The 144179-nt window shown below is 42.8% G+C and overlaps 2 protein-coding genes across 21 annotated transcripts in view; both read left to right on the forward strand.

Moving 5' to 3' along the window:
- The first annotated feature begins 30601 nt into the window (after positions 1 to 30601).
- On the forward strand, positions 30602 to 93413 carry SH3BP2 (SH3 domain binding protein 2). Of its 5 annotated transcripts, none has more exons than XM_074991706.1 (13): positions 30602 to 30692; positions 70865 to 71004; positions 71541 to 71643; positions 74593 to 74710; positions 75288 to 75358; positions 75934 to 76019; positions 77893 to 77961; positions 78536 to 79118; positions 81995 to 82103; positions 82589 to 82644; positions 85278 to 85359; positions 85666 to 85725; positions 86160 to 87945. In XM_074991706.1, exons 2-13 carry the CDS (start codon positions 70869 to 70871, stop codon positions 86295 to 86297), a joined length of 1611 nt encoding a protein of 536 aa, XP_074847807.1. In that variant the 5' UTR covers positions 30602 to 30692; positions 70865 to 70868; the 3' UTR covers positions 86298 to 87945. The 5 variants fall into 5 exon arrangements, with proteins under 5 accessions (XP_074847807.1, XP_074847806.1, XP_074847805.1 ...); XM_074991705.1 differs by lacking the exon at positions 30602 to 30692 and adding an exon at positions 30909 to 31018; XM_074991704.1 differs by lacking the exon at positions 30602 to 30692 and adding an exon at positions 31000 to 31083.
- A 15164-nt stretch (positions 93414 to 108577) lies between these two features.
- Positions 108578 to 144179, forward strand: part of ADD1 (adducin 1) — a 102444-nt gene continuing 66842 nt past the window's right edge. For all 16 annotated transcript variants that reach the window (XM_074992369.1, XM_074992375.1, XM_074992370.1 and 13 more), the window contains exon 1: positions 108578 to 108692. The gene's annotated coding sequence lies outside the window, so the exon portion shown is untranslated. The remainder of the gene's footprint in view (positions 108693 to 144179) is intronic.

The following is a 144179-nucleotide window of genomic DNA, read 5'->3' on the forward strand; positions in this document are numbered from 1 at the left end:
TTTGTGAGGGAGCAGTATGACTGCTCAGAGCTCTGGTATATGGAGGGAGAAAAACCAATTGAGAGTCCTTGGATTAAGCTTAAAGGCAGAAGAAACAGAGGTAATGTTGTGGTTGATGTCTGCTGTAGACCTCCAGACCAGGTAGATGAAATAGATGAGTCAAACAACTAAGAGAAGCTTCCAAATCACAGGCCCTGGTTCTCACAGGAGACTTTAATCATGTAGATGTTTGTTGGGAGACCAGTCCAGCAGCGCACAGACAGTCCAGGGGGTTCTTGGAGAATGTTGGGGATAACTTCCTGGTACAAGTGCTGAAGGAACCAACCAGGGGCTGTATGCAGCTTGACCTGCTGCTCACAAACAGGGAAGAACTAGTAGGAGAAATAGAAGTGAGTGGTAATCTGGTCTGCAGCAACTATGAGATGGTAGATTTCAGGATCCTGACAAAAGGAAGAAAGGTGAGCAGTCAAATACACACTCTTGATTTCAGAAGAGCAGACTTTGACTCCCTCAGAGAACTGATGGGCAGGATCCCTAGGGAAATGGATATGAAAGGGAAAGGAGTTCAGGAGAACTAGCAGTGTTTTCAAGAAATCTTGTTGAAGGCACAGGAACAAACCATCCCAATGCACAGTAAAAAGAGCAAACATGGGTAAGCAACCAGCTTGCCTTAACAGGGAAATCCTTGACAAGCTCAAGCTCAAAAAGGATTTGTATAAGAAGTGATAACTTGGACAGATGACTAAGGTGGAATATAAATATATGGCTGGAGAATGCCAGGGAATAATCAGGAAAGCAAAAGCACAATTGGAACTGCAGCTAGCAAGGAATGTGAAGGGTAACAAGAAGGGTTTCTACAGGCATATTAACAATAGGAGGGTGATCAGGGAGGGTGTGGAGCCGTTACTGGATGAGGGAGGTAACCTAGTGATGGAAGATTTAGGCAAAGCTGAACTACTCAATGTTTTTTTTTGCCTCAGTCTTCATGGACAAGATCAGTTCCCAAACTATAGTACTAGCCAATGCAGTATGGAAAGCAGGGGGGCAGCCCTCAATGGGGAAAGAACAGGTTAAGTGCTACTTAGAAAAGTTAGTGTTACACAGATCCATGGGTCCGGATTTAATACATTCAAGGGTACTGAGGGAATTGGCAGATGTCATTGCAGAGCCTTTGGCCATTGTTTCTGAAAACTCATGGAGATGAGGTGAGAGACCAGCCGATTGGGAAAAGGCAAATATAGTGTCCATCTTTCAAAAAGGAAAGAAGGACAATCCAGGGAGCTATAGGCTTGTCGGCTTTACCTCAGTCCCTGGAAAAATCATGGAAGGGATCGTCAAGGAATCTATTTTGAAGCACTTGGAAAAAGAGAAAGTGATCAAGAGTAGCCAACATGGATTCACCAAGGGCAAGTTGTGTCTGACCAAGCTGATAAGTGTTTATGATGAGGTAGCTGGCTGTATGTACATGGGGAAGTCAATGGATGTGGTATACCTTGACTTTAGCAAAGCTTTTGAAATGGTCTCCCACAACATTCTTGCCCATAAGTTAAGGAAGTATGGATTGGGTAAATGGACTGTAAGGTGGATAGAAAACTGGCTTGACAGATAGGCCCAAAGGGTAGTGATCAATGGCTCAATGTCTGGTTGGTAGCCTGTTTCAAGTGGAGTCCCCCAAGGATTGGGTCTAGGGTGGTATTGTTCAATATCTTTATTAATGATCTGGATGAAGGGATGGATTGCAACTTCAGCAAATCTGCAGATGACACTAAGTTAGGGGGTCAGCTAGATACATGGAGGGTAGGGATAGGGTCCAGAGTGACCTATACAAATTGGAGGATTATACCAAAAAAATCTGACGGGGTTCAACAAGGAGAAGTGCAGAGTCCTGCACTTGGGACAGAAGAATCCCAAGCATTGTTACAGGCTGGGTACTGACTGGCTAAGTAACAGTGGAGCAGAAAAGGACATGGGGATTACAGTGGATCAGAGGCTGGATCTGAGTCAATAGTGTGCCTTTGTAGCCAAGAAAGCTAATGGCATATTGTGGTATATTGAGAGAAATATTACCAGCGGATCTGAAGCAGTTATTATTCCCCTCTACTTGGTACTAGTGAGGCCACATCTAGACTATAGCATCCAGTTCTGGGCCCCCCAGTGTAGGAGGGATGTGCACACATTTAGAGTAAGTTCAGCACAGGGCAACAAAAAGGATTAAGGGGCTGGAGCACATGACCTATGGAAGAGGCTGAGGGATTTGGGGTTATTTATTTTGCAGAAGAGAAGACTGAGGGGTGATTTGATAGTAGCCTTCAACTTCCTGAAAGGGAGCTCGAAAGAGGATGGAGAGAGACTGTTCACAATGGTGACAGATGGCAGAACAAGGAGGAATGGTCTGAAGTTACAGAAGGAGAGGTGTAGGTTAGATATTAGGAAAAACTATTTCACCAGGAGGGTGGTGAAGCGCTGGAATATGTTACCGAAAGAGGTGATGGAATCTCCATCCCTAGAGGTTTTTAAGTCCCAGCTTGACATGGTCCTGGCTGGGATGACTTAGTTGGGGTTGATCCTGCTTTGGGGAGGGGGCTGAACTTGATGACCTCTTGAGGTCCCTTCCAGCTCTAGAATTCTTTGATTCTCTGATTCTATCCTTAACCAGTTAGGTGAATGGGCAGTGTGCTAGCAGATGAAATCCATTGAATATAAGGTAGTACATGCTGGAAGGAATATTTGGAGATATTCATTCACTTGACTGGGTTCCAGATTTAGGTGTGGTCAGTTTAATGAAAAAATCTAGAATGTGCAGCAGCAGGCAAAAAAAAATTTGGAAGTGTAACAAAGGCACTGAGAACGCTGCTTGAAGTTCTGTTCATCCTGTCTCAAAAAGATGCAGAAGAAATTGAGGGGATTATAGAGATATTACTGTATGAGCAGAGAATGTAAATATTGGGACTGTTCTGCACAGAGAGGAGATGAGTAAGGAGATGACATATGTGATCAAAATAACAGAGAAGGTATTTCCCATTTCTTGTAATACATTAAGGGAACATATAGTGAAGCTGAACCACACACTTGAAAATACCCTTTTACCCAGTTCACTCTAGCCTATGGCTAGCTCTCAGGCTCAAAAGAGCTTAAAAAAAGGATTTGAGGTGTATGGATAATGGGTATTTCCACAGCAATACTAGGCAGATTATTTATTTTTAAAAGGGATGCAAACCCCCAGGCTTCAAGTCCTAAACCAACCTCTTAATGATGGGGTGAAGAAGAAAAAAATCAGCTATGGGCAGGTTATAACATAATTTTCCATCCAGGTTCCTTGCACCTTCCTCTGAAGAGTCTGTTACTGGCGTTGCTGGAAAGAAAACAGTACTTTAAAGAACTCTAATCTGATTCAGTGTGGCCCTTGGCATGTTCCTCAATGCTTGGACCCATTGAATTGAGCATGATTACATGTACAGGTAAAGGTATTCACACATACTTCCAGGATCAGACCCAAATGTTGCATGGGTTGTTTGAAGCACAGCAAAATATTGTTGTGGATAGAGTAAAAACCTTGCGGCCATTGAACAGTGCGAACTAATTCTTCATTTAACGTAGTGTCAGGATCAATTAATCAGAAGCACTTCACCATTTTTGATGTAAGGAATGTGCCAGCAGGAGCTCAATACTGCTGAAGGATTTGGGGAATATGTCCTTTAGAGATCATTTGCATGAAAATACAAAGGTGTGCATATGTAATGCCTTGTAAACAAAGCCTGATGGGAGCTGGGGAAGCAATGATTGTAAACAACACGTTGTTGGAACGTCACAATTTATGCTATCACCCAGTGTAAGAATTGTGGAATCTCACCAATGCTTGAAATTGTTGTGGGGGTACAGGGCAGTTATCACTGCTGTGTAAGATATGGATTGCACAGGGCTACCTCCATCTAAGCATTGTGAGGTAAAAGGGATAGTGGTTGAACCAGCTGGCTGGAAGCCTTTTGGCTATACAGCTTTAAGACTGGTTTGATTAATTCTTCCCCCCACTGTTCAACGGTAGATCTAAAGATAGGTCTATAGTTATTCTGTGAGATCCACCTTGGTGGCTACTGAGATGCTGTGGCTAGGCCCAGATCTGAATACTACTATGAGCTGAAATCACCAGTAGGAGAAACACCTGGTGGCCAGCCAGCCAGCAGGAGAAGCAGCAGGCGGTTGGCCAGTAGGAGAAGCAGTAGGCAGCCAACAGGAGCAACCAGCAGGTGGCCAGTAGGAGAAGCAGTTGGTGACTGGCAGTCACGACCAGAGGGTGGCCAGTAGCAGAAGCAGTGGGTGGCCGGTAGGAAAAGTACCAAGCAGCCGACAGGCACAACTAACGGGTAGCTGGTAGGAAAGGCAGCAGACGGCTGGCAGGCACAACTGCGGGGCGGCTGGTAGGAGAAGCCGTGCACAGGATATGAACTCTGGGTGTGGTATATTCCCAAGCTTATGCCATATGACTTTTCTGCCTCTTTCATTTAAGTTTTAAGTTTCTTTTCTACACTCAGACTCTGTGCTTGTGAGGGGTACTGACCCATGATCCCAGATGAGCCCCCAAAATGTAACCCTTCTGCGAGAAGGAGTCGGTAGGAACCAGGGCCAGGTTCAACATCTAGGAGTTCCCTTTCATCCAGCTCACACAGAACTGGCTTGAGCCTCCACCCAGTAGCCTGGGAAATTTCATCCAGCTCACACAGAACTGGCTTGAGCCTCGCACCCAGTAGCCTCACCCCGGGAGGCTCAGTGAGGCAATGCTTCCCCACTTGCAAGCAGAATCTGGGTGTAGAAAAGAAACTTTTAATGAAAGAGGCAGAAAAGTCATGGCATAAGCTTGGGAAAATACAACACCCAGGCTATGTCTATACTAGCCCTCCTGCTTTCAAAAAGGGGATGCTGATGAGACACTTTGGGTTATGCTAATGAGGCTCTTTAATGAATATGCAGTGCCTCATTAGCATACTGGTGGCTGCAGCACCTTGAAAGTGCCACTTTCAATTGCACGTGGCTTGGCTACACGGAGTCCTTTTCAAAAAAGGCTCCATAGATAGGGATTCCCTAGAAGTTAGTCAGATAGGGAACGCGGGAAATAATATATGGGCAAGATCAGATGTGAAACAATCGCATATAAAAAAATCCAACGCATCTGTGAAAGGCGGACATATAAATAGTGGTGGTTTTTTAACGTGCTTTTACACTAATGCTAGGAGTCTGTCTAATAAGATGGGTGAACTGGAGTACCTCATATCAAAGGAGGAAGTTGACATAATAGGCATCTCAGAAACATGGTGGAATGAGGACAATCAGTGGGACACTATCATACTGGGATATAAATTATATCGGAAAGACAGAACAGGTCGTGCGGGTGGCTGAGTGGTACTATATGTGAAGGATAATATAGAATCAAATGAAGTAAAAATCCTAAAGGAATCAAAATGTTCCATAGAATCATTATGGATAACAATTCATTCCTCTAATATGAATATGGCATTAGGAATATATTACTGACCACCTAACCAGGACAGTGATAGCGATGCTGAAATGTTAAGGGAGATTAGAGAGGCTATCAAAATAAAAAACACAGTAATAATAGGAGATTTCAATTATCCCCATATTGATTGGGTGCATGTCACCTCAGGACGGGATTCAGAGATTAAATTTCTTGATGCCTTAAATGACTGCTTCTTGGAGCAGCTAGTACAGGAACCCACAAGGGGAGAGTCAATTCTCGATCTAGTCTTGACTGGAACGCAGGATCTGGTCCAAGAGGTAACTGTTACTGGACCGCTTGGAAATAGTGACCACAATATAATAATTTTTAATATTCCTGTGTTGGGAAGAACACCGCAGCGGTCAAACACTCTGGCATTTAATTTCAAAAAGGGGAATTACACTAAAATGAGGAAGCTAGTTAAACAGAAACTAAAAGGTAGAGTAATTAAACTAAAATCCCTGGAAGCTGCATGGAAACTGTTTAAAGACACCATACTAGAGGCCCAACTTAAATGTATACCCCAAATAAAAAAACACAGTAAGAGACCTAACAAAGAACAACCATGGCTAAACAGCCATGTTAAAAAGGCAGTGAGAGAGAAAAGGGCAGCTTTTAAAAAGTGGAAGTCAAATCCTAGTGAGGAAAATAGAAAGGAACATAAACACTCCCAAATTAAGTGTCATAATGTAGTAAGAAAAGCCAAAAAAGATTTTGAGGAACAGCTAGCCAAAAATTCAAAAAACGATAGTAAAATGTTTTTTAAATACATTAGAAGGAGGAAGCCCGCTAAAAAAGCAGTGGGGCCCTTGGATGATAAAGATATAAAAGGAGCAATCAAGGAAGACAGTGCCATTGCGGAGCGATTAAATGATTTCTTTGCTTCAGTCTTCACGGCTGAGGATGTTACAGAGGTTCCTAAATCTGAGCCAGCCTTTTTAGGTGACAAATCTGAGGAACTCACTCAGATTGAAGTGACATTAGAGGAGGTTTTGGAGTTAATTGATAAGCTGAATAGTAACAAGTCTCCAGGACCAGACGGCATTCACCCAAGGGTTCTGAAAGAACTCAAATGTGAAATTGCGGAGTTATTAACAGTGGTTTGTAACCTATCCTTTAAATCCACTTTGGTACCAAATGACTGGAAGACGGCCAATATAACACCAATATTTAAAAAAGGCTCTAGAGGAGACCCTGGCAATTATAGACCGATAAGTTTAACATCAGTACCAGGCAAATTAGTAGAAACACTAGTAAAGAATAAAATTGCAAGGCACGTAGAAAAGCACGAATTGTTGGGCAAAAGTCAGCATGGTTTCTGCAGAGGGAAGTCGTGTCTAACTAATCTATTAGAATTCTTTGAAGGGGTTAATAAACATGCGGACAAGGGGCACCCAGTGGACATAATATACCTAGATTTCCAGAAAGCCTTTGACACGGTCCCACACCAAAGGCTTTTATGTAAATTAGGTGGTCATGGGATAGGAGGAAAGATCCTTTCATGGATTGGGAATTGGTTAAAAGACAGAAAACAAAGGGTGGGAATAAATGGTAAATTTTCACAATGGAGGAGGGTAACTAGTGGTGTTCCCCAGGGGTCAGTCCTGGGACCGATCCTGTTCAACTTGTTCATCAATGATCTAGAAAATGAGGTAAGCAGTGAGGTGGCAAAGTTTGCAGATGACACCAAGTTGTTCAGGACAGTCAAAACCAAAAGGGATTGTGAAGAACTACAAAAAGATCTCAGCAAACTGAGTGATTGGGCAGCAAAATGGCAAATGAAATTTAATGTGGGTAAGTGTAAGGTAATGCATGTTGGAAAAAATAACCCAAATTACACGTACTACATGATGGGGTCAAATTTAGCTACGACAGATCAGGAAAGGGATCTTGGAGTTATAGTGGATAGTTCTCTGAAGACATCCACGCAGTGTGCAGCGGCAGTTAGTAAGGCAAATAGGATGTTAGGAATTATTAAAAAAGGGATCGATAATAAGACAAAAGATATCATACTTCCCCTATATAAAACTATGGTACGCCCACATCTTGAGTACTGCGTGCAGATATGGTCTCCTCACCTCAAAAAAGATATATTGGCATTAGAAAAGGTTCAGAAAAGGGCGACTAAGATGATTAGGGGCTTGGAACGGGTCCCATATGGGGAGAGGCTAGAGAGACTGGGACTTTTCAGTTTGGAAAAGAGGCGATTGAGGGGCGATATGATAGAGGTATATAAAATCATGAATGGTGTGGAGAAAGTGAATATAGAAAAATTATTTACCTTTTCCCATAATACAAGAACTAGGGGACACCAAGGCTGCGTCTACACGTGCACGCTACTTCGAAGTAGCGGCACCAACTTCGAAATAGCGCCCGTCACGTCTACACGCGTCGGGCGCTATTTCGAAGTTAACTTCGACGTTAGGCGGCGAGACGTCGAAGTCGCTAACCTCATGAGGAGATAGGAATAGCGCCCTACTTCGACGTTCAACGTCGAAGTAGGGACAGTGTAGATGATCCGCGTCCCGCAACGTCGAAATTGCCGGGTCCTCCATGGCGGCCATCAGCTGGGGGGTTGAGAGATGCTCTCTCCAGCCCCTCAGCTCACTGGTGGCCGCGTGGAGCGGCCCCTTAAAGGTCCCCTCCCCCGCCCTGACTGCAGGAGGCTGAGGCAACGTGCAGGCTCCTGCCTGCACACGCGGCGAGCCTGCACAGCCCTCAGCCCCTGACACCGGCCATGGCTGCCCAGCAGCCCCCCCAGCGCCCCCAGGGGACCCCCCCCAAGGGCAGCCAGAGCAGCCAGGGCAGCCAGAGGGCCACGCAGTCTGGGAAGCGGCAGCGGGGCCCCTCTTGGACGGAGGCCGAGATGCGGGACCTGCTGGGGCTCTGGAGCGAGGAGGAGGTGCTCCAGGTAATGGGGAGCAAGAGGCGGAACGCAGATGCGTTCGCTCGGCTGGCCGACGGCCTGGCTGCCCGGGGTCACCCTGCCCGCACTCCTGACCACGTTCGCAGTAAGGTCAAGGAGCTGCGGCAGGGTTATGCCCGGGCCCGGGATGCGGCCAGCCGATCTGGGGCTGCCCCCGTCACTTGCCCCTTTTACAGGGAGCTCAGGGACATCCTGGGCTCCCGGCACACCTCCTCCCCTCCGGCCACCCTTGACACCTCGGCTGACGAGCCCGAGCAGGCCCGGCAGACGGACTCCGCCCCGGAGGCAAGCCCCACACCCCGGGGGCCCCCCCCGGAGGCCATCCCCGGGACATCGCGGCAGGAGGAGGAGGAGGAGGAGGAGGGGGGCTCCTCCTCCGCAGAATCCAGCCTGCAGATCCTCCTCCTGCCATCCCGGAGCAGCAGCAGTGCCTCCGACCCCCGGGGATCTCCGGACCATGGGAGCGGACCCACAGGTAGGTACCCCTCTCTGGTGGACACCCCAGGGCTTGAGGGGTGGGGGGAACAGAGATGTGTCCAGGGCCCCCCACACACTCACATGGCCATGGCCCCAAGGACACTAGGGCCATGGCCCTCACAGCACTGCAGCCATCAGCCCCTGCCCCCCACCACCCTGCATGACAGTGCCATGCCCCATCCCCGGGCCAGGGGGGAGCGGAACCTCGAGGGGCCCCCGGGTGGAGGGGGTGGGACACCCCGCAGCAGCAGCATGTGATGGAGTGGGGGGAGTGCCAAAGGGAGACTCAGGCCACATATGAGCCACCAGAGCCGAGGAGCTCCCAGGGCCAAAGGAGGATCCTGGCGCTACAGCTGGCAGGTGACACCTCTGCCCTGAGCAAACAGGAGGGAGGAGCCGAGCTGGCTTGGAATTGGGGGGCGAGGGCGGGGGCCACAGGTAGAGGCTAGGGGAAGGGAGAGCTGGTAGGCAGCCAGCCAGAGGAGGGGGAAAGCTGCATCCCAGAGGGGCCCCCCTTGGGGTCTTCTCCCCACGACGGGTTGGAAGGACTGTCTCTTCCGACAGCTGGTGCTGTCACTCCTGCCAGAAACTGGCCATCTGTGGGCTAAGAAAGCTCTCCTGCTCTCAGACCCTGCGGGGTGAAGTGAGAGTCGCTCCCACCAGGGGACGGGGTGCAGGGCAGGGGGACCCCTGAACCCCATCCATCACAGCAGCATCTCCCGCGGACGGGGATGGGGAACCTGCAGCACAGGGCGGGGGGGACAAAGGCCATGGCTCGGGGCCCACACTAACGCCTGTCTCCATTCTTCTTTCCCCCCTCCTCTCCTGTGTCCTGCACCTGCACCATCCGAAGGACCGGAAGAGAGCGCCGGCGAGGCCTCGGTTGTCCCGGAGAGCCCTCCGGGACCCTCGCTCCAGGGCAGCCCCTTGGCCGAGGAACGACCGGCCCCGCGGAGGGCCAGACGGCGGACCCCGCACCTGCTACCGGCGGCGGCCACGGACCTCCAGCTGCTGGCCATCCTCCGCCGGCAGCTGGAGGTGTCGGAGCAGCACCTCCGGCTGCAGGAGCAGGCGCTGGCCTGGCGCAGGGAGGCATGGGGGGCCTATATGGAGACCATCAACCGGCTGGTTGACTACCTGGCCCCCCATGCCGCGCCGGCCAAGCCACCGCCCGCCATGCCCGCTCCTGCAGCCCCACCACCAGCTGTTCCAGCCGTCGCCGGGCCGTCCGCCGTCGCCCCACCACCTCCCCGCGAGGGCCACCACGCCGAGGGACCCCTGGAGCCACCCGAGACTCGCCGGCGCTGCTACCTTCCGGTGGAGCCCGCTCCCACCCAGCCGCGGACCAGACTGCAGGCCCGGCGGAGCTCCCGGCCGGGCACGCCCACTGCTGGGCTGTAGGGGCGAGGGGCCCGGGACGTGCCCCCCCCCCTTGTTGGACATAGTTTTTGGTGGACTGCTTTCTGTTGGTGTTGCCCCTGTTTGCCCCGTCCCCCCTCTGTAAATAGTTCGCCCCATTCTCCTCCCTGCTTTGCTTTTTTGTTGATGGTGCACACTTTTTTATTTGCTTTGTGGTTGTATTGTTTTATTTGTGCCCATCTTGATTTGCTTGAACGTTTGTCCCTCCTTCTTTTTGGTTTCTGTGTCAGATATTTATTTAAAAAAAAAAAAAAAAAAAAAAATTCGTTAAGACAAAAAAAACGTTTACATTCACCCACAAGTTTGTGCTGTCATTTCTCCTGGACAAGGGGGGGGGGCGTGCTGAGGTGCTCCATGGTGTTGGCGTTGGGGCAGGAGTGTGGGGGAGGAAGGGGCGGGCAGTAGGGGGCCTGGCCAGAGTTCACCCCACGGCCTGTTGCTCGAAGTGGGCCCGCAGGGCCTCCCGGACCCGGGTCCCCTCTGGGTCCACCTGCCGACTGGGGGCAGCAGGTGGCTGCACATGTGCCCTGGCGGCCTCGGCGGCCCAGCCCTGAAGAAAGCTCTCCCCCTTGCTCTCCACGAGGTTGTGCAGGGCGCAGCAGGCACCCACAATCTGGGGGATGTTGTTGGGGCTGGCATCCAGGCGGGTCAGGAGACATCGCCAGCGTCCCTTGAGGCTGCCGAATGAGCGCTCCACCACCTGGCGCGCACGGTTCAGGCGCTCGTTGAAGCGCTCCTGGCTGGCGGAGAGGTGGCCCGTGTAGGTGCGCATGAGCCACGGCCGGAGGGGGTAGGCCACATCCGCGAGGATGCAGAAGGGCATGGTGGTGTCCCCCAGAGGGATCTCCCGCTGGGGGATGTAGGTCCCCGCCTCCAGCCGGCGGCACAGGCCCGAGTTGCGGAAAACCCGGGCATCGTGGGTACTGCCAGGCCACCCCACGTAAATGTCCTGGAACCGTCCCCGGCTGTCCACCAAGGCCTGCAGGACGACTGAATGGTAGCCCTTCCGATTGAGGTATCGGCCGCCACTGTGGTCCGGGGCGCGGATGGGGATGTGAGTCCCATCCAGAGCCCCGAAGCAGTTGGAGAAGCCCAGGGTGGCAAAGGCGGCGACAGTGGCCTGTGGGTCCCCCAGCCTCACGAGCCTGTGCAGGAGCATGGAGTTGATGGCACGCACGACCTGCAGAGAAAGCACATGGGACAGCCCCAATGAGGGGTGAGCAGGGTGTGCGTGGCCCTGCCCTGCCCTGGCTCCCCTGCCCTGCCCTGCCCTTCCCTGCTCTGCCCTGCCTTGCCCTGCTCTGGCCCCCCTGCCCTGGCCTGCCCTGGCCCCCCTGCCCTGCCCTGGCCCCCCTGCCCTGCTCTGCCCTGCCCTGCCCTGCCCTGCCCTGGCCCCCCTGCCCTGCCCTGCCCTGCCCTGCCCTGCTCTGGCCCCCCTGCCCTGGCCTGCCCTGCCCTGCCCTGCTCTGCCCTGCTCTGGCCCCCCTGCCCTGCCCTGCCCTGCCCTGCCCTGCCCTGCCCTGCTCTGGCCCCCCTGCCCTGCCCTGCCCTGCTCTGCCCTGCCCTGCCCTGCCCTGGCCTGGCCTCCCCCTGTGGGTTCTCTTACCTCCATGAAGACAGCCCCGACAGTGGCCTTTCCGACACCAAACTGCTGGCCCACGGATCGGTAGCTGTCCGGAGTGGCCAGCGTCCAGACAGCGATGCCAACCCGTTTCTCCACAGGGAGGGCACGCCGCATGGCAGTGTCCCGGTGCCTGAGTGCGGGGGTGAGCCACTGGCAGAGCTCCAGGAATGTCTGGCGGGTCATCCTGAAGTTCCGGAGCCAGTGGTCGTCGTCCCACTCCCCAAGCACCAGCCGTTCCCACCAGTCGGTGCTGGTGGGGTAGCTCCACAGCCGCCGGCGTGTGAGGCGGGGGGTGGAGCGGGGTGCTGCAGGGGTAGGGGCTGAGCCCTGCTGCCCTGGGGGCATCTCCTCCCCTGGGGCAAGAAGGTGCTCAGCTGCCCCCAACATGGCATGAGCCAGAGCAAGCCCTGCTCCTGCCGGGAGGGCTGGGTGGACCTCTAGCTGCTGCTGCTGCTGCTGCTGGGGGTCCATGACTGCGGCGCTCGGGGTCTGTGTGCCTATATGGCTCCTCAGACCGCGTGCTGTGCAGGCTGAGTGTATGTGGGAGGGGCCTTTAAGGGAGCGACTAGCTGTTGCCCCGGAAGCGCTAGTCCTCCCATTGACCCTGTCTGCAGCTGTGCCTGGCATCCCTATTTCGATGTGTGCTACTTTGACGTGTAGACGTTCCCTCGCTGCGCCTATTTCGATGTTGGGCTGAGCAACGTTGAAGTTGAACATCGACGTTGCCAGCCCTGGAGGACGTGTAGACGTTATTCATCGAAATAGACTATTTCGATGTTGGCTGCACGTGTAGACGTAGCCCAAATGAAATTGATGGGTAGTAGGTTCAAAACTAATAAAAGGAAATTTTTCTTCACACAGCGCACAGTCAACCTGTGGAACTCCTTGCCCGAGGAGGCTGTGAAGGCCAGGACTCTATTAGGGTTTAAAAAAGAGCTTGATAAATTTTTGCAGGTTAGGTCCATAAATGGCTATTAGCCAGGGATAAAGTATGGTGCCCTAGCCTTCAGAACAAGGGCAGGAGCTGGATGGCAGGAGATAAATCACTTGATCATTGTCTTCTGTTCTCCTTCTCTGGGGCACCTGGCATTGGCCACCGTCGGCAGATGGGATGCTGGACTGGATGGACCTTTGGTCTGACCCAGTATGGCCATTCTTATGTTCTTATGTTCACACTTTGAAATCCCCTTACTCCTATTTGCTTATAGGAATAAGGGAATTTCAAAGTGTGCAGGGTGCTTTCGAAAAAGGCCCCATGTAGACGAGCCGTGCATGATTGAAAGTGGCACTTTCAAAGTGCCACAGCCACCAGTATACTAATTAGGTGCTACATATTCATTAAAGTGCCTCACTAGCATATCCCAAAGTGTCTCATTAGCATCCCCTTTTTGAAAGCGAGGGGGCTAGTGTAGACATAGCCCCAGAGTTCATCACCACTCCTCAAGTAACTATCCCAGCTCAAGTGGATTGAGCATTGTCCTTTGCCTCACCAGTCCAATACTGTAAAGAGACAATCCACACACACACTTTCTCCGCACCACCACCCGCCTTTTCAAATGCCCCACTTACAATTCTGTCTAGTCTGCACAGGCCCTGACATATCACCCTACTGCATTCCCTCACTGAACCTGAGGCAATGCCACCTTTGTGCTGGTCCGGCGTTCTGCTTGCCTCTACCAGCTGCCCCACCTGCCACCCGCCATTCACACCAGGCTGGTTGCCTGCTGCTTCTCCTGCTGAGTGCCCACTGGTCGTGTCTGCCAGCTGCCCACTACTTTTCCTACCGGCCACCTGCCAGTTCCGCCTGCTGGCTGCCTGCTGCTTCTCCTACTGGTGATTTCAGCTCATAGTGGTATTCAGCTCTGGGCCTAGCCACAGCATCTCAGTTGCCACCAATATGGATTCTCACAGAATAACTATAGTCCCATCTTTAGATCTACCTTTAAACAGTGGAGGGGGGAGAACTAGTCAAACCAGTCTTACAGCTGTATAGCCAAAAGTCTTCCAGCCAACTGGTTTAACCACTATTCCTCCCCACTTTCATTTCACAGTGCTTAGATGGAGGGGTAGCCCTGTGCAATCCATATCTTACACAGCAGTGATAACTGCCCTGTACCCTCACAACAACTTCAAACATTGGTGAGACTCCACAATTCTTACACTGAGTGATAGCATAAATTGTGACTTTACAACACCATATTGTTTACAATAGATGAAACCTCATTGCTTCACCTGCTCCCATCAGGCTTTGTTTTCAAGGTATTACATATGCACACCTTTGCATTTTCATGCAAAAGATCTCTAAAGGACATATTCCCCAAATCCTTCAGTAGTATTGAGCTTCTGCTGGTACATTCCTTACATCTATGTTTGTGCTCTGGCCCTCACAGCAGCTTGGCTATACAGCAGCACCTGTCCAACTCTTTGCCATCTGGAGTAAGCTCTCCTGCTGGAGTAACTAAACCACCCTCAATGAGCATCTCATTGTCAGCCTTTCCTGTTGACATGTTGCTGTCCACACCAATGCTGTTCCTGGTGAAACTACTGTTGGTGTGCGCTGGGGGGGAGGTGTTTCATTTCACACCTTCCCAACAGAAGTTTTACCAGTAAATCCAATTCATGCCAGATACCAGATTCTCCTCCTAAAGTCTAGTTGGAAGTTCTGAGGGTCATGAACTTTGACTAGTTACTCTGACAAAAAATAGGCAATAGTATTTTCCCATCACTATCAAACTGAAGCCTCTAACCAAAAGTTAATATGCCTGACTGAACTTCCTCTTTTTAATGCCACTAACCAAGCACGGATGTTCTGCTTTACATGTCTCATTCATCTGTGGTGAGTGTGGGGTGGGTGGAGAAGAAAACTAAGAAAAGAAATACGGATGACTTTGTGTACAAAATATACCTCCTACGCAGGCAGTAATTAGAAGGCGGCAGCTATGTTTAGCCTCAAATTTCAAAAATGGTCCAAAAATAGATGTTACTTCAAACATAAGTAAAATTTTGTGTGCGGATATAACCCAGGTCATTGCTTTTTTAAAAATGTGTGGGCTGCAAGGATTAGATAAATTAATTCAGTGTTGAGGGTGAACAAAAATATGTAAAGCAAATGAAAAGGGTTTAAGGTGATTGTTATGAAAGAAAATAAAAAAGTGGTTGGAACATATTCCAGTAAACTCTTTCATATCTACCATTCTATTATCCAGAACTCTCAAATAACCAGCATTTTAACTATAAGTAAATTTTAGTAACTTTTTCCATAAGTACAGTATAGTGAAAGTAAAAAAAATAAATACAGCAAATACAGTATAATTTTACAGTGTACAGTATGACTGTTGTTCGTAAATAAAGTTACTCTGCATACATTTTTGTTTTTTTAATATCTAATCTTGTTTTTCTTTGGTGTTATGCATTGCTAACTATACCTCTCTCTTATCCAGAATATTTGAATATCCGGCAACCTCCTGTTCCCAGAGCTGCCACATATGAAAGAGTTTACTGTAGTACAGCTCAAATTCAGTGGCCTGAATTTTCAAGTTTGAGGTATCCTAAAAGGACCTGGACCCAAAACTGTAAACACGCTTGAGTGTGTGCACTATGTTTTTAGAAGGGAGTTGCATCTTATGGTAGTAAGCATGCTAATGTCCCCCATAGGGATATCCCTATGAGAATTAAAGGACAGAATATGGCCTTTATAGTTAAATGTCAAAAAAGTTCAGTATTCAGTCACTTACAACGTACATCATATTTGCTTTCTTGTATGTCTGTTAACAACTGAGGGTTTTGTCCCAACGAAGTCATCTTCCCATATAGCACATTGAACAAGCCATACAGTAAAGGCTTGCGCAGTATCCGACTAAAGTCAGTGAAAAAAGAGTCCAGTTCATTACAATGAGACTTGGATCTACGTCAACAAGATCAGCGTAGAGGGTTCAATTTCATCGTAGTGGAGACAGTGTTCACTAAGACCAGGTTAAGAAGGGATCAGCCCTTCAGTTTACAGTGGGGAAGACACTATGGTAAGGTACTTCCATATAGAGCCTAATTGTTCACATAATGTTTGCAGCTCCCAACCTATGACACCTCAGCTGAACTGCTGTGAATCTCCTCTCAGGATCCTTGCCCAGAGGATATCTGAATATAGTTTGCAGACAAGTCATAATTTCTGATGGACAGTAATGTTTAATAATGTGTGCATTACTCATAGAGAACACACAAGCAGCCAGCACATTTCAAAACCAAAATGTTTCTGTCTGTGCCATGTGATAAGGAATATTTTAAAAGGTGCTAATTAACCAGTACACATCTCATATTCCCCATGTGGACAAGGAGGAGTAGTACAGAGCTTGAAAGTGTCTGTATCTTCTGTACTTCCTGGTTATGGGACTCAATAGCTACTAAAGCATCTGAACCAGTCATTCTGTGGGTACAATTGACAATGCACTAACATACAAAAAAGTCAGAATAATGGGCCCATGTGACTGCACCCCTTTATTCACACCCTGCACACTATTGTAGTAATCTTTGTATACGTCATTGAAATCCTCCCAGGAAATATGAAAGGGACCTGTTCAAACTCACATAGCTCCAGTTAGCTATAACTAGTCAAGCAGGTCTTAAACAAAGCGATGTGTGGCTACCTCAAGTTGTATGTAAGCTTAAACAGTGAGGGAGGCAGGGAGAGAGAACAGACAATGAATCTGTGTCTCAGAACACACACATGAAAGAAAACAGCATGAAGCATCTTTCTCCCACCAGACTCAATGTCTCCTGATTTTTATCTGAAAAGAACTTTGGGGTGACTGAGCTATAAAAATGAGGAAGAAATGCTAAGTCATCTCTTTCCCTGTCAATCTCCCTCTTTGCGCCTCAGAAAACAAAGGAATCATCCATTAGACTTCGAGGGCATTGTCCTCACCTGAAAAGTTTGTTACTAATAGTGTTAGAAGAATGGGGCACAGACTTTGAATAAAGTATGGGTTTAAGTTAGGCCCCAGAAGGTATTTTACCTTTTTTTTCCAACCATTTCTAATTGTTATGCATCATTACCTGTAGGGATGTTAACTGGTAACCATATTTAACCAGGCTTTTCTGGTGAATTCCTGAAGGAGCCCACTGTGTCAAGCCATAGCTGCCCCAGTCATTGGGGCAAACCAGGCACTGGGATCACACAGCCATGGTGGGACCCTGTGGCGGAGACGAGCAGCAGGCCCTCAGTTAAAATGGTTAACAGTTTTAACATCCCTAATTATTTGTACTCACTTAAACCCCCCTTTTAGTTACAAAAACTTGGTGTATTCCTTAATAATTTAACTTAAACATACTGGAGTAACTTTATCTCTGTACTTCTATTTTAGGTGGCAAGTGTGTTGTGTATTGTTCCCTGTCTGGGACGATAGACTTGATAGCCTGATTCCCTGGATTGCCCAAGAGAGGGATGCTCAGTAGAGAACATACTTCTGGGGTGGGAGGGAATACTCTGGGGCAGGAAGTGTATTGGGGTCTGTGACAGGATCCCCACAATGCAACCTAGGAATGAGGAACACTGTCCCCACCTTAACTCTCCATCCTGGGCTGTCTCTGACAATGCTTTGCTATCGACAAGCAACCCAACCCTCCAGGTGCTGTTATCACTCAGCACAATCACATGTGAAGCCCCACGCTTAGCTAGATTACATGAATGCTGCCAGAGCCACTCATGAATCACACACAGAAAGGTACCAGGAATCTGCTCCCAGCCTTGACACACACACACACACTCTCTCTCTCTCTCTCTCTCTCTCTCTCTCTCTCTCTCTGATCAAAAGGAACAGTGTAAGGTTAGTAATCGGTTCACCAATTCATCAATGGATAGTGGACATACACCAGCCTTTGTAAACCTCAGCAGGTTTATCAAACTATTCACTGGTGAAGAGAAAGAATAAAACAATTCTGTTGATTACAAAAGATAGATTAGACGTGACAGGCAAAAATGTCAGAGTGGTTACTGTTACATAGTATGGGGGTCACCAGGCCTTGTATCTCTTCTGCAGTCAGGAGTGACTCTCATTCAGCAGATAGAACAGAAGGTTTATTAGCTGACAGGGACACAGCTCTGTACAAACTTTTCAGTACAGCAGCCAGAAACAGTCAGTCCAATCCATACTGGGGAGAAGAGGCCCCTGGTGGGGTCCCTGAACCTGGGGGGCCAGCCTCTTTTGTTCCTCTCCATCCTCAAGACTACCCACCTCCAACTTCCCAGCCAGGGTCCACCCCTACCCCCCCTTTGTTCTTTTTCCCCAGGGAAGAAAGGTGTCACCTGATTGTCTAGGTTACAGAGATCAGGTACTTCCATTGTTTTTACACACACACACACACACACACACAAAATTTGCCGCAGTTATTGAAACCAAATATATGCACTCAGGCCAAACCTTAATCCTATTCGACTGGGCAACACCTACATTAAGTAGTTTTTCTCACCCCACTAGACACTGCAGCTGATCGTACACAGGTTTCACTCTTGAAATCCAGGCCACTCTCTTCTGTTGGCGTTTTCAGTCTTCTGAGTGTCCTTATTGCTTGCTGCATAAGTGTGGGGAAAGAAAAAGGCCAAGCTTGGGCACCTATGATCTGTTTTATACCCTTCACCCATGTTCTTGGAAAACAAAAGTCCAGGCATGTCTGGACATTGCTGAGCCACTAGGTGAAGCAATACCCCTGTGTGTCTCCTGTGAGCAAGACGTTGAATTGTAACTCTTCTGCTAGACAATGGCTGCTGTTGTGTTTTCAGCCCCTACCTGGGCATTGGTTACCTACCTTATTGTTGTCCCTGGAGTGCTAAGTATCAGAGAGGTAGCTCTGTTAGTCTGTATCTGTAAAAACAATAAGTCCTGTGGCACCTTAGAGACTAACAGACATTGTCTTGATGCTTCCCAGCATATTTTAGTGATAACCATACAACATGATTTTTATAATTTCATATGCATTGAAGATCTACATATGTAAATAAAACCATGTCTTTCAGCAGATCATAACCTTTCCTCTGATTCCTCACGTAACATGCCTTACCCAGATGCGCAGGGTATTACTTGTATGCTGACAGGCCATTTGAGCAGCCCACGTATGAGCTGCTGCAGCAAAGCATTGGAGCACACCGAAGGCTTTGGGGCAGAACTAGGACGTTCCTGCCCTTGTTTGGAATGTACCATGACATGTCACAGCCTGTTGATCTGGCCTGCAGGAAATAATGAGATATACTTTATTTTAATTATTCTCCTTTCCACAAGGCTCTGTTTTCTCCAAAGTATGTTCCAGTTCGACTGGGATTTAAATGCAGGTTTCTGGCCGTGAAGAGCTAGTGCACTAACCTAGGTTTAGTTTGATTTGAATTTCATTAAAATATTGGCTAAATGGGAAAAATATAATTTAAAGACATTAAAAGATCTTACCCTCCTGCCCTCCCATGCATGGTTCGGGATCTACAGTAGTGCAGTGACAGTGCTGTAAAAAATGGAGAAATGTCAGAATAGAAAACTTGTAACCATCTGCCTGCAATTAACAGGAAGCACTAGCATTTTCTGTGCTTTGCCATCTACCTATGATCAGCACTCCATGTGTTCTTGGCTGCAGAGGAAATAAGATTGGAGGAAAGGAGAGAGTTAAAAGAAACTTGAATTAATAAAGGAAGATTCTCATTAGAATTCTGCTGACTCTCAAATGCTCTGATGTTTGTTTTGTTTGGCTGTTCTATTTGTATCATGGCATAAAACCCTCCAGTTTGAATTCAATTGATTCCTTTTGGACAGGCCAGACAGTATTTTAACAGCTAGAAGACCCAAGGGTTGGGCTGTAACTTCATTGACTTCAGTGGAGTTACTTCAGATTTACACCAACACGGCTGAGATTAATCAGAATTTACACAAACAAATATATCTGATCCCAGCCCTAACTTTTTACAGAGTATGTCTTAAGATATGTTGGGTTCGTTAGCTTTTTGTTGTTGCTTTTTATTTGTTTTGACAACCTTGCTATTTTTTCCAAGGAAATTAGTGCCGTGTGAAAAGTGCTGGACTGACAACCCTGGAGGCCAAAGTCTTTTATATACAGAAAACATAGAGCACTGGAAGCAGCAGTACAAGCTTCCCTATCTCTCAACCCCACAAACCTGCCAACGTGGCTCCAACCTGACCTGAAAGAATCATGTGTAAGGATAAAAGGTAATTTGTCTCCAAACACATTCAAGCCCCGGCTGTAAAGCCCCAGAAAACAAGACCATACAGTACCTCTTCAGATTCTTCCTTCTATCTTCTCTCAGCATAGGAATTCTCTTGTCCTGACTTGTCAGTTTATTTACTCGTTGATACGTTCCATCATGTGCCATTTCAGTCAGTTTCCATTTCTTGGTAATAGTGTCTCTGGCCACTGTGGTGCAGTAGGTGTTATTTATTTGAGTCTGGTTTCTTTGGAGACCCAGATTATGATGCCATCAGGCAGTTTCATGTTCTGCTAATAACATGATGCTTCACGTTATTGTGGATTCGTCATAATGACTCTCCCACATTTATCTCTGAATGATTGTCTAACCTGACTTCCTCCTGTGCTGCCTTGGACGATTTCTCCCTGAACACCCTCAGTGTTCTCACAGGATCCAGTCATTTGCTGGATTTGATTTGTGGGAGGGGGCAGCTTATCTTGGATTCTGAAGTGTCTGTAGTAGTTAACAGTGCTTAGGAGGGTCTGTAATGACCTTTGCAAATTTTTCATGCTCCAGATGGCATAGTTATATCGCTGCAAGTTTGTAGGGTACAGCTGGCCTCAGTTTCACAGAGTGACAGCCACTTTACCAGGAAGCTGGACTAGTGTGCCTGTGAGTGGACAGCTGACCGTATTAGGTTTTAAAGAGGCACCTGACAGACCTCCCTGGAAGGGGAGGTAATAGGAATCTGATGGGAAGAAGGGTCTCCAGAGAAAGAGTGCTGAGTGGTGGTGCTGAGTGAACAGAGCACAAAAGGTTCTTGCAGGAAGCCTTGAAAAGGGAAGGAGGGAGCTGTAAGGGGGGAAATCCCTGGCTGGGGTGTAAGAGGAGCTGTAGCCCAGAGTGGGCTGAAGAACTTGTTCTGTTAATTTTTTCCTCTGCTGGGGGAAAATACAGCTTCCAGGAAGGAGACTTTGGATGTGCCAGTGGGTCCCCTGAGATCTGGAGAGAAGTCACCTCATTATATGTGGGAGAAAAGGTGGGTAGGTGATCAGCCCCAGAAATCAAAGGGAAATTGGAGTCTTTGAACTGACATCCCACACAGTCTAGTTGCTCAAGAAAGATGGAGGAGGTGATACCTCTAGTGGTAATGAGGCGGCAACAGCAGACAACTGCATTGCAGCAACAGACCCAGGCTATGCTCCTGCAACTGATCTTGCAGAAACAGCAAGAGGCACAATTTTCTGCTCCACTGTGGTGTTAGAAGGTTCTTGGAGCCACAAGAATGGCTGCAGATGCGACTGAGTCCAGGGCCTCTGGCGAATTTGGCTGATACTGGAAAAGGTAGTATGGGCCAGCTGCTCCATGGCCTGCTGATGCTGTGGCCACAGGATGACCCAGAAACATTCCTTTATGCCAGGGGCAGGCAGGCTTGAGAGCCAAACATGGCTCAGGACAGAACAGTCATTCTCAAAATACACAGAACTTAAGTAAGATGAAAAATTAATTCAAAAGTTTAAAAACTCATAATTACTCATGTCGATATGGTCTCTTTTTTTCTTCTGGTCAGTTTCACCTTTAAGCAGAGGTGAAAGTAAGGGGGTGTGCCCCAGAGTGCAGCCCCACAGCTGGGAGCTGGCTGGGGAGCAGAGACCTGGCCACCAGCACCAGCCGCAGGACCCCAGCTGGGAGCCCCAGATTCCAATCGGCAGGCCCAGGGTGTCTTTATGAAAATGCGAGATGTGGGACTGCTGATTGAAATCTGAGACTCCTGCAGATTGTGGGACGTTTGGCACCCCTACTTCCTGGAACCCCTGCACTGACTGACCACTCCCCCCCATGCTCCCTGCCTTGAATTCTCCCCCTATGTCTCCTGCCTTGACTTCCCCCCCAGCATGTCCTCCAATCCCCTATCCTGAGCCCCTGCACTTCACCTGACACTTACATTTCTTACAGGTTCTGCAGCTTTCCTATCCCTGGCATTATGAGTGCTCACTCCCTCCCTAAGGGGAGGTGCATGTGTGATAGGACAGTACCTTTGAGAAATATGTTACTTTCACCCCTGCCTTATCTGTTCATTTTAACAACTATCCAGCCCCCCACATTCGTGAATAGTCTCTCTTTGATTGGTTGATGTCTTGCCATCATCCAGGATGGTGAATTCTGTGATCCCTAACAGTGGATATGAATGTGGATAAAAATATTGTATCTAGAACCCTGCAAATCTGCAGCTGTTTGCTTTATATCCACACGTATCTGCATCCTTGGATGTGGATATTAATGAGTCATTTTTGCAGACATAGATATCAATTTTGTATCCATGCATAGCTCTACTTAGGAGCCTAATTCCAACTTATTTCCAGAGAGATTTGGGCTTTTATGTCACTTAGGCACTTTTGAAAATTTTGCCTGGTATCCCTAATTTTACACTGAATATCATACTGTATTACCTTAGAGTCTCATTCGCTCAAACATCCTCTGAAGTTATCTCACTGTTGGCTTCCAGTTTGTTATGGAAATTGCATACCTTGTGGGCACTGGTTAATAATAAGGCTTTTGTTGATTATTGTAATGTTTGGCATTCTGTGGTATGCAGTGACCTAGCACACTGGAGCAGGCTCTCAAGAAATAGGATGTTGGCATTCTTCCTACTGTATCCTCATCTGACTTTGCATGCGATATAAACAATGGTGGTTGTGTCAAAGTTATTCCTTAAAACTCCACTAGCCTCTCCCATGGTGTGTTGGTTTTGGTTTCTGTCTGGGGGGAGGGGGAATTTTTGGTTCTATATTGTCCTTGCTTGTGTCTTTTAGACCATATAACAGTAGCTATCTAAAAGTGTCATGTATATTTATGATGCTAGAGAGATAGTAAAATTGCCTGTCAGTGGTTAGTCATGAATAATGGTTACCTCCTATTTCCCTTATTCAATTCCAGTCTACTCAGTTTTGCCAGAGGGACTGTTACAGATGGGCCTGTGATACGAGCCTGAACAGATCTGTCTGGAAAATATTGTTCCTGAAATATTCTCTCAGGTCTCAAGTCAGGGCCTTCATCAGCCCTGTCTTGCTCTGTCAGTCACAGTTACTGAGTATGTGCTCTTTTAAATTGCATTGAACAGTGCCATACAGTTCTCTGATGAGACAATGCTGCGTTGTTTTTTGTCTTAAGCTGAATTCTTGGCACAGTTTTTGGACAGATGGCTATGCTTGTTCCGTCCAAGTCCCTTCTTGGTAACTTGCTGTATTCCTTACTCACAAGGAAGTCTGAGGAGCCCAGAGCTTTGTCATTGTTAGAGGTGTTAGGGTTGTCAGGGTACAGGACAGCTCCACTCAAGCACTGTGCCCAGTGCACAGCTATTTGAGACGTTTATGATCTGGCTCATGCGAAGACTCAAGGTTTAAGCCTAAATACTACACTTGCAGTATTGATCCAAACCTTGCAAACTGCATTCAAACCATAGGAGTCAGCCCAAAATCTAATCTTACAGAAGTGCCTCATGCTTCTTCTGAACCTGATTCAGCTGCCATTGAAGTCAGTGGCAAAAATCTCACTGGATTCAGGGAGTGCTGTATTGGGCCATGTGTGAGTTGCCCATGGCAACTCAGGCATTATGAACCAATTAAATCAGCAAGCAAAGCTGATCACGTGGCTGCAGAAATATCCATCCATGGTCTTTTGTAATGAGGAAAAAGTTTATAATGTATCATAACAGCTTAAATGGTCTTTCCAATACAGGGGTTCTCAAACGATGGGTCATAACCAGTGTTCCTTGTAAGATGTGTACTTGGGCAGCAACCCAGGAGACATTCAAATGCCACCCAGTTGATTAGCAGAGCACCCGGTGTATCTGCTGGTGTGCACATTTGCACATGCCTCTGTGTGCATAACAAAATTTATGCCACACATGAATAGAGCAAACTTAGATGGGACATTAGTCATGACCCTGTGTTAATGGGATCGCCAAAGCTGATTAGACTAGCTGGGGCCTAGGGCTTGAAAGGGACCAAAGCAGAAGACTATTGCATGCACATATCTGGGGGTGGAGGCGGAGTCCCCTTTCGATGTTGTGACCCAGGGAGAGCACCCTAGCTGCCCTGTGCCTGTGAACAATGCCTGCTATGTAACTTAAGCAGCACATGAACAGATAAGAGGAAACCCAGTGTACTAACTGAATAACAGTTATACGATCATGACTCAGCAACTTAGGGAACCTATAAAAACCACATTGCTGGGCAGCAAATCGGACTTCTCCATTGGACCAGGTGCTGGTGCCAGGTGACTTCCTTGGGGCTGTCTGCAGCAATTCCAGGGCCCCTGAATGTTGAAGGGATGGAAAATCAATTCTGCTTGCCATATAGAGTTGGGAAATTTACTTTGGAGTGCTGAGTGCTGATTGCCTGAAATAAGTGTTCTTCAAGTACCCTTGGTGTCCTGTGCTTTCTTTTCACTTGTGAACCTTGATCCTGTTTCCCATCCTACTTGGACATTACAGGGCTGAAGTGGAAACTCTTGGGTTTCAGCCTAGGGTGTCAGGGCTCAGGTTACAGGCCCTTTAGCTGCAGCTGAAGCCTTTGGACTTCAGGCCTCCCCCACCAGGTGTGGTGGAGCTTGGTAGCCCCACCTAGAGTTCTAAGGGGTCAGGTTTCAGTCCCCCATCCTGTGGTCATGTAGTAATGTTTGTTCTCAGAAGGCTGTCATGGTGCAGTGAAGTTTGAGAATCCCTACTTTAATCCTATTACTCTCCAGATTTCCCGTCTTAATCCTCCTTCCTTGTCAAAACATAATTATCTTCCTCCTGTTCTGCTTCTAGCTTCATTTTCTCCATCTCAGACTTTTTTGATGCATCTTTAGCTGTGCCAGAGTTGCTGATTTGTATTTGTTTGTTTTACCTTTTCCATTTTGGTTCCATCCTTGGCTGCCATCTTTTTCATTCTGTTCTTTCTCATTCACAAACAGAATGACTTCCCTAAACACATCAAGTAGGCTGTTACCCTCTCCTCCTTCAGTTCCTTTCAAGAACCTCTTTTATGGTGACTGCTACCAGAAATTAACAGACTAAGATGTAAGCACTGTTCTTTATCTCTAAAAAATCTACGTGTGTATTAAACTGTTTATATTTTGAGTGCATCCGTCTCCCATATCTCTCGTAAGTTGCTTGGATTTCTAGGTCCCCATATCGCAAGCCATTACTCATATATAATAAACTCTGTCTTAACTGGCATTCTATCACCCGCAGTTCTCAAACAATGGGCATTTTAACCATAAGTAAATTTTAGTTATATTTTCCAGAAGTACAGTATAGTGAAAGTAAGTACAAATAAATACAGCAAATACGGTATAAGTTTGCAGTGTACAATATTACAGCTGTTGGTAAATAAAGTACTCTGAATACATTTTTGTTAGTTTCTTAATGGCTAATTTTGTTTTTCTTTAGTGTTCTGCATTGCTAGGTATACCTCTCATTATCCAGAATATTTGACTATCTGGCACCCTCCCGGTCCCAGGGCTGCCGGATACAAAAGAGTTTACTGTATACTTTATTTTATACAAATCATTGACTCAAAGTCTCACTGACTTCAATGGAATTAAATGCATGTGTAAAACCAGGAATATGTCCAACTTCAGGACTGATATCACAGACTGTAAGTTCTTTCATGCAGGCACCAGATCTTATGCCCATTAGGGCCTGAATACCACTGAAATATAAATAGTAAGGAATTAATTCAGCTATTAGTTCCCATGTTAATTCTTCTTTCAGCATTTTTTCTTTATATTTACTAGAATAATAGAATTGTAAGACTGAGGGACTTGGAGCAATCATCTAGTCCAGTCCCCTGCACTCATGGAAGGATTAATATTACCTATACATTAATGAAGATGAAAATATATCAGCCAGTTCAACCTTAGAGTTACGCAATGGACTCACAAATAAGAGGGTGACATGGAGCCATCCTACTCGCTATCAAGTAACTGCCAACAGAGAGAAAGGTATACATCAATTCTTAGCAGTGACATAGCATGATACATATTCTCAGCGCTTCTCAGGTGTGCATTAGTCTTTGCAACACTACCCAACACTGTGAGATAAGTATTTTTTTATAAAAAGGGAAAAGTGAGATAAAAGGTTGAAACCAAATATTCATTTGAAGGGCCACCCCATGGAGCAGTACAACACCCTGATGCCCCACATGGTCAGATGGCAGTGTAGCCATGCAGTAGTGACTGTGCCTATTAGCATATGGTGGAAACAGTGCCAAGCCTTCATAGGCCAGTGTTAAAGATCCCTTTGGAATGGAGTTGGGTTAATGTATCGGAGAGTGGATCCAACTGAGACAAGGCTGCTGCTGCTACTCTACCACAGAATGTGTCCATTCTTGCTGCAGGAAAGCCGCTGGAAGTGGAAGTAAAGTGCATTCATTCACTTCCCTTTGCGTGACAGTGGACAGATGTCTCTCTTGGTTTGTGCACACCAGGGCTACCGATGGCCAGGGCAGGGTGAGGTGGGGTGGGGCAGGGCAGGGGGAGGGAGGGGGCAGTTGCACTGGGACCTGGCATTTCAAAGGGGCCTGGAGCTCCAGCTAGTGCCACTGCCTTTGGAATGCTAAGGAGCACTGTGTCACCGCTCCATATGCTCCATATGCACCTCTGAGAGAGCATGGGGAAGGACAGGGCTGACTGCCCTACATCCTATGCCCCTCCACAAAGGGGCAAGGAGTGAGGCCCCCCCCCTCCCACCTTACCCCCGGCAGCTGTCTGCACTGCTGGCGTGCACACAGAACCAATAGAAAAAGGATAGGACAAGTTCTTACGTACTTCCAGGGCCACTGCCCAGATACTCAGGCTAAGATGTAGACAGATTCCTAACAGAATTCAGGTCACCTTTCCTGCCAGCCCCAATGGATGGAGTCCCCTTTATTTGCCATTTACACCCTTCACTACCATATTGAGTCTGCTCCATTCTTTGTAGACTGAGATTTTCAAAATATTTGGATTCCCAGTTCTTATTAATCTTTTTGGGAATTGCATTTCCAGATCCCTTTATGTCGCTTTGAAAACCTCAATCATTAAATCTCCTCATATTCATGCTTTACAACACAAACACAAGCTGAGCCACACTTGTTCTGAAAGGCTTTATCTCTTTCTTTGTCTTGAATTCACACTTGGCAATGCTGCTGGTGTAAGCTACGGGCTTGTTTACACTGAGTATTTTCTTTTTGGAAACTTTGCACCTATCAAAGTTGTGTCACTTTGACAGTATGAAAATAATCTACTCAGCAATAGACTGGAATTATAATATTTTCCAGAACGATGTATTTTTCTGTAACTGAGTGGAAAGAGTGGGAGGAAATCATAGTATGATGTGGTGTATTCAGATTGTTAAATACCTGGAGGAGTTTCTCAAAGGATTATTAGTATTTGGAATTCTCTTGGATTCAAAATGGGAACAGAATAATGAGACCAGTTTCACTGAAGGGGGTACGAACGGGAATAGGTGTTTTAGTTATAGTTTCTTTGTCAAATGCACAGGTGTAAACTGACCACTGTATTTTGGGTGGGAAAGAAATCTTTACAATTGTATCTGGAAGTAACCCGTCTGTTTTCCCATCTTTCATTGGAGGACTGAACAGCAATTATCAGACAAGATCAGGTGGTCACACCCCATGCTATCCATTTCCAACTGTTGCGGAAGATGGGTGTTGGCAAAACTTGGTCCTTCCTGTCTATTCACATGTGTGTATTTGCCAGCAATGGACTGCGCAGTGACAAAAGGACAATAATTAATTTTATGCATAGATTCATCTGACTTGTCACAGTCTTTCATTGCTGTGGGGAAACAGTGCTGAAAGGAGATGCAGACCTCATTTAAACCAGGGTTTAAATCAGTATGACAAATCAGGCTGGGACGCACTAGGCACTTCCTATATAAGGCAAAACCCTTTCGGAACTGTCCATATAGAATTGGGACGTCTGGTCACCCTAACTGTGACATGCCTTTGTGAATGGAAGTGTCTAGCTAAAAATCCATGTGTGCTGTAGGTTACTTTCACTTTTATCTAAATTTCTGTTTAAGTGCACATTTCAAACACTCTTCTCCTCCCCTCCCTAGCAGTTTGGATAAATGAGGCTGTGCAGTTTTTGCATTTGCTCCCTTGTTTCATGTGGCTGCCTGAATCTCCCATGTTGGAGCTCAGTAGTTTGGATTGTAAGGGCCACATGATCAATTCATGGATGTCAAGGCCAGAAGGGAGCATTGTGATCCTCTACTCTGACCTCCTAAAAAAACAAAAAGCAGTCAAGTAGCACGTTAAAGACTAGCAAAATAGTTTATTAGGTGAGCTTTCGTGGGACAGACCCACTTCTTCAGACCATAGCCATACCAGAACAGATCTCTTCTGGTATGGCTATGGTCTGAAGAAGTGGGTCTGTCCCACGAAAGCTCACCTAATAAACTATTTGGCTAGTCTTTAAAGTGCTACTTGACTGCTTGTTGTTTTGATGGTGTATAGACTAGCATGGCTCCCTCTCTGTTACTATTCTGACGTCCTAGTAGAGCACAGACCATAGAGCTTCTCCACAATTATTCCCAGAGCAGATCTTCTAGGAAAAAAATCAATCTTGATATATAACTTATGGCTATTTCAGTGGAAGTATTTAGCACATAGGCAGGAGAGGAGCCTTTTCCTTTGATAGGAACAGACATAATTTGGCTGTAAATGCACAGTGGCAGCTGTTGCTGCCAGCAGTACTAATGAAGTGCCATGCTCCCATAGCCGCACCCAAAAAGGTTAGGAGTGAGACACTGGCTTGTGGCCTCAGGCCTTCTGTAAGCGCAGAAAGTCCTTCTCCTCACACCTGTGGGATGTATGTTACAAAAGCACATGCTTCCAGCTACCCCTACTTTGAGGGCAAATTTATTCCTCCCCCAGAATTCTCAGCCTCTGCAGAGCCAAAACTGAGCCCTAAAATAGATTCACTTAAATTAACAGCAGTATGTTCCAGAATTAGTGTGAGACGAAAGAGGATGTGTCCAATGAACACTAAGAAATAGTGTATATGCAAATGTTTGTTCTTATTTTATCTGTTTTATGTTTCTACCTTAAAGCCTTTTCCTGCTTCGATTAACACAACCTCTTTACCCCGTCTGTTGCTGTAGTGACTGCTACAGTGACGTAGCTGTGATGCTGAATCACTTGAAGGGTAGATGTAGCCTGGGACTTCATGCATGAGTAGTCCATCCCCTTCCCTTGAAGCGAATTGGTTTACTTAAGCTTAAAGTTAAGCATGGGCATAAATGTTTGTGGGAGCAGGGTCTATATTTTAACCTCACTGAAGTCATTGACAAAATCCTTTTAGACTACTCTTACAATTTTCTCTCTAAAGTCCTAAGTTGTGTGGGTAGCTTTTCAGGGTCAACTACAGTGGGGTGATTTCTATTCTTGTAAACGTTTTTTAAAAGTTGACATTGAGGAAAAGTGTATGTTGTTCACCCACTCTGATACATCTGCACCAGGATTCTCTGTAAGCTGTGCACTTGGGCTGCTACCCAGGAGAGATTCAGGTGCCACCCAGCTGATTAGCAGAGTACCCACAGCCCCCACATCCAGCAGTACATTTCTATTGATGGTGCACATCCACTATGCCTTAGTGTGCGTAACAAAATTTATTCTGCACATTGATGGAAAATATTAGAGAGAACACTGATCTGCACTCTTTGCGGTACATCATAAAACCAAAGACTGTCATTACAAGAGAGTAGAAAGTAGTGAATGAAGTATCAGGCATGGTAGGGAGAGGTTAATTATGTATTTACCTAAGTAGAGAGACTGTTTAGTAATCTGAGTACAGATCTGAGAGCGAAGAATTCTGGAATTCAAATTCCTTTTCTGTGAAGCCCTCAGCAAACCACATAAGATTAGGGCGACCATATTTCCCTGTCCCCAGAGTTAGGCAAACTGGGGGTCACCTAGGCGGCCTGGCATGGAGCAGCAGCAGGGAGTCAGGTTCACTTGCTCTCACTGTGGCAGCAGGAGCTATAGGGAACCTGCCACCCAACTCCCAGCCTGCTGCATCGCCTGGGGGAGCGGAGCGGAGCAGGCTGGGACGCTCCACTTCCTCAACCCTAAGGAGCGGCGCGATCCGGCTAGCAGAGGGCGGGAGAGGCGCAGACTGCTGCATCCAACCCTTCGCTTTCCAGGCCCGGAGGGAGGGTGGTGATCCCTGCGGCTGCCCCGGGTCCGGACTCCCCTGGGCCCTGCCCGCTCTCATCACTAGGGGGAGCCGGCTGGGGAACCCCGCGGCGGCCGCCCCGAATTGCCCTGTGGAGAGGACGGCTCTGGTGACAGCAAGGGTGGGACTAGACCCCTCGAGGCAGGGCGCCCCCTGTCTTTCAGTCGCGGCAATGCCCACGAGGGAGCCCGGGCTCGCTCCCCAGCGGTTGCGGGTGCGGGGTGGTGCTGGAGCCGCAAAGTGAGGCGCAGCAGAACCCGGCGTGCGGGGCGGGGAGCGCCCAGAGCAGAACGTGCGCGGCCAGCAGCGTGACAAGCAGTGCCGCGGCGCCGTAAGGACTCGCACGTCGGCAGTAGACTAGGCGCTGTCGTGGGTAGGGCCCCTGCCATTGGGTTCCCCAGTCCCAGCCTCCTGGGGCCCGGCGCCCTGTCCCGCCCCAAGCGGGGCGGAGCCTCCTGAGCCCCCGACCCGACCTGGCCGGCCCCTCCCCTCCCCTCCCCTCCGCCGGCGGTGGAGGGGCAGCGCGAAGCCCGGGAGGAGGCGGGCGCCCAGCGGGAAGAAGGAGCTGAGCGGGAGCAGGTGGAGGAAGCGGGCGGGCTGCTCGGGAGCCGCGGCTCTGCTCCGGCGCTGGAAAGTGGCGCGTGGCCGGGCCTCCAGGTGCGGCGGGAACCCGGAGGCACCCTACGGAGCTCCGGGCGGGGGGGCTGAGCCGCAGCGCCCTGGTAAGAGCCCCCTGGCCCGCGCCGCTCCCTAGGCTTTGGGCGGCTCTCCGGCAGGCTTGTGGGGCGCCCTTCCCGGGGCCCTGCGCCTGCTCAGTGGGGGGTGGCTCCGGCCAGCCGGTCAGTGCGGCGCAGCCAGAGTCCCGGGGACCGCCCCGCTCTGCTCCCTGGCTTGGGGGCTGGCGGCGGGGGTTGTGTGGCGTGAGTCACCGGGCGCTTTGCAGACTAAGCAGCTTTGCTGGGGGCCCCTCCAGTGCCTGCAGCCGAAGCCTTCAAGGCGGCTGGAAACTCCGATGACTCATGCGGGTTTAAATCCGACTTTTGTTGCAAACGCGAACATTCCCCTGTGCTGGGCGGCGCTGCCGGGGCCTGGCGGCGCGCTGCGGACTCCGCACCCGGGGCTTCGGAGAGAACCCGCAACAGGCCCGGCTGCCTCATGCCTTGCGTGCCAGGAAGGTGCTGGGAGTGTAGGGTTGCCAAGGTGCTGCCCCTTATTTCCTCATCTCCCTGCAACAAGATCAGGGGTTGCTGAGTGCTGCAAAAAGCAGCAAGAAATACCCCTGGCAAACGTGGGTGAGTATTGTCTATTTAGTAATATGAATAGTGGCAGGGGCGCTAAGAGAACAGCCCATAATTTTTGAAATAGGGTGTGTTCCTCCTCATGGTCTCTTCTGAGAGAACCTTTCACAGACCTAAGGGGAAGATGGACCCAATATCTGACCCTGGCCATCAACATTTGCTGCATGATAGAATCGTAGAGGCCTATGGCTGCACGGGACCTCAGGAGATTGTGGAGTCCAGTCCCCTGCCTAAAGTAATGACCCAGTTAAGTCATCCCAGCCAGGAGTTTGACAAGCTGGGACTTAAAAACCTCTAGGGATGGAGATTCCACCAACTCTCTCAGTAATGCGTTCTAGTGCTTCACCACCATCCGCGTGAAAAAGTGTTTTCTAATATCCAACCTGCAACTCCCCCTCTGTAACTTCAGAGCATTGCTCCCTGTTCTGCCATCCCTCACCACTGAAAACAGTCTCTTTCCATCCTCTTTAGATCCTCTGTTTTTTGTGGCTGCAGATGGTGGGTGGGATGAAGCATCTTAGCAGAGTGAGCCCAGAAGAATGCTGTGTTTGGGGGAAAGTAGTAGGAGAATTTGTACAGAAACAACTTGCTTGTTCCAGGTCAGATCTTCACAGTGGCTGCTTCTTGTCTTAGAATCTATGAATCTGAATGGGTGCCTTGTATTGTCTTTTAAAAATCATCATTTTCCATCTATCATTTGGGTTTGGTGGTGATTTTTGAATTACAAACTATAGGCATTTCTCTAATGATAAGAAAGTCTGACATTATAAGACTGAGAGGCTTCTGAAAGGTGAGGGGTGCAAGGAATGGTGGCTGAAAAACATTTTCCTGAGTGACAGTGGTGTGGTAGATGCTCCTTGTAGCTATGAAACTCACTTTTCCCTGCCTAAACACACCTCCCTGTCAGAGTTTGCTGAAACCATTTATCTGAGAAGCCGTACAGATTCTTTTCACTTTGTGAACATTGCTGTTCAGAGTTGGGGGAAGCTGGCTTTGGGTAGTATGGTGTGGGAGGTGGGTCCTTTCATCTCTTTGTTGACCAGCTTCAACCTAGCTAGTCAGTAGTGACTGAAAGCTGTTGCCATCCAGAATTAATAGAGCAGAAGAGGTGAATTGGCTCAATTCTCAGTAGAAAAATATTCTTGGTACAGAAGACACCATAATGATTGCAGAGGGGTAATCGTGTTAGTCTGTAGCTTCACAAAAAACAAGCAGTCCTGTAGCACCTTCAAGACTAACAATGTTATTTATTAGGTAATGAGTTTTCATGCATTTTTCCTAGGAAATGGATGGGCAATAGACTGGATGCAGTTCACTTGGGTTAGCCCTGGGTGACTGCCAGATGCTTCATTTTCCTGTGCATCCACAGGTGTGACTCTGCAGCTCCCATTGGCTGCGTACCACTGTTCCCAGCCAATGAAAGTTGCAGGAAATGGTGTGCATATCGTTGGGTTTAGGTTGTCTGTGCTGTACCTGGTCTGGAGATGAAAGGCGCTTCAGATTTCAGTGTGGTGTTACGCTGTACTTTTTATGAGTTCTACTACTGCATTTATTTAGAGCTGTGGTGTCCAATATCCTCCCCATTCGCCACATCTGGAGAGCTGCACACCTGGTGTGCCCCTCCTGCCACTCTGCGCACGTGTCCCACCAGTTGGTGGGACAAGCATGTGGCAGCAGTGGTGGAGGTGGTGCTGAGTTGCCAATTCCTGCAGCCCTGCGTGGTGGTGACTCCAGCTGCGGGGCAGAGGGGTTTATGTGGTGCAGCTCCAGCTGCAAGGCACTTGCATGGTGGTGCAGCTCCAGCCCTGGGATGCTTGTGTGGTGGCAGTGGCTCCAGTGAGTAATCTTGGGGGTGGGGGATGGAACGGCGGCACCTGGCTGTGGGGGTGGGGCATGTGTTGATCCATTTGGACACCACTGATTTAGAGGCATTTAAAATGAATTATCTGATTGGCTTGCTGCTGTGAATGGCAACTCTGCTTCCTACTAGCTTGTGGACTTGAGACTGGGATCTGAAATTGATTCACATGACCAGCTTCATATCGTCCTCCTTGTTTCTAATTTTTTTTGTTTATGCAGGAATGTGTAGGTGCAGCAGCACGTTTTATTCAGACATAACTTGTATTCCAGAGGCAAAGCATTAATTGCCTTTTATCTCCAAAGATGGTAGATGTTTCTCTCGCCCTGCCCCTTCATATTTTGGAGTAAGGAAGTAGGTCGTTGCTCTCTTCAGTGCCCCACCAATAGGTAGTCGCTAGTGAGCCTTCACAGTGGTGGCTTAACTGCTGTTTCCTTTATTATTCCTAGGGGAATGCAGCACAACTGAGCACAGAATTTATGTGTTCTACAGATTTTTTGCTTCTCTTCAGGATTAAAAAAATGACTTTCTGATGAGGAAGCAAAGGGGAGCCCCAACAGTGGTCATGAAGTCCTCTCTAGCAGAGTATCTTAGGTGCCTATGGCAGCAGGCAGACAGGTGAATAACTGTGGGGCAATGGGGCAGGACTGGAGAAGATAAAGTTGGTGGTTCCTGCCCTGCACTGAGCTCACCAACAAGACCTGTCTACGCTGGAGAGGACAGGACTTCCTTTCTCCTTCCATGGCATTCAGGACTGCATCAGACCCACCCTCAGATTTCTACCCCAGCTGTAGATAGCTCTGCCAACTCCAACCCAGGTGCTTGTGCACCCATTTCTCCTCAGCTGCAGGGGGAGGTATCACAGTATACAGAGTTGCTCCCCCATGTGCCCAACCCCTGTGCATCCAGACTCCCTTGTACCCAGACCCTCATGCTGAGTCTCAATTTACCCCCACCACACACCCACATGAGCCCCACTCCTCCTGCACCTGGACCACCCTGATGATCCACCGCACCCAGATCTTGCCCCCTTCACCTGAGTTCCACCCAATCCCCCCGAAAAGCCTCTCTGCATCCGTATTCCCCCGCCCCATCCAGCTCGTCTACTGAGTCATCTGCACCCAGGTTGTCCCACACAGAACATCATGAACCTACACCTGGATCCCTCCATGCTTGGATCCTGCCTTGCTAAGTCTGTCTGCCCGTACCTCCAGCATCTGGCACAGAGGAGCATGGGCCATGGGGGTGTTTCTGGGGAAGGCCCAGTCCTTGTACAACGGCAGGGTTGGGTGCAGTCTCACTTCTCAGTCCATGTCCCAGAGGAAGTTGCATGGTGATCTCCCATATTTGCGCAGCCTGTGGCCTGTGCTCCCCAGTGCCATGCCTGACTTCCACATTTAACTGACAAATTAAAATTTCAGAATTTTAAAATACTGTGTAGATTTTTTTTTAAATCTTTGGAACAATTTTTAATTTGTTGGTGCAGAATGGCCTCATGTTACTTTATAATCTTGTCTCTGTGTTCAGTCTCCAAATGTTCAATAAACTCCTTTTGGCTTAAAATTTTTTCACGCTTTGTCAAAAGTAAAAAGACCTTTCTTTCATTTGAGGTGTGAAAGGAACCAATTTTGGCAAAGATTTAAATACTTTTATTTGTGAGCTCTCATAGCTCCAGAAGGTCCTGTTGTGTACATTTCAGGCTGGTTTATACAGATTTGTTCATGAGCTCAGTTTTGACCAAGTTTAGGTCCTGCTCCTGTAAGTTTCTACACACAGACACGTGCTGCACTTCAGGTTGCTAGAGCCCTTCTTTAGTTTTTACTTGATTTATTAATGATCAAATATATAAAGGTGTGCAATCAGGTCAATCTAGGGGTTTTTTTTTAAGTAATATTTGGAAAACCTTATGGCAATAGAAATGTTTCCACTGAAATAAAAATATGTATGGGAACAGTTTAGTTTTAAAAGCTATCTAGCATTCTAATGCAGTTGAAAACCAATTATTTGTTATCTTCCTAATGCATGCTAACCAGAAATGGATTATATTTACATTGCTTAACTTGATGGAAATGCAAGAAGTGGACAGTCTAAAGCCCTGAGCCTACAAACTCTTACAGCTGTGCTTAACTTTATCCATGTGAGTAGTGCCTTTGCTTTTGATATGATCAAAATTAGGCAGATGAGTGTTTGGAGCCTAAAAACCTACAAGCTGAAAAACAAACTAGATTTCTAAAAATCTAAGCTGCTAGCAGCACAGGTGGCTAAATATTTTTAAAACATCAGCTTTAACCTGACAGCATTCCCTTGCTGTTGGTATTTCTGTCATCTTGTGTGGTGCTGGACATCTGACAAAAACAACACACACAAGGTCTTCTGGCAATTATCAGACTTTTACTTTCTGAGGGACATGCAGCCCTGTGAGCATCTGGTCAGTTAATCATTAGTGGCTTAGGCCTTGGTCCTATGGATGTAATTTAACACCATTATACATGGAATTACTATTGTATGTAAGTGTTCGAAAGTTCAGGATCTGGTTTTGTTGTTTTTGCAGGTCATGTTAAGCTTTCTAGAAGTCTCAGATTTTGCCAGACTAATTGACAGGTGGGTCTTGTAATATTGGAAAGATAATTAGCAGTTGTTAGTTTCAGGAGAACTTTCCTACTGAGATGAAGTGGTCCAGGCAGCCTCCAGAGTTTCAGGATCTTACCGTAATGATCTTGCAGTACTTCCAACCTGCAGTCAGTCTTGATGCAGAGGGCTCCCACGGTTTCTGTTGATGCCACAACACTGAAGGATTTAACAAATAGGAAGTGCACTAAACCTTTTAGGGCCCTGGATTAATTTTCACGGGTTCATTGGAAGGAGTATTACAGTCCATCCTTGTGGCTGTGGAAAAAAATTCTGTTAGGTTCCATATCTTTGTAACCTACCTATCTTTCTCCAAATAGCCAGCAGTATTTGTAACTTTCATAGCACCTCACTCTCTTTGGAACTTGTCCCTTAAGTGAGGCATTTCTGAGTTGCATCTAAAGGCTGTGGTAGGCTGGGACAAACCAACATGTTACAAGAGCTATGGAATGGCGCTGGGGTGCAGGGGATTGAAAGGAGGGTTCATGGACAAGCTGGGATGACGTGTGCATGGTTGAAAGGAGGCTTTTTAGGGAAGGGTGTGTAGGGATGTTATCCAGCTTCTCTAATGAGAATGCTAAATGGAGTGTGTATTTTTTAAACTCTCCTTTTCACCTGTGTATATCTCCACCATTCCCATGACACCGATGCATTTAATGATGACAATTTCTTTTTCTCCTTGGTTTTTCCAAGTAGTCAACGTTCCAGTGTCTAGCTCAAATAAAGAGTATAAAACACATCTCTCACTGAAGACAGCGGTCATTTGAGAAATCCAAACTCTATTCTTTATTGAAAAGAATCCATGAGGCACTGACATGCATAGAGTGCTAATTTTTAAAACTATACTTATTCACTTTCTTTGCACCATGCATAAGTTCGTAGATCTCTATCACATGACCTCTTGGTTATCTCCTTTCGAAGATGAACTGTCTGTGTTTTTAATTTTTTCTTGTATGGAAGCTATTTCATACCACTGATCCTTTGTGTTGTCCTTTCTGTACCTTTCCCAATACTAATTTTTGAGGTGAGGTGACCAGATTTGCATGCAGTAACCAACATGTGGGGTACCATTTGATTTATATAGTGGCATTATGATATTTTCTGTCTGGTCTGTCCCTTTCCTTAATAGTTCCTTGCATTTTGATCGCCTTTGGGACTTTCACTGTACATTGAGCAGATGACATGATTGTGGAGAGTCCTCTGAAAACAAGATATTTTCTTGAGTGGAGTTGCAGGGTGTGGTGAGTTACTGGGCCCTGCACCTCCACCTGCCATCAGATGTGACTCTCAGCCAGCATGTAGAACAAATGGTTTATTAGTTGAAAGGGACAAGGCTTACAACAGACTTGTCAGCACAGAAAACCAGAAGCCATCAGTACAATCCATTTTGGAGGGTGAGGGTCAGAGCCAGAGCCCTGGTTCTCACCCCTTCCTCTCCAGCCAGTTGAGACTGCCCCACTTACCCACAGCCGTTTAAATCCCAACCGCCAGGCCCCTCCTCCAGCTTTTGTTCAGCAGCAAGGCAAAAGAACTCACCTGGTTGCCTAGGTTACAAAGGGCATAGCCATTGAATACGTGCAAAAAGTCAACACACCAGAAGCTCCTATCACTAATCAGGGAAACTGAGGCACACACTGGTGTTACTACAGGATGGTAGAAAACACACGCAACATAAGAAGGGGAATAAAATCCTTACAAACCCCCCATCATCACAAGTAGTAACAGCTAATTTGCACCCCGTCAGTCTACCCGTCCTACAAACCTCCTCCAAATATCTGGCAACCCTATCTTAGCCCATGGAAAAGGAAACTGGAATTTACATGCGCTGGCAAGTTTTAAAAAAAAAAAAAAAAAGGGGTGGGGGTGGGGGGAGAGAAATTGTAAAGAGCTGGGCTAAATTACATTTTTGGCCACTACCTAATTGACGCATCTGCGATCTTCCTAAAGGGATTATGATAATTTTTTGTGGGCAGTTGATGCTAGTGTAAACAGATATCAAATAAAAGTCCGATGGAGTTAACAATCTGTTCAAAAGGCTTAGAAACTCAAGAAGGGCCAGAGCAGGAGAGAGTCCTGTATAAACCTTTCATATTTAGAAATAACTTCATACTTTCTGAATTTACTTCCATCAACTGGCATTGGCTCTCAGTCTGTACACCATTGGATAGTTATGATCTGTGGTACTGAAGTACAATATCTTTCTGCAATGTGGGAATTGATGTGCTGGGAATGCAGGGATAATTATATCTGTAACCATTTTCTTTTCCTGCTTCTGTAAGAATATGCATCTCATCTCTCTTACTTGTGGTTCAGCGAGAACTCAATTCAAAGCTACACTTTGTAGCCTCAGATCATTTAAAAATATCTTTCCTCTTTAAGTAGCTGGTAACAGTCATTTGTGTAGCCTTTAAAAAAACAATTTCTGCTTATTAGAATTCTCTAAGGAAATAATGTCGTATGGCTTTATCAGGTGACTAGAAGCCAGGAGTCTTGGGTTCTCCTCTTTACACAGGCACTGACTTGCTGAATTTAGTCTGTGTAGGCACTGATAGCGTGTATTGTGGTATCTAGGCACATGTGGGTGACCTTATGGAAGTGACTTTGTCCATGAACATTGCAGTGCCTAGACAATCATGAACACCGCTTGTGGTTCACAAGGTCTGAGTTAAGTGCCTATGTTCCATATTCAATGAGTGGGGAAGACTATCCACAAAAACCAGCAAGTCAAGTGAGGTGCTAATGCAGCTAGCCAATGTGAGAAGCCGAGTAGGTAGGTGTGCCCTAAGCTCTCTGACTCAGAGAGGTAGGTGCTTACTACAGAGTAGTTCTCTGGCTCAGTGACTGTTTCTCTGTGGATGAGGAATTAAAGTCAGTGGGCCAAAGAGGGGAGAATAACATTGTAGATCAGTGATTTGGGGCAAAATCTGCTTCCCCTGCCCTTTGTTTCTTAATTTAGTCCTTTGCTACATAATACTTTGATAGCTTTATTCACACTGTAGAAGACCACTCTCCTGTAAGGAGTGTTGTAAAAAATAACGTGTGTAAATAACTTTACAAAAGATGTTCTGTAAGTGCGTGTAATTAGAACATGATGACTGGGCAAGCATGTAATGATAAAACACATGATGCAGAAGAGGTTACATTCTTTACAGAAATGGAGCAATCACAGTGAAGATTTTTTTCCACTAGGAATCAGTGGCCTTGGTAACAGTATATTTACTAGATCCAAAATAAACAGTTAAATACTGTCTGGTTCATTATTCTTTTACCCTCCAAGTGGCTTGTAGTAAATGAGTGCATGCAGGGAAATCCTGATTTCTTTCATTTTTAGGGCTATCTTCTTTTTGAAAGGGATTTTTCAGGCTGGAGGGGGTTGTAGTTTTCAAGTCAGATTTTGCATTTTCTGAGGGTGTAGGGTCTGATCACAATATGTCATTCCCAAACAATACAGGTACTGGGAATAGACAGTCACAAGAAGCAGGTGACTTACCAGTATTACTGACCAGACATGATGATAATCTATCCAGTCTGAGTAAAGGAAAGAATTTGCAAGCAGTGAAATATAAATTAAATTTAATATTTTGACCATTTTACTATGGCCAAGCTCAAGTGTTCTGGCCCCTAAAAATGCTCAAATCTTATTTGCTTTCTAGTTTGAGCCTTCAAGTTGCTTTTGCCTCACATTTTCAAGATTTCTCTCCCATAAGTATGAAGGTCTGCAACTTACTTTTTTAATACGGAAGTTGAATTTTCATGCAGTGCCGTGATTCTGACAGCTGTGGGTTTGTAAAGAACTCCAAGTACAGTAAACGCTATCACCAGAACTCTCATAAGTAAATTTTAGTTACATTTTCCATAAGTACAGTGTAGTGAGAGTAAATACAAATAAATACTGTATAAGTTTACAGTGTACAATACTGCTTTTGTTGGTAAATAAAGTACTCTGCATACCTGCTTATTTGTTCATATCTAGTCTTGATTTTCTTTAGTGTTATGCACTGCGAGGTATACCTGTCTCTTTCCAGACTATTTGAATATCCAGAAACTTCCTGGTCCCGGGGTAGACAGATATGAACGAGGTTACTGTATTGCAAGAATTGGATAAACAGCTATTTAAAAACCAAAGTAAATGAAACAATTATACCAAGGCTATAGGGGCCATAACCTTGTTAATCATACAGTAAGTACAACTAAATTAAACATCCAGTAGCATTAAAGATAGGAATAGATATATTGGCATTAGAAAAAGTTCAGAAAAGGACAACTAAAGTGATTATGGGTTTGGAATGGGTCCCATATGAAGAGATATTAAAGAAACTAGGACTTTTCAGCTTAGAAAAGAGGAGACCAAGGGGGGATATGATAGATATATAAAATTGAGTGGTGTGGGGAAAGTGAACAAAGAAAAATTATTTACTTGTTCCCATAATATGAGAACTAGAGGACATCAAATGAAATTAATGGACAACAGGTTTAAAACACAGAAAAGGAAATTCTTCACACAGCGCACAGTCAAAATGTGAAACTCCTTGCTAGAGAAGGCTGTGAAGGCTAGAACTATAATACGGTTTAAAAAAGAGCTGGATAAATTGCAGGTTAGGTCCATTAATGGCTATTAGTCAGGATGCATAAGGAATCGTGCCCCAGCCTCTGCTTGTCAGAAGCTGGAGTTGGATGGCAAGAGAGAGTGTTACCTGTTCGGTTCACTCCCTCTGGGGCAGCTGGTATTGGCCACTGTTAGCAGCAGCATATTGGGCTAGATGGACCTTTGGTCTGACCCAGTATGGCCATTCTTAGGTTTTTAAAATCAGTTCTGCGGAAGCTTCGTAGGCCAGCGCCATCCAGCCTCCTCCCTCTCCCTTATCTAATAGGGCTTTTGCAGCATGCCTAGAAAGTAACCAGATTTTTCTATTTCAGAGCCACGGGTCCAATTTTTAATGTTTGGGGTTGTTTAATGTTGGCAAATTAAATGTTCTATCCATCTGTTATGTCCTGTCCTGTACTTAGATTGTAAGTTCCTCAGGAGAGGGAATGCTTCTTTTTCTATTTGTGCAGCATCTACTACAGTAGGGTCTTGGTCTCTTCTGGGTTCCTGTGGACTGTCTTATACTCCTGTCTGTTTTATTGTTTGTTTTAGAACATGATGTTGAATCAGGCCCTCACTCTTTCAGTGTGATTGGCTTGTTGTCAAAGTTGGCAACCTAGAAGGCAGGGGGAGAAGGTTTGTTGCTCTTTAGTCATGTTGGGCTCCAATTTTTAGACATCATCATTTTTAAACACACTGTAGAGCTGACCTAAATAATGTACAACTGTGAGCAAAATTCACTGGCCTGTGTTTCACACTCAATCAATGCAGCATTGTAAGCCTAGGCTCTAGCCTAACCCCTGATTGCTTCCACACATTAATTGTGCTAAACTAGGGCTTGGACATAGGGTTCCCAGAACCTACAGTGCTGGTCAATCTGAACCAAGTAGCTTTCCTATGAACATGTGGCCCCCAGCTTGATTCAGGTCCTGAAAATCCTTCTGTGTGTCGTAGAGTTCCTGGTGGCAGAAGTCTGGGCTTGGGCTGGAGCCTTGGCTGTGAGGCTGTGGAAGAGGGGAATGTCGGAGCCAAGGTTTCAGTCCACCACCACATAGCTACATTGTGGTGTTATAGCTCTAGCCCCACTCAGCTGACCTGGGCTTTAGAACTTAGTCCTCTTTATTGTTTATTGACAACCCAGAGAGCTTCATGGCTAGCTTTTGGTTTCAAGTTCTCTGGCCCTGATGATTTTTATAACTTCAGGAGCTGCTGAGAACCGCTACCTGAGTTAATGTTGGAATGGAAAGTGTTTTGTTCCATGATGTGACACTGATCTGAGTTTTTCCCAAATACACAACAGAAATATTTCTTGAACACTTCTGCTTTTTCTTCATTGTTGATAACACGTGTACCACTTCCCTCTAGTAATGCAACATGCAGGGTTTTTTTAACATACTTTTAGAAAGCTCATTATGGTGTAGTGCTGCTGGCAGTACATTTCTATTGTGCTTTTGTTTCTGTTGTCAATTTTCTACAATTACTAGCTTCTGACTTATATTTATTATCAAGTTTCCCTGATCTTTTTATTGGACCAACTTCTGTTGATAGGCAGTAAAGCTTTCAGACCTCACAAGCCGTGACTACTTAATTCATAGCTTAAGTAGCCCTCGGTTAGCTTAAGTCAACATACCTATGTCACTTAGGCTATGTCTACACTAGCCCCAAACTTCGAAATGGCAAATGCAAATGGACATTTCGAAGTTTACTAATGAAGCGCTGAAATAAATATTCAGTGCCTCATTAGCATGCGGGTGGCCGCAGCACTTCAAAATTGACGGAGCTCGCCGCCGCGTGGCTCATCCAGATGGGGCTCCTTTTCAAAAGTACCCCGCCTACTTCAAAGTCCCCTTATTCCGATCTGCTCATAGGAATAAGGGGATTTCGAAGTAGGTGGGGTCCTTTCGAAAAGGAGCCCTGTCGGGACGAGCTGCACAGCAGTGAGCCGCATCAATTTCGAAGTGACGTGGCTGCCTGCATGCTAATGAGGTGCTGAATATGTATTTCAGCGCTTCATTAGTAAACTTTGAAATGGCCATTTGCATTTGCCATTTCGAAGTTTGGGGCTAGTGTAGACACGGCCTTAGAGATGTGAATTAGCAAGCCCCCAAACAACAAGCTTATGGTGACTTAAGAGCTAGGGTAGCCTGCACACTGTGGGCCGGAGTACTCTGTGTAGTGACTGTGCAGAGTGCTTAGAGCAGTGCAGTTGCAGCTGTGCTGCTATGCATTCTCTAGTGCAGTGGTTCTCAACCTTTCCTGGCCGCCGTACCCCTTTTAAGGGTTTGAAGCTTTAATATCCAGCACCTGGGGTAGAAAGAGGTAATTGAGCTTCATGGGGCTGTCTGGATGACTGCCTTGCTTGCTGTTCCCCAACACTGGCCCACATTAGCCACACTATCAGAAGCTCATTCACTTGTACATCCACTAATGTGATATATGTCATGAGTGCCAGCAGTGGCCCTCTGCCATATACGATGGACAAACCAGAGAGTCTCTGTGCCAAAGGGTAAATGGACACAAATCAGACATCAGGAAAGGTAACACACTCACACCTTACAGGGGGACTCTTTAGTCTTACTGGATACTCAGTAATGGATTTAAAAGTAGCCATCCTCCACAGAAGTGGTCTGAAGAAGTGGGTCTGTCCCATAAAAGCTCACCTAATAAATTATTTTGTTAGTCTTTAAAGTGCTACTTTACTGCTTTTTTGTTCCTCTACAGAAGAACTTAAAAACCCAATTGGAAACAGAGACAGCTGAAGTGGAGTTCATTTACAAATGTAATACAATCAGTTTTGGATCGAATAAGGATGTTAACTCGTTAACACACTACAAAGGCAATTTCCCCTCTCTTGATAGTCACATGGTTACAACAAATGTTGCTAATGAGACCCATCCATGTGACTTGATTTGACTCATTAACACTGGTCCTACGCTTGACAAGTACTTATGTTGTTCTTTTATGCTCCTGCATCTGTAATTTCCATTCCAACTCATCCGGATGAAGTTTTACCCATGAAAGCTTATAATAATGTAATAGTGCATGGGTGAGAGTCAGATGTTGGGCTGATAACATTATTCTCCACCTTCATCTTGTGTAAACATAGGACTTTGCATTTAATTTCCTTGTTTCTCTTTTTTTCTATGGTTTTTAAGAGACTCAAAATAACAAAGAGAAACATTTGGAAAAATATTTCACTAAGGCCATGTCTGCACTAGCCCAAAACTTTGAAATGGCCATTTGCACTAATGAAGCTCTGACATACATATTCAGCACCTCATTCGAATGCTGCTGTTATCTGCTGTTAGGAATAAGGGGATTTTGAAGTTGCTGGGGTCCTTTCGAAAAGGAGCTCTGTCTGCACGAGCCGCACGGCGATGACCTGCGTCAATTTTGAAGTGCTGAGGCTGCCGGCATTCTAATGAGGCACTGAATATGTATTTCCGCACTTCATTAGTAAATTTTGAAATGGACATGTGCATGGCCATTTCGAAGTTTTGGGCTAGTGTAGACGTAGCCTCAGTATATATGACTCTTTATGTTTGATTCTCAAACACTTGAACAAGCTTTTGCCCCAGTGGGATGGGAGATCTTTTTCCTGTGTGCTGAAGTTCTGCTCAGGGTCTGCTGGTAGATACAGCAGTCCTTGCAGCAGCTTAAAGCTTCTGCTGTAGATTTGAGTATATGCTTGCATGTTGTCAAATATGAATGACTAGTTAGCTTTTAAAATTTTAATTATATAGTAAATTGATTTTACTCATTTTGTTCATCTCAGAACTCCAGCGTGCCTCAGAGTTTTGTATTTAAAACATGCAACTGCTTGTACAGTGTGTACCTCCCTCATTGGGCATATAATTTTATTTTTATTGATGTGTATCACTCCCTGCATGGGTGCTGGCCCCCAGGGACACAAGCTCCCCTGCACAGGGCCAACAACCCCCTTAATGGGTTCCCACTCAGCAGGGCTCCCTACCTCTGGCCCTCCTTCTAAAACGGGTCAGCAACCTTTCTGAAGCGGAGTGCTGATAGTTGGCCTTTTAACCTCTATATAGGGTCCAAGTGCCAGTGATAGTTTTTAAAATCACTAATAGTCCTACTTACGACAGCTTCATGAATAAATAAAGATGCAGAGCTTTACCCCTGAACCCTTGTGCCTGCTGCATGCAAGTTGTGCATGGGGCAGGATGGCTCCCATGCTGCCTCAGCCCCATGTGCCAGCATGGACCCGGCAGGTGGGGCTCAGGCGAGCACCTTGTGACATGTTCTCTGACCCTGGTCTCATGCTGTGGTGGGAGCCCCTAGATCTGGCCTGGCTGTGGCAGAGGCTCCACAGTGGGGGCTGTGGCTATGGCAACCTGCTACTGTCCCTTCCCGTGTAGCATGGGGGAGGACGGGCAGGCCCAGAGCCCCCACCGCATGCCCTCTAAATCGGCTTGTGCGCCAAGAGTGGCACGCATGCCCGGGGTTGCCAACCCCTGTTCTAAAAGCATCCTAGCTAGGGCTCAGTGGTTCACTGACATCTGTGCCCCTGCTAGACCAGAGATTTTGGCACAGAAATGGGAATGTCTCTCCTTTTTACCTTCCATTTGTGAAATGGTAGATTTGGTTTGAAAACAAAAAAGGAGTCAAGTAGCACTTTAAAGACTAATAAAGTAATTTATTAGGTGATGAACTGATCTGAAGAAGTGGGTCTGTCCCACGAAAGCTCATCAGCTAATAAATTATTTTGTTAGTCTTTAAAGTGCTACTTGATGGCTTTTTTGTTTTGATGGAACGCAGACCAGCACGGCTATCTCTCTGTCACTAGTCTTGGTTTGGAGCTTGTGAAATAGACTTCGAATTCTTACATTTTTCCATTCTTGCAACTCTTGATAGCACTCAGTTGTCTCTTCCTGCTTTTTCCTGCTGTGGACTGGGACTCCTCCAGCCCAGCTGAAGTGCCCACCAACCTGCAGCGCACCTGGTGCCACCACGGACAGGATGCTGCTTTGGCAGTGCTGGAGCATACCCCAAACACAGTGGCACCACAGGCAGGGATGCTCCAGCCCATCTGAAGCAGCTCCTGCCCATGGCAGGAGGGCTGCTCCAGCTTCCACAGCTGCTCCCTCCCCACAACCTGTTTAAAGTAGTGTTTAGCCGGTTAACAAATTAAATGGGAGTTAAGGTACCTGCTAGTACAGTGGTTCCCAAACTTTTCGGCATCATGCCCCCCGTCTGATTTTTGAGAGAGACTCATGCCCCCCCTCTTTTTTTACCATGGGCCAGTCACCCCAGCTGCCTGTGAGCCACCTGCCTGAACCCCTCCCCTCCCCTAAAGCCAGGCACTGCCAGCCCCTCATCTAACCCCATTCTCCCCTTCCCCCAAAACCCACACTTCGCAGGAGGCAGCTAGCTGCACGTGAGCCATTGCCGGCTGCCTACTTTTTACAGCGGCTGTGCTGGGTCTCCCAAGTGAAAATGGCAGGGGGCTGAGAGCTGGAAGCAAGGGCCGACTTTTTCTTTGAGTACGAAGAATGATGGGGGGGGGGGCTAGGTTGCCTCACCCATCCCCAGAATTTCTTCACGCCCCCCAGTTTGGGAAACCCTGTGCTAGTAACAGTGGTAGCTGTGTTCGTCTGTATCTTTGAGAACTACAAGAAATCCTGTGGCACCTTATAGACTAAAAGACAGTTTGTAGCATAAGCTTTGGTGGGCAAAGATCCATCACCTGGTTTTCAGAGGTGTTGTGCAACTGTAACTAATAAGTGCTTAACTAGTCATCCAGACTTGAATGCTGGCAGTCTGTCCTGTGGTTCAGCAGTCATTGACTCAGTTTTTAGTGAAGTCTTAGATCAGTATGTTTTCAAACATTGCGAAAAGTTCTAACTGCACAATTTTCTTAGGGGGGACTGAGATTTAGTCTTCTAAAGCAGTGGTTCTCAACCATCATCTCATCTGTAAATGTGCCCAGTTTTACAACACGCTACAATAAAAGCACTAATGAAGACAGTACAAATTAAAGGAGAAAGTAAGCGTTTTTTTTAGTAATAATGTGTGACACTTCTGCATTTTAGTTTGATTTTTTTTTTAAATGAGATGAAATTTGGGGTGTCCGAGACAAAGCTGACGCCTAAAAAAAGAGTACAGAAGTTGGGAAAGTTTGAGACCCACTGAGCTAAACCTGTGCCTAATTCTTAGAGACTATGCTCCCAATAGCAGGCTTCTAACGGGCTGCGTACACCACCTGTAGCAGGCTGCAGCAAATCTTTTCCAGTCCCTGATGCTGGAGATATGGCAGCTGGACTTTGACAGGCTACCCATTGGTAGGTAATGTTTGGTTGGGGACTTTGGGCTGTAAGGGGAGCTTTGAATGTTCTCCCCCTAAAATATTACAGATGCTACAAAACTGTTTGAAATGGGGAGGCAAACTAAAACAAGGAAGTTTTAGACTTGGAGGAAACAGAAGCAGATTATCTGGATGAGAATCAGGTTATACAAAATGAAGGAGCTGTAGCAAGTAGCATAAGTAACTATTTTATTTATTTTAATGTTTGGGAAAGATTATGGATTGTGTACCCTGGAACTGGCCTCTGCAGAGGCTGGAGAGAAGGGTTTTCTCTCATGGGCTGCTCCATTAATACTGCCAACTATTAGGCTACTAGTTAGTGCCAGTATGGTCTGTTAATTATTATTTGCTTTACATTTCTTATGAGCGTAAATTTGAGGGTGTTGGAAACTGGATGGAAAATCTAGTCTCAGTTCATGTGGTCTAGCTAGCTAAAAAAAACACAAAAGAGTAGATAAACATTTAATTTGTGGGCTGTGGAAATAATCCTTTTGATACATCTCATAGTAAACCATGGGACAGCTGTATGTGGCCTGTCTGATATCCTCCAGTAGTTATAACTTCCCTTTTTTTCGAAATGTCTATTGAAAGTCTTAGTGGAAATCACCTTGAAATCTGTTTTTTAGTGACAGTCTTTGTGACGTGGAAAATCCTTTTGCAGCACACAGTTTCAGTAAATCAGCTACATGCTGGCAGAGACAGGAACTCTCACTGCTGCCCTCAAGCCACTGAGAAATGGCATAGCTGTTCTGCAGGCATGCTTATTCACTAAGGCTACGTCTACACTAGCCAAAAACTTCAAAATGGCCATGCAAATGGCCATTTCAAAGTTTACTAATGAAGTGCTGAAATACATATTCAGCGCCTCATTAGCATGCGGGCGGCCGTGCTACTTCGAAATTGACGCAGCTCATCCAGACGGGGCTCCTTTTCTAAAGGACCCCACCTACTTCGAAATCCCTTATTCCTATGAGCAGATGGGAATAAGGGGACTTCGAAGTAGCCGGGGTCCTTTCGAAAAGGAGCCCCGTCTGGACGAGCTGTGCGGTGGCGAGCTGCGTCAATTTCGAAGTGCCGCGGCCACCCGCATGCTAATGAGGCGCTGAATATGTATTTCAGTGCTTCATCAGTAAACTTCAAAATGCCCGTTTGCATGGCAATTTCGAAGTTTTTGGCTTGTGTAGACACAGCCTAAGGGCTTTTCTCTGTTATGCGGCAGACCAGCACTGTAGCAATTGATCAGTTTGCTGTCAATTTATCGCATCTGCTTAGATGCAATAAATCAGTCTCTGAGCACTTTCCCATTCACTCTGGAACCAACAGCAAAGCAGCCCTCCTGATCTTAGCAAGTGGAATATGCTATAGTGAGTATGTTGACTTCAGCTGTGCTATTTGCATAGCTGAAGTTGTGAAGGATAAATTGATGGTGCAGGATAAGGGGGAGTGTGGACAAGGCCTAAGATTAAGTCTGCACTGCTACTTTACTGTGCTGCAACTGTCTGCCTCAGGGGGTGTGAAAAATTACCCACACCTGAGTGCAGCAAATTAGAGAGCTGTAAAAATGGCACTGAAAATGGCTCCCAGTGCAGTTAGCTGTTCCTTTTGTGGAGGTAGTTTTACATAGAGTGCTGAGAGTTTACATAGAGCGCTTTCATGTCAAGAGGTACAGCCCTGCCTCAGTCCTTATATTCTGAGGCATTTGGCTATAGTAGGAGCAGAATGCACCATAAGAGGTCCCAGCTGAGACAGAGGGCCTCTCAATGGCAGAATCCAGCCCAGTGGCCCTTCTGGACTCCAGGGCTTTTCACCAAGCCCAAGGTAGGAGCCAGGGCTCTTGCTTGGCTGCCACCTTGGTTATGTCTGCCACCTTCATCCCTCCAAGTTCTGTGACCCAGCAGATTCTTCTGGCGTCACTGTCAGCACCCATATTAACAGTGCCAGCATTGACATTGGCGGTGGATCTCACCCCCATGTACTCTGCATCACACATATCAGTGGCTTAGGCCATGATCCCCACAGTACTCTTGGCACTATCAATGTCATTAACTTCTATGCTGGCCATGGCACTGACACCAATGTCCACGTTGTCACTACAGGCTACAGCATCAATGACTGTCATGGCATAGACTATCCAGTTGACAGCATCACTGGCACCAACATGGGGGCCATTGTTGATGGTGGTGCCAGCATCCTTCTTGATATCAAGAACTGACAAGTATATCATAGTGCCCATCATCTTACGGGGTCCTGCCTGCAAAGATGGGAGGGAACATCCCTCTCCTTTGCTGGCCTGTTCTTCTTTTCCAGGTGGCATGCATGTGAGTGTTACTTTTGCCTCATGCTGGGAGCCATCCAGGGTGTTACAGAAATTGCTGCTCCAGGTCTCTCACGGTCTTGGTATTAAGGTGGCCGAAGTTATGGATGAAGCAGATACCTTGGTGTACATTCTGGCTCCTTCAGGCCTTTCCCAAATCACCTGACTGCTTATAAAAGCCATCACAGACATGACCAAGGGTTTGTCTTGCCTTGGCCTCCCTGTTATCTACTGCCAAGCATGAGTATGGGTAATTTGTGCCCTCCATCGGTTATGGACATACACAAATCTGTTCACCACGTGACTTGCTCGTGGTGGATGCCAAGAATCAGAGGGAGATGCAGGGTTTTTCCAAGACCCTTCCCACAAAAATAGTTCTACTTTTTTTTTTTAAATCCCTATTCGGGAAGAAAATATATTCCTTGGGGGGGACTACAACTCCACATCTCCAACCAACAAGCCATTGTCAGCAGGTACATGTATGATACCTATTCAACAATGGCTAAGTTGGCAGAGTTTCTCTCCCCAGTCCAAGTTCCCTGAACAGTTTGAGGAGTGCATTTTTGTCTCTGGAGCATCCTTGCAAGCAGCACTGGACTCTGCACATGCTGCTACTTGTGTCATGATCAAAGGTGAAGCCATAAGAAGGAACTTGTGGCTCCAGGAATTGGGTCTCCCCTTTTAGGTCAAGCAGATGATCCAGGACCTACCTGTCAAGGGTGGAACCTTGCTCTCTGAAAAAAGAGGCAAAACACTAAATAGTTTGAAGGACTCCAGAGCCACCATTTGATTCTTGGGTCTCTGTATGTTCTCTCCTCTGCAGCACTTCTGCCCACAGTGTACAGAGATTTACTCAGTAAAACAACAAGAGCGGTCCAGAAGGCATAATAGAAGTGGCAGGATAAGGCTGTGTCAACCTTCTGGCCAGAATTTGGGACAGCCAAAGTTGTCTTCTGGTCTTAATCCTACCATTTGAAGGTACAACCAAAGATGGTGTACCTCACCAGTTAAAGGACCCATCCTGACTATCCCCTTTTTGCCATGCGTGGTCCCATACCACCTTAGACTTCTGGGTGCTTGGCATAGTAAAGACTGGATGCTCCGTTCTCTCTCTGGCCTCTGTCACTGGCTACACCCAACTAGTATGCCACCCGCAAATTGAAGGATGCACATTTTTGAACCATAATCGCTCAACCCCACATAAAGTACCTCAGGTTTGTGGTGAACAGTATGTACTATTCTTCCTTTTGGTTGGTCAGCAGCACCTCTGATCTTTAACAAGTGCATTGCATTTGTTGTCTTGTTCTGTCATGAGAACCAGGTGCAAGTGTTTCTGTATCTTCAAGTCTGGCTGAGCAGAGTCCATGCCAGGAATCAAGTGAAGACTCAGGTCAAGTTCATCAGGGCCACCTTTAACAACTTAGGTATTCTCTTGACTGAACCAAAACTGACTCTGTCCCCTATTCAGAGGTTAGCATTCATAGGAGCAGTACTGGACTCAAACCAAACTAGAGCATAGCTGCTGGAAGCAAAATTTTAGGCCCTGGCCTGTATCGTTCGAGGTCTTTTACAGTTTCCCATCACCACAGTGCAAAACTGCCTGAACCTTCTAAGGCATATGGCAGCCTGTACCTATGTGTTGCAGCATGCCAGACTCGGGTTTCAACTGCTCCAGCTATGGATAGCATCAGTGTATCAGCCAGCCCTGGACAGTTTGGACAGGATTGTGACTTTCCCTCGCCTGGTCCTCAACTTCTCCTCTGTTGGATTGACCCTCAGGAGGTATGTCTAGGGACTCCCTTCAGCAGTCATCCCTGTCCCTACTGATGAATGCATCGGATTTGGCACGCTTAGGAGACCACAGATCTCAAGATCTATAGTCTCAGGCAGCCTAACATGTCAAAGTGTTTGGGGATACTTAATGGTTCAATGCGCATCAGCCATGATGGAGAATACAACAGCAATGTTCTGCATCAACTAACAGTGGGTGTATGCTTCCCTCCCCTCTGCCACAAAGCCCTCACACTGTGGGACTTCTGTGAAGAACATTCAATATCTATAATTAAGTATCTATGAAAAGAAGTCCTTTGAAGAGTGCAGTCGTCAACACTGATGTATAAAGCGGTGATGTCTCATCTGCAATACACTGATTTGTAAATCAGTGATGTCTTGTTTGGCATTCTGAAGTTATCTTCGCATAGATGTGACCATTCGTGTTATCTCTACAGAATCAGTGCAAGCGGGTAATACAGGATCAAAGCAGAAGGTAGAGAAAGAATCGTGTGAAGTGCCCTTTAACTGTAGTCCAATTCCCCTTCCCACAGGGTCTCTTCCTGGAATGTGGCTGCTTGGGGAGTTATTTACGCCAGCTGGGATGACCTCCCTTGATGGCCCTGGGGGCGGCGGGGGGGGGGGTGCTTACTAGACTCCATTTTGGAACAGTGCTTCTTAGCAAATATCATGGCCTACTTCAGAATTTTATCCTATACTGTCTTAAGATCATGGAACACTAGAACTGGAAGGGATGTTGAGAGGTCATTAAGTCCAGTCCTGTGCTGTCATGGCAGGACCAAGTGCCATCTGTATCATCCCTGTTAGATATTTATCCAACCTGTTCTTAAATATTTTCAATGATGGAGATTCTACAACCATCCTAGGCAATTTATTCCAGTAATTAATTACCTTGACAGTTAGGAGATTTTTCCTAATGTCCACCCTAAACCTTCCTTCCTGCATTATAAGCTCATTGCTTCTTGTCTTATCATCAGAGGTTAAGGAAAATAATTTTTCTCCCTCCTCCTTGTAACACCCTTTTAGGTACTTGAAGACTGCTGTCATGTCCCTCTGTCTTCCCTTTTCCAAGCTAAACAAACCCATTCTTTAATTTTCTCTCATAAGTCATATTTTCTTGACCTTCAATCATTTTAGTTTGTCTTCTCTGGACCCTCTCCAGTTTCTCCACATCTTTCCTAAAATGTGGTGCCTAGAGCTGGACAGAGCACTCTAGTTGAGGTCTTCTCACAAAACATCTTGTCATGGAGAGTGTCCTTCATTCATGGATACTGCAATCTGTCATGGCTCTCCTCAACTTCAGTCACTGCACATTTCACCAAAGTGCAAGCCACATCAACGGCATTCCCAGCTTAAGGTCCCAGACAAGAAATGTGTAGAGCAGGAACATGGACTTCCATTTATGCCTTGGCCATGCACTGTGCCATTACATATCATGCCTGAGATGATGCAGCCTGTGGAAGGGCAGTGCTCCAATCAATGATGGTCTCCAATACTGTCTCCTGAACTTTGGCTTCTGAGTCACCCGATTTGGAATTGATTTGAACAAGCACTTAAGGAATTAAAAATGGTTACTCAACTTCTCGTAACTATTGTAATGAAAATAAACACCACATCTTAAAGGACAATACCCACATTCCTTCCCCTCAGTTGGAGTAACCAGCAAGAAGGAATTGAGGGGTGGTGACCTCGTAGAGCTCTATGTTGGGCTCCATGAAGGCATGACTCTCAGGGTACATACACTGACCCTGTATCAGCTGCTAGGGAAAATTCTTCTGACTGCTGTGCAAGTCTGTATGCACACACCTGATTGGAATGGATATGAACAACACATCTTGAAGAACAACAGATACAAGAAGGGGAGTAGCCATTTTTATTAGACCCTGAGTGCATGCCCTTGTACTTTGCAGTATTGAGTTACATCCCATTTCTATTACATCAGTAGTAAACATCCAGATCTTCTTGTTTAATATTCTGAGCCTCCTCTGTATTTGGTGATGCCTCCCAACTTGTATATCCACCACAAGCCTGGATTTTTTTTTTTAAATGACAGTGTGTAATTCCTCAATTTGCTGTTAGTTTTGTCAGATTAGGGAATGAATTACATAACAGTAACTCTTTAAATGTCAGTGGTGTATTACTTATTCTTGTTTTTTATTATAGTAATTACCCTGCCCCTTCTAATGTCCAACTTACTTTATAACTTCAAAATTACTTTACTTGAAATAATTGTGGAGTGTTGTTATGGTCCATGAAGAATTATTTGCAAAATTAACAAAAGCAAGAAAAAATAACAAGGCATTGTTTTGCAATTCCTGCAGCATGGGTGTGAACTGCTAATGGCACCAGCCCTTTGGAGTGAACCACAACAACTATGGAGCAGAGGCAAAAGGGAGACCCGACTGAGAGATGGAAACAAAGAGTAATCAATTAGTTTGGTTTCTTTCCTAGGTAACAGTCTGAAAGAGGAAAGAAAAATGTCACATCTGAAGGACAAGGATATTATACTGGGAAATCAAAGCAAGTTACCTGGCCTGGAAGTAAATAGATTGTTTTGCTTGAAATGAAGGTATATCTTCAGGTCTTTAAAGTGCCACTTGACTGCTTTTTTATCTTCAGGTGTGTGTGTGTGCAATATATCTCTATCCACATCTGAAAAATCCATGGAGTTCATACTAGCATTAGTTATCTGTTTGTTTCTTGTGTTTTGGGGAAAAGACATGTAGAAGATATGAGAGAGTTCTTAATTGAATGCTCTTTCTCTTTTGCTTGCTTATGAATAGGAATCATTATTGTCTTTAAGGTTGGAATGCGCTGGTAGCAGCTTGCACCCAAACCACATCTGGTCCATTGTCCGGTTATGGCTTCCAAAAATAAGACCAGCAATAGCTGAGTATTTAAAATCATAATCCTAGCAGTGTGCTGCTTTTTTTTTTCTCCACTATGCTCTTGGTAATAGGACAATTATTATGTGCAAATTAAATCTGAAATACTGTGGCTAAATTTCTTAAAGCTTTAAATTCATGCAGGTATGATGTTTCTGTTAAATGTAATCACCTGATACAGTCTTGTATGTAGAATATGAAGCCTAGCTAACCCCAAATCCATTAAAAATACATCTTTAGCTTCAAAAGGAACAGGTCAGTGTGTTTCTAATGCTAGCAGGCGGAGCTCAATACTGTTCACAAGAGGATTTTAACAACAACAACAAAAAAAACTCTACTTCTTCAGGACCTCCTAACTCTAAAATAAGATGCAGTGTCATTGAAGGATCTTCCCTGATTGGTTCCATAGCATTCAAACAATGTTAAAGAATTTTTTGTAAATTGTACAGTAGAGCAAACTAGTTTCACAGGTAGCTGTTAGTCTATTTCACCCAAAACAAGGAGTCCTGTGGCACGTTGGAGACTAACAGTTTTACTGTGGTGTAAGGAAAGCTTTCAGAAGTGTTTATTCCATAATACCATTGTTAGTCTTTAAGGCTGTATCTACATTAGAGAGTTTTATCAGAATTCCCAAGGCATTCTGTTGACAATCAATTGACAGAATGTGGCGTTTGGCTGCTCCCTCATGAGGTAGAATGCCTCTGTCAATAGAAAGATGGTTTAGACGTTCCAGGGGTCCTGTTTCAACAGACAAGGCTTCTGGGTCACACGGCAGGCCTGTCTGTGGTGCTTTGGGTTGGTCATTCTGTTGAGAGAGCAGCTGGGCAGTCTGGCTGCACTCTGTTGACAGGGTAGATTGCTCTTTCAATCTGCCTGGCAGCCTGGCCACAATCTGTCAACAGAAGTTTTGTTGGAAGATATCTTCCGACGGTAACTTCTAGCGACAGATTGCTCTAGTGTAAATGTAGCCTAAGGTGCCACCAGACGCCCTGTAGTTTCACAGGCTTATATGTACATAGTTATTTCAAACAGGGGGCATGGAGGCAAGTAGCTTTCTCCCCTGCAAAAATTCCATTTACTTCTGTCCCATTCAGTGGAATCCCTTTCAGCTAAGTGTTTCATCTAAGGTAAAAACAAAAACAAAACCAGCATCCCAAATGTAATTGAAGGAACACATTTGGTGGCACAGCTCTGCTGTTGCAGAAATTCTTAGGCACTGGTTGCTGGCAACTCTTCTGTCTCTCCCCTTGGACACCCAAAGACTCCTTATCTCTGTAGAATGTAGTAGTGCTGTGTCTTTAACCCTAGCTTTTAATTTTGAATCTTTCAGATGTTTTATTTTACCCACTCCTCAGCTTTGGAGATGTCATATAGTAACTTTGCTTTGACCCATAGTTATGAATCAGGATCTCGTTTTCCTAATCACTGCACTAACATGCACCAAAAAGACAAGTTTCTGCCACTAAAAGCTTATAGTGTAATTGTCATCTGTTATTTATAACCGGATTAATACAATACCAGGCTCCTTGCCAGATTAAGATTAGCCCATTTTGTGAAGGCTTTTTGTGTGTGGCAGTGTGGTCCAGTGGCATGGGCAGTGGGCTGGATGTCACTTCCTCTTTCTCTGCATCATACTCCAAGGATCTTCTTTTTAAATTACTTTTATTCTCTGTCTTTTCTACTCAGTTATTTTTTATATTTTGAACAAACAATCGACAAAACACTAACAGTGGAAATGGTTGAAACCCTGTTCTCACGGGCTACACGCTCTCCTTAAGAGGCCTGAGGCTACTGCTGCACAGGTTTTGCTTGTACGTACTTCCTGGTTCCCAAATATCTTCATGTCAGGAACAGCAAAAAATGGTAAACACAAAAGTAATCATAGATCACACAGTTTTTCAGTTTTGTCGCTATTTTAGCTGCATTCTGAAAATCTGCTAACTCCAAACCCGCAACCAGTAATTGTAAACATCATTGCAAGTTAGCCTAGTGGTTGAATGGCTTCAGTTACTGCGTGCCACACTCAGATCAGAGAGCTCTAGCCAAAAGGAAGAAAAAAAATTGTGGGGGAACTCTCATGTAGCTCTTTGCCTGTGTTTGAGGAAACTCCCATTCCAGCTGTCTGTAGTGCACTTGCTTTCTGTCTGTGGGCTATGGAGAAATAGGGCATTGGTGGCAGGAGCTGCAAACTGAAACTGAAATATTAAATTTTAAATATTTTTTGCTAAGTGTATTTGTTACCCTAAAATTACCTCTTAATTATTTCAATTGGTCTTTAGCTAACACACGTGTTTACAAGTAACATAATAGATATAATACAGAAGGAATTACAGACCATGCTAAAAGCTTGAAGTAAAAGCAGACACAAGTGAATAGGAACTGTTAGAAATCTTGATTAGCTAGTTGGGCCTCAAGATTCTAAGGAAATTATGCTCAAAGATCAGGGCTGAAATGTTTGGGGTAAGAACTTCTTTATCTTAGACTTAATGGTATCAAGTTAAAGAACTAAATTAAAAATCATGTAATGAAACTAAGCCTCTCTTAGGTAGATGAATGTTTCTAGCTACATGTAATTCTGCTTAATGACTCATGTCTCTAATTCTGTCATTGGTTTTTGGGCTTTATAATTGAACTGCGAGAGACGCTTGCTGCTCACTGTATTCCCAAACACGATGAAGATAAATTTGCTGGTGAGAGTCTGTGTCCCAAGATATTTTCCCCCAAAAAGCAATGCTGGCATGTAGCTATGGTGTACTTGGGGTCTTAGAAACAAATATGTTACACTGAGGATTTGGGAGAGGGAGGGAATTAAGCTTTCTGAAAAATCTGGGAAGGTTGTACTGGTATAATTAGCAGTTTAACTTTATCAGTATATTAACAGAGAGGTAGCCATGGGAGTCTGTGCTGCTGCTTTGTTTTATATCAGTATATAATTTTCCTGGTACAATTTTCCTGTGGATACTCAGATTGTGGTATGAGAGGTTTTATTTTAATGCTTAAACCCATCCCGCATGACCTATGATAAAGCAAAAAAAGCCAGTTTTATAAGGAAATGTGTGCTAATGAATGAATGCCTATACAAGGAGTTATACAGGTTTATCGGTTCAAATTCACGCCTTAGGTCCGAATAACTTTCTCTTGTAGACAAGCTCTTAAATGCTTTCACAGATCCAGCTGGTGCAAGACAACCTGTTGGAGTGCAATGGTGGTCTGCTGAGTTACGGAGCTGTGATGCTTCTATTTCTCTTATTGGGAGAATTAATTTATTTGTAAAGAACGTTGATGTACATTGAGCAAGGTTAATCTGTGAATCAATCAAGCTCAATTAGAACGAGTGTTCTTCCTTTTCCACTTGATGTACGGATATTCATCTGTTGCATGGACATGCCTACAACTAACTAGTGCTGGCTTGCTTCTTCGAGTTTCAAGCACATAGTATGCTGAAGTTTGTTCATGGCTCGGAAGTAACATAGGGTTGCGGGGAGGAGACTCTGTACTGGGAGACAGACCCGACTTTGTTTTCTATTTTTAATTGAAGTAGAATGTCTTTGCAGTTGCTGTTGCCTCATTGTCTACAAGACAAACTGGTTTCCTGAGGGTTTTTTTTTTGTTTTTCCTGTCGGAGGCAATTGGGGGAATGATGGATTGTGGTTGTGTTTTGGGTGAGGGGATTTGATTTCATTTGGGTGGAGGGGAGGTTTTGTAGGAGACCTTATTTTCTGGTTTTCATTGGTGATAGGATTTTCATGCCTCAGAGCATCTGGAAAACTTAGGTGGGGCTAATAGAAGTACATCTGCACATATGGAATTCACATGGGTAAATCCCATTGGCTGTAATAGAACTGCCCTTGCAGAGAGCATTGTCAAATTACAGAGCTGTCAATAGGATTAAGATGTGCTTTCCACTGTTTACCTAACTAAAAAGGTCAGACTCCATTTTAAGGCTGGGAAGTCTGGGAATGTACAAGTTTTAAATCACTTTTAGATTTCAGTGGTGTCATACTGTAAATTGCTGGAACACATCCTACCCGTTTTAAGATCACCAAAGTCAGCAGACCTACAGAGAGAATTTAGGCCCTGGTTTTATTTTATATTTTTCTCTCCTTCTGTCTCTAAGTCTACAACGTAATGTCAATACAGACGTGTAGCATTGTTATTAAAGATACTCCATGGTATTCCTTCAGGTAGCTGATTTTTTTTTTAAGGCAGTATTTTCACTTTTGGTTGCTTTGTTCATTTGCTTGTGGGATCTGTTGCAGGGCTGCACACAGTCTGCTCTTGGCCACACACATTGAGCTCTTCCTGTAAATTGGTCAGCGAGAGGAAACTGCTTGCGGCACTGCAGAGAGCCAGCTCAACATAGTGTTGCATCTGGACTAGTGAATTACGCCAGCAATGGCAGCAGTGTGTTAGGGATGTGTAGCTAGTTGCTCTTGTTGGCTTGCACCTGGGTGAGGGTGAGGAACTCAGAAGAATCAGGGAAGGATCTGATTAGATACCTCAGTCTGCTATCACACCTTTGGATTCCAAACCAAATTCCCCATTTCTGCCAATGTGAAATTTGGATGCTGCTTGATTTGTGATTTTTCTGTTTTAGGGATCTAAGTCCCTAATTGAAAACGTTCAGTACGAAGGGGGTAAAATTGTAGTTAATCCATCTGGGTGAAATTCTCTCCTGTGTAGAGCCATCATGCGGCTTAGGAGCCCCTCAAGTCCTACATGGAAAGACTGAGTCTTAGTATGTGTAGGCCTCGCCCTGGGCTCTGTTATGGAGCTAGGGGTGAATTTTATCTTTGGATAGAAGGAGGAATGTAAAAGTACTCAACATCTGTTTCCTTGGGGTACCCTTATATTCCCAAAGTTGCCCAGTTTGAATGTTGCCTTGTTAATCTGTTTCAGGAAGGTAACTTTTACCAGCTTTCCCATTTATGGTTCTAAAAGGCACAGTAATTCTGATTATTCCTGTACTGGGAAATGACTCATATTCAAACTGCACCTTCTCCTCCAGAATCAGGAACTGTGTAAGCTGTCTTATCTAGTTCCTTGCTCTGACCCCAGTGCCTTCTGCAGGGAGGTGTTCTGTTCTGACTGCATTTTTCCCGTGAGAATCTTCAGAGAATTGAAAATCACCCAGAAAAATCCAAAGGGGATCTTGGAATTGGAAATCAGAAATCTTTTTAACACTGTGTCTGTCAGCCTTGAGTAGAGGAGAAGGTCAGTGCAGAATTCAAGAGAGACACAGATAGTTTCTGAAGGAGGATGTTCTGGATAAATGAGGGATTGAGATGGAAATATAGACACCAGAGGCCTTGTTGCAGCAAACCCAAGACTAAACTGAGAAAAGGGCAAGTGTGGGTTCTTAAGGGGTGGAAAGCAAGAAATTTAAAAATAAAAAGATATTGTAGCAAATTAAATGATGGGATTTGGTAGCAGTCTGGACATGGGTTGTCCGGAAGTGTTGATCCATGGGTGAAATGAGCCTTGTGGGAGGTATATGGATGATGATGGAGAGAGCTTTGGGGAACAAGGAAGTTATATGCATCCAAGGTTGATAAAACTCAATTTTTCAAAAAAATTATTTTTTTTAATTTAAATGGGATTTTATTTAAATTCAGATTTATTTTAAAAATAAATATATTTAAAATTAAAATTGAACTAGACATCTTATGTTAAGGTTTAAAATGATCTATTAAAATCATTTAAATACAAAAATATTTAGCTGCACATGTCTGCTCCCAGGTTTTAAAGAAAGTGAACCTGTTGTTGGAACAAAGACTGGACACCATGTATGAAGCAAGTGGGAGGGTTTATTATACACACAGCCCTGGTGGAGTGTCACTTTGCTTGTAGGTTAGTGAATACTGCCAAACAACAAGTTACAACTGATTATATAGAATGTTGATGAGTGGAGAGTGAAGCAGAATCAAAGCAGAAGGTAAAATGAAGGTACGTGATAATCAAGCATTTGTTCCTGCACCCCCTCTGAGACATCCTAAGGCTTGCATCCTGGAATGTGGTTGCCAGGGTGAGTATCCCTGTCTTTAACTCAGCTACCTCTCTGTTACTATCCTCGTCTCTGTTCAGGCCAGGATGGCCTTCCAGGTGGGCTCAGCAGAGGGGAACTCATGCTACTCTTGTAGGCCTAGTTTCCAGACCCAAATTTAGATTAATGATTCTTAGCAAAATATCATGGCTTGTCTATTAATATTACCCTACGCTATTGTACTGGTAGATGTCAATTTGTGAGCACCTCAAACTAGTGTGTTTTGAAGTGAGAAACCAGGTTTTGTCAGCAGTAGCCTCTTCTGCAGGTGTACTGCACAGTGACTATTTTTCTTTATTTTATTTATTCAACCAGTTAATTTCAGTGACTAGTTCTTTCGGTATTAAGAAACTGACTGGGAATTGAAAAAGCAGGAAAGCATGTTTTCCTCTTACAAACAAGTGAATAAAACCTAGCAGTGGGAGGATTTACTATTTCTAAAATCTTGAAAGACACTGTGGCCAGAAAAAAAATCAGTTATCTTCACTAATTGTTGCTCTTCACTGTAATTCAAGAGTGGCTGGTGGCATTGGAGGCGGTATAGGAACAGACCAGGAGTGTGTGCCACATGCAAAGCAGTGTAAAAGGTACTTCAGGTTGGAGAACTGAGGGGATGTTTGTCAGTCCAGATTGTGTCCTGGATAATGTGTTGCTCATTTAACTTCCACTACGAGTTTTTGTTAATATTTAGACTAATAAGCACAAAGACCTAAATAACTTGCTTTCAGGGTTCTGCCCCAGCAGAACTCAACCTTGGGATTGTAAAGAGTTGTCAGATACTTCCAGCCACCCATGTCTCTTCCTTATTACTAAGTAAGGGGAGGGGCCAGGCCAAGTGGAAGGAGGACTTCAAGTGATGTCCTGGTATGGAAAACAGTCAGGAACTGTTTTCCTACCACCCCATCTTTATCTCAGCCTAGATTTATTCCTCCTTCTACAGCCTTTGTACTTTTTAAGTAATACACCTAATCATACTGTTAGTAGCTTCTCCTTTTTTCCACTTAATTCCTTGTGCTTGGAATCTCTTCCATCCCCTTCAGAAACACCCCTCTTCCTTGAAGGCTGCTGGTTTGGATCCACCAAAATAAGTGAAGGATGCAGCATACCCCTGTGAACTGTGCTAGACATCTGTTATCAAAAGCACAGTTAAACCACTTAATATTTTATTGTGTTGCCTAATTCCCACAGGCATCTGTGGGACATGTACATTTTTTGCATCTTTATCACTCACAACCCACCCGCAGATAAAGGGGCTATAACTGTGTCCAGTAATGTAATTTTTATTTAGCTATATCATCATCACTGGATGGCCCTTGAGTGTAGAATTTTTGTCTTTATGTTGTAAGCTCCCTGGGGCAGGGTTTTGTCCTCCTTTGTTCTTTGTATAAGGCAACTCATGCTGACAGCACATAAGATATGGCTGTTGTACTAGAGAGTGAACATTTGGCATCAATTTTATGAGTATTTAACAAGATGGCAATTTTTAGTTCCTTTGATTGAAAGAAGGGCTTTGGGTAATATTAGTGATAAATATTTAATCCATTTCCAGTATTATAAACCAATAAACAACCTTTGAAATATTTTGCTTCTCTTTATAAGCACTAAGTAATCGTACTGAATCATGCTTCCACTAGGGTTTAAACTTAAGCACGCACACCAGCCTCTCCCACCTCAACTCTTCCTCTTTTCAATTCTCCACAAAATCCTCCTGCAAAATATGAAAACAGCTGCAGTAGTGGAATCTCTCCCTTTTTGGCTGTCTGCCTGCCACAGGTTTAGATTTTTGTAAGTTTAATTTTACTAGCTCTCTGGCGAATCAGGAAATCTGTGATAGAGAGAATGCTGCCCAATGACCTCTGGAAACAGGAAGCAACACACATAGAGTGTGAACAAAAAAGGAAGCAACTCATTGCTGGGGCATCTCACTTCAGCTTACTGCACGGCACAGAAGGGTTAGGACAGGGCATTTTTCTCTCTCTCTCTCTCCCTCTAATATAAAACCTGATGCTGCAGCAGCAGCACTCGTCAATTATATTTAATTTCTAGGTGTACACTAGGGGGAGATATGCTGACTTCCTTACCAGAGGGGGATTATAAATGGCTAATGGCTTCATCTGTACAAAGGAAACGCTCGTTCGGTGCTACATTCAGTAAGAAAACTGTGTGTCAGTCAAATCTTGTCACCAGGTTAGTACGAGTTTGTGGCTTGGTAATATAGACTCTTTATCTGCGTAGAAATTAATAGGATATTACATCCTGAGAAGAATCCTCTTTTGTTTTTATCTCTTCTATGTGGTCTAAAAATGAACCTTTTTATATTTTTATTAAAAAAAAAAAGGGGGGGTGGGGAGTGAATGGGGAAGGAAGGCACTTGTAAAATTAAACAGTAGTCAAGTCACTGTGTGCACCGTAAACTTGTTCATAATAGAATGCTTTGCAGTGGAGTTCAGTTCCCAGTCTCTTTTTACCTGTTATCCTGACTGGACTCCACACTGTTGCCAGTATTGGTAAATGGTCTTTCTGAGGGAGCTGCTGTTGAAAATGGAGGCAGCAAAGGGATTAACCTGAGCAAATGAAATTGTGTTGTGTATCTAATTTTATTGGAACTTTCAGTATGAAATGGATTTATCTAGCAGAAGAGCATCTGGGGTCTCTGCAAGGTTAGAAAATCCAGTTTCAGGAACAGAAAGTAAATGTGTGTCTAGCTGAAGGTGAAATAGTAGTATTTTTTTTCCCGACATGCTGAGATATGCTTTGTTTTCTTTCCTTAGTAACATTGCTTTTTCAGCCTGACTGTGTATAGTGTTGTCTGTCTCTGGGCTAGGCCACCTGGGAGAGATGGAAATCTCAATTGTCCTTCCTTCTGTGGTTACTTACAGCAACATTCCTTTTGTTATACTGTTTGTACATTCAAAAGCTTCCCTACTGTGATCTCACTGTTCATGTGTGTATTGTCAAATAGGACTCAAAAATGAAATCCTGTGGTACGTGCAGTATTACGGCGCTTTAAAAAAAATTCTCAAAGTGAGACACTTCGGACAAACGTAACTCAAATTTTATCTTTTGTGCATAGAGTAAACTGATTGGATATTACATACTGAAAAGAATCCTCCCCCCCCCCACCCGCCCTAGACTCTTCTATGTGAATTAAGAATGAATCACTTTTTTTTTTTTTTTTTTTTTTTTTTAAGAAAAAGGCGGATGAATCGGGAAGGAAGGCACTTTCCTAAAATTAAAAGCCAGTCAAGTCACTGTGTGCACAGTAAACTTGTTCATAATCGCATGCTGTGCATTGGGTTTCATTTCCCAGTCTTTCTCTTCCCATAATACTGAGTGGACTCAACATTGTCCAGTTACTTAAGTGTAAATTTGAGAAGCTATTTTTCATTTGCTTTGAAGGTGACCAACATAGAGGATGTAAACAATATCACAGAAAGCTGGTTGGTTGGTGACAACACAGAGATAAAATTTTTGTTTTCTGTAAATCTAAACTCCTGATTGAATCCAGCTGCCATGTATAGACTGTGTGCTCAAGAGATTAACTAAGGCATGGGTAGGTCTAGGATTTCATTTGTTGATAAGATTTAGATAAATGAATTGAGCTCCCCATCAGCTGCAGATATCTACAACTTTTTGTAGTTTGGTGAGTTTCAGTAACTAAAGGCCAGTATACCAAGATTGAAGGCTTCTCTATACCCTCTTGTTGAAATCGTGTATTACCACGAAGGCAGCATAAATAGTCTGTGGGAGGCACCTGCCTTCAGCTGGCTGTGTGCTGCTGTTTGCAGTGCTTTTGTAGCTGTGTTGGTTCCAAGGTATCAGAGAGACCGGGTGGCCAAGCTATGTTGGATCAACTTCTGTTGGTGAAAGAGACAAACTTTCTAGCTACACAAAGCTCTTCTTCAGGCCTTGGAAAGGTACTCTGTGATGCAGCCAAAAATAAGGTGGAATGAGCAGAAGTAGTTACTGTAAAAGCCATTTCATTCAGCATTTCACCAGTTGGCAAGCTCAATAAACAGGCATTTCTGATCTGCACAAAAAGTCTGATTTCTAGTACAGAGGGTGCAGGGCTGGCAAGGGACTGAGGTGTGTGGGAGGGCTGTGGGGTGCGCTCTGGGAGGGAATTTGAGAGGGGCTTGGGGCAGAAGTCAAGAACTCAGGGTGCTGGATAGGGAGACGCTTACTTCTGTTGGCCCCCACAAGTGGCTCCCCATCCTTGCTTTTGCTGAAAGATGCTGCCTCCATCCTCTCCAGGGCAGCATGCCTGCTTGCAGCAGAGCTGCCTGACTGCACTTCTGCCAGGAGCAGCAGGGATGGAGAGCTGCTTGCAGGGGCTGTTGGTGTGGGCACTCCGAGCCCCTCCCAAACCTGAGGTCCTCCCAGAGTCTGTGCCCTGCAGTCCCTCCTGTGCCCATCGCACCCCCCATCACCTTCGACAGCCCCCCGCTTCGTTAACTGACATTTTTAATTTATTGGCGCCCCTCATTCCATCAGCATGCCCATATGAAAGAGCTTTTACTCTAGCAGTTATGATAAGGCTTTTTATACACTTAGAGTTTAAAAACCCTGCTGCAGCAGGGGTTTAGCATGGCAATGTGGTCACAGCAGCAGTGTTGGGAGAGGGCTCTCCTGGCACTCTACGTAAACCATCTCCACAAGGGGAGTAGTAGCAACCCTGGGAGCGCAGCGTGGAACTGGAGCACTGTCTATACTGGCATTTTACAGCACTGTGACCTGCTGCACTCAGAGGTGGGAAGGGGAGAGGTTCACACCTCTGTGTGGAAAGTTATAGTCCAGTAACTTGCCATTTTAGACAAGCCCCAAGTGACTGTTCAAAATGAGGTGGTTTGTTAATGTAGCCATAGGACAAAAAAGAGGGCTCATTATCAGAAGCAAGCTTCCCACAGGACCCACCAATTCAAAATGCCACCAGGCCCTTCCAGAACAACAGATGCAAAACCCATGAATTTATCCCTACTGCTACAATGTTCGAAATCCCTTGCAGTATACTCAGCATACGTAAATACATGGATCCAGCAGTCTAACGAATACCTCTCACTAGGTGCCCCTTCAACATACTCAGTGCCCCAGAGACAATGAGGTGAATGAAACCAGACAATCATTATATTCTTGAATGTATTCACACAGGAAAATGACAAAAGACAAAAACTGCCTATTGCCCATAAATTACTCCATGTCTGGCCTCTCAATCTGCATTTTCAAACTAAACCTGCACAACACCTCCAAAGCACCTTGGAGCTTAAAGTCATCATTTTGGTTGATACTTAAAATAGTGGTCGTAATAAAAAAAAACAACACTGGGTTTCTGACTTATTACAGTAATCTGTGGTGCATTAGTCCCCTTCTTTTTGTCCTAGGCTTGCAGATGAGTTATGGGCCACTTTATGCTGAATGGTCTTCTAGCACATATTCTAACCACTTAAGCTGAACAACCTGTTCCATCTTAAAAAAACAAAAAAACAAGGAATAGTCCTGTCGCACCTTAAAAACTAACGTGGGACACCGTGTGTGTGTGTGTTTTGTGAAACAGACTAACATGGCAAACCCTCTGAAACCTGTTCCATCTTGTATTTGTTTAGCTGTGATACTCTTAAGTACTTTTCTCAGACCTGAAGATGAGATCAGACCAACAGAAGTTGGTCCAATAGAAGATACTACCTCAGTCACCTTGTCTCTCGGGTATGCTATTATGGCTTTCACAAGGACTGGCACAAGCACACTGTATGCAGCAATACTTTTTTTGTGCAAATAGCTACTTAAATAATCCATCACAGCAATTGGAGCTACGTTCAACTTATCAGCAATAGAAACTCAGACTTATCTAACCTATTAATACTCTGTTCATGTACCAGAAAACATTGCAAACTATTTTGATAGTTGCTGTGCTAAAGAAGAAACCCTCAGCATGCGTTAAGTACTTGTTCTAGGTGGTGTATGAATAGGCTTTGTGGTATGTTGGAGAATAAGGTGACCACACTGCTGTGTTTCAACAGAAACTCTTGAGTACTGAAGAGACTTCTATAAACTACTGTTCCTGAGTTCTGCCCCACCACACTACAGAGCACAGTCTTTTGAGCAGACCAGGGATCATCACAGAAAACACCTGAGGAGACAGGGAGGACAGGGTATCCTAGTGTGCTTGGATTGTCTTGAATCAGAGTCTCAGGACTGCATTTGTAGGGGAAGGATTGTGTTCATTTGCCATGATGGTGTTTGGAGAGAGCTGTTTCCTTGGCTTGGTGACAGTGATGAAAATTATGCAAAAAAGCATTTGTTTAAAAAAATCATTACAAGAAACTTACAGAATGAGCTGGAGAAAATTCTTCCAGTAGCCTCAGCAAGTGCAAGTTCTTAGCATGGTTATATGTGATGCTCCATTGGAGGTTTTCCATATACTTCATTAAAGAGTTTGTGCTTTTCAGCATTGTAGGTGAGGCTAAGTATTGGGTGCAGCTTTTGTTGGTCTAACTTACCCACTCAGAAGTATGAATAAGCCCTCCCACAAGCATCATAAATTACACCAGCCTACGTGCTGATGTGGACAGTGCTATGTTTGCAGGAGAACTTCTCCCACCAGCATAGCTAACACCACTTGCAGTGCCTGCAGTAGTTAAGTCAGTGGGAGCACTCTCACCTGTCAGTTTAGAGCAGAGGTGTGCCGTAATTATTGATTGGGGGGGGGCTACTCCAAGATTTTGGCAAGTGGTCAAGAGCTGCACTTTTCTATGGAGGGTGTATGGCACCTGGGATGGAGGCTGGGTACAGAAGGAAGCTTGGGGTAGGGTAGGCTGGGGGTCAGAGAGGGAGTTTGAGTGAAGGAGGCGGTTGTGACCTGGGGCGGGAGATTGGGTGCAGTAGGGTTAATGAGGAAGTATGAGTGCAGGAGAAGAGTCTAGCCTGGGGGAGGAGGTGCAGGGTGTGGGAGGTAGCTGTGACCTGGAGTGGGGGTGGGGTACAGAGGGTTTGGGTGGTGACCTGGGGCAGAGGGTTGGGGAGAAGGTGGAGTGTCAGGTGCACACTGGCTAGGAGGCATTTACATGTGTGGCTCATAGCTGGCAGCCAAGTGGGACCCTCAGGTAGGCCCCTTGCCTGCTGCAGACCCAGGCCACTCAAAGCAGCTGGCTGCTGGAGCCATGTGTGTCTGTGTTGTGCAGTCAAGGAAGGAGAGGGGACTTGGGAAATGCCTCCACCCCAAGCACAATCCTTGCTGTTCCTGTTGGTTTTCAGGATTTTACTGGGGGAGAAGCAGCAGCACGTGAGCCCCACCCCCACAAACAGTGCACAGCACATAGAGACACAGGACCACAGCAGTTGGCTGCTCTGAGCAGCATAGGGCTGCAGCAGATGGGAGGCCTGCCTGAGATTCTCAGCAGGTCAGGTCTGGCCCTCAGGCTGGATCTTGTCTGCCCTTGGCTTAGAGCATCTGCGCTAGAAGCACACCTGGCTCAGGGGCTTGTGTCTTGGCCTGCAGTTTTCAGGTACTTAGACATGTAACTATAATTGAACAAATGAAGTGGTGTTCCATATCTGTGAACCGGGAGCTTCATGTGCTCAGATTGCAAGTCAGACAGCAACTCACTGCAATAACTGCCAGCTCCATCTGGGATCTGAAGATGAAGCTATTCTTTTGTCCCACATAAATCAGCAGTAATAAACATCCTGGAATCAGAACTTTTCTGACAGTTGTATTCATGAAAATGGAGGCAGAACACAATCTAATACTCTTTCCTTTAGATATTTTTGGCTCTGTGGTATTACCAAGAGAAGTGTTAGAAAAATGGTTTGTTGGTTTTTTTCAGAAGTGTAAGTAAATGTGAAGATGTGTGTGAAACTGGTCATTTGTGAGTTTATTTCAGTTACTCTGGTATAATGGAGAACAGATGCTATCCTATTTAATTAAAAATGGAACTTCTTTTATCTCTTGTTTTAAACATAAATAAATCTCAGGAAATTTAATCAGTTTGATTTCTCATGATTTCATTGTATGTTTTCCCTGATGATGTGTTTTGTCATTTTTAAAAAAAATTGCCTAGATTTCCCCTTCGTGCCCTTCACTTTAAGGAAATTGCTCCCTTGCTGACACTAGAGCATTGCAACATTTGGGTTTCTACAGACAGCTGAGAAAATGTGCACACTTTCCCTCATGCCTAATTTTCAGTTCTGCAGTATATACAAGAAATGCTTGACACAATTTTGATTTCAGTTTGCAGGAGTAACGTTAGTATTTCTTGGCATTTAAAGCGTCAGTGTGTAATGAATTAACAGTTCATTAAGCTGCTGTTTTTATCAAAAATCTCGAGTGGAGTGGGACAAGTCATCTTATGATGAGGGATCCAGTGGACTGGGTAATGGGTGGGGGAGGGGCTTCAGTGGAAGATGGAACAGATAACTGTGTGTGCAGAGGAAGGAACTATCAACAGGTGGGAAACAGGAATATTTTTGGGGACAATTGATGGAGTCCCCGTTGTCCAGGTGGAGCCTATAGTGGGCAAGTGGTGGCTCCACTTCAGAGTAAAAGATTATTGCTCCTCACCCCCAATTTTTTGAACCCTTCCTAAAATAGGGGGGAAAGACTAAGATCAGTGCCTGAGCCCTAGGCTGCTTAAGGAATGAATTATGAATTTAGCAGTGGACAATGCAAGTATGCACAAATGTGTTACACTTTGCAAAAATATTCTCATCAAGGGCAAACTTTAATTGCTCATGATGGAGGAGTTAAACATTACTGGTGTTTTCCCCACTGTTGTCAGCAGAGCAGGGAGCTGAATCCTCCTGGAGTAACTTTTTGAAGACCATTTTTCAAGGCAACATAAAGTGGTGTCACTCGGTGATGAGATTGGGTTATGTTGAATATGACCTGGTCAAATCAAATCCATGGTCTGGAAGCCTGCATGACATTTGTGTGTTTTGCTTCATCACTGTTGGCTGCTACAGTCTTTGGCCCACAAGTTAATACATCACTGCCTCAGAGAAAGCAGGACATGTGCATGGGACCTCTATGGAAGCACAGGCAGGGCGAGTCAGAGAGGGAGCAGCATGGACCCAGCAGCCTTCTGAGCCTGAGGAAGGGACTCGGGGGAACAGCAAACTGAGCAGATTGGGGAGTTTAAGGTTGGGATAGACTCTGTGAGAACACAGAGGGAACTGTCATGAAAGAGACTATTAGGAATACCATAAACTCAGTGGATGGAAGAAATGAGATTGCAGGGATCCCTTGAGGAAGAGTTCATACCTTGGATTTTAGGCACCTCATAAATACCTAAATACAAACAGGTGGTCGTGGATGGGAAGAAGAGCTGGTAAGATAGTTGGCTCCACTTAGAGTGCCTCAAAACCTTGTGCAGTTTTCTCTTATGCTCTTTTCTGAAAGGGAATGGAGTAGGGTATTAATTACTTGTGATACAACTATCGGTTTCAGTCAGTCACCTCTCTTCCTCTCTAGTTTCTAAATAAATGTGGACCAAATTCTTAGTGATTCTGTTTGATCAGTGTGGACAAGAAGAAATACCCACTGTATATGTGGTAGGAAACACTGTACTATTGCATAGACTGTACTACTGCAATGAAGAATTCAGCAAAAACATACTCCGTGCTCTTTTCACAGTGGGTACTTTGAGTCACTGTGTTAGGTTGAAGGGAGTTTAGTTAAAAGATTTTGTGTGTGGGTAGAAGATTGTTGGGTTATAGATTATGGAAAAATGGAGTAAGCAAGAGCCTTTACATTTTTACTTCTTTTGGCTCCTAGAGTAACATCTGTTTAGTTGCAAACAGCTTGAAATCAACTAATAATAGCAGAGGAACTTTAGCAGTTCAAGGGCCCTGCTCTCTCCAGTAGAGGTCCTCTGTTCAAGCTTTGGGAATAATGCAGCATTGTTTGTGAAGGTCAGAGTTCCTATTCAGTTCATGGAGGGCTTTCTCGCTGCTAGATAATTAAAGGACTTATCCAAGCCCTGCACAATGCCTTGTATTGCCAGCTGAAGAAAGAAAGGTCTCTTTGTGATTATTACCAGGCTGATAAAACTAGTTATTAAGGAACTAATACTCTAGCCTGTAAACTGTATAAGAGAGTGCAGAAAGAGCTGTAATTGCTAGGATACTCAGTGCAGCATGGCAGCAATAATTAATGTGGGCTGCTATTAAATGAAACATCAAGGGAGGGAGATTTTGAGTTTGATTATATCCTCTGTGTATTGCATGTGACACTAAAAACATTATGTAATAGACACACCGGTTTACACCAGTACAAAGAGCTATGATAAATGAGAAATAAGGGAAACTCTGTATTTCAATTACATCACTTCCTTGTACAATGGGGGTGGTTCTTAATCCTTCCTAATGGCAAAGCTACATACATTACTACTGTACGTAGCTGGATATTGGGCAAAAGTCAGTGGATAACTTTGAAAGATGGAGATTTGCGCCTCTAGGGGTCCCCTTCACTCCCCTCCTTCTTTACCCCCATGGAAACATTTCTCTGTAGCTACAATGTGAAGTTAAATGTTTTTTCTGGAACACTGTCATTACCCCCCCAATGATATATATAAAAAAAATAAAGTGGAACTTCCTGTGTCATATATTATTTTATGCATTGCAAACTTCCTGGAATCTCTGAGACACTAGCTTATGCCACATACTCGGATGCTGGACTGTTATTTCATTAAACATATTTTCCAAACAAGCTTCCTTTCTGAAAGTTCATTCCTTAAAACAAAATGCAAATGCAGTGCAAACCACTTTTTCCATTATAAATTGCAGAACAATGGCCACAGAAGAGCAGTACTGGCCAGTTCCAATGAAGGCAATTGGCGCACAGAACCTACTGACAATGCCTGGTGGAGTTACCAAATCAGGATACCTGCACAAAAAAGGAGGCACCCAGCTGCAGATGTTAAAATGTAAGTGTGGGGGATATTAACTGGTATGCAGTTACTTTAAATACTTGCATTTGGGGACAATGACACATTATAGGCAGGCAGTTAGTGTTACTCGGTTTAGAATGAAGCATCTCCTTGTCTCCTTTCATGTGTCTTGTTGTATTGGACTTAATTCAGCAAGATATTGCAGTAAAATTAACTAATTAATCCTAAAGATGATGCTTCCTTTTTTGGGAAGATTAAAAATTGTAGATGGGGGTGGGGTTGGGATATGTGTTTCTTTCTTTCCTCTTGTTTGGTGGGTTTGGATTTCAGTGCCTCCAAAAGGAAGACTGGGAAAATGAATCTTTCTTTCTAGTGTACTTGAAGTATCTCATTTATTTCAAATATTTTGATCCATTGTTTTCACAACAAAGTTCCAGTCAATTTCTTGTCCCAATTGGAATGTATCAGATCTATTATTCTGAACTGACTAAATAGGTAAAATCATTTGCAAGTGCTTAGTAATTCACCCACTTTGGATTCATTTTTTGTCCAACTTTCTTTCTTTTTTTAAGGGCCACTGAGATTTGTGATTATCCATGAGGGATGTATTTACTACTTTAAGAGTAGCACATCTGCATCTCCACAGGGTGCTTTCTCTTTAAATGGCTATAACAGGTGAGTGATACAAAATATTTATATTCTACACAGACACCGTTTAATGATGAAAGAATGACTTTTGCTCAAGTTTAAGGAACCTCAACTCATGGAAAACCAACTGTTTCTGTTTATGCAGATTTTTTTACTTATAGTTTATTTGAGGAACATTTAATGCACCTCTAGTAATGTTTCACTAGAGATTATTCCATTTACTCCATGCAAAGCAGATTGTGATAAGGCAATTGGGAAAGGGATCTTAAGATGGTTTTTTGAAGCTGCAAACTGTTATCAGGACTTTATGTGAATAAATTGTTTTGTCAACATGAATGTCCTTAGAGACATAGGCTGTGCGTCAAAGCCACATAGTCTTACAAATATATATTCACTACAACTGTTATAGTAATAGTGCCAGTGTGTCTGTTTACTTCGGGGAGGGAAACCTACATTTAACTTGATAGCACAGACCGCTTTCTCACGCTAGTTGTTGTAACACATTGCAGTGTGAGATCTTGGCTCCAATAGATTTGTTTTTCCTTACTAGAAGATCCTATTCCTTTCACCTTTTAACATTTCTTCAGAAAAGCTGTCAGACTGCTAACAAATAGGATCAATTTGATTTCTGATTTATCATAGCCATATTTTGTGGTACACACCAATATATATAGCCTTTTTGGTTTCGGCAGATGTTTTCACAGTCACCATGTTTTCTAAGTATCTTAATAATCAGAAAATAATAGAAATAGTTTTGGAGTTAACTGATTCAGTAGCGTAAGACAATGTCATCTCCTTATATGCTATGAAGGAGACAATAAATACAAAACTACTCATATGCTTACAAGCAAAAGAATATGCAGGTAAAAAGTCTATGTTTATAGATGCATTATGTAAATGAAATATTTGGTTTTAAAATCAGTGATGGTATATCTAATTAACACATTATTTCAAGCTGTACAGTATTGTCAAAATGTGATATGTCTGTACAGAATATATATGAGTCATCTTAATAAATCAAAGCTGATCTAGAAAAAACAGCACTATAATTACTGCTAGTATAAGACCAAACGGGATACAGAATCTGGAGTGCATTGCCATGTTAGTCTCAACCACTGAAATCAAGATGTAGTCTAGGAATTATTTTAGGCAAGTTCTGTGACTTGTGTTATACAGGGGATCAGACTGGATGACCACAGTGGTCCCTTCTGGCCTTAAATATACAAATCTCTTAATTTTATTCTTTTTCTACTGATTTTTCATTCTAGTGCCATGTAAGCATTCACATACTTATTTGTAGGGATTTTCTGCCTTCAAGTTGTGGTAGCGTGTGACAAGTTCATCAATAACCAACACCTCTTAAAGGAAGATAGCAGAAAAACCTTATTCAATTAAAGTGCACAGTTAGTTTATACAAGAAGAATAAAATTACCTGTGCTGAAAATTTGGCCATTATTGTAGGGTTAAGACCACTGTTCATGAGAAATATAGCCTGGGAACTATAACTGATATGGATGATGCATTGATTTATGTTATACCACCATCCAAAAGACCCAGGAGTTAGAGCCATGCTGTGCTTGCTGTTGTACAAATCCAAGCATAAACACTGTGCCTTCCCCAAGTATTAAAAAGCTTGCATCTAAGAAGAGATGTACAACTCTCCTTCATATCAGAGGGAGTTGCACGTGCTTGTCTGAAAAAAGGATCTGGGTCCTTGAGCAGACCTTGTTTTCACATTTCACAGTCCTATGTCAAAAAGTACACAGGGCATTGAGTTTGAGTGATTCAGCAAAAAGACTGGTGTCTCTTGAATCATCAACACCAGTTCTAAGCAGTGTATTTCTTACATTGACTTCCTCATGTCTTTAACTATTAAGGGAATATGCTGCTTTTGCATTGTTAACCTTGATGTGCAGACTATGTGTCAGCAAAATACAGTCTAGAGTTTAAGATTGGATGGGATATCTTGAAGGGTGTATGGCCAGATATTCGCAATTGTTTAGCAGTCCCCAATGGCAGCTGCTCTGAGTTCGCCAGATTTGAAAAAGAAAATAAATTGAACTTTGCTGCCTAAGTGAGACCAGAGTAATTCTTAAAATCTGTCCCTGGAGTTCAAAATGCAACTTTTTCAAGGTCTTCTAATGAGTAAGTGACTCTAGGAAATGCTGTTCTGTGAAAGAAGATAAAATTGAAAAAAGTTGGGGGAACAAAAGAAAACACTTCCAAATGAGAGCTATCTATTAGTAACTATAATGGTAGCTGTACACCTAGTTCCTTTTGGCTTTTCTGAATGCCAAGACTTTTCCATACTAAAAATCTTAGCACAGAGAGCCCCAAATCTCTCTCTCTCTTCCAAACATCCCATACGAATTTGTAAATGATTTCCATATGAGGTGTGTCTGATTTGTGCATTTGAGGGCAAAGTCTAACCTGCTGAGAAGAGGAAAACAGAAACAATAATCTAGCTCCACAAAGGAGCTGACTATATATGTCGTTAAGTATCAGTTGTTATAAAAGAAATCTTATATTACAAAGAGTGGAATATCAAAATAAGGCCTAAAGTTTGTATTCATTATCTTTTTGTGTTCATGGAAAAGCAGTGTTATGAATTTCCCTTGTTGAGGACACCTGAAATGAGGAGCGCAGCCACACAAATACCTCCGTGTCATTATATGGTATTTCAGTACAACAATGTAACAGAATTAAAATGTATGGTGACCTAATATGTTACAATTATAGCTGTTATCCTTTCTGGCAGTTTGGCTAGTGAATTGTCTCCCCCTTTCTCTTTGGCTACCATCTTTGATTAGATAAATAGTTCAGAAGGCATGATGGGTGTTAGCTTTTCTTTAGCCTTTTGGGGAAGTTGATTTGAAGAGTCATTTTGTAGCTTAGTATTAGGACCCTGTGTTTACTTGCATGACAGAAATAATTATTGACTAAGCTTTTCACACTGTTGTTTGTTCTGCTTCTTAGGGTCATGCGGGCAGCTGAGGAAACAACATCAAACAATGTGTTTCCTTTCAAATTAGTTCATATTAGCAAGAAACACAGGACCTGGTTTTTTTCAGCATCTTCTGAAGATGAAAGAAAGGTGAGTAATTTCCCATGACCTCATAATATATTTCAAGAGATGGGAAGGACATGAACATTTTTAATAGGAATTTAGCATTTCAGTTCCTAATTCCCTTAATGTGATATGGGCACTGAACTTCTTGGCTCATCTGAGGAGCCCAGCCTAAGTTTTCACTATTGTGCTAATGCACAATTGTGCTAATGGTACAGTATATAATGTCTTGATATCGTGATTTTTGGTTTAAGAAATAAACATTATAAACTTAAGAAATAAACACTATAAACATGGAAAATAACTTTATAAAATCCTTGCCCTATATTTAAAAATGATAAATTATCTGTATTTCTAAGTAGCGATTTGAGATCTATAGAGCAAAAGTGGTGACATTTTAAAGTGCCATGATACTGTATATGGTCAAAGCAAGTGAACTGACAAATCCTCACAATGCTCTAGTGAGTGAGTAAATATTACCAAGCAGTCAGTCCATAACTGCTAGCATCTGCATCTTCTCAGAATATTGACATTTTATACATTCTTTCCAAAAAAAAACAAAAACAATATAATAAGTTTTACATGAATGAAATATTTCTTTTAGAACTGGATGGTTTCACTGAGGCGTGAAATAGATCACTACCATGACCAGAAGGAAACAATAACAGATTTAAGGTATGCACCTGCTAATTCTAGTGTCACTTTCTTGATTCTTACACTTTATCAAAAATTCCTCAGTGACTCTAGGAAAGGCTGTTTGAGCAAGGGCCTTGTTTTTATTAGGCATTTCTGCATTCAGTGTTTAAATCCCATTGAGGATATTTAGACTCCTAAGTGCTTAATTCTCTTTTGAAGATAAGACTTGGGCTCCTAAGTCAGTAGGCGTTGTGATGCTAAGTACAGCAACACCCAAAAAGACGGTTAAAAATATGGGTCCATGTGTTTATAAAACTGCTTGCCATTTGTTGCACCTGATGACAAAACATGGTATTTTTTTTGCAACCATTAAACAATAGCACATGCAGTCATTCCTATGTGTGACTTTCATACTACATATCAAGGGATATCACAACGAAAAATAAACCTTTCTAAAAAGAGTAATTAATGTCATCTTTATAGGTCCTTAAAAATTAGAGCTATTTATTTGGCTATTGAAAAATTAGTCTAGATCAGTTTTTCTGCTGCTTTCAGTGTTCTGATATCAGCACTTGCTAACGTGCTATTAAACTGTGTATCTTTCCTTTGTGTAGTGACTCTGGTTCAGATGCAGACAGTTTCTATGGATCAGTAGAACGTCCCATAAATATCAACTATTCTCATTCAACTGAAAATGAAGGTGAGACTTTAATCTTGAATGTTTCCCTCCATACCCCATAAGAATCACTCCCTGAATCACTGAGTTTACAGCGCTTTTACTGGCTTTAAAAAAAGATTTCATAGCGCATGTAACATAAGAATGTTTGCCTATGATAACATTATAAGACTTGCAGGTTGCAATAATTGTAAAATAAGGAATATTTGGGGTCAGATCGTGAGAGATGCTCAGACCCCTAAAACTCCAATCATGCTGTTAGCAATTGTCCGCCAATATAATGTCAGAAAGTTGTTTTCTTAGTACATACGTCTGACAGAAAGGTGGAAGAAAACATTCTTTTTTAACCATTCAGCTGTGTGTCTGTCCTGTATGAGAGTGATAATTTACTGTTAATGAAGCCCTGAGTCAACTTGTCCTGGGGAAGTCACAGGTGTTTATCTGCAGTTCAGATAGTATAGCCTTAAGTGACTTGTAAGCTTTTGAAACTCTTATATGTTTTCACTATACTCTCTAGGCCTTGGGAGTATAGGCCTTGCCTTCCAGTTTGATGTCTGTCCTTGCCATAGCTGGTTCACAGAAAGTAATTTAGTGTAGAATGTATTTGGGTTTTAATTAGCAGGGTTGGTGCAACTGAAAGGCATTTAGAGATGTCTTAGTGACTGATTTCCTGGCCAAGGAACATGTTAGGAAAAGACCCTCCAGCCACAATAATTAGCCTAGTCATGATTATTTTGGTCCCACTTCGGCATTTTCCTTTCACTCTTTCCCATATCATCCTGTAAGTGCTACAGAGGAAGCATGCCCATCTGAAAAGCCAACCAGTGAGTTAGGAAAAGCAGTGAGACTTCAAGGAGTCTATCCAGCTTCCTTTAGTCCTTGTAAAGCAGTGGGATATGCCATTGTCACAACTTTTACTAGGCATATGGCATCTTCCTTCTGTCTGTATGTTTCCTCTGAAGGAAGTCTGCAGGGAATTTGAGTTATTGTGGTTTAACATCTTAATTTACAAATATAATTGGATAATATCACTTAATACACATTCTCTGCTGCATGCAGGCACACGGTCTCATACATATACTCTTTTTTGCATTTCTCTGGTTAAATACAATTAATATATTTGTGACATAGCCTGTGGTTGAAATTACTTTACTTTACTGTGCTCAGTCCCACCTAGGACGTAAGGCAAACTCCTAAATCATTCAGGCTACACAGTTACTAGCAGGTTTCTGTTTCCAGAGCCAGATGATTAATTTAATCCTTTGTACTTCACTGAACCAGTCTCTTGTCCCATATGTACAATTTAAACATTTTATTTGTGTTTAATACTAATTTCAGTGATCCATAATATGGCAGGGTTACAGTGTCTTGTCCTTTCTGCAGCTGCTATCAGTTTACCTGGAACGAATTCCAGCTCTAGAATGTCTTACTTTCTTGGATGTCATAGATTGCAGATTAAGTGGGATACTTTATATCTTTGCTCTTCAAATGTTACCAGTGCTTAGCATCTTTCTCGGTCCTTAGTCTTCATTCTTGGTCATTCCATTTAGGGTCAGAGTGGTGGTGGGAAGAGGCACAGCAATGGCAAGGCATGCTTGTGGGAGGGAGGGAGGACAGAGCCTTAGGAAGAGTGGTGGGAAGGAGGAAGGACCTTGGGCAGAGTGAGGCTGGAGCACTCCTAGAGAAAGCTTAAAGTTGAGCCTTGTGGATTCCCATATCAAAGTGAAAATAATCAAAATGACTTCCTCTTCTGTCTTGTGTTTTCCCATGTAATGGAACCAGATTTTCATTTATTTAAAAATAGTCTTTTTCATTAAAAACAGCATGTGCATATTCCACCTGTGATCTATTCCCAATTAGCACTTTTCGGTATTAAACAGACATATTTTATGGGCAGATTATGACCAGGAAGAAGATGAAGAATCTTACTTACAGCCAGATTCTACTGATCCAGTGAGACCAGATGGTAAGAGAATATTCACCAGTCATAATACATTTTAAAAATCTCAGAACAGGTGACACTCATATAAATTTATAAAGACATCTAGAGGCAGATGCATTCAGTTGGTAGCACTTGAAGTCCCATAGGCAGTTGCAACAATTGCAAAGCATTGCTTAAGTGAACCCATATCCTGAGAGGTACTTAACACCTAAACTTCCAGTGAAAGAACATTAGAGAAAATGCTGAGTATTTTTAAAAGTCTGTGCTTTTAGCCACTGTCAGCCAGCTGAACCTTGAGTCTTGCTGCTAATCCATAGGTCTGTCAGAAGGATAGATGATACTTTTCAACACAGTTCTGGAATTCTTTCCATCCTTATATAGGCAAAACACCCAGTGAAGTTAACGTAACTTGTGCTGGAGCAAGAACTGCAGGATTTGGCCCTTAGTAAAGTCCAGAATTATATTTCAGAGTTGTGTCCATGATTATAGGTACCCTAAAATGTCCTAAATCCAGTAGACACTTGAAACAAAATGAAGGAAGAATCTGTTTCATTTTTGAAATTTAATTCCTCATGTTTTGTGGTCATTTCTTACACAGACAACATGATCCTCCCACCAGCCTATCCACCACCTCCAATTCCTCCCATCAGGAAAGTTGCCTTTGCAGAGACAAGAGCGCACTCCTTTGCAGGCCAGTCCGTTGGTCCTCTGCTTCCTCCACCACCTCCTAAAAGAAGCTTACCTGATATAAAACCAGAGGACCTCTTAAATACAAGGGGAGAATCCCACTTCCACTGCAGAGCCGAGTCAAATCTAAAAACACAGCCATCAAGCCGTAGAGTAAGTGATCTACCGCCGCCGGTGCCCCCGATGCCTCATCTCAAAAAGCCTGCTTGTGTCAAAGAAAGCTGCTTGCCATCAGCAGAGATTCGACCTCCAGCACACATTTTAACTGCCAGTGAAGGATGTGAGCGGCTAAAACAATTGAACCTTTCTCCACGGTTCCCACCTCCATTACCAGGCAGCAAACCCAGGCTCTTGGAATTAACTGAGAAGTCAGTGGAGGCCAGAGCACCAAAAGAAGCTGGCAAACCTGGACTGTTTGTGCCACAAGTGCTGCCTAAACCACCGGTGCCTGTTTTCAAATCTAAGCCAGAGAAATCTTTGCTTCCCCAGTTACAGTAAGTATGAAAACAGACTCTGATAGCATGATTAAACTCTTTGCAGTATATTTACCAAATATCATCTCTGATACTTACCTCATCAGGTCTATCTCAGCATTCTCTTCCCCCTTTGCTATCCCCCTGCCCGAAAGATTTGCAGTGAAGTCACTGCACTTTTGTCATATTCATCAGTGACTAAATAAACCAATAGAAGATTGAGGTATTAATGCTTATTTTGCTTCACTCTTCCCTAAAAAGACTAATGGTGACCAAATACACAACACAATCAATATTAAGAACAAGAAAGGGGGAAAATGCAAGCCAAAATGGGGAAAGTTAGCATGTCCTTATGAAACTCTTCCTAGGATACTTAGTGTACTAGCTGAAGCCACCTTGGAACTGTTAGCAATTTTTCTTTGAGAACTCCTGAGCTGTGTCTACACAAGCCCTTTCCTTTCAGAAGGGCATGTTAATGAGCAAGTTCGAAAGATGCTAATGAGGTGCTGCCATGAATATGCAGTGCCTCATTAACATAATGGCTGCCGTGGCAATTCAAAAGTGCGGGTTTTGAATCGTGCGCCACCCATGGAGACAGGGACCTTTCGAAAGGACCCCCCATTTTTGAAAGCCCCTTCTTCCTAACACTAGATAGGAAGAAGGGGCTTTCGAAGAATGGGGGGGCGCCTTTTGAAAGGTCCCCATCTCCATGGGCAGCACGCAATTCGAAAGCCACACTTTTGAATTGCTGTGCCTGCCATTATGCTAATGAGGCGCTGCATATTCATGGTAGCGTCTCATTAGCATTTTTTGAACTTGCTCAGTAACATGCCTCTTCTGAAAGGAAGGGGCTTGTGTAGACACAGCTCTGGAGAACAGAGGAGGTCCCAGAGGACTGGAGGAAGGCAAACATAGCACCTATGGTTAAAGAAGGGAACAAAGGAGATCCTGAGAATTATATATACTAGTCAGCCTAACTTTGATATCTAGAAAAATACTGATACAAATTATTAAGCAATCATTCTATAAGTAGCAGGTAATAAGTATATAAAGAAGAGTCAGTATGGATTTCTCAAGAGCAGATTGTGCCCTTTACTGGTCTAATGAATGGTGGGAGAAACAGTATATCTGATATCTTGATTTTAATAAGGCTTTTGGTATAGTCTGTCCTCTTCACCCCACCTGACATTCTCTTAACCAAACCAGGGACATACAGTCAAGAGTACTCATTTTCAATGTGTGGTCTGCCTATCCCTGTGGATCCATACGCTAAGATTTCTAAATCTTCATTTGAAGTTTATTAAGGATCTGCAATTGAACTAAAGTTGAAAATCGCTGATCTAGATAAAATTACTACAAGGTTGGTGCAAGTTTGCTTGAAAGAGTGTACTTGATGGCTTGCTAACCGTTCGGGTGGCTGTATCTGTCTCATAGGGATCAGTCCTGGGTCATTTTCATTAATGACTTGGGTAATGGAATGGAGATCATGTCCATAAATCATGCACATGAAGACAGGATTAGAATTTAAAATGACCTTTACAAGTTGGAGAAGTGCTCTGAAGTCAGCAAGGTGAAATTAAGTGCAAAGTATTTCAGTTAGGAAAGAAATGTAAAATGAATGGGAATGACTGGTCAGGGTGTAACACTGACAAGGATCCAAGGATAATAGTGTTTTGCAAATGGTTTATAAATCAACAATGCAATGCAGTTGAAAAGAAGACTGATATATTGGAATGTATTAACAAAAGTATTGTTTGTAAAACACAGGACGTAAGCATCCTGTTCTATCTGGCACTGATGCAGCCTCGGTGGAGCACTGTCTGCCCCATTCTGGGCACCTTCATTCAAACAGATGTGGACAAATTTGAAAAAGAATCCAGAGGAGAAAAACAAAATTAATTAAAAAGGTGTCAAAAATCTGACACATGGAGAAAGATCTATTTTTTAAAAAACTTGGGCATGTTTAGTTTTGAAAAAAGAACGCTGGGTGGGATCTAGTAAGTCTTCAGATATGATAAGCGCTGTTATAAAGTGGACAGTGGTCCATTCTTCTCCGTGTCCCTGAAGGCAGGACCAGACGTAGTAGGCTTAGTTTCCAGTAAAGGACATCTTGATTAGAGACTAGGAAAATCTTTCTAATGGTAAAGGTAGTTTAACTCTGGAATAGGATTTCATGTGAGCTTGTTGGATCCCCCCATCTTCGGAAAATTTTAAGAATAAGTTGATCAAACATGTCAGGAATTGGCTAAATTTACTTTGCCTCAGCACAGGAGGTTGCATTTGATAACTTCTCAAGGTCCCTTCCCTATGATTCCATGTTTAAAAACTGCTGCATGAAGGAGTGTCTGGATGTTTTGTGGTATTCCCCTACTGTCCTCAGGGTATGATGTGTCTCATGTTCCTTATGAGGCATCATATAGTCACTGCTTATGTCTGTAATCTTAGCTGTGCTGCATTTGAAAACTTTGCAACAAATTGTGGGTTTTGAAAATATTTCAGAAGTAGGTATTTGACAACATAAAGTATAGCACATAAGAACAAAAGTTTGTCTTGTCTGTGGAGTTCTGAAAAGATATAGTAGCGCCTTAGACTGTAGCTGATAAAGTAACCTTCACATCAAGATTTCATCATGAACTGAAAAAAATAGCTTTAGGATCCTAAATCATGTTACTACTTGAGAAAAGGAAGTGCACACTTGAGTGTACGTACATTCCTTAGTCAGGGACGGGGTATATTTGCAAAAATGTTCTAAGAGATGAAAGCCTCAATACCTATTGTATTGCTCAGCCGTTCTGAAATGACAAATAAACAACTAACAGAAACTCACATCGGTTGTTCTTGTACTGTCTCAAGGCTTTTTCTGTAGAAGCATTCTTCAGTTTTGTTCTTTCTTCCAGGAGATCACCACCAGATGGGCAAAGTTTCCGTGGCTTCTCTTTTGAGAAACCAATATTACCTCCAAAGCAAAACAAGTCTGATGAAGATTCTGATGAAGATTATGAAAAAGTAAGATCATATGGGCACATTACTGAAGAGAACACTTCTGAGTTTTAGGGGGTTGTAAATTTTGGGCTTCAGTCAGGTCTAGAGTTAAAAAGTAAGTTAGGAAGAATGTTGGTAGAATTAGTAAAAAAATAGTTGACTTCAGCATACTGCTCCAGTGCACCGGGCAGATTTATGAGAGAGCTGGTAACAGTTTTTGATTATCTATTGTCAGATATGTAAAAATGTATTAGCACTTTTGAAGGAGCACATCCTAGGGAATAATAATGTAGTAACAAAATCAAGAGACCATACAAAATACTTGTGCTATAGAAATTACCTGTAAAGTTTGGGGCTTTGGGCCTGATTTTAGAGAATCCTGGACAGACACAGTAATTTCAAAGTACTTTGTTCTGTTGCAGTTATTCCAATTGTCTTTTTAAAGTATTGATCATGTAATTGCTGTTTACCTTCCTTTACGCCTTTTTTATCTTTAAATGTCTTAACAGGTTGAGCTGCCTAATTCAATATTTGTCCAGACCTGCGAATCCACTGAAGTAGAAAAGTAAGCCTAACTTTTTTCATTTAAGAGTTTGTTATAAAGCCTCAAATAAAATGACCTTTAGTCTAGAAACCCATAGTGTGAAAGTTAAGATTAGTAAATCAACCTGGGATTTCTACTGAACTCATGAAGTAGTTAGCCATTTGTTTGTATATACAGAAAATATTACAATACCTTTACGTTGAAAAGCAGTAGCCTATAGGAAAGCTAATTAAATGTTAAAGTATTGACCATAAAGTAATAATTCATAACATGTATACCATCATTGGGCTTTATATCTGTACTCTGCTTTGATAATGAACTGGACTGGGCTCTATCATAGGGTTCTGTTGGACTTTCAAACTCTAGGTCACTGGTTCAAATGCATCCCAGATTGTAAGTGACCAAAAATTATTACAAAGTAATGGTAATTTCAAGACTTACATTAAATTAATTTGATGGTCTTAGTTCAGCTCCCAAAGCACAAATGTTCTCAACTGCTACTATAAGCTAAGCAGAGAGGCTAATGATGGAAAGCATGTGGAGACTGAATTGTCACCTCATATTCTAAAGGTGATCCCTTAAAGTAAAAGCTGAAAAAATCAGGGGTGGAAGAGGGATGTTTGAGAAAATTCTGCTGCTACTGCCTACTTTACTACAGGTTGAACTTCTCTCATCCAGAACTCTTTCATCTGGCAACATCTGTAATCTGGCATGATTTTAGTTATCTGGATGACTACTTATCATGGGTGTGACCAAGTTTCCTGTGGTCCCATGAAGTTTGTTTACAGCCACCAGTTGTGGCTTTCCATGTTATGTGCTGTTATTTTGTGGTAATTTAGCCATATGTATCTTCTAAGAGCCCAGTAAACTGTGGAAGTGTTGGTAACATACTAGACAATATTGACCTCCTGTGGTCAGGCAAATTCTCTCATTCAGCAGCAGTCAGGTCCCGAGGTTGCCAAACAAGAGAGGTACAATCTGTATTATATAGCTGTGGTACCATCCAGTATATTCTAGTCATTTTTAAAACAAAAAGCAGTCAAGTAGCACTTTAAAGACTAGCAAAATAGTTTATTAGGTGAGCTTTCGTGGGACAGACCCACTTCTTCAGACCATAGCCAGACCAGAACAGACTGGCTATGGTCTGAAGAAGTGGGTCTGTCCCACGAAAGCTCACCTAATAAACTATTTTGCTAGTCTTTAAAGTGCTACTTGACTGCTTTTTGTTTTGATAGTGTATAGACTAGCACGGCTTCCTCTCTGTTACTAGTCATTTTTGAATTGCTCTGGAAGTTGATCCAAGAAACTCTGAGAAGCTAATAATCTAGGGACTGACAGATAAGTTAGAAGGGAAACAATAGGCAATTTGACTTGCATGTAGGGGCAGTGAGTTTCATGGGCCCCTGGAATAGTCCTGGCCCAAGATCCCAAATTGAGCAAAATCTGGGGGCTGGGTCTCACACCTGGGCCCCCCCCGCCACCCTGGCTTGCCTCCCCCAGTGCTTCCATTGGTCCTGCCTGCTGCTCCTGGGTGACTTAAGAGGGCCCAGGGCCCCACCACCACTAGCAGCATAATGGTGATAGAGCAATTTCCTGCCCTTTCACTTTGCACATGGCTGTTGACATGTACTGTGACTCCTGGGCAGAGGCGTGTGTATGTTACCATGCGCCATCCCCACCCCAAGCACCCCTGCAGCTAATAGGAGCTGTGGGATAGTGGCTGCTTGCAGCAGTGCACAGAGACCCCCGTCCCAACCCTCCCACCTAGGAGCCACTGCCTGATGGGAGTGTCCCAGGTAAACACTGTACCCCCTCCAGCTCACAAACTCGCTCCCAGAGCCTATACCCCCCAACCTGGGCCTAGTGCAGCCTGCATCCAGTACCCAGACTCTGTTCCAGAGACTACACTCCTCACCCTCTCCTTTATCCAAACTCTCTCCCAGAACCCGTACCCCCTCCAGACTCCTAATCTTCTACTCAGCCCAGAGCCTACCCAGCACCCAAACTCGATGCCAGAGCCTGCACCCCAGTCCCCTTACTGCCCCAGGCCCCCTCCCAGAGCCCACACCTCTCCCCAACCCAAACTCCATCCCAGAACCCTAGCCAGTTGGACCTGTTCTGGGCCACCCCTGCATGCATGTAACTTGATTCACTTCTGTGTAGAGAAAGAGACCTTTATGATTCAGTACTACCAGTCAGCACTTTTCATGAGCAAAGAATCCATAAAAAATAATTTGTCCCAAAGTATTATGCAACTGTTAATCAGCTGAGATTTTCACACTCTCCATCTTGGTAAGGAAATACAGACTAAGAAACTGAAGCAGAGCCAGTGATGTTTTGAAGGCCATTCATCAAGCTGAAGAGCAATTAGAGATCTACTGCTGCCTTTTTTTCCATGCACAATTCTAAGACATCACTCCCTCCCTACATTTTAGCTGTTTAGGGACCCTACCTAGTCTGCTTAAAATGATGAGGATCTGTTAAGTTTCCATTACCATTGGTCTGCGAAATTGCCTTCTCAGACTTTAATCAATTCTTAAGCTAAATCATTACGATAACTGACATGATGTATACATATCTGGTCTATCCCAAATCTGTGATGTTTGTTCATATTTTCTAAATGTGATACTTAACAGTTTCCATATTATTTTTAGGATGTTCAAAGCTATCAGCCCAAGAGGACACCCACAAAATGGATTATATTGTATTAGGAATTCATCTACCAAGCCTGGAAAGGTAACTAACAATAGGGGAACTTCTGCTGTAAGTTAATTAAATGAAAGCCCCCATTTAATTGCTATGTGTGAGTTTGAAATACTGGAGTTAAATTACAGTAATTTAGCAATTTAGATACTCCCTCCTGTAAAAAAGAGAAGTCTAAAGCAATACCTGTATATCCTAATTTGCATAATGCTCATTGCTCAGCTATTTAAATGAAATGTAACTGATTACTCAAAAAGGGTAGTTTTGAGTGTTTTCTTTATAAATTGGTTAGGAATACTTTTTATGCATGCTAAATATATTGCATTTTTCTTTCTTAAGGTATTAGTTGTATGGGATGAATCTGCTGAGAAAGTGAGAAATTACAGAATCTTTGAAAAGGTTGGTATGAATGCTACATATAAAAAGGACCTCTGTGGTATTTACACCTGCTCTAGATATCTCATACAGTATCAGCCTAAGGCTTCCCATTACTCCTAAACAGTCTTCTGCCTCCACCCCATCCCCTATGTAGAAACAGTAAAGATAGGCTTGAACTGTAAAAATCAGATCTGGATTTAGAGCCGGAGATCTCAGATCTGGATCTTCCATTCATGAAGATAGGGAGCCTGTAATGTTCAGATCCAAATTGGGTGTTTGGAGTCCCAGGTTTCGTTTTGGTTTATCATCTACCTGACACGCTAGTCATGTACATAGTAGTTTTGCAAAGTAGTGATCTGTTTGTTCATAGTACTGTGGATCCTGGTTTTTGACTATGGGGGACTGGGCTTTTTAGGTGCCACTAATTACAGTTGTGTTTTCTGCCTCTACAATAGGATTCAAAGTTTTACTTGGACTCGGACACAATGTTTTGGGACATTGGAAGTTTGGTTGAGTACTACTGTACCCATATCTTGCCCAGCCATGACAGCTTGATTCTCAAATTTCCTTATGGTTATTGTGGACCCACGTGACCTGACCTGCAAAATTAATTGACTGTAACATCAAACACGCATTGGGAAAATGGACACTGAGGGATGGTAGTTTCTTCCCTAATATAGGAATTCCCATGTCACTGAGTTTGATTTTGTGAATTTTGCACACAAAGACTTTCTGCCATTTGTTCTCCCACTGTCTAAAGACTTACATTTTAGTATCTCTTTGAAAAGTCCTTCCAAACCCGACTGCTTAATTTCAGACCATCATTATAGCTCTTTCTGTGAAAAAGGCTGATCTGAGTATGCTGTGAAAGATATTTACAAGACATGTGCCCTTTGCGGAACTGCTGCTGCTACTTGCCTAATCATGTGGATGAGAAGCTGGGGGAAGGACCCAAACAAAGGGGCATTGAGGACGAAGTTATTAGGAAAAGAGAACTTTTGAAAGAAAAGCACTGTCCATTTGTGACAGGGAATACTAATTTTCCGACTCTGGTATTCGCTCCGTGAGTCGCTTCTGGTGCTTGACTGAGATTTTGTAATAGTTTATAATTAATATATAAATAACAAGGATGCTTATTTCAATAACTTGTTTCAGTGTTGATATAGGAAACCAAGGAAGTAAGCCTTGAAAGCTAGTGCCTTAGAGAAGGCCCATCTCTAATTCCTGCAATCAGCCTCTCACTGCCTGCACTGGTACAGTCAGTTCTGATGGTGGGGTATATACATACTGCTTACAGAAAATCGCTCTGGACAGCTGTGGACCAATATTAAGTTTGCTGCATTGGAGACCTTATTCATTATTTCTCAGTTGGAAAGATAGGTACAATAAAGCAACTTATTCATGAATGTGTGAAAGAAAAAAGGAGGGTATAAGGTAAAGTGGAGAATAATTTGGAGACAAACCGAGACTGAGATTCATAGGCTCCTCCCATATCACCGTTATCAAAGGCAATAGGAAGGATGATAAATGATACAAAAAAAATCCTATGAAATGATTTGGATGAAATAATCAGCACATCGAATTCTGTAATATGTAACGTACACATTATACACGTTGCATAAGTCACAAATTGTTCTTTCTATTAGTTTAAACATGACTATTCATTTTGTGTAAAATATTTTATTACAAATAATCCCAAACCTACAGTACTTACTTCCTGTCAGCTAAAATACAACAGCACCATTAACAAACCTGTTAATGATAGGTGTGTTTAACTCTTATTAACATATGCTTGTATAGGAGAATCCTAAAGTCAAGGTGTAAATAGAAAGAGCATCATTTCCACATAACTGACATTTCTAGGGTATGTTGTATAACAAGCAAAGGGAAAGAGAAAAAAACTCATACTGTAATGTCCTGTATTTCTTAATTTTTGTGTCTCAGGATTACTGTAATGGTAATGTTGTGATGAGCTCAAACTCAGTGAAAGGAGAACAGAACTGATCAAAGTTTTTGTATAATAAGGCTGGTGAATAATCTCTCCTGTATTTGGCTTTTATATCTTTATGCACAGCATGTTTTAATTTCTGACACTTTGTATTTAAGTTATTTCATGCATTTAACAAAACTACCACATAGCAAGATTTTCTATTTATAAAAATAATAAAAAGGGATCCACATTGTTGTTATCTGTGACTGAATTCTCCTTTTAATAAAGACAGATATGATCTTTGCACTAGATTTGGAGCCAGAATTCTTGGGTTCATATCTCCGCTTTTGACACAGTGTGTAGATTTAGGCAAGTCAAATCTCTGTGCACATCTTAATACCTTGGGAGTATAAACTAAGGTGCTTGGAAATGTAAAGCGCTCTGCAAATGTCTGATGTCTTTTAAGAGATTAATAGTTGTGAAATTATAATGGAAATCCTGTGTGTTTCTCTGCTTCTCCTTTAATATGAAAAGTGGAGTGTGAAGCACTGTCAATCAAGTGTTAGCCTGTGACTCGTCTATCTGCTGATAGGAATAAGGGGATTTCAATGTTTGCAGGGTCCTTTCGAAAAGGATCCCTGTGTAGACGAGCCGTGGGTGAGCGAAACACAGCCCTTTTAAGTGCCGTGGCCAGCGACATGCTAATGAGGTGCTGAATATTCATTTCAGCACCTCATTAGTAATCTCCGATTTGGCCATTAGCATGGCCATTTCGAAGTTTTTTTTAAGTGTAGATATAGCCTATGTGGAGAGAACTAGCCTGAGGAGGGAGGATAGCTCGGAGGTCACCCAGAAAATGTTTTACTTTCAACATCAACTTCTTAAAACAGATTTTAATCAAATTATTTCTGCCCTGTCTGGAAACAACTGACTGTCATATCAGATCGTTATTACTTACAATATACTTCCTTGAAGGGAACAGTTGGTTCAGACATTGAGTTGTACTAGCATTTTGTTTATGGCCTCATAGAAATATTATTATTTATTTTTGAATGCCTTAAACTGAAAAAGTACTTTTATAACCCAGTACAGTAAAATTACATAACACTGTCTTGTATACTATGAGAAATTTGCACACATACAAATACTCATTTTCTATTAATTACTGTCAACTTTCCTTGTGACAAACTTATGAATGTATACATTTCTGAGGTAAATAAATTTTTAAGGTGAATTCAAATCATCTGTGTAATTTCATTGACCTACCATACACACAAAAAAGGAAACTTCTCCTTTTGTTGTTCTACATTTAAGTGGTGTCTGATTCTTGGATTTTTCAGTACCCTTGAGAACTATGCTGTGTATGGAAAGATCACCATTTCAGGAAATAATTGTGCATCAAGAACAGATTAGACAAACATCTGTCACGGATGGTCAAGATAGGAGTGGACCTGTTTTGCAAGCAAGGGTGGAAAACTTTTTTGATGATCTCTTCCCCCTGACTTCTCTCCCAACAGCTAAACAACAAAATATGGCAAGCAAATCAGCAAAACAGAACAAAGAAAGTGTCACTCCCATGGAACTAGACCAAAATCTAAGTGGCTGCATCTACACTAGCAAGTTCTTTTGGAAAATCTGGCCCTTTTTCAAAAGAGAATGTGGCACGTCTACATGCAAAATGCGCTCTTTTGATCCAAAATTGAAAGAACACAGCTCTTCTTCTGGAAGCCTTCTTCCACTCCCAGATCAGGAGGCATGCCTTTTTTCAAAAGCTTTTGGAAAAAAAGCATGTGTATACGCTCTGTGGGCTATTCTTCCGAAAGAGTAGTACTCATGGCATTGGATTTTTCAATCGCTGGCCCATTCTTTTTCGAAAGAGTGGGAGATGTGTGGATGCTCTCTATCAAAAGAGTGGATCGATATTTTGATCTGCTTTTTTGTGTGTAGACACGCTCTTTCAAAAGAAGTTTTTTCAGAGAAGATCTTCTGGAAGAACTTATTTCAAAAGATTGCTGTAGGATACAGGTAGCCAGTACGTTTAATCCTACCTTCGTGCTGAAGGACAGAATAGATGACCTCTTTGAGGTCCCTTCCAAATCTAGATTTGTACAATTCTGCGATCATGAAACTGCACCCTATTTAGAGATGCATCAATAAATAAATACTAAGTTAAAAATCACTAAACATGCAGGCCTTAATGTAACTGAGAATCAGCCCAGCAGAGTATAGTAGAACTGTCTTTATGCAGAGGTTATACGATGCCCTTGAGGGAGTCCCATTATCTGTTCTGTAATGGCGCTCTTAGCGAGAACCTGCAACAGTCTATAGACTTGGAAGTTTAAGGTCGAGTTCCCAACTAAGAATATGTCATTGTTTGCTCTGTATAAGCTTGAAAGCTGGTCTTTTACATCAACAGATGTCCAAGGAGCAAGATACTACCTCACCCACCTTGTCCATCTAACTAATGCCTTGGGAGCAATGCAATACAGCATACAATCATTGAAGTGAGGCAGTCTATGTAGCAAAGAGCTTGACTCAATTTTATCACTCGAGTAGTGCTTCTATTGGATGTATTACACCACCTGACACATCACTGATTGCACTTGTCAGTACAAGCCACCCTAACTCATTGTTTTGTTTTTTTTTCCTTGCATCCAGAAGTAAGCACTGAAATGCTAATATCACTTAAGGACACAAAATGCTAAGTGATGCCTATCGCAGAGAGAGTTGAAGAACATCTCTAGTGTATGGGCATGTGTGACTCAAACATGGAATACAGTCTTCCTGAGAAAATGTCCACTGGTTTTGTAGGTAGTGCAGAGGAGCTGCCTATTTAATAGCACCCAACAACTGCTATTTCTTTAGGCAAGGCGGCCGGCCAACCAGCCAGTCAGTCAAGATGGAAAGCAGTCAAACACTAAATATTATTCCTTCAATAACCAAGTAGAGGGAGACTAATCTCTCACCAATTTGCCTTCTACACCTCTTGATATTCCAGGTGTAGCTCCTACTTAGTTCTTTCCCTGTTTGTCTGAAAGGCTATGTCTACACTAGTCAAAAACTTCAAAATGGCCATGTAAATGGCCATTTCGAAGTTTACTAATGAAGCGCTGAAATACATATTCAGCGCCTCATTAGCATGCGGGCGGCTGCAGCACTTCGAAATTGACGCGGCTTGCCGCAGCACAGCTCGTCCAGACGGGGCTCCTTTTCGAAAGTACCCCGCTTACTTCAAAGTCCCCTTATTCCCATATGCTCATAGGAATAAAGGGACTTTGACGTAAGCATGGTCCTTTCGAAAAGGAGCCACATCTGGACGAGCTATGCTGCGGCGAGCCGCATCAATTTCGAAGTGCCGCGGCCGTCCGCATGCTAATGAGGCGCTGAATATGTATTTCAGTGCTTCATTAGTAAACTTCGAAATGGCCATGTAAACTTCGAAATGGCCATAGTGTAGACATAGCCAAAGAGGGGTATATACATCCCATCACAAGTTTTTTGGATACAGTAACACCTCTCTTTACATGATTTCAACTTGCCCATTACTTAGATTAATGTGAGTCAAAATCATGAGTGGTGGGAGTCAGGAATCAGGTGGCAGCCTGGCTCCCCTCTGCTCCTGGCTCCCCTCTGCTTTGGGAGCTGGGAAACTAACCAGTTCTGCTGTGCTGGTCAGTTTCCTGGCTCCAAGGAGTGGAAGGGAGCCCTGACTTCTGAGTCCCCTCCACTTGCAGGAGTTTTGAAACTGACCAGCACAGCAGTGATGGACAGTTTCCAGGCTCCTGCAAGGAGGGGAGCCAGGAGCCAGGCTGTTGCCTTGTTCACAGCTCCCCACCAGTCCCATGAGCTGGGAAACTGAACAGCACAGAAGTGATGGACAGTTTCTTGGCTACCATAAGGAGGGGAGCTGTGAGCTAGGCTGTGGCCTGGTTTGCAGCTCCTCAGCAGTCCTGGGAGCTGAGAAATGGACCAGTGCAGGAGCGCTGGTCGGTTTCCCAGCTCCCACAAGGAGGGGAGTTGGGAGCCAGGCTACCGCTTGGTTCGCAGCTCCCCACCAGTTCCAGGAGCCAGGAAGCTGACGAGCAATGTTCCTGGCTCCCCCGACTAATGCAAATTCAACTCACGTGCTACATGTAAATGGGGGGGGAAGTACTGTATTTTTAATTCCCCCAATAAAGCCCTTTTAAAAGGCATTATTGAGCAATGAAAAAGAAAGCTGCAGGATATGCTAATTGGAAAATAGGAGGCCAAAAACAGCTTACAAGATGAGACAACAGGTAGAAAACAGATGGGGGAACAAAAACTATGAAACCATACAGCTGTGCAGCTGTGAGATATTTCCATTTTATCCTGGTAACCTCAGAATATTCATGTCTAGTTTCATATACTAGCAGGAGGAAACTATAAACACAAAGATATTGATAATTTAAAATATTTGCAATAAGTTTTATTTGCATTCTTTCATTTGACAATGAGGGTACTTATGCATCACTCCTTTGTAGCTAGAGAGTTTAAGCAAATAAATTGAAATTTATATGCACATACAAAACTTATATGTGGTCTACGGTGCTTTGTGAAGATTTTAATGACAAAATTAACATTGCTTTTTTTTTTTATCATTTCTTGAGCCTTTAGCAGTATTTTGAATTTAGTGACATCTGCTGATGAAACAGTAAAATGGCACTGTGCAGGATATATACTGCATCTGAATACTAACAGAGAGGAGGCTGTGTTAGTCTGTATTCTAACAAAACAAACCAGCAGTCACGCAGCACTTTAAAGACTAACAAAATGATTTATTAGGTGATGAGCTTTTTTGTTTTGTTACAGCTGAATATATTCAACAAAAATGGAGTGATTTAGGGAAAAAATGTTTCTTATCTAAACTTAAGAAACCCTTTTACAGAAGAGAACAAGAAGAAGTCTTATGGCACCTTACAGACTAACAGCTAGAAAGAAATTGGGCAAAGACCTGCTTCATCAAATGCATGAGTGTGATGGGGTTCAGAGGGGTATTTAAAGAGTGGGGTCCCAGTAAAAGGGAGGGCCAGAGCTGACAAGGTCTATTCAGTCAAGGTAGAAAGGGCCCGTTATCAGCAATATGTATGAAAGGAGGAAAAAACAAGTCACATCACACAGGAGGATATGGCCCATTGTCGGAGTCTAACGTAGAGATGTTAACACCCACAGCAGAGAAGCTGCTTTTGAAAGGGACCAGCCACTCCCAGTCTCTGTTTAATCCTTGGTTGATGGAGTCAAATTGCAAATAAATTACAGCTCAGAGATTTCTCTCTCCATTTGATTTTTGAAATGTCTTTGTTTTAGAACTGCTACTTTAAAATCTGGTACTGAGTGTCCAGGGAGACTGAAGCGCTCTCCCACAGGTTTCTGTACATTACCGTTCCTGATGTCTGATATATGTCCATTTATTCTTTTACATAGAGACTGTCCAGTTTGGCCAATGTAAATTGCAGTGGGGCATCTGTTAGTCTATAAGGTGCCACAGGACTACTTTTTGTTCTCGAAGATACAGACTAACACGGCTATCTCTCCGATACCTTTTACAGAAGCTAGGTCTTAACCTCAAGTGAAAATTTCCTGGGATGTAATAGTACTGTAACTGTCTTTTGGTGTAACATTACGTGACCAAATCCTGCTCTCATTTCTTATACAGGTTGAACCTCTGGGGACCTGACCGGTGCTGAACAAGCTGGACCACAAGAGGTCAATATATTTTAGCACATTACCAACACTTCCACTGCTTAATGGGTTCTTAGAAGACATTTACAAGTAAATTACATCTAAATAACAGCACAGAACATGGAGAGCCAGGAGTGGTGGCTGTAAACAACCTTTCTGGGATTATGGGAAATTTGGCCACACCGAGGGTAAGTGGTTGTGTGGCTTATAGTCATGCTGGATGAGAAAGTTCAGGATTAGAGAGGTTCAACCTATATACATAGGTCCATTGATGTCAACAGCCACTCCTCACCTGAATAAAACCGGATTTGGCAGAGAGAAAGATTGAAGCAAATTACTTGTGATATTCTTTGCAAAAATTACTCCATGGTAGGAGCGCGGGCCACATGGGTGTCCTGGTGGCAAAGTGCTGGTGCCAGCCAATGGCACAGCTCCATGAAGGTGGCCCAAGTCATCCAGAAGTTGCAGACCCACTGGTCGTCGCCCCACTCTCCTAGGATGATGTCGTCCCACCATTTGCAACTGGTGGGGTACCGCCAGAGGTGACGGCAGGGCTGGAACAGGGGGTGCTCTGGATGCACCATGGGGGGAGCCTGTAGGAAGTGGGCCACGTGTCAGGCAGCACGTAGCCTCATATGGCATGCTGTCAGGCTGGCCATCAGGCTGGCCACAATGTCCAAGGTGTCCCTGTCAGTGAAGTGCTGCAGGTCCATGGCAGGCAGTGGTGTGGTAGCTAATCAAGGCTCTGCTGAGTGCTGTGCTGGCGGTTGCGTGCTGCAAGCAGCCAGGGTCCTCAGCATGTGCACAGGGGATGTGTTTGGGAGGAGCCCTTTAAGGGGTTGGCTCGCCCATGCTCCAGAAAGGGCTTGTTGGCCATTTGACCCTGCCCTCATCATTTCCTGCCCGTTATTTTGAAATGAAGCTGTGGCAGTGTTAGCTGCTCAATTTCGAAATGACTGGGAGTCATTTTGATGTTGCAGATCGACGTCTGCATTTTGTGTGTAGTCGCTTCCATGCCACTTATTTCGAAATGGCTTATTTCAAAATAATGGATAGGGATAAGCCATTTCAAAATCACTATCTAGTGTGGCCACAGCCAAAATGTTTTGAAGAAGGGGAGATGAAACTGAGTGAGGCAAAAAGACCAAGTCTACAAAATAGCATTTGGAGGCTGCATGTTTTTTGAAAGCAACAATATTGTTCTCTGGCTAATGCTTCTAAGAGGCTGTTCAACCATTTCAGCTCTTGTTCGCAGCTGCTTTTCCTGCTCTTTGTTGTTATTCCACTAACTGCCCTTTAAACTAAAGAACCTGTCCCATAACCACTTCTTTCTTGGTCCCTCTTGTGTATTCAGTCTATTACTGACATAGACCACACCCTTCCAAGCTGTTCTGCATGGATGAACTCCTCTACCCACACAACTCCATTAAAGTTAACAGGTCTTCAAACAGGTATAGAGAGAGAATAGCTTGCAGAATTGAGGCCTAGTACACTGAATTTCAGAAGACATGATAAAACGATAGGGGACAGGTGCCCTCACAAACTGAGTATGATGCCCCAACAATCTCTTGTGGTTTGTGCTTCATTTATATCACCCTTCTGTTTGCCTTTCTAATGGCTGCCAAACATGTAAGGTATATCTATGCTGCAGCTGGTAGTGTACTGCCCCCTGGCAAGCACATAAAAAATAGAAGAGTGGATGCAGGGCATATGTAGCTGCTTGCAAGAGCTAGCCATGCAAGCACAAAACCACCTGATTTCTGGGTACAAACAATGGTGATCAAGCAGGGGAGCTGCCTAATTAAGCTGGCTCAGGAGTGCTGGCCTGCCAGGGCTGGGAGAGAGACGCACACTCCTCCAACCCCAGCAGGGAATTGCCATGGCAGGGGGAGAGTTGCCTTCTTCAAGGTCTCCCTCACCATCCCCTGCCATAGCTTGTAGAGTGGCCTCTCACCTGACTCAGAGATGCTGCAGTTAGAGAGGACCGGGGGGAGCCTGCACCCAAGACACCTCATCCCTACCCCCATTCCACACCCCAGCCACAGCCTTCTCCCCTGCACTCCAGCCTTCTGCCCCTGCCCTGAACCCTCTTCTGCAACCAAACTCTCATCCCCAGCTCCAGAGTCTGCAACCCCCGCTCAGAGCCTTGTCTCCCCACACCCTTGGCCCGCTCCTTTCCACAGCCCTCAGCCACACCTTGACCCCCGATCATCCATGTACAGAATGAGTTTTGTTATGTGCACCATATTGGATCACATAAAATTCATTTCTCTCTCTCACACACACACACACACAAAAATGTAGAGGGAACACTCAGTTATTCCACATCACCACTCATGTCCCTCCAGCCATGTTAATTTTAGTATGCTAACTCAAGTAGAGCTGGTGAATGTGTTTCCCAGTGCTATGACACATGCTCCTAGCTGCAGTGCAGACACAATGATCACTTCAGTACTGTTTTCAAATCATACCTAGGTATTCTTTGGAAATCTTGCTTTCTGATTATTACCATAAATACTGGGCTTATCTTGAATGATGTTTTGTGCGCTGTACTCATTTGGCCATTTTTCAGCCTCATCCTGATTACTCTGTCCTTGATTTCTTCAATTTTTCCTTTTATCTTTTCTTCAAGTTGGTTTCTTATATTAGTTTATCTTCAATTCTGACTGGCCTATGAAGCGTCCAAAATTTTTGCTACTGGCACTGTTTATTTTTTTAATGATCCACGATGAGCAAGGTATCCTTAAAGCTAAGCATCCCATATAACTGATTTTATTAAATGTATCTAGGAGCACTGTAGCTACCACAGAGGTCATTTATTTACAGCACTCCAATATCTGTTAAGTACAGGATGTTTACAGGATTATAAAAGTTGAGATGAGAACCACTTACAAATGCAGAGGCTCACTTTCACTTCAGTAAAGACTTTGAAAAAAGGTCACAGTATTTTAACAAGTTAAAAAGAGAAAATGTGCTGCTTACCATTGACCACTTCCAAACAAATAATCACCAGTGAAAACTTCCTATCTAAAATCTAGTGTTTTAACTGCACTCATTAACCAGCTTGACCTACTATTGTAGATTTATATTTGGACTCTTTAGAATGTTTAATAATGTATTTATTTATTTTAGTGTGATGCACAAAGTCATAATTTTTCAAGGTTAAAGAGATTGTATGAAAATCTAGCAGCAGCTATCATCATTCTGATCCAACAACTCTACCCTATTTTCCCACCTGCTGTTCAACTTTTAAGGTTTTTTTTTCAGATCAAATAAATTCCAAATGTGGATTTCTTTAGCTGTGGAGTGACATAATTTAAAGCCTAGAAACTGGCTTCAGCTATGTGAGTAAAGCAAGTTAGTTCTGCATCATATTAAATTTCACAGAGAAGCTTTTTTAGCTGAAAGATTTATTGGATTTAAAAAAAAAAGGCAGAAAATTTCCCTTCTTATATCACTAAAAATTTCACAAGGAATAATGTTTTCCTAAAAAAGTCAAAATGCACCTGTGACATATGTAAGGCTTAGAATTCTTGGCACAACCTTAACTATACTATAACATGCCTGTACAAATTTTGGCATTTCTATACATAAAATATCCCTAAGTTATATTTCAGGCTGCTATGTGGAATTCATAAGAACATAAGAATGGCCATACTGGGTCAGACCAAAGGTCCATCAAGCCCAGCATCCCATCTGCCGACGGTGGCCAATGCCAGGTGCCCCAGAGAAGGAGAACAGAAGACAATGATCAAGTGATTTATCTCCTGCCATCCATCTCCTGCCCTTGTTATGAAGGCTGGGGCACCATACTTTATCCCTGGCTAATAGCCATTTATGGACCTAACCTGCAAAAATTTATCAAGCTCTTTTTTAAACCCTAATAGAGTCCTGGCCTTCACAGCCTCCTCGGGCAAGGAGTTCCACAGGTTGACTGTGCGCTGTGTGAAGAAAAAATTCCTTTTATTAGTTTTGAACCTACTACCCATCAATTTCATTTGGTGTCCCCTAGTTCTTGTATTATGGGAAAAGGTAAATAATTTTTCTATATTCACTTTCTCCACACCATTTATGATTTTATATACCTCTATCATATCGCCCCTCAATCGCCTTTTTTCCAAACTGAAAAGTCCCAGTCTCTCTAGCCTCTCCCCATATGGGATCCTTTCCAAGCCCCTAATCATCTTAGTCGCCCTTTTCTGAACCTTTTCTAATGCCAATATATCTTTTTTGAGGTGAGGAGACCACATCTGCACGCAGTACTCGAGATGTGGGCGTACCATAGTTTTATATAGGGGAAGTATGATCTCTTTTGTCTTATTATCGATCCCTTTTTTAATAATTCCTAACATCCTATTTGCCTTACTAACTGCCGCTGCACACTGCGTGGATGTCTTCAGAGAACTATCCACTATAACTCCAAGATCCCTTTCCTGATCTGTCGTAGCTAAATTTGACCCCATCATGTAGTACGTGTAATTTGGGTTATTTTTTCCAACATGCATTACCTTACACTTACCCACATTAAATTTCATTTGCCATTTTGCTGCCCAATCACTCAGTTTGCTGAGATCTTTTTGTAGTTCTTCACAATCCCTTTTGCTTTTGACTATCCTGAACAACTTGGTGTCATCTGCAAACTTTGCCACCTCACTGCTTACCTCATTTTCTAGATCATTGATGAACAAGTTGAACAGGATCGGTCCCAGGACTGAGCCCTGGGGGACACCACTAGTTACCCCCCTCCATTGTGAAAATTTACCATTTATTCCCACCCTTTGTTTTCTGTCTTTTAACCAATTCCCGATCCATGAAAGGACCTTTCCTCCTATCCCATGACCACCTAATTTACATAAAAGCCTTTGGTGTGGGACCGTGTCAAAGGCTTTCTGGAAATCTAGGTATATTATGTCCACTGGGTGCCCCTTGTCCGCATGTTTATTAACCCCTTCAAAGAATTCTAATAGATTAGACAGACACGACTTCCCTCTGCAGAAACCATGCTGACTTTTGCCCAACAATTCGTGCTCTTCTATATGCCTTGCAATTTTACTCTTTACTAGTGTTTCTACTAATTTGCCTGGTACTGATGTTAAACTTATCGGTCTATAATTGCCAGGATCTCCTCTAGAGCCTTTTTTAAATATTGGTGTTATATTGGCCGTCTTCCAGTCATTTGGTACCAAAGTGGATTTAAAGGATAGGTTACAAACCACTGTTAATAACTCCGCAATTTCACATTTGAGTTCTTTCAGAACCCTTGGGTGAATGCCGTCTGGTCCTGGCGACTTGTTACTATTCAGCTTATCAATTAATTCCAAAACCTCCTCTAATGTCACTTCAATCTGAGTGAGTTCCTCAGATTTGTTGCCTAAAAGGGCTGGCTCAGATTTAGGAACCTCGGTAACATCTTCAGCCGTGAAGACTGAAGCAAAGAAATCATTTAATCGCTCCGCAATGGCACTGTCTTCCTTGATCGCTCCTTTTATATCTTTATCGTCCAAGGGCCCCACTGCTTTTTTAGCAGGCTTCCTGCTTCTAATGTATTTAAAAAACATTTTACTATTGTTTTTTGAATTTTTGGCTAGCTGTTCCTCAAACTCTTTTTTGGCTTTTCTTACTACATTATGACAGTTAATTTGGGAGTGTTTATGTTCCTTTCTATTTTCCTCACTAGGATTTGACTTCCACTTTTTAAAAGCTGCCCTTTTCTCTCTCACTGCCTTTTTAACATGGCTGTTTAGCCATGGTGGTTCTTTGTTAGGTTTCTTACTGTGTTTTTTTATTTGGGGTATACATTTAAGTTGGGCCTCTAGTATGGTGTCTCTAAACAGTTTCCATGCAGCTTCCAGGGATTTTAGTTTAATTACTCTACCTTTTAGTTTCTGTTTAACTAGCTTCCTCATTTTAGTGTAATTCCCCTTTTTGAAATTAAATGCCAGAGTGTTTGACCGCTGTGGTGTTCTTCCCAACACAGGAATATTAAAAGATGATGTTCTGTTATAAACATCACATACCAGAAAAGAAATCAAAGCATTAAAAAAAATATTGTAGTCTCAGTGAAAAATTGCTGTAAAGCGGAGGAGGTTCTCAAACTGTGGATTGGGTCCTCAAAGTGGATCATAACCATATTTTAACTGGGTTGCCAGGGCTAGTGTTACTTAGACTTTCTGAGGTCCAGAGCTGAAGTCAAAGCCCTGAGCCCCAGCACCCAAAAGCTTAAAGTCTTTTGACTCCTGCTTGAAGATGAAGCCTTTGGGCTTCAACTTTGCCCACCTCTACCCCATCCGAAGTGGTGGAGCTCTGGCAGGCTCAGGCTTTTTGTTCCTCTGCTTCCTCACCTCCTCTAGGGTTTGTATATTGATTTTTATTTTCTTGGGCTACAGTGCAATGAAGTTTGAGAAACCCCACCTTGACGCATTCTGATATCAACCTTAGCTTTCAAATCATGCACACCTCCATTCGTACCGATAAACACAAAGGGGAAGAAAGGCCTGCTATAAAGCTTACAGCTAGGCCCATATGCTCATAAAGAAAATTTTACCCTTTATCAGTTTTTTTTCATCTTTGACCCTTGTATAGTTGGACTTCTGTGGTCAGGTACTTTGGCATTATTATCTACAATGTGGATCTTCTCTTTATGGATCTATACCAAGGGAGTATGCAGGCTTAAATCTTCTCCTTCAGGCCTCAGAGAACAGCTTGTAGAGAGCTAATGGAAGAGGAACTTTTAAAGGCCAGAGGAGTTAGAGGCTATCCCCAAAGAGCTGTCTCAAAGGCCTGGATCAGAAGAAAATTAAAAGCCACAACATGTAAACACCCACAGATCCCAGGAAATTCCTCATACAAATGGCCACACCCAGTGTCATGGTCTGTTGTGAGTGTAGGAGACCTGGAGGTGGGAGACTGCTGCTTAATGTGCAAAATGTCCAGTTCTTTACAAGAGTGTTTCTAAAACTTTTTGAGACCACGGAACACCTAACAATATAATTTTTATGTGGAGCACCTATGAAAAATTTCTTCCAAAAAAAAAAAAGCCCAAACAACAAGATGTACAGTAAAAACAAAATGAAGTAATTTAATCTGGTATCAGAGTAATGAAAACATAACATTGCATGGGGTTTTAATAACAAAAAATATATACCATCAGTTATGGGGTATTCTAGCCCTTTAACATGGGAGGGAGCCAGCAGACACCATTCTAGGGATATTGGAATAAATGAAGGTCATGGCATGTTCTTGTAGCAAGAAAAGGGAAATTAGTCCCAGAGAATTAGTAACTGGATGGGAAAAAAACAAGAAACTGTCCATTTAAAGGTCAGGGATCAAGAAGACCTTTGGGTGTGGAAGGGATGTGGGGTTCACTTCTTTCCAAACCAAGAGGAAGTCTCTGGAAGACAGCAATATATTTGCTGCTTTCTCTCAGAACAGAGAGTGCAGGAAACCACAGCCAGAAAGCTGAACTTCCACTAAGAAGGGCACAGTCCGAAACAGTAAGAACTCCCCATATGATAGAAGAGCTGGATGTGAGTATGAACTTTTCTGGTGCTGCCATGGACTTTATTTTGTGGACACTGAGGATTTGAATTGCTTTAGGCTATCAACCCCATGCCAGGGCAGTAGGTGGTGGTAGTCCCAAGAAAGGGGCTCCAAAGGGGAGAAACAGAGTCAGGAGGGTGTAGAGGCAACTCTAGCCAAGAGGGTGCTCAATAAATCACAGCTTTGTTACAGGACCATTGTGGTGTCTAATTCTTTTTGGAATAGGGGAAAGAATATAACTCCAGAATCCCAGAAGACATTAGCTGATGGTTGAAAGAACAACTGAGTTTTATGCAGATATTTTCCGTAATATTTCTACACCTTGTAGTTCAAATACTGAGTATAAATGCGGTTTGCTGAGGAACTCAAAGTACTTTATAAATATGAATTAAACCTTATCAAACCACATGGAGTAGGAATTATCATCGCCATTTTGCAGGTGGGGAAACTGAGGCCAGAAGCATTCAAGTGACTCAACAGAGGGAGTCAAAACGCCACCAGAAAATGAAAAGCCAGGTGCTCTAACCTTAGTCCTGTGCTTTGATTCAGTATTAATGGATTGTAAACTGTTTGCTACGCATTATACATGTCCTTTGCTCTTCTGATGAGTTTTTGAAAAAACAATCCCTGCCCCAAAGAATTTACAGGTCACAAGTGAGGGTGGCAAAGAACAGGGAGGAGAGACTGAGGAGAAAGAACAAGGAAGAAAAAAACGTGAATCAGCAACATCTTGGTGCCAATTGGCAGAAACGACGTTGGTGCATAGCATTTTACAGGGATTTCCTGGGTCAGATATAGGCATGATAGTTCACCAGTCATGTGAGAACTCCACTGTGAGCTCTGGTCATCATTATCATTACATATTTAAGGAATGACATATTTATACTAGGTTGAAATTATGTTAAGGTGTGGGAGTCAAGAAAAGTCACCAGGAAGTGACCTACCTCAGACATGTTCCTTTCAAGGAAGATAACATGCTTATCTATGCATGGCCATGAGGCAGGTCTAGTGCAGCCTTCCCAAAAGTTGGGGAGGGGGGCACTCCTTCTGTCCAAGGCACCTGCCAAACTGGAAGCCAGGTATGTGGACCCTCCACCTATCGGGGTTAGAGGGCCAAGACTGGAGAGCAGCTGCTGGCCAGTGTCCCTGCCTCAGACAAATGGAGGGTTTGTGGCTCCTCACAGCTTCCTATGTGACTCTGAGCCTGCTTGGTCCCAGCTGCTAGTCTGGCTGAGGCGGTAGGATCTCAGGGGAAGAAGTGGTGCAGGGGCTATAGCAAAAAAAGTGGATGGGCCAGGCTAGTCCATCTCCAAAACGTGAGTGGGTCATGGCCCCCTCTGTTCTGGCACCAATGCCATGAATGCATTTTATAACTCACAATGCATGCCAATTTGCATATTGGACTAGATACCTGCTGAAAGATTGTGAAATCTATTAGAAAATGTACAGACAAAACCAGTCAGCACAGGTGTCCTATTTATGATTTAGATCAAAGTACTAATCTGGTATATCATAGAATGCACATCTTTCTCTATTGAGGAGATCAGCTAAAAACATGTTTGTCTTAGGAAAGGAGGGTTACATCCAGCCTAGCTATAAAATGCCAAAAGGATTTAGGATGATTATTACTCTGCAGGACATGAGGATATCTAATTGAAGTCTAGATTCCACAACATGTAAACACCCACAACTTATGATTTGATATCTGTAACCATTGCTTTGTAATACGTGAAGCTTTGTGCTTTATCCCATAAATCTATAATAGATTTCACTACAGTAAACCCTTGATTTAACAGAATAAGGGGGGAAGGGGTGTCTGCTAATGCCGAAAGCTCATTAAATCCAAACAGTTTACTGTACTGTACAGTACAGTATGCACCACCGCGCCCTCTTCCTCCACTCCCCCCGGGCTAATATATACTGGTGACTCACCAAAGCCACTCACCAAAGCAGGGATGCCACTGCTGGAGCCACCATGCACTCCAGGAATGAGGATCATACGTAGGCATGCAGCACTTACCTTCGTGCCTCACCCCTGGTGAGAGGAGTGCATGGTGGTCCCAGCACCTGCGGCAACCCTGGTGGCCCCATCTCACACGGCGGCACTGGCAGCTCCTCCAGCCCTGGCAGTTCTGGAGAGTTGCTGGCATTTATTTATTTGCAGGGGTGTTTGTTAAGTCAGGGTCAGGCCTACTGTAGAAGCATATTTAAGTGTTGTGTGTTAAGCAGAGCAGTGATTTGAGGTGGAACTGATAAACTGGGTGTACTGTTTCTATGGAAGATCTGTGTATCATGGCCTGTGCAGATCCAGAGGGGAACGCGTTTGTTGCCTGTGGCTGGTGAAGTTGAGGACATAGACAAAGTTTCTGTTTGTGAAGGGCAGGTGGTAATGAAGTGCCTCTCAGACTTGGGTATTCCCAGAAAGCATTACAAAGGCTTACACCAATAAGATCACGTGGTCGATCTAGACATTTGCAGATCTGTCTTAATAGTTGTTGTCTAGGTATCTGTTTCTATTTTTACATTTACCTGAAAATAAGAGAAAGAAAGTTATAGGATGGTTGAATATTATAAAATTGTTGTTAGCTGTGAATAGTGGAAGAAATGAATCTTAAGGGATTTAAATGAGGAATGTTTGATGGCTTGATAGATGTTGATCTTCTGGGTGGGCTGGGTGCGCAGACCATAAGTTACCTTGTTGCAGACAATTCTATTTGTTAGCTCTGTGGTATATCAAAGCAATGTAAATTGAAGATATAGAGAACAATTTCAATAATAGATAGCTCTCTCTAGAGACTGTTCGTCCTTTAATGTAGTGGGCAGATATTGATTTTTGACCTACTTCTGACTAACAACGGGAAACACTTCATTACCTGGAAAACTGTTGATGCCAGAGGTGCCTGTGGTTTTTTTCATTTTCTCCTATTTTAAATGTGTATTATTGAAGCTGTAGGGATCCTTCTCCTGTACTTCAATTTAGTCATTTCTTCTGAAAACATTTTGTGTGTGTCTCTCTTCAGTATGTGAAATAAGTAATATCATAACAGAGAAGTGCCAGTACTCTTTAAAACTAAAACTCTTTAGATAGGAAGTTGTAGTAGCAAAAGACGCAGATGTTGCATCTCACAAAGCGGGTCTTTGTCCACAAAAGCTTATGCTCCAAAATATCTGTTAGTTTATAAGGTACCACAGAATGTCTTGTTGTCATTTAAAGTAAGTGTCTTTTCTGTCATTCCTTATTCTAGTAAAAATATTCAATGACTTCACTGCCAGGTTTGCCTGAATAAAGAATTAGCAAATGAAGCTGTAAGTGTATAAAGACATGTAGAGAGTAAAGGAAGAGATGCTACACCTACACTATGAGATAAAATTGAATTTAAAGGCGTTAACTTGACATTAAAACGTCACTGTCTTCACTGTAAATGTCACAGTCTGCCCTAATATCGATAATAACATGTTGATATTAACGGACAGGTATAGCATCAATGTCAAGTTTAAAATGTCAAAGGCACATGTGAAAGTGCCATGTCTTTCATTTGAATTTATTAGCCTCCACAAATGTCCTATATGTATCCCACAAAGCTACGTGCAGCACCTGGCTCCCAGCTCCCTGCTACTAGCGGGATCTGGGAAACTGAGAGTGCAGCAGCCTTGATCAGTGTCCCAGGTCCTGGAGCTTGGGGGTGCTGTGAAATTGCAGCAGCGTTGGTCAGTGTCCCAGGTCCTGGAGCTTGGGGGTGCTGGGAAATTGACCTGGGCTGCTGCGCTCTCAGTTTCCCAGGTCCTGCAGCTTGTGCGGGGGGGGGGGGGGGGTTGGGGGGGGAGGAGGAGGAGGAGGAGTGCCAGGAAATTGACCCCCACTGCTGCTCTGTCTGCTTCCCAGGTCTGGCAGCTGGGGGAAGCCAGGAAATTGACCAGGGCTGCTGTGCTGTCTGCTTCCCAGGTCCCCCATGGTGCAGGGACCTGGGAAACTGACAGAGCTGCAGCACCTGGCTCCCAGCTGCTTGCTACTAGTGGGAGGCAGGAAACTGACCAGGGCTGCTACACCTGGCTGCCAGCTCAGAAAGCCGGGCTGAGGGAACTGTGGGATAGTATCCTACAATGCACTGCTGCAACAATGTTTGGTGATTTCCATATAAAAGCAATATGTTGAATCTGTTGGGAGCCTGTGGGAAGTGAGGATACTCAAAACTGAATTTTTAAAAAAGGCATTATAAAATTGATTTTTAATAAATTTGAATTTATCTTGTAGTGTGGACACAGGCAGAGAGAGTGAGACAGAAATGAGACAGGCAGCGGGCCTGAGACATGAATAGAGAAAGGTGGATTAATTAAGAGGGCTGATCCTCTGAGGTGATGGGCATCTGCAATTCTAATTGATCAGATTCTGACAGAAAATAGAATAAAGCTATCTGATATTTATTTAGCCTGTTAAGTGTTTATTACATACAATTTCTGAGAATTTTGTTTGCAGCTTGGATCAACTTTAGCCAGATTTTTCAACAGTTGCTTGTAGCTCTTCTTCATGATGAAGGCAGATTTTAGCCTAGATCCTCATGTATGTTGTTTCCACAATGAAAAGTCATACACTACATTGCCACAAATATCTAATTTTCCATTTTTCACTCCTTAGAACCTACATAGAAAGGATGAGTTCTCAGTTGTGTTTGTGTTATCCCATGCCTACTGCTTTTCTCTGCCAACCAATAAGCAAACCAAAGACTAAAACAGGTTTTTCAACTTTAGTAAGTGGCAGTATTTCAACTAGGTACACTTCTGTTCACTATGGCTCTTGAAAATTCTTGACAAAGATCATTACATAATATTATCAGGGATTCTATTATTTTCTTTCTGATAACTGGTCCTAGGTCAAGAGCTCCGAAGAATTTTACTCCTGAAAACATGTTTTCACTGATTTATATCTTTATTTGAAAAACTAGAAGAGCCCTGCTTGCTTTCTTAGTATAAAGTACTATTTTTTTAGACCTAGTAGGCGCGATCATTTAAAACATGTGCAGATAATAGTTGAAAAGGGTGTGGTTTAAACAACAAGATGGTAAATCGAATCTGGTGACATTAATGTCTGATACATCTCAGTTTGCTAAAGCAAAAATTTATTTTGTTGTGATCATTACTTCCTGTGGAAAGGCCAAACGGGACCATTTGTGATAATCTAATCTACCCACATGCATAGCCATCAAGCTTCATTCACCATGTGATGCAAGAAAAAAGCTTATAGCACAAATTCAACTGGAGTCTATCTTTTAGAAAGGCATTGTGTTCATTTAAAAATGTCAAATAATGCAATATCCTACCATACCTATATATAAATTGTCCTAATGTTTAACTACCCCCATTGCCATACATTTCCATATTTTAGGATTGCCAGCTTTCTCAACTAGATGCCATTTGATGCAATGGTATCTGGTCCCTCAGGTTGGGAAAGTTGAAAACCCTACTTCAGATCTGAATTTTTCAGTTTTAGTTTCTGACTGGATCTTGTTATACTAGTATCTATTACATTAAGCAGTTCGCTTATCAAATCTTCTCCCCATATAGGTACTTTTAAACAGTGAAGTCATCCTTTAACCAGCTCTTAATTAAAAACATAGATTTTTTTTTCACCTGTATCCATAAGGCAGGTTTTCCAGAGCTTAGAATGTTCTTATAACACCTTCTGAACCCTTAGTATTAGTAATCCCCACCCCCAGGCCCTGAATAATGCCTTCTCCCCACGTTACAATTCTGTTGTTCATACAACTAATGATTATGTTTCTACTTATATACACTGTATAGAAGTCTGGTGTCAGGTTCAGTTGGTTATTCACCATGCCCACAAAGGTGTCCCTAGATCAGTGTCTTATTGACTATATTAGAACACTAGATCATAGTCATACCAGAACAGACTCAATATATAAAGTGCAGAGGTCCAAAAATTGTTATCAAGGTTGGCAAATCAGAAGAGCAGAGGAGTGGCAGGAAGCAGGTGTGGGGTGGGGAAGTTAAGAGTTAGATAAAAAAGTATGTAAAAGAGTCCTTATTAATGGGCCAGGTAATTGCTGTCCCAGTTCAAACCACATGTTAATGTGTTGAATTTGAATATAAATGACAGTTCTGAGCACTTCTCCGTAAACGAAAAAGCAGTCATGTAGCACTTTGATCTGAAGAAGTGGGTCTGTCCCGCAAAAGCTTATCACCTAATAAATTATTTTGTTAGTCTTTAAAGTGCTACGTGACTGCTTTTTTGTTTTGATAGAATACAGACTAACACAGCTATCTCTCTGTCACCTCTGTAAATGGTTGTTAAAATTTCTTTTCAGTAAAACAAAGACTTTCAGGTTATTAATGGAATGGGCCACTCCATTAAAGTGCTGGCTGAAAAGTTTGTGTGTTAGGAGATTTCTGATGTTTGTTTTGTGTCCGCTCATTCTTTGTCGAAGAGTGTTTGCAGTGTGCCCTATATACGTGTGTGGGCATTGTTGACACGTGATGGCATATATGATGTTAGTTGAGGAATAGGAGAATGTGCCCGTGATTCTGTGAATAATATGGCTGGGTCCAGTGATGGTATCTCCAGAATAGATAGGTAGACAAAGTTGGCAATGGGGCTTGTTGCAAGGAAAAGTTCAAGGATTGGTATTACTGTGGTATAGCCTGTGGTTGCTAGTGAGAATCCTCATAAGACTGGGGGGGTGTCTATACGAGAGAACAGGCCTGTCTCCTAGGGCCTTCTGGAGCGTGGCATCCTGATTTAGGATAGGTTGTAGGTCTCTAATAATGCATTGCAGTGGCTCGAGTTGGAGGCTGTAGGTAATGACCAGTGGTGTTCTGTTCTTGGCTTTTTTGGGCCAATCTTGGAGTAGTTGGTCTCTGGGTATTGATCTGGCCCTATCGATTTGTTTTTTTTTACTTCTCCCGGTGGGTAATTCAGGTTTATGAATGTTTGGTAGATCTTGTAGTTGTTGGTCTCTGTCAGTAGGATCAGAACAAATGAGATTGTACCTAAGGGCTTGACTGTAAACAGTGGACGGCGTTGTGTGCAGGATGGGAGCTAGAGGCATGTAGGTTAGAACATGTGCACGTTAAGACTTACTCACCAATCCATCCACATCACTCTGTCATAGGGACTTATTTGCCATCCCACCACTCAGGGTCAGTCACCTGCGGGCCTTCCCAGCCCTCGTTTTACATTTTTTTCTTTTGCGTTCACCTTGCTGCTGCTGTATATACTGGCAGCCTCGTTTGCGCAGACGGGCGATATATTAATGTGGAGGGGCATAAAACTGGGGACTTTAATAAGGGGCCTGATTCTCTGAGGTAAACAGAGCACGCGCACATTAGCTTGCACTACTCAGTGTCCTGCTTCCTCCACAGCCACACTCCCGCTCTGCTCAGGTCACGGCCCCCCAAAAGCAGCTGCCTCCAACGTCCCCTCCCCCTTCACCCGAGCTGCCGTCAATCGCCGCTCTCCCTACCCCCGGCTCTGCTCTTCCCGCCACCACAGCCCTACCTTGGATTCTTCCCCTCCCCCTCGCTTTCTTCTCTCTAACCGCCCCTCCGCCTCGGCCACACCGCTTTCCCTTCCCTTAGCCAATGGGAAAGCCGCTTGGTTGCCGAGCTCGCACCCTCCAATGGGTGGCGCGGTTGTTACCCTGCGGCCCTTGGAAGCCGCACCCTGCTGGGGAGGGGTGTCGGGGGAGCGGGGCGGAGCTGGGCACTGGGGCCAGAGACGGAGGCGATAGAGACGCGCCAGAGACTGGGAGACTGCAGCCGCCTCAGCACCCGCAGACTGCAGCCGCCGTTAATTCCGCACGCCGGGGTGAGCTGAGGGGCGCTGCGTTGAGGGAGGGGTTTGGGCGGGCCTCGGGAGCAGGGGCGCGGGCGTTGTGGGGGGCGGGCACTGGGGGAGGGGTTGGGTTAGGGAGGCAGCGGTGCAGGTGTTGGGAGGAGGGGTGTTAGGTATTGGACAGAGGGGCTGAGGCTGGGCTGGGGGGCAGGGGCGCAGGCGGCGCGAGAAAGCTGAAACTGACGGGAGATCTCGGACGTTGGTGGGTAGATGTGGTTTAGGTCAGGGCGCTGGCTCTTAGGGGGCTGCTGGGGGACATAGTGTGTGAGAGAAGCTTTGGCAGACGTGGGGGCTGTGGTTCAGACTTTGGGATTGGGATGGGGAGGCGCAGGCTAAGGCTGAGTTAGTTGGGAGCCAGACTCAGGGTGTGGAGGTTTTGAGGGGCCTGAGCCTTCTGATATGGATGGACCTGGGGGCTCTGTCTGGGAGTTATGTAAAAGCTGTTTTTTGGGAGGGCACCTGTGGAAAGCTAAGCAGATGCTGTGATGAGGAGGACAGTCACTGCGTCTGTCTGTATCTCTTCGTAGTCCTGTGATGGGCGAGGTATAGAGCTGCTGCTGCTGCTGCTACTGCAGGAAGCTGCTGTTCAGATCTCCATTACACACTGGTGCATCTACCATTTCTTTCCTTGTTCTCTTTTGCTCCGCAGTTTTGTGAGATTGTGGGGCGATGGTTACAATAGATCTGACTTGCTGATTTTTGCAAGGTTTAGAGATCGGACGATAGGGATTAATAACGGTAGGTGGCTTAGAGGGAGAAAAATGAGGAGAAGAAAAATGGGAAATGTGATGGTTATGTACAATGTCATTGATCAGTGAGATACCAGCTGCAAGGTATGGGCAGCTGTTGCGTTTTGTATGTAGAGTATATGTCTCATCTTCCTAGTGCCCATTTCTGGGTGCAAAATATGACACTTTATGCATTTAGTAAATGTATATTGCAGATTTTTTTTTGTCTGATAAATCTTAATCTAGGCTGGCTTTAAATAAAACTGACTGCAAGAAAATCCTTTTGAGAAAAGACCACAGCTATGTGGGGACTATAGTGGTGGTGGGCCTAAACCTTCACAGAATAGGTTTGCAGCTAGTGTCAGTTCAAAGCGGATCCTTTCTCTTTTCTTTGGTCTTCTGAAAGCTTTTACCAGTAGTTGTCTTTTTTTGTTACCTGCTGTAGTGATTTATGTTGGCAAATTACTAGTGTAGTGAGAGTGTGTATATACTTTGTTAATTAAAATTAAATTCTCAAACTGTAAGTGCTTTGAGTTAAACTGTTTGGTTTACCTGAAGCTGCAAGTTTGGTCTCCATATATGCAGGCTGTATTGTAGCTGTTGTGCACAATGAGCAACAGAATTAAGGTGATGAAATTATAGAAAGCCCTTCCCTTAACTTTCATAAATTCTTTGTTTTATGGAATAAAGATTTTAATTGCATGAAAAATTATTTTTTAAAATTAAGGATTACAAAGTACACTACAATCTCAGTTATGAACATCATTTATAAGCTGACTAGTCAACCACACACTTCATTTTCATCAGAAATATCTTATCAGATAGAGACCAAAAAAGCAGTTTTTAGTACAATATAGTATTAACTGCAGAATACTAAAAAAGGGAAAGATCTTTTAAAAGATTTGACAAGGTAAGGAAACTGTGTTTTTTGCTTTTTCATTTAAATTAGGATATTTTAAAACAGCCTTTTGTTATGCATAGTAAAGTTTAAAAGCCAGGGTAAGACAATAAAGTAAAATGGTGGCAGTTAGACCCAGCAGGCCACTGCCGTTCTATTTACTTGCCTCTTTTCAAATACAGGCAACTGAAGCCCCCACTGGCTGTGGATCGCTGTTCCTGGCCAATAGGAGCTGCAGGAAGCAGCATCCTGGTCCTCAGCTTTCTCCCGTTGACCAGGAACGGGGATCCACAGTCAATGGTAGCTACAGTTGCCTGTATCTGCAGAGGCATAGATAAGAGCTCCTGGGGGATTGCTGTTGCTGGGGAACTGGATCCAGACTGTGGGTTGGTATTTGCACACCCCTGTTCAAAGCAGTATTAAGTCATCTCCATTTCAGAGGTGTTCATAACTTTGAGGTTCTACTGTACTAGAAAATTGTCTGTTTTATAGGCTGTTATGTTGAACTGCATAATAGAATCTAGAACACAGTTCCTGTTTTGCCTTCCATATCAAGGAATAGAGAGAACTGAAATGATTAAAAACCTCCTGAGTTGTTTGGAGTACTGAACATAATGCCTACTGTGGTTTGATTTGGTTGTAGTCTTGAGGTTACAGGATTTAATTTAGATCTAATTTCTCCTGCTTGCGGATGCTTGGTCATCTTGGATGAAAATGCATGCATTGATATAGTAAATATACCTAAATGTCTTGCAGTTCTATTCAACTTCATTTTGCTTAAATTCTTTCATCAGAGCAAACATTTTGGTTCAAAGATCAATGTAACTCCACAGGTGTCCCCCCAAATGGCCAATGATCAATCTAACCCAGTACTCTGACAATCGACAATACTGGATCCCTAAGAGGGAATGAACAGAACAGGGCAATTTCGATTTCAATTACCATATTTTGCCTACCATTCATATGTTCCCTTGTAATTTCAATTATTCTTTGTGAATTCTTCACTTCTTTAAAATATTTCAGTGTTGAGTGTATGAACAACTGTGTATTTCTGCCACCGAGTTGTTTTGTCTTCGGCCCCGGAACATATAAAAAATGCTATGTGGTCCTTGATGAAAAAGGGTTGGCCATCCCTGGGTAAGCACCATCCAGCCACAGTCTGTCTGGTGCTGGACCCCGACGGTCTCCCAGACTCTGCACCTCCTCATATATCCCTTTCCTAGTCCAGAATCCTCTCCTGCACCAATATCCCCTACCAGCTCCGACCTCCCAAGCACCTGTCCCAGGTACCAACCCCCTCCTTTGGTCAAATTCCCTCTCTCACTCTCCCCCAACTCTCCCCTCGTACACCAATCCGTTACCTCAAGCTCCCTTCTGCACCCAACCTCCATACTAGACTCTACACCCCCTCATAGAAAATTGCGGCCCTTGGTCATTTGCCAAAATCTTGGAGTGGCCCCTGTGAGCAAAAATTATTGCTGATCCCTGCTCTTAGCAGTGTAGTTAAGTTGTTCTAACTCTTGGTTAGTTAGTGCTAGGTTGATGGAAGAATTGTTCTGTTCAGCTAACTTCCAATTCTTCGGAAAGGTAGAATAACTATGCCAGTGGGAGAACCCCACTTAGTGCTGTAGTGAATGCCTTTCCTGAAATGCTACAGCTGCACTACTGTAGTATTGCAGCTGTAGACAAATCCTAAGATGGTGTGTGTTGTGTCTTTTTATAAATCCAGTGCTTTTTGTGCTCGTACTTGCTGATTATTGAGAACTGGCACCTTGGCACCCCAGCCATGGGTGGCGGAGAGGGGAGGAGCCAGCTTAATACCAGCTCCTGTTTTTATTACAGAAAAGGCACTGAATAAATGTATATACACACATAGTAACTATAAATCATTAGCGTTCCTATTCTTGCACTCTAATTTTCCAGTGAACATTTTCTCATGAGGGGTCGAGCACATGGAAGTACTCTCAATGGCAGTAGCTGAAATAAAACCTGATTTATACTAGAGTTAGGTTAATGCAAGACAGCTTATGTCAACCTACTTGTGTATCAGTCTACACTTAAATTGGTCACTCACCATTGGAAGTGTCCTCTTAGGCCAACTTTGCAAGAGCACCTTCCCTAGTGGCATAGAACTAAGGCCAGTGTACTTAGGGCAAGTGTAGATGAGCCCTCAGTGTTCTCTTACACGTGTAGTACTCTTAATTTAGCATACATTGCCAAGGGGTCTTTCCTGGTTTATGGTAATATTTGTTAGAATAGATGGACAAATTTTCATGTAAGTGGTAATCCATTAACATTTCAGGCAACTATATGTCCTCTGTAAGTTACCTAGGGAGCAAACCAATTAATGAGGGAGAGGTAAAGGCTTCAGAAACACTTCATTTTTCTTTTTTTTTTTTTGTAGTACCCTTTTTATAAAGGATCCCTAGATAGAGGTAAGCTACACAAGGAATTTGGCTATACAGTATATTAATAGTACCGTATTAAATTATTTTAATGTTGGAGGAGGGAGAAAAAATAAGTGAGTATAGTCTTTGTCTAGTGTTAGGTCTTTGTTTTATGCTGTGAAAGAAATAATTTTACATATTTGTGGACATAGGGGTTTAGAAGAGAAATTGATTTGAATCTTCATAGGGAATTTTTACTTTTTTTCCAGGGCAAATAAGTGCTCATCAATAAATTGAACACAGTGTTCTAGCAGGCAGTGTCTGCTTAAAATGCAATGGCCAGATCTGGTAACGTTCCAGCTGTCCAATCCACAGGTATATTGAAGCCAGTGAATATTGGCCTGTATCAGTTGTTAAAAGTTATGAGCATCAAGCAAAATTACCATCCTTGTGCAAAGATTTCCTCATAGTGTCAGTGTACAAAGGTAAAGAATCTTGAACTGTGTATGCTTACTGCAGTCTGATACCATTGTTTTCTGGAAAGATCTTTTTCATCAACTTCTGCTTGGTAGAATGTAGCTGTTCCCTAGAAGACAATGTCATCACAGCAGTCAGGTTTCACTGTTGGATGGTTAACTGTGGATGCTGTCCATACCCTTCTGCTTCTGGTTGAACTGAGAATTTAACTGTTTGTTCACATCGTATATACCAGCATAAAGGCAGTCTTTAATTTAGTTGACCTGTCAGTAGTTTGGCTTGCACTGAAAGGATTTGGGATTACAGATTTTCAGATAAGTCTGATGTGCGATCTTCACATCTGTATCGGTGGGAGAATGCACATTGGTTCATCACTTTCCCTGAGCTTCTGAACAACCTCATGTGACAGGGATGCATTCTTGCCCCCGTACTCTTCTGTTGAGTTGTCGGTTGGATATTGAGGCTTGTTGCTCCATACATGACAATGAAGGCTGAACAATAAGTGATGGCCAACAAGATGATTGAGGGAGATCTAGATGGTGCTTGGTCCTGCCATGAGGCCAGGAGACTGGACTTGATAACCTCTTGAGTTCCCTGCGAGTTCTAGGATTCTGTGATTCTAAGACTGCCGATGACACAGCCTTGCTTGTTGAGAGGTCGAACTATTTCAGATCTGTCCTCCAAAATTTCTGAGATGCTGCTTTTGCTATGAGCTCAAATGTCTCATGGTGGGACACCAACACTCAGAACCTTAGAGCTGGTTCACCAGAACCGCAGAACAGGTGGGGTTAGATTATTGTGGAAAGTGTTAAATTAATCCTAACTTGGTACAAAGAGAGTTAATATGAGCTCTGTTTGTACCAAATCAGGATTAATTTTACACTTTCCACAATAATATAACCCCATCTGTGCTGGGGTTCTGGTGGTCCATGTCTCGCTTATGGATGCAAGAATATCTTTGCACTGAAACGAAGTTCAGGATTCACCAAACCCTTGTCACACCTGTATTGCTATATTAACATCCTAATGTTTCTTTAGTTTATTGCTCAGGGTTTACTTATGCTAGTTAGATGTTTAAAACTCTTAGCTGTGGTGCATGGTGAACTTGATAGTGCAATGAAATATTTGTTACTTTAATCAGTTGTGTTTATGTAATAGTACTTGGTGTTACTGTAAAAATTTTATAACATACTAAACAAAATATAGTTTGTATATCAAACAATATTGTTTTCAGTTCAACCTTTCATTATAAACACTTAGATAGGGTACCTAAAATCATTAGACATCCCAAATTAGCTGTTTCCAGGGATCCACACTGAGGACACATCTGTACTTACCCATGGCTTCATATACTGGAGGTCGATCCTCCAGGATTTGATTTAGCATGTCTAGTAGGGATATGTTGAATTCAATGTTGAGGATGCTTCCATTGACTCCAGTATTCCTTTTAGTCAAGAGGAATACGGGACCCCAACAGGAGCCTTTCTCTCATCAACCTCCCACTGTGGGAATGGTGCCAAAGTTCTAATCAAAGTATGTCAAAGTCAGCTACGCAATCAATGTGGCTGGAACTGAATATCTTAATAATGTATTGCCTCGTGTAGACCTGACCTAAGGTTACTCAGTTAGGTTCAACTGCAGAGAACGGTGCAGAAAATTCCCAAAGCTGATGGTCATTCTAGTACTTGTGTCCACTATGCTAGCCTTAAAACGACTCATGTAATGCCTTACTGATCACTCAGAAGCCAAAATATGGTTCCTTTCTAGCAACCCAGCCATGGATTTCCACCAGACACCCAAGTCAAACAAGAATCTTCTACCAATCCCAAAGGATTGGTTAATGAGTATTTCAGATTTTACCCAAACATATGCTTACACCCAGTTCTTATTATACTAAAATTTATTTAAAAAGAAAAGGGAGTGCATGTTGGTTAAAAGTGGTATAGAGATTAATACAGTTTTGAGATCTGTTTCATAGTAAAGACAGTAAGCTCTGTACTTGCAAAGAGTTATTTCAGAATTAGTCCATAGCTTATGATCCAATGTTCATATCCAGAATGATCCAGATGGGACTAGAGAGTTCAGTCTGATGATTCAAGCTTTCTCCACACACAGCATGAAGCAAGTCAAGGATGAAAAGGTCAGGTCCCAAGAGTCTTTTGTATAGTTTTTAAGCAGCTTCTTGACCATACAGTCCTGGATGTACTGAACTTTTAAATTAACCTTTTCTTTCTTAAGCTTCATAGGTAATTAGTTGCATGGATTTATGTAAGATAATTTATCCATTAAGTAGTTTGTGATAAACTTCAAGAAGGCGTATGGACATGGCATTATTTCACCCAAGACTCAGTTAAATATTAAATATTCCCTTTTGATTTCTCATCAATAGCTAGGGTAATAGACAGGAGTAGGCATCCTAGGCATCCTTCAGTCTGCATAGACTATGGATCGCGCCCTTTAAAGTTTCAATTGAGGACTTCATTTACAGCGTCTATTGTGACTATAAAGACCCACACGAGAGTGACAGTCCTTGCTGCATCTCTTGCAGATGTAGTGGGTGTCTGGCAAGTCCTTATTGTGCTTTCTGTGTGCTCGCTTCTCCTCTGCTAGCTGTCTGATCTTCAGCTCGCTCTTCTGAAGGCCCTTGTGTAACCCCTGCCTCCATCTGCTGCGGTCGTCTGCTAGATCTTCCCAGTTGTCCAGCTCGATGTCTACCTGTCTGAGGTGTCTCTTGCAGACATCTTTGTAACGCAACTGGGGGCGTCCGGGAGGTCTTTTGCCAGAGGCTAGCTCACCATACAGGATGTCTTTTGGAATCCTTCCATCGTTCATCCTGTGGACGTGGCCAAGCCAGTGGAGTCGACGCTGCCTGAGGAGGGTGTGCATGGTTGGGATTCCAGCTTGCTAGAGGACGGCAGTGTTGGTCACTCTGTCTTCCCATGATATTCCAAGGATGCGCCTGAGGCAGCGCAAGTGGAAGACGTTCAGCCTCTTTTCCTGGTGGGCATACAGGGTCCAAGTCTCACTGCCATAATAGACAGGAACTGTCTTGTTAAATGGCTAACATTTAAACAGATTTAGATGAACACATACAATTAGTATCACCTCTAATTTTCTAACAATAAAGGTTTGCATTTCAGAGTTCTAAACCATCTTAACATGGAGTGGCCCTGATGATCATTTATATACTTTTTCCAAATATGTGTCTCAAGACAGGCTCTGTGTCATTTAACCTGCAAGCTTCTTATCTCTTTGTCTCCATGTGCTAACTCTACATTTGAAGGAAAACATTGATTTGTTAGACTTATCACATCTAGAAACGCTTATTTTAGAACAGTAGAATGGTTTTCTTTAAATTTTAAAAAATGGCTATGTGAGGTAACATTATACAGGTATGCTCTTGGTTGGACTATGATGTCAGCTTCCGTCTCCCAGTTGTTAAATTTTGAAACAGGCATCTTTGGCATTCTCCTGTTCAGTCCTTTATATATGGGAGGAACACCCTGTAAACAACCAAAAAACAACTTCATTGTTCTTCTGGTTCTTTTACTCTCCTTTTGCCATGTTGTCTACAAAGCCATGACAGTGGTTGGGCCACTGATGTGCTGATACCAGTTCCCGTCTTTCTGCCTAATATTCTCATAGTTTCATTCTGCTCCTGCCTCTCTCTGTCTCTCTCTCTCTCTCTCTCTTTGCCCTTCTGTTTTGTCTCTTATGGATTGTAACTTTTTGTGGTGGGACTATTTTTTCCATGCATCACAACAAGGTCTTTAACAGCAACGAAGGGTTCTGTGGCACCTTATAGACTAACAGAAAAGTTTTGAGCATGAGCTTTCGTGAGCACAGACTCACTTCATCAGATGCTGGTCTTGGAAATCAGTTTTCCAAGATCAGCGTCTGATGAAGTGAGTCTGTGCTCACGAAAGCTCATGCTCAAAACTTTTCTGTTAGTCTGGATCTGTAACAGCAACGAAGGGTCCTGTGGCACCTTATAGACTAACACGGCTACCCCTCCGATACTTGACAACAAGGTCTTTGTGCATGACTAGTGCTCCTATGAACTATTGTACAGCATTTTGAGAAATAGAATTATAAAATATTAGTTCTTTTAAGTGAGATGTAAATTAAGTATTTCTGTCACCCCTCAACATTCTCCCCCTCAAAGATTTTAGTCAGGCGAGAAAGGTTAGCAATGCATGCGGTATCACAGATTTTTCTTTAACATATTTAGATCTACAAGTAAGAAATACTGTCATAAAACTATTTGAGTGCTAATGTGGTTAGAACAGCTGTATTATAGTGATGTTTGTTTATATGGTTCAGAATGTTGAGGTGGGGCAACAATTCACTGCTACTTTGTTGTGTTTGTAATTTAAAAGATAAAGCTCTTGATGGCCCATTTAAGAGAATTTCTGTATTTGTATCCTACACCCCTAGTTCTTGGGTATCAAACATGATCCTTTATAGAGATGGAAATGAGGGTCTTTTGAATTGCTGTATCTGAATTTTATTTTCATTCAGAATGCTGTGTATTTTGAATTTACATCTTACATCCTGTCCAAATATGTATATACTCAGCAATAAACCTTTCACTTCTGGATGGAAGTGTAAGCAGAGAAAAAAGTTTTAGTTGGGATAGGTTCAAATCTGGATTAAATAAAGTTTGGAAGCTTCCTTCCTAACTGTTAACCTGAATTGCATTTCCTGTTGATTTATATGAATAATTAATAAAAAAAAGTCTTGTTCCACTTTACAGCATACAGTTAACAGTGACTTTTACTTGTTTAAGCAATTAAATTCTGGTAGGTTTAATAATTGGATCTAAATTGGCTTTATAGAAATAAGTTCCCGAAGAAAGGTTAATTTAAGACTGCATGTGCATCAGGATGCATTTATAGTTACATGAATACTGGAGAAGTGTATGTTTAATGGGCTTTATTATTTTAGCCTTTCTGCCTTGTCACGTGCCTTTAAATATGCACAAGCTGCTTAAGGCCTAAATTGATAAGAAACTCCAAAGTAATGCTGAAGCCACGTTTGGCAGTTATCTTCAAAGAGTGGATGACTTGGCAGATATACCACGACTCTTTCAACATGGACAGACATTCTTGTGTGGGGAAGCCTTTCTGTTGTTAAAAATACATATATTTAGAAATGTGTGATACATGGGCAGTAAGAAGATTATCTGTTCATTAACTTGGCCTTTAGTTTGTTTAGCTGATTTAAACTAGTCATTATGAATTAATGGGAGCTATGCAAATTTTAGCAGGTAATTTTAGTATAGGACTTGTAGGATGACAAGGAAGGTACAGTGATTCTTATCACTGTGAGAACTTACTGGGAAAATTTACTTACCTTGTTCCCCAGTTTGATTTAGTCAACAGTAATCTGCATTGTCAGATGTACCTTTTATCCTTCCTAGAAAGATGTTTGGAAGCATCAATGAGGAATGAAAAGGTGCATGTTTATAGTATATATAAAATTATTTTTTAAGAATTAAAAAATCTAAAGATTTATCAAGCATGCTGTATCTGAAATCAGAATTTAAATAATCTTAAAATCAAGATGAGTATCTAACTTCATGAGCTGAAATAGTAAAGATTATTTTCTGTTTTATATCTTGAAATAACTTTTTCTCGAGTTTGGTATCATACCTGTATGCATCTAGAAGTTTTAATACCCCAAATTTCTAGATGGTTTTTACAGACATTTGCTAATATAAGATGTGATTAATGTGATGGACATGTTTGTTTCACAGTTATTTCCTGTATCCATGGTATATAATATGGTTAGTTCTGAAACTGATGTAATCATCATCATATGATTTTGGAATAGTTCCCTGGAAATATGTCTGACAGTAAGAAATAGTTAGAATGTAGCAGCTTAATATTTTATAAAAGCAAAGGTGATGGATCTTTTGTATATGTACCATATATGCAAGCAGGAAGCACACCCTAGAGGGAGGGTTGTAATCTCCATTCAAGGAGTGTTGTGTTCTACATTCAAGGAACAGACTGCATTTGTGAGTTCTGTGAAGACAGGCTGGCTAGCTTATAGCTCCTAGTCATATTAGTGCACTCAGGGTAGAAGCAGTTTTTGGGACCATAGCTGCTCCTCTACCTTCTCAAAAGTGTAGCATGTGTTTCATATTTTCACCTCATCTCTCTCCCATATGGGTCCAGTTTTGCTGGCTGCTTCAAGAATACTGGAAAAGAATTCTACTAAATGATTGCCCGATGCAGGTCGTTTTTTTTAAAGATGTTTCACTTACCCATTTCTTTGTCAAATATCTGTTAGTATGGATTCTGCAGAAGGTGTTGTAACACCCCATGCAGGCAAAACCACATTTTTTTTAACGAGCATTTATGCTTCCTTTTTCTTTCATGCAAGAGAATAAAGAGAAGGGCAGCTGAGGTCCTCCTTCAGTTCCCTCTGGCTCCAAGGTGAACCTAGAGGTATCTTGCTGATAACTATACAATAATATGAGCTGTCTTCATCTCAGCTTCTGAAACACCCTATACAGCAGCTTCACCCTCTTACTCTTGACATCATGGACTGAATAATTCTCATTCTTCAATCTCACTCTCCAACTCCCATCCATATAGCCTCCCCGTAAGAGGATTTTTAAGGCAGTGGACGCATGACTTGCAGGTTTATACTGTTGGGGGTACGCTGTAAATTACACAAACTGTTATATTGGAGATTATATTGCAACATACTACCATGTTCTTGGGCTACTTACTTAATGGTATAAATAACACCTCCAATTTTTGTGGTGTACATGGACCATAAATCATGTTTTTACATGTTTATAACTGGTGCTCTTATACTAACTGTAGAATCTACGTGAAATTTATACCTTTTGTATAAATATTACATTTATAGTTAATTGAAACAATTAAATCAATGATTGTCCTAATGTAAAGATTTTCTAAGAGCGGTATTCCAGAGATGGAGTCTGGACCTTGAATCTTAACTTGGAATCGTTCTGTTCACATGCCATGTGAATTTATTCGCCATCTGCTGTCTGTTCCTTTATTTTCACTGCATGTCATGTGTTGTAAAAAAATTACCACTGAGGAGACTACAGTCCAATTTCTGAAAATGCTTTAATATTGATTCCTTCATCTTCAATTCTCATAGCATTGCAGGAGCTAAAGTGCCTTAGTGAGAAAATATATTGAGAGAATTTTGAAAATCAAACTTTTTTCATTATTTTTTCTCTTGCATTAAAAGAGAAAAATCTTCTATAACTGTTTCCTTTGTCTTCCAATAGAATAGCAGTACATTTTTAGAGCTTTCTTTGATGTAATCTATTCTAGAAACTCAGATCTTTATTGTTCAGAAAGTTCTTTCCTGTCTATTGAAAAGTTTCATGTAAAATCCTCATCTTTTAGCAGGTTAGCAATGCAATTCTTGAGCCAGTTCAAGAATTTAATGACCAAAAAATTGGAGGAAGACTGAATACAGTAAAAGTCCATGTTATCTGGCACTCAGATAATTTGCAACTTTCAGGCCATGGAGTTGGCACCTCAGCTATGGGGCCAGTGGAGGGTGGAGAAGGGGTGCCAGAGGAGGGTAGGCTGGCTACTGACCAAGCTTAAATAACCATTGTGTTTTATTATCTGGCATCCCCGGTTTCCCAAGGCTGCCATATAATAAAGCTTGTACTGTGCTATGGAATTCTTCAATGATTAAGGAAAAATTGTCTTACTACCTTGATTATTTCTTCATCTTTTACTCCTCCAGCCTGGAACTGATATTAATATAACAGGAACTATACAGAATTCAGATTTTTTGGTTCTTTCTTCAGGATATCTTATTGTATCAATTATCTTACCCATTTTCTCTGCTTTGCCTCATACGACAGTTGCATCTGTTATAGACCAGGTGTTTTGTCATATGCAAAACTTACATATTAAATGTTTTAGATGTATTGAGTTAAACTATTGAGGAAGAAAAAATGGAGGTAATAAGAAAAGGATAGTAATTTCAATCAGTGCATTTATTTTTTTGTATCTCTAATTCATGCATTTGGAGAAATACTAGTAGTATTGGATTTGATTCTTGTTTGTTTATTAGCTATCTGAATAATATTGTTTGTGCTAGGAATCTGAGTTTTTAAAATCATGGTTTCAGTTAGTCATATATTCCTTCAGTCTGCATAAACTATGGATCGCACCCTTTAAAGTTTCAATTGAGGACTTCATTTACAGCGTCTATTGTGACTATGAAGACCCACACGAGAGTGACAGTCCTTGCTTGCATCTCTTGCAGATGTGGTGGGTGTCTGGCAAGTCCTTATTGTGCTTTCTGTGCGCTCGCTTATTGAGCAAGAGCTTATAACCGGTATCTGTTGCCTCCCGCGTTGATGCAACTGTGTTCAGCGATGCCGGAGTACCTCTCCGGGCACGAGCCTGGGCACTTATTATGTAGACTCTGGGCTGCCCAGACACCAGTGTCCCCCTCTCGGCTTTACTGATATAGTCCAAAGGAGAGGATAACCTCCACGTCTGGTACCAGCTCAGCTGCAGGAGTTGCCGGGACAGTACCTTTAATTTTTCATCTGTTCCGAAACAGGAACAATCTAGTGCTAACTTTAAGACCAGTTTCTATCAGACTTTTAAATAAGAGAATGAACATGTATCCTTTCCAGGCAAAATACGTACTAATTCAGGTTACATGAATCGGGCCAGATTCATTTGTTTGCCGGAGGCTTTAGGACGCTTAACTAAAAGGAGCAGTGACTGGGAATACTAGTATCCCTACTGAGGTGAACGTAGAGCTTACAAGACAGGGAGCAGTGGGAAGCCCAGATGATGAGTTAATCTATTTCTTTTTAAGTTAATATAAACTCTGTTTATCATAGAATGTAACTGAAAATCAAGTATTCATATATGGCTCCAGTATGAAGAAAAAAACTGAATTTTTCTCGTCTACCAGTGCTCTCTAATGGGGTACAGATCACTTTCAGTTACATTTTAGTTAGATTTTTGCAGAGCAAAAGCTTTGAACTTACTTCTGTCAAAGCCAATGGCAAAACTAATTTCGTGAGCCCTGTTGGCCCCCAATTCTGCAACATACTGATTGCTTCCTGTGAGAGGGCTAAATGCTGTCCAGATCCAGACCATGGCTTATCTGGATCAATATGCTGAGGCTCAGGGCTTCACTTCACAGCATCTGGCCTGCAGCTGGATGGAGAGGTTGGAGTCCTGAGCTTCACAGGCTGATTCAGGCAAGTCAGGGCTGGATCCAGACTGAACGCTCAGCCAAGGGCTGTAGGGACAGAAGGGTGTCTGGGCTCTGCTGCTGCTCACTGCTGAATTCCTTCCCTTCCTCCCCCTTCTGTCCCCCCCCCCCCCCCTCCCAGCTGGCAAAGTGGAGAGGGAGCCACAGTGGTCTCGCCAGCCTGTCTGGAGGCTTTCTTTCCCTGCTGTGATGGGCCAGAATTCCAGCCAATCAGAGCAGTCATGGGCGGTGTCATGGAGTGGAGCCATGTTTGTCAAGGGGTGAGCAAGTAAGCTGCATCCCCATTGCCCAGATCCCATGCCCCTCAACTGCTCCTGTGTCCCCCTCCAAACCCCCCCCCGACCAGTGATTAGTGAGGCAAATGAGTTTTGCTGCCTCAGTTGTTTTTTTTAGACATCCCACCAGAGACGGTACTGTTAATCTGAAACACTCTACAGATTGCTTTGAAAAGATATTGTGTAAATGTAATGTGACTGTGCATGTACTTGGTTTTAAAATGTTGAAGCTATACCAGAACAAATGTTCTTATGAATTGTGGCAGACCACAGCCTAGAAGCTGCAGGAGCCTTCTAGAAGGAAGATATGCTGGCTGGTGGACTAATGCTTTTTTGTTTCCTGATTAAGCCCAATTAGGGCAGGCAGCTGGGGCCTCATTAAGAATCCGGCCACAGCTGAGTCTAGTCAGCACTCATGGTCAGCTGAGGCCCTGCACTCCCTATAAAAGGCTCACCACCTGGTAGCAGGGGGGAAGGTTTTGGAAGGTGTACGGGGAGCAGGAGCAGAGCAAGGAGGTACCATAGAATAGCGGTGGGTGAAGTGGCCCAGGGTGAGGTTGCTACGTTGGGGCAGGGGTGAAGGCTCTGCTGGCTGCTGCTTGTCCTCTTAGGAATCCTGGGCCAGAGTCCAGGGTAGAGGGCAGGTCTGGATTCCCCCCCACCCTTCTCCAAAGGGTTACTCCACTGGAGCAGGCATGGGCCTGCAAGGGGACTGGCTTTGTCCTCCCCATTCTGGACTTGCCTATGATGATGAGGATGTCTTGCTAAGTGGAGACACCTGCCTCTGGAAAGGCCTGGGCAGAAATGGAGTCTCCGTGAGTCTCTGAGGCATAGTAGAGAACTGCCAGGAAGCACAGCGTCCCACAGGGGCTGACAGGGGAAATTGTCACAGAATGAAATAGTATTTACTGTTGTAAGTATGATCACCATTTCACAAATGGTAGAGAGGTTAGCTTTCCCAGGAAACACAGGGAGTCCTTGTGCAAACTTGCATTAGAAGTCCATATGCCTGACTTCAAATTCTCTGTTTGGTACCCTAGCGTATGCCATCTCTTAACTTGAGTTCCAGTAGTCTTTTAACTAAGTTTAAAATCTATATGCTTATATAATTTCAGCAAACAGAATTTTACCAAGGATTGCCTGGCAGCTGAAATCAAGAACAAACTGTTACAGTAGTTTACATAATACTCAACAGCTACACAAGAGCTTGGTTATTCAGATACAGTTTTGCACTATATGGAGTTGACCAAATTGCAGTTGCAAATCTTTCTCATCATGTTTTGACAGTGACTTAGTATGGTTTTTAAAGCCTAATAGGGAGAGAGCCTTTCTCAATTGAGAGACAGTACTGCTGACGATGTCTTGGATTGTGGAGAGGGATTTGGGGGGGGTCATAGTGGCCTACAGGCTAAAAATAGGTCAACAGTGTAACACTGATGCAAAAAAAGCTAACATCTTTCTGGGATGTACTAGTGTTTTAAGAAAGCACAAGAAATAATTCTTCCACTCTATTCTGATTAGGCCTCAGCTGGAGTATTGTGTCCAGTTTTGGGTCCCACATTTCAGGAAAGTTATGAAGAAGTTGGAGAAAGGCTTCAAAAATAACATCAAGAATGATTACAGGTCTAGAAAACATGACCTAGGAGGGAAGATGAAAATAATTTGGTTTGTTTAGTCTGGAAGAGAGAAGACAGAGAGGACATAACTGTCTTCAAAGGTAGTTCCAAGGTGGCGGAAGAAATGGTCTTTTTAAACCTGTGAGGATAGAACAAGAAGCAATGGGTTTAAATTGCAGCAAGGGTGATTTAGGTTGAACATTAGGAAAGACTTTCTAACTTTCAGGGTAGTTAAGCACTGGAATAAATTGCTGGAGGTTGTGGTGGAATCTCCACTACTGGAGATTAAAAGCGAATTAGACAAACGCCCATCAGAGATGGTCTAGATGGTGCTTGAGCTTCCTGTGAGTACAGGGGACTGAACCCTTAAGATCCCTTCCAGTCCTATGATTCTACTACTATGCAAGCAGAAACAAGGTAGGAGGACTTTTATTTATGCGTTCTGATGAGTATTGTAGTCTGAGCTGGAGCTCAGTCAAAATCTTAACGATAGCATGAATAATACAGAGATACACATCTCATAGAGCTGGAAGGAGGTCACAAAGTCCAGTTCCTTGCCCTGTTGACAGGGCCAAGCACCATCTGACAGATTTTTTTTTTTTTTTTTTTAAATCTATTTGCCCCAGACCTCTAAATGGCCTCCTCAGGAATTGAACTCTCACTCTTCAGTTTAGCATGCCACTGCTCAAACCACTGAGCTACTCATTCCCTTTAAAGTTCAGTTTTCTTTTGCTAAATGTATATTTTGCAAATGGTTTTTATGTACCATGAGAAGTGGTTGTATTTAGCTTTGCAAGTATGGTAATGCACTTGATTTGTTCTGTCAAAATACCCTATTGCAGCAGAATTCTAAAATGGGATGATGGTGATTACTCATTGGCAAACATGATCCTCTTTTTGAGAATTGTGGAGCATAGGTGGATGAATGTGGTTCAATATCCTAAAGCTACTTCATGACAACATGAAAGTAACTGTTCTGAGTAGTACTAGCTCACAAGTCAAACAGGGCTTCATCGTCACCCTCCCCCCCCCACCATATTTGCAGTTCTTCTCACCGTCATTCTTTATTACATTCCAGTTCTCTGGCTCCCAGTCAGCACATCGATCCAGTTCAGTGAGACATTATTTAAAAACTCTACTCATTATACAAAATATTCTTCTGTCCCCAAAGGGTCAGCTACGTTAGCAGGTCAATATTAGTTTGGATCTTATCCAAAATTACACTTTGCTAGCTAATCCTTCAGTGACTAAAACTGAAGTTATATGGCATGGAAAAATGAACAAGGGTTGTTAAATAAAGAACTCAGGGACTTCAAAGTTCACATATATTTGTTTCTTAGCAGTATTGGTGAGTTTGCTGGCTTGAAAGTCTCTCTGGAATACATCCACAGCTTGGAAAGGTCATTAAGTCCTTTTTTTCAGACCTTCAATTTGTAGCAATGTTTACTCTAGAGGCAAGGAGCAGGAATGAAGACAAAATGTAGATGATGCCGCTGCCTTTTATGTTGTTTTGACATGTGGTTTGTCGTAAACACAAGCTGCCCAGTACATGGCATGGAAAAGTCTTAGTCTTACTGATTCATCATGTGTACCCTCAGCTACTTTCAATAAGTTCATTGTATGTCTATGACCAAGAATCTGTCCAAGGATGTCACCCAGATGCACAGCAGAAGTCTCAAATACCATATATACCATACAAATCTATAACTCGTAGTACAAAGGTGACACAATCATATAAATTAAAGTATTGTGCTTAGGATTGGCAACTTTCTGATATCTCAAACCCACCCCCTACACAGTCAGTCAATTCCAAAATCTAACCTTTACACATTCTACTGTCATTCTCCACTTGCTCAGCCTGAAATTGAACTGCTCCTTGCTGCAGTCCAGGCTGCTTGTGTATGGCTTTAGGAGCCAAGCAAGCAAGGAGTAGACTGGGTCTCCCAGGATCACTACTGGCATCTCCATATCTCCAATGGTAATTTTCTGGTCTGGGAAGATAGTTCTATTCGATGGCCTTCTGAACAGACCAGAGTTCCTAAAGATGAGTGTCGTGCGCTTTTCCCATGTTGATGTTGGTGAAATGGCACTGATGATCCATCAACACCTACAACATCTTGGAGAGGTATCCCTTGCATTTTATGCACTCTGTGACAAGGTGCTCTGTGGCCAAGATAGGGATGTGTGTTTCCTCCATTGCCCTTCTGCATTAGGCAATTCGACTGTGGCAAAACCATCCAGTCTGTTGTGCACAGTTCCCAGGGTCACTGGCTTTTGTAGAAGGGTTTTGATTGCCTTGGCTGTTTGGATCACAGCAGCCCCCACTGTAGATTTACCCACTCCAAATTGATTGCCCCCTGACTGGTAGCTCTCTGACATTGGAAGCTTCCACCGAGTTATTGCCAGTCATTTCTAAACTGTCTGAGAAGGCCTCATTCAATTGTTGTGCTGCAAGGCAGGAGAAAGCAATTCTCAAAATTCCATGAAAGTGGCCTTATGCATGGGGAAGTTTTAAGCCACTATTGATTGTCCCATATGTGGATAACCATACCATCTCACTAGTCTGAACTTGTTGCATGGCTGCAGTACTGGCATTTCACTGTTCACACAGCATCAAGTGCAGCCAGCATCTGCCCGTTGTGCCTTGCCAGCATTTCATATACATATGTGCCTGTGTCCTGCTTAGTCTTTATCACTCTGGCAGCTTCTGCTCAGGTTCTGCACAAACTGTAGCATAATGTATGAGGTGTTCACAATACTTTCCACAACAGTATGAAGCTGGACGGGGTCCATGCTAGCCTTGCAATTGTGTCTGCATAGATACTCAGTGAAAAAGGGTGGAAAAACACAGTTTGCCATTGCTTTCCATTGGGTTGTTTGTGGGGGTGGGGGGGTGGAATAAGTGCACTATAAGAGGCTGATGAGACATACCCAGAGCTGCCTGTTTTTATCCCATCAGACATGGGGAACTTAATTCAGAGTGCATTGTGCATTTCTCACAAAGCTGAGGACGCCTACCTTACTGGGGACACACTCCATGGATTTCATTTTCCTGTGGGGATGTGCACCTTCAACTTTACAAAATTGAGTGCTAAAAAGTTGAACTTACTAAATTTGACCTAATTGCCTAGTGTAGACATAACTTGAAAAGTTTTGTTCATGAAATGGGTATGGCATAAACAACAAAAGTGCAATTTCACTCTTGTGCTTCGGTCCTGTGAGAGAGATTATTCTATACTTACCATTTACTCACTCTTTGTATATGTAAACGCTAGCTGTGTCTCGGTACAAATTTGTGATACTTGCCTACGATTCCTGTTTTAGAAACGGGAAACTGAGAGAGCAGATATATGAAGCAAGTGAGAGAAGCAAGCCAGGAGATTACACCGGGTTCCATAACGTTCTCATCTAACCTGATTACAGCAAAACGCAGTCCTCATCTACACTGCAGTTAAAAAGATGCAAGGTAGCTTGCATCGACCTAATTCTGTAAGCATCTATGCTAAACGTTGCTACGCCAAATTAATAACACCACTTTCGTAAGAGGTGCACCACTTAGATGGACATAGGGTTATTCAGCATATTGTTTATATATACTATAGTTTATTATATTGTTTGTTTCTACAATTGGTAGCTATCAGACGTTCTCCCACAATGTCTTGCTCTGACAGGCTGGGGTTGCACTTGGCCAGAACTTCGAAATGGCCAAATCGAAGAATACTAATGAGGAGCTGAATTGAATAGTCAGCACCTCATTAGTGTTCACATCCTGCCAGCCACGGTGCATTTCAAAATCCCCTTATTCCTCCTCAGCTGATTTGTGCAATCTCACTCCTGATAAGCAAGAACGCTGCCAACACAAGGAGCATAGGGTGGACATGTAAAGCGATTTAATTACTGACATGACTGTGTGCCAATGTAATTTAGATCAGTGCAATTTTGTGGTATAACTGTACCCTGAGTTATCCAGATAGCATTTTTTTCATACTACAACCATGTATCGTATTACAGAAAAACCTCATTTCAGATAACCTGATTGGTTATAAAATCTGCGAAAAGCTGTGGAATAATAGGTGTGTATATGTACAATTCTTCTAGCATTCAAGTAAGACCAGAATGCAGTTGTCTTCTTTTTATCAAGATTGTGCCTGTTGATCATGGCAGACTCCACCAACCATAGCTGAAAACTTTTATACAGGTTGAACCTCTCCAGTTGGGTGCCCTTGGGACCTGACTGGTGCTGAAAGAGAGAATGTGTCAAATGATGGGAGGTCAATATTGTCTAGCAGCATTACCAACATTTCCCTGCTTTCTAGGCTCTTAAGACATTTTAGGGGTAAATGAGCAATAAACAACAGTATGGAACACTCAAAGTCAGGGCTGATAGCTGTAAACAAACTTTATGGGACCATGGGAAACTTGCCACACCCACGATAAGTGGCTATCTAGCTAACTAAAATCATGCCAGGCTCGGGCTGTTGCTGCATGAGAGTGTGCTGGATTAGAGAGATTCAACCTGTATTACAATATCTAGTCTTGTTTCTTGTTAGTCACAACTGGGATGTGACTGGAGTCTAAGATCCCTGTAAATCAGGGGTCTGAAACCTGTGGCTCCTGAGCCACATATGGCTCCTGATGCTATAACTGCAAAGTGTTTTTTTTAAAAACAAACAAACCAAACTTCTATTTATTTTTGATATTTCAGTGAACATCTAAAACCCCAGCAATGGATAATGAATAGCTAAATAGCAAACAATGTGATCTTGAAATGTTGGATAACTCCCCTTTAATGACTAGTGCATTGTGGGATATGTATGTATGCCACTCGTAAAAGAGAAGTTACAAAAAGTATGGTTTGATGTTAATATTAAGGACCATCTCATATTCACATGCACTGTGGCTCTTGAATTACTGAGGTTTTTTTTACTAAACAAAGAAAAAAAAAAAAAAAGCTTTTATTGCTCTTTTGGTTGCTGACCCCTGCTGTACATTTTCCCTTTGTGATCACTAGCTTTATGCAATATAAAATAACATTAGGCATTTTTATTATTTACCATGGTTAAAATGACCTGTATATTTTAATTATGAGCAGGGTTTGTGTGCCAGTTAGAGGGGTTCTCTGTTACTTGTATTAAATTACCTTTCTGCTTCCTATTACTATAATACATTCTAGTGCTTATGCCTGCAGGGGGAGGGGTAGCTTAGTGGTTTGAGTATTGGCCTGCTAAACCCAGGGTTGCAAGCCCAATCCCTAAGGGGGCCACTGAGGGACTGGGTCAAAATAGATTTAAAAAAGCGGGGGCAGGGGGCTGGATTTGATGATCTCCCAAGGTCCCTTCCAGCTTTGAGATGTATATCTCCACAATTACATTTTTGCAGGGAGGGTTAGCTCAGTGGCTTGAGTATTGGCCTTCTAAATTCAGGGTTGTGAGTTCACTTCTTGAGGGGGCCTATTTAGGGATCTGGGGCAAACAGATTAAAAAAGGGATGGTGCTTGGTCCTGCCAAGAGGGCAGGGGACTGGATTCAATGACCTTCCACGGTCCCTTCCAGCTCTATGAGATGTGTACCTCCTTTTTTTTTTTTTTAAGAATATGGAAGGTCAGTATTTTAAGTAAGCTACAGGAAGAAAAATCCATGGAGAGGTGAGAAATAGCACTGCGAAGAAGAAGCAACCAGCAGTCAAAATGAATCATGGGCACTTCTGTTCTCTTATGGAATTTTCCTGATATCAGGGTACTCTGATTTGGAGGGAGCACAGTTTCAGGAATCATCCAGACTTTGTCTTTGAAAGGGTATTCCTTCCCACCTCACTTTTCACCTTGTAATTTTTAAGAAGAAGATGTGCAGCTGAGAGAGAGAGAGAGAGAGAGAGAGAGTGTGTGTCCGTGTGTGTGTGTCCCAGAAGTCCAGTATTTGGTGTAACTTCCATTTCTTAGCCTCTGTAAGAGTACGTCTGCTGTGAGGCCAGTTTTCATTTTCAGCTTCAGTTGACACATGCTGACCAGTCTGCTGTCAGGCTTTTTAAGTGCTGGTCAGGTTAGGTCAGTAACTTATTTCTGAGAAATTAGATGCTTAAGCTGCTGAATTGATCCAACCTGTGCTTAAAAATCCCGAGATCATTTGCTTACTGACATGTCTGACCCTTAGGCGTGGCCTGGGTATTTGTGTTCACAAGAATCTAATAATAAGCAGTATTTGGGTTAAACCTGAATATCCTCTTATATCTTGTGTTTCTTCACTAATTCTCAAGTCTGAAGAGCTCGTATGGCAAAAATAACCATACGCTGTTTTCCCAGCATTAATTCCTGGCTGTTGGAAATACCAGGAGAATACCTGTGCATGTGCTACCCTGGTCCCATGAAAGGCTCCCTTATCATTAAAAATGTAAGTGAAAAAGTCAACATTATCATTACTAAACAATCCTATAACAGACGCCAAGTACGGCTGCTTGCCGCAGTTTTTATAAATGTGTTCGACAGTTGGGGCCTATCACTGTGTCCTTGAATCACCTGTCTGCGTGCTTTTCCCACTTAAATATGAGGTGCAACTTGGTGATATTAAAGAAGGAATTTAGCATAGCAGTACATGAGGCTGTAAAAAATCCTCTTTCTTATACATTTCAGTGGAATTTACCAAGGAAGTTGAAGTTGGAGGCCAGTTTTCTGAATTTCTGAATAAGCAGGTCATTTGTCTGTTCTTCTGAGATTTTTAATTGTAGTCCAGCAGCTTGTCTAACAGGTAGTAAATTAACTGCTTATACCTTTGTATAAGCTGGGATTTTGGCAATTCTGAGCTGTCAATGTTTTTTAGTTATGATGAGTCTTGAGTGAAATAAGGAACCATTTAAAAAGCTATTTTTTAAAAGTTGATTGCTTTTGACTGCCATTTTATTTTGGAACTTAAATTTCAAGACAGGTTGCACTACAAAATGCAATGCAGTATTAAAAGCAAAGAACTATATATGATGAAAATATGAAACATGATACAGTAACTCATTTAAAAACTTTTCTGCTACATGTGTCCAAGTGTAAGGTAATAGGTGTAATTAACTCTTGGATTGTTTTGTTACAGTGTAATTTAGTTCAATTAAAACTCATGGGGTAGAGTTTTTCTTTTAGAATCTATAGCACTCAGCACAGTGGGGTCTCTGCATGTACAAATGATGTGCCTGCATTGACAGAGTGGGGGAGGACACTGATGAAACCCATTCTTGCCATTTTCACAAGATCAGTTTATAAAAATGCAGTTTGATCCATTTGTCATAAATCTCTATGGCAGTAACTCATTTTCATCCGAGGAGATAAACTAAAAATGTTTGTTCAGGCTGGTTTCCCAGAATATGTGTCTCTCTCTCTAATCAGTGATTTGAGCTGTTCTACAGTATGACCTGACTCTGTCAGCATTGTATGACTCTCTCACCCAGCTCGATAAACTGCTGAATCTTTGCCAGCAATGTTCTTGCTGAGCCATTTGAACGTAGTAAGAGGACAAGTTGAAACTGGTTAGAAATGATCAAACCTAGAAAATGATTATGATGAATTTAGTTTGTTGGTTTAAAACCTTTCACTTTACCTTTAAGCAAAGATTTGAAAGTTCAGGAATGGCTGATCTGTGAGTGGGTGAGGTCACATTAATATAAGAACAAAAGTATATATGACACAGAATTGGCAGAAGGCTCGCAGAGATAAGAAAATCATAATGTCAGACGAGTAGGCATCAAACAGGGCCTGTGCAAAGCCTGCTGAGCTAGGACAGCTGAGAAGGAGATTATTAAGGAGCCAGAGGAAGTTGGACGGCTGGAATTGGAAAGAATCCTTAAATCAGATACATTGATGATAAGGGTCTCTCATGCCTCTCCTTAATCTCTCACTCCGTCTCCTCCCTGCTACATTTGTCCCAGGTACTCTTTCTTCTCCCCCCTCATCCCAATTTGTCCCTTTCTGCTGATGAGCATTTTCTCATTTAATTCTCTTGGTTTTCTAGTGCTCCCCTTTCTGGTTGGTCTGCTCAGTGTCCTCCCTCCCCCATGCAAACTGGAAACAGCCAGCTATAGGAACATCCCCATCACTCTTCTCCCCAGTCCCCATCATAGATTCCCAGAAGACAGGCAGAGTTGGTAGAAGATCTCCCTAACTTACCAACCACTCATTTCTTAGAGGATAAGGTTAGCCAGCTCTTGTGTTATATAGGCGTCAACATTATTCTACAAGTTACTCGGATCTGTGTACCAGAAGAAGCTTCAACTTCATTGCTGGTAATTGTGTAAGAATTTGGGACCAAATGGACAAGCGTGGTTAGCAGATGTAAGTGCCATCATACATTCTATGGGGAAGATTCCAAAAGCTGGTGGGAGGCAGTAGTGATTGCCCTCCTCACACATGGGGGAAACCACCAACTGGTGCTGTCAGCTATCACCAGTATCAGTCCTCTCAATAAGTCATGAATTAATGGAAGGAGTTTTACTGGCCTGTCTTATCCCTATCTTTGAGGCCATCCTGCCAAAGGCATAGGTTGGTTTTATACCAAAGTAAGTGACTGTGAACAGATTGCTGCCATTACTAATTACATGAAGATTGGCTTCCAGTGAAATCTCTAAAAACTGGAACAACATTGATTTATAGGCTGCCTAGAACGTAGTTTGAAGATGTGGGCTATTATTTAAAATATCAAGAACCAAATGCTTTAGTACTGTGTGACTCCTGACCAGAATGTTGAACAACTGTAATTACTACTTCTTGTTGAATGGTTACAGTAAACTCTCTCATATCCGGCAGCCCCAGAACTGGGAGGTTGGCAGCTATTCAAATATTCTGGACAATAGAGAGCTATACCTTGCAAAGCATAACTCTAAAGAAAAACAAGGTTAGATATTAAGAAGCAAACTCAAATGTATGCAGAGTACTTTATTTGCCAACAATAGTAGTATTGCACACTGTAAACTTATCCTGAATTTGTATTTACATACAATATACTGTACTTATGGAAAATGTAACTAAAATTTACTTTTGGTTAAAATGCCAGTTATTTGAGAGTTCTGGATGATAGAATACCAGATATGAAAGAGCTTACTGTAGTTCAGAAGATGTACATTCAGTAGTGACTTATTCCAAGCATTTATTAATTCCTTCACTATTCAGTATCTATATTAGGGACTTACCTGACACAGATTCATATAAGTTCATTTTTGCTGGCACATTGTCCTTGAAGGACAAGGTAAAGATCTCACCACCATTGGTGACATTCTTTCTACTGACCTCAGGACAATGTCAGAATAATTTTAAAATTTGAAGCTCCATCTCCATGGCAACAAGAGCTCAGTAACTTTTTTTATCCAAACAAAAATGTCGCTAGGGAACAACTTAATGTTACCTTTTGCAATCAGTCAGTTGGGAGAGAGCACTATCTGAGTTACTTGGGTGAAACTTTGGGTAGAAGCTTGACTTTTACTGCTAATCTGGAAAGACATGAAGAAAGGTAAAAGTGTTTAGCCTCATGCGAAAACTCACAGACACAGTATTGCTCATCAGTCTTCACAGACAGCTCACCAAATCTCTGGACATGCAGCTTATTACCATGATGAGCATTATAACTGAAAAATTAGAATCAGCACCTGTTCAGTGATTGCCACCTCAGAAATATGTACCCACATGCACGATCTGGAGAGAGGCACACAAAGTTTGAGCACAGAGGAACCATGGCCAACCTGAATTTACCAATTCATGAGCATCTGCAGACTTTTCTGAAGACACCTGAGCTCTTGCAAGCCTTTTTGTCATTGTTCTTTATCAGTATCTCCCAGATGTCAGTCTGTCCTGCAAGCAGGGGGCTACGTTGAGACATTGCAGAACATTGCATGGTAGGTGCTGACTTCTCTCCTGACTCTGAAGGATGTGAGATAGCACACAGTGTGCAAATAGATATACCAGTTACAAATTATAGACTCCAAACTATGGCTCAATGCCCACTTTATTTTTTCTGGTGGCATATCAGTCTTCGATCTTGTCCATATTAGTCTCTGTCTAATATTGTGGTGCAGTCTAATATTATATGGCTGAGGTCCTTCTTTTGGCTTCAGTGGGCTTTGGATCAGGCTGATAATGGATAATACTTACCAATAGAGTTCAGAAAATTTGTAATTTAAGTGAATATTTGTATAAATAGCTTTCTCCACCAGCCTCAGTTTTCTATCTTTATTTCTCTTGCTCGCTAGCTCTAACATTTCTGCTTGCCACAACCTGTTACCTCCAAAACTGGTGTGATATTCCAACCATAAATATATTGACTTTGTCCAATTAAGTTTGGATAGTGTTTGGACTCTTACATAGTTTACATCAATCTTGAATTCACAGTGTCTTTGGATATCAAATATGAAGATGATATTTTTATTTAGTGCCAGTTCAAGTGATCAATTTTGTGCAAGCAACCAGTTGTATTAGGGTTCTAAGAACAGCAGTAAATTTTCCTATTTATGACATAATTGCTTTCTATTGAGGACAAAGAGAAGAGGAAGCTTGGAAGATATCAGTCCGCTAGGATTGTTTCACTACAAAGAAAGTGATTGTTTGGTATGCTAAAGTCTTGTTCTGCGTGCTAAATAGTCCAATCATGAACTTTCTTTATTAGCTCTGGGGCTTCCTAAGAGGGTGCCAGCTTTTCCTTTTTGAAGCTCAACAGGAAACATTTGAAATGCCAAGAAAATCTCAAGTACAAAACTGCTGAAATTCACACTGAGGAATACACTTGTTGAAAAAGATGAAAACTTCCATGGGACATCATAAATAACTTATTTCTATACATACAATTTTGCTAATTTTTCTAGGGTATATGCTTGAATAAATTTTTCTAAAACATTTTTTTTGAAGGAAGAGCAAATATGTAGGAATGTCTGAGGTAAAAGTAAGCTAATCCTATTGCTGTGGTGTAAGATACATTCTTAAGATGTAATTATATTTTATTTACAAAAGAAAATTAAAAGAACAATAAGAATGCAAAGTCAAACACTCAGAAGTTGGGAAATTCCAGAATTAAAGTTGACTGCAGCCTTAAACCAGCCCTTTTGTGTGTTCATATAATTAAAGATTGTATCATAACACATACACAACTTTTTTTCCATGAGGCCCTTGCCTCTTTCATCTATGCTAACTGAGCTTGGATATCCTGAAGTATTGGTGCTAATGAATTATAAGTGTATTGTATACTTGATTTTCACTTGTTCTCAGCCTGGCCTTTGCTTAGGCCTTTCTTTAATGTCATTTCCAAACATCAGATTTCTGGAATTGCAAGATGGAACTGCAGGATCTGACCTAATATTTCCAGTTTGTGTACGCATTGCACACATATCCACTAGAAATGGGGAATGAGATCACACAAAGGTTTCAGGTATGATGCTGAATGACTTAGGGCCTTAGAGAACAACAAACCAAGGCCAATATGTTCTCTTAGACACTGATTTAAAAACGTGTAATGTATTAAAACTTGTCATCTGAAACATGTCAGCTGTCATTTCAGTTGCCACAATTAAATTTTACGTTGATAGATTTTACTAAATCATTGCATACCTTTTACGTTTGGTAGACATTTTTGCTGGTTACTTTTTTTTAGTAAGCTTAGTTACTAAAAGTTTAGTTAAGCTTTTTTACTCATTTAACCTTGATGCCTCAATTGTGTTTAATAGTTTGAAATGACATATTTTCTGAATTCCTGTAGTACAGAAATACCAGTAAAACAGATAAAGAATATTTTTACGTGTGGTTTTCTTGTAAGTTGAGTAACTTGTACGATGTGAAAGATGTATTCTAATTTTGCTGTTGCTTTTTAAAAATAAATTTAAAATGCCAAAATAAAGATTGCAAATGCTGCTTTGAATATACTTAAATATACTTTCCATCTGAATTCTGTGGTTTACTTTGAAAAAATCTCGTGCTTGCGTGTGTGTGATTACCAAAGGGATGGGTGAATAGATTGTTTCACTTCACTGTTACTGTGAATTGAGTTAATTTATGACATTTTGTTATCCGTGATCTTCACTCTAATAGTCTTTATATAAACACTTGGAAATATCCAACTGCAAAAAAAAAACAAAACTTCAGGCTGATCTGTACCTAATTATTTTTCCCCAAGATAGCGTGTTAACTAGGAACTTGATGGTTTGATTCTTCTCCCCTCTTCCATCCTCCCTGCTTTCTCTCACCCTGCATAGATATGCTGGCAAAAGCTGAAGTATAGATGCAATTTTTGTCATTTCAGGATTATTGGTAGCATACCATTACGACTTTTAAACTCCACGTACACTGAAGGCTTACTTGTACTAAGAAACCTAGGACACTTCGTTGCTGTTACAGATCCAGACTAACACAGCTACCCCTCCGATATTTTACAAGACCTTAATTGTGGGGGTGAAATCTAGAGAACTCACTCTTCTGTAAAGTGTAGCTTTATGGATCAACACAATGTGTTCAGCAGCACACAATAAGTATGTGCTTAGCCAGGCCAACCCTGCATTGCTTCCTTGTTTTTGATCTCATTTCCATATCCGATCTGGCTTCTGACTGGACAGCCAGTCAAACTCCACCTCTTCCCAAAAAAGAGTCAGGTGCCTATGGAAATTAACAAGAATAAATTGTGTCAAGTTCTGTAAAGCTTTGTCAAATCTCTCTGGCATGCATCAGATTAAAAAATATCTTATTATCAGTGAAAGTACCATGAATTAATTGACAAACATTTTTCAGAATGGAATAGGCCATGATTACTTTGAAAAATAGGCTTTTAGTGGCTATAATTACTAGCCAAAGTGAAGGAAGCTGAACCTTAGAAATCAAGCCATGTATGCACTAATAATGTGCTGTGGGCTTGGGTTCACTGGCACTCATCAGTATAACTAAATCTGAATTGTATATTGGGTTTTCTTTCACTATATTTAGGCAATGACCTACCAGCACGTGCACTTTTCTGATCTAAAGATATGTCGTTCTTAGATCTTAGACCCAGGCATATGATAAAGGGTAAGGTTGAATTAAGATACGCAACTCCAGCAATGTTCACTATGTAGTTGGAGTCAGTGTACCTCGATTTTGAGCTTTTGCACATTTCCAGTGCAGAAGGTCAAAAGAGCACATACTCCTGTTGACTTCACTTAGTCCTTGTGAGGAGCAGGAGTGCCAGCGCTGATGTGTCAGCCCTGTGAGTTCAATTTAGCGTGTTCCTACCAGATGCACTAAATCAAACTCTGGAAGATGGACCTCAGCGGCATCCATCTTCTCCATAGCGAAGTCATACCCTCAGAGAATGGGAACAGAATGACTTTTTAGCAAGATACCACATTCCCACTTTAATATTACTTTGTCAGGCTGGCATTGGTCAACTTCTGTCTCATTCAAAAGTAAAACAGTGAAGCAAAATCAATATTGTCTCTAATGGTGCATCCCTGATACTAAAAGTGAACCTTTTTGAAAACATCTTTGACCACGGCGTAATTTTGAAAGTAATTTGAAATAAGTGGGAGTAATAATGAAGGACTTATTATATAGGTTGGTTCATACACCTTTGAAATAAAGGTGTTTATATATGCATCAAGTTGAAAATATCACAGAAGTGCAGTTAGATTATTTTTTTAAGTCACTCGGCTAGCTAATATAAATTTAGTACTGGGTACAGAGTAGTTTTCAAAGGTTACTCTTCTGGGGTAAATATATTGATTTGGCACTGAACTCTCCTTAGAGCTACTGCAAAAACAATTTGGTATGATACTTATGCTATTATATTTAATGACACTTCCTGCCTTTTCAAATAATTTTTTCACTCTTCACACTTTATTAAAAATGCTTCTTCATTGATGTCATTCCATGCTTTTCATTTTTCTTGTTCACTGCATAATAGTATAAAATTTCTATAACTCACTAAAACTGATACGAAGTGTTTAAACCAGCAAGTTAATTTGTAGTACTCAGATCTTTTCAAACACACTATCATCAAGCAGTATCAACTGCCAACTAACCTACTCTCTTAATAATCTTAACTATTGATTAATTAAGCTCTTTATAAGAAATAAAACATTGTTGCCTTTTAAATTAACATAGACTCTGACCTTGTAATAGGATTGTTGTTTGATACTTAATGAATATACTCAAAACTTGTATTTTTATTTATGTTAATGTAGACTGAGAACAGAATTAGTAGGTCTTCATTTCTAATTCTGGATATGTCCCTATGTTGCTGTGTGTATCTTACTTTATTTTGTAGGATGGGAAACTATGTGCAAGTGATTGGACTCAGTACAGGAATCCCTCTGTCAAATTCTGTAGCCTCTATTAAGCAAGAGGTCAGGTTGGTTGATCATAATTTTTTTTCTGTCTTAAAATAGATCAGTTTGATCTTTCTATACCACTTTTGTTGAGAATCAAGTACTTCATATTTGTGATGTGGTTTGAAGGCATAAGTTCCTTTGGCCAAGATATTCAAAAGTGAGTAGTAATTCTGGGTGTACAGTGTGCGACACCCTGGAGGGCCTGACTTTCATTAAGTGTTGAGCACTTACTGTCTGACAGACAAACCCCTTTAAATTGTCTCAAGTTGGCTGCAAAAATCAGTGTTACCTTATTTTCATTGAAGATCACCCCAGGTTTACACTCGCATGTATTTTATTACATGCCACTACTGGATTAAAGAGGAAAAAGAGGAACTAACTTTCAAACACACATTCATACACTTACCTAAGCAAACTCATGCATGTGGACAGCGGATGCAGCCAAGGAATAGTGGGGTCCAGTGTGTCTGTCTGCAGCCATGAATCTGGGGGTGGTGAGCTGATTGCTTGACCCCCTTTTCAAGTTGCTGTCTTGCCAGTGTAATACTCAGGAGCAGTCAGTATCATCCATCCTGGTGAGGAATTCAGGGCCAGGACTTTGGTCCTTCTCCTGCCTTGCCGCCAGATGAGACTTAACTCCTGCAGAGTAGTGATGAAAAGAACAACTCCCTATAGCTTTGCACCCATCTTTTTATCTTTCAATCCATAGTTCTTGTCCTGTCTCACTATCCCAGGACTCTGTATGACCATGAGTCATCAGCTAATAGTGGATGCAACTTCTGATCTTCTCCGGGGGCCGGGCTCTTAGGTGGGTTCTTTCGCAGGGATTAGCTCTTATTTTTCTCTGAAAAAACAAGAGGCCCTGTGGCAGCCTATAGACTACCAGATATTTTGGAGCATAAGCTTTCATGGGCAAAGACCAGCTTCATCAGATGCAGTATTATTCTCTGGCCATCAAGGTGCTGCTGGAAGCTGGTTGTCCAGACAGGCTTGCGTCAGGGATTGATTTTCCATTAATGCACACCCACATGCATGTGTGCACGTGCGCACACACACTTTCCTCACTTTCACAGAGGAAAACTCACTTCAGAGAAATCAGTTTCTTTTACAAAGGAACATCCAGGTTTTCTTACAGATAGATGATATCTATGAATACTTTCTTCCTAACTATAGTTCTCAGTATAGACAGAACAGCTGCTACAAAATAATGCTTACAGAAAGTTACAAGACGTAATCTATTGTACTGAACTGGCTTTATACAACAATACTGTCTTCAAAACTTTGAGCATTTTGATTTGGGTTCTCCAGATACCCAAGAATACACAAATGTCTTCATGGTTTTTTTAATGGAGACCTTAAATTTAGGTGCTAATGGTAATTTTAAGTGGCAATCAGTCTTTAAGCTTTTAAGAGAGAGTAAATGAACTTTTCTCAAAAGCAAGGAATAGATGAGTGTTTTTTCTTTTCTCTGGTAAAAATATCTTAAAGCAATTAGGGTTAGTTTATTAGGAGGTCTGAGCATCCACAACTACTTGCTGTACAAGAATGCAAATGCCTAAAAGCAAAAAATACTGTGATTAGTTGAAGGGATATCAAAACCAATATGGAATGAGAATATGGAATATATTCACATTCACACTGAATAAGCTGCCTGGCTTTTAGTATTAGCTTAAGACAACTTATTGTGGGAAATGTGTGGCAAAGAGAATCCTTTGACTGAAAAGGAATGGTGGTTCTGCTTTAGTCCTTGTATCTCTGCAGTGAGGATGTTTCTCGTCAGTGACACCAGATACAGACAGAAAATTGCCTTGCTAAATCATTCTGCTTTCATTCCTGTAGTCTTGCCTAATTTGCTCAGACATATTGTGACTTGCTGTTTTTTCTGGTGCTGCTTTTTCTAATGTCTCAAGTTCAGCTTTTTTTTGTTGCTGAATTGTGAAAGGTCTTGGTTTGAAGAAATATTTCTAATCAACTTCACAAGTCACCTACCTGTTCGGATTTATTTTTGATTTAGAAGGGAGCTCTCCAAAAGAGTTTGAAGTTCTCCGGTAGATCCTACACTTTGCTATCACATTGATGTTCTAAAAATCCAGCAGCTAGGCAAAAGAGCTGCAAGTTGCAGCCTGTTCTGCCTTACCACTTAAACTGTTGCAGCATTGGGCACTGAAATGATTCAGGATGTTTTCAGCCTCTCTTAGTGTGTCCTTGGGTTTGTTTATTTGTTTTTGTTGTTGGTCTCTCAGCATATGTACTCCCATTTATTCAGTTGTCCATAACCTTTGGCTTTGGAGAGTTGAATCTTCTCCATTTACACTAAGTGACCAGCCCAAAAAGTTACACCTGTATGGTTAAGGATTCAAGTTTAGGTGTGCCGCTCTGGTCCAGGACACACACTCTGAAGAAACCACAGAAGTATGTGTCTGGGAGCTCTGCTCTCACTTCCTGTTTTCTGTTTTATTCTTTGAGGGAATGTAGGAGTGGCTCTAGGTACTGCCTTCCTTCAAAAAGGAGATGCTGTATTTGAAGTGCTGTTCTCCTGCTTCTCCCTTCCTGCCAAAGAGCTAGCAGGTCAAGCTTCTCTGCACTGTGCACATCCTGTCTTGAAAAAAACCTCAGTTTGTGGGTTGCCCTCCTCCCTCATTTCACCCATCTCTTGCAGCTAATGGGACACCAGTTCTCTGGCTCTTTGATTCCTTTTCTCTTTTCCTCCCACATGATAAGCACTAGTTGCTCTTTTGCCCCATTTGTTTGGGCAAAATTTCTACCTACTCTGAAGAGCCTGGGTCTTCAAGTCAAGCATATTCTGTATGTATTTATAGTACACAATCATATTATACTGACCTGTTCATCAAACTTCTATTTAACAACTATGAATGAACTACCTTGTGGATTGGGTGATGCCAGTTTGTCATACCTATATGTTAATGAGGGAAAACCTTGTATCTGCTCCAAAAAGATTAGTCTGAGTTTGATGGGATAACACAATGCAGACAAATAGCGTAAGCTTAACTGGCTTTAAAAATGCACTGAAGGTTTTAATCACTGTTCATGGCATTGCTCACTAAAATGAATCCAAGATAGCATTTTTTTTTTGCTACCACATTAAGAAGTGTGTCATGAATTGTGATTTCAGGGGCAGAATACATTTTTCCTGGAGCAGGTGGGTAAAGTATTTAGGTTTTCTTGCGGCTGATAAAGAATCTGTATCGCTTTGATGTAGAAAATCAGTTGATTAGGTGCTGTGTGTGTCCAACACTATGTGCTATGAGCGCACAGTCATCAGCAAAGAGGAATTCTCAAATGACTAAGTCTGTTATAGAATCACAAAATACTAGAACTGGAAGGAACCTCAAGCAGTCCTCAAGACCAATTCCCTGTCCTATGGCAGGACCAAGCACCATCTATATCATCGCTATTTTACAACCACCCAAGACAATTTATTCCGGTGCATAACCACCCTGACAGTTAAGAAATTTTTCTTAATGCCCAATCTAAACTTTCCTTACTGGAATTTAAGCCCAATTATTTTAATCTTCTCTTATGGCTCATGTTTTCTAGACCTTTAATTATTTTAGTTGCTCTTTTCTAGACCCTTACCAGTTTCCCCACACATTTCCAAAAATGTGGAGCCCAGAACTGGACACAGTACTCCAACTGGGGTCTAATCAGCACAGAGTAGAGTGGAAGAATTTACTGCTCACAGTACTCCTGCTAATGCATCCCAGAATCACGTTTGGTGTTTTTACAACAGCACCACACTGTTGACTCATACTCAGCTTCTGGTCCACTAGGGCTCCATAGATCCCTTTCTGCACTACTCCTTCCTAGGAAGTCCCATCTTATTTTGTTTGCATGCAATGGTTGTTACTCCCTAAGAGCAGCACTTAGCATTTTGTCCTTATTGAACTTCATCCTGTTTGCCTCAGGCCATCTCTCCAGTTTGTCCAGATCTGTTTGAATTCTAGCCCCGTTCTCCAAAGCGCTTGCAACCCCTCCAAGTTGGTGTCATCTGCAGACTTGATAAGCATACTCTCTCTATGCCATTCTGCAGTGTTAGGAAACACATTTTTACTGCCCTGAGAACCAAAAATATAAAATACTTATTCATATTATTTATAGACACAACTTAAACACAATGTTCATGTAATAAATCAGGACCATTAGTTTTGAAGCCCTCAAAGCTGAGCTCTTGCAGTGCCCGTTGACTTCAGTGAGATATATAGTAGCTTTAGACTTCTAAAAATCAGTCCCTGTGCATGACGGTTGTAGCTTTTGGTATAAAAAGCTGAAACTGAGAGATCAGCCACTATTAAATAGCTATAAAGGGAGCTATGCAATATAATATAAATATAATTTAAGTATGAGAAATAATTTAAACTAAAGTTTTGTTTGTGTGCTGCCTAATCTGACCTTTGTTTTACATTTGTTGCTTTTTGCACATGGTGAAATAATGAGGGGGTTAATTTTTAAAATCTTGTATTTTAATATGTAAAAATTTCAGTGTAATGTGAGAGCATATACCAGGATGAGAAACGTGTGGCCCATCAGGGTTCTGTGTGTGGCCCGTGATACATTTTGTTCACATTGCCCGTGTACAGTGTTGCTAAATTCTCCTGGTTTCCCTCTGCGTAGGTTTTTTTCCTTTTGGTATTACTAAAGAAACACCATACAGCAAGTAAGGCTATGTGAATTGAGGTGCATGCTGATTTCACACATTGATTGTGAAAGCTGTGCACTCCCTCTGCATCCAATCAAAACTCTGCTAGGGTTCACTCAGGACACCCTCCAAATTGGCAAGTGCAGTTAGCAAAACTGCTCTATTCCAGGAGGTTGTCTTGGTTATGGCAGTCTTGTGGCTCGCTGAGATGAAGGCGGTCCACTTAAGCAGTCCATTCACTAGCCTAGGTTGCACATCACTGACATATACTGCTAAAAGAAATCCTTATAGATAATTAAATTTTTTTAACAATGCCAGGACTCCCTGAAGGGACGGTAGTTTTAGTTTAGGGAAGTTTCTTCAAATAATATTGAACTAACTATATTTAATAGGTTGAATGTAAACCATTATAATATTTTCAATGTCTTTTAAAAATTGCTTCCCAAATACTAACTGAACAATTCACCACATTCTGGAGTGCAGTAGTCTGTAAAAACCTGATGACTCCATTTCATTGCTGATGTTGGGTATAGGAATCTTACAAGTTATTTTGTACCACTTTGTATGGATATCTAAGTGTCATGGTTTTGTACATTAGAAAATTTTGTATTCTGGGCTCCATCCTTCTAATGCTGTCTGTGGGAGATGTGAAAGCTGAACAGATAACTAAAGATACATTCTTACATGCAGAGCCTATTGTAGCAGAGATTATTTGAATAGCTATCTTGTTTGACTTTCTACCTTATTATAGCTAAATTATACACTTGAGTACAAACTACTTTTTGTGCAGTTTTAATTTAACAAAATATATGTAGATTCCTATATGCATGCTATTAAAACTGTGGCTTGTGCTGTATAGAAGCCAAACT

The sequence above is a fragment of the Carettochelys insculpta genome, chromosome 4 (genome assembly GCF_033958435.1).
Source record: "Carettochelys insculpta isolate YL-2023 chromosome 4, ASM3395843v1, whole genome shotgun sequence".
In the NCBI taxonomy this organism is placed as follows: domain Eukaryota; kingdom Metazoa; phylum Chordata; order Testudines; family Carettochelyidae; genus Carettochelys; species Carettochelys insculpta.

Coding starts and splice junctions, on each gene's coding strand:
- SH3BP2 (XM_074991702.1), top strand. CDS start 62,154: ATGCTGACTTCCTTACCAGAGGGGGATTATAAATGGCTAATGGCTTCA. Junction 82,104..82,588: donor CTGATGAAGATTATGAAAAA/GTAAGATCATAT, acceptor ATGTCTTAACAG/GTTGAGCTGCCTAATTCAAT. Junction 85,360..85,665: donor CATCTACCAAGCCTGGAAAG/GTAACTAACAAT, acceptor TTCTTTCTTAAG/GTATTAGTTGTATGGGATGA.